At 47.0% G+C, this 135,359-nt stretch overlaps 1 protein-coding gene and 1 long non-coding RNA gene across 3 annotated transcripts; one reads left to right on the forward strand and one right to left on the reverse strand.

Annotated features, from left to right (window-relative positions):
- Positions 1-11,493: 11,493 nt before the first annotated feature.
- Positions 11,494-18,246, reverse strand: EMX2 (empty spiracles homeobox 2). 2 transcript variants are annotated; one of them, XM_014558198.2, is made up of 3 exons: positions 17,264-18,246; positions 15,175-15,359; positions 11,494-12,973 (listed from the first exon to the last, which is right to left on the reverse strand). In XM_014558198.2, exons 1-3 carry the CDS (start codon positions 17,667-17,669, stop codon positions 12,806-12,808), a joined length of 759 nt encoding a protein of 252 aa, XP_014413684.2. In that variant the 5' UTR covers positions 17,670-18,246; the 3' UTR covers positions 11,494-12,805. The 2 variants fall into 2 exon arrangements, with proteins under 2 accessions (XP_014413684.2, XP_032346703.1); XM_032490812.1 differs by lacking the exon at positions 15,175-15,359 and having other exon boundaries at positions 12,870-12,973.
- Positions 18,247-18,686: 440 nt separating this feature from the next.
- LOC106729429 lies at positions 18,687-95,377 on the forward strand. Its single transcript, XR_001365837.2, has 8 exons — positions 18,687-18,817; positions 42,288-42,415; positions 42,606-42,799; positions 46,681-47,138; positions 70,985-71,094; positions 83,425-83,525; positions 86,307-86,486; positions 90,724-95,377. It is a non-coding gene; the product is annotated as an uncharacterized LOC106729429 (long non-coding RNA).
- Positions 95,378-135,359: the final 39,982 nt, after the last annotated feature.

Genomic DNA, 135,359 nt, shown 5'->3' on the forward strand with positions numbered 1-135,359 from the left:
GGAAAGAAATGGGCTTCCAACAGGTCTTAGAATTGGCTTTTCGGCCTGTGACTGCTGCCGCAGAGAGAAGAGATGCTGGCAATTACTAAATTACACTCACCACTACTTAATTGCACCTTCGGATCAGCACCTAATTTGCTTAGGGTGCAACTGAGCCGGTATGGGTGTAATTACTTGCTAGGGACAGTACTTAACAATGCAGCCACAACCAGGGGAGAGGGGGAGCCATGCTCAGCTCTGCTTCAGGACGCTGTGGCCCCACAGCTGTGGTTTCCAGGGCCCCAGACCCCAGCAGACCAGAATAGAGGAAGGCGCCCCTGGCCCAGCTGCTCCCTAGAAGCAGCCTGGGTGCCCAGAAGCTCAGAAGGATTCAGAGAGCAAATAGGAGGACTCTCTTGGGTTGTCCCTCCTGGTGGGTCCCTCCCCAGCTGAGGAGGTGACCCTAGAGTGACAGTAGCTCTGCCCGGGTTCTGCCCCAGCTATCCTGGGAGTCCCTGCTAGAGCCTGGTTCCCATGGGCACTCCATGCTGGGGCAGCAGGGGAAGTGGTGGCCAAGGGTCCTGGTACCCAAGGGGAACAGGTACATGACCACAGGTACCGAGGCCCTAGGTAAGGGAGCAAAGCCCCCTCCTGAGACCCCTCGAGTCCTGCTGAGTTCTGCAGGATGGTCAGACAGGCGACATCACAATCCACTGTGCCAACAAAAGAAAGGCACCAACCTTACCCCGCAAAACAGACTTTCTTGGAAGGGAAATCCTTCAGATGGGAGGAGGGCACCAGCATTTACAGACAGACCTCCCCTGTGTCCCAGATGTTTCTCACTTGTACTGTCAGGGAGTTCACGCTGGGGGTGGGGGACACTGGGCCCCAGGTCTACTCACAGATCAATCCATCACCTCACGGAGAGAATTATTAAGGAATCATGGTGTTGTGATTGAGCTTCTCAAAGAATCCTGCTTGAGATACATCCTAAAATTGTTACCAGTGAAAGGTATGATGTCTGGGCTTGCTTCAAAATAGCAATGGCTTGGGAGTGCCTGGGAAAGACAGATGGAAGGAGGGTGACCTTGAGTTCATCATTTGTATTAGTTTGTTCACGATGCTGAAACAAGTATCACACTCCGAGTGGTTTAAACAACAGAAATTTATTTTCTCACCATTCTGGAGGGTAGAAGTCCAAGATCAAGGTGTCATAGGGATGGTTCCTCCCAGCATCTCTCCTTGGCTCGTACATGGCTGTCTCCATCCCATGTCCTCACATCGTCTCCCCTCTGTGCATCAGTGTCCTAATTCCTCTTTGTACAAGAACTCCTGTCATAATGGATTAGGACCCACCATAATTACCTCATTTTAATTTGATTACCTTTGTAAGGACCCTATCTCCAAATAAGGTCACATTTTGAGGTACTAAGGCTTTGGACTTCAACATTTAAACTTGGGGGACACAGTTCAACTCATCACATAATTGTTGAAGATGGGATATGTACCCATGACACTGCTTCCTCTACTGTTGTGTAAGTTTGCATTTTTTCATATGATTGGAGGGAAGGGGTCATGCAGGGAGGCAATGCTTCAAACAATTATCATGTCACCAGGTAAACTCCAAGGAGATAAGACTTATTCTCCAGAGGTCACAGAAAATCCTAAAACCCAGAGCTGATTCAGAAGAGACAAGGCAACTCTGGGAGGTAGTGAGCTTCCCAGCTCTGGAAACATCCAAACCCAGGCTGTGTGACCACCAGTGAGGCCCTCTGTAGGATTCCTTCTCGAGGGGAAGCTGGCCTGGCCAGCCTCTATGACTTTGCTCAACTCTTGGTTTCCAAAAAAGCTGACACTGACTTGGACTGCATTAACACAAGCACACTGGCTAAAAAAGGGCTGCTTAGAGCCAAAGGGATGACCTGGATCCTGGTGCTCCTTTCTGGAACCGCATCACAAAGGGAACATTAAGCATTTAAGAACTACATGGTTACATCTGAAGGAGCTGGCAACCATGCCATGGCATTCAAAAAAGGCTGCAGAATCCACCTTTACCAGTTCTTTTTGTATCCTCCTAGAAAGATTATAAACAACTTCAAACAAATATACACATCTTCCATTTCTTTTACACTAGTGATATTACAGGAACACTCTTTTCACTTTTATCAATGAACACTTACATATCTTAGAGATCCTCTCATTTTAGAACATAAATTATGCCTCACTCTTTGTAACTGCTGCATAACATCCTGCGTCAGGGTAGGTTATTTTACCAATCCTCTATTGATGGACACTTAAATTGCGTCAAAACTTTCCCTCTAGCAAACAATACCTAATAATTAATTTCATACATATGTCACTTCACATGAATGAGTGTATGTGTGGAATAAATCCCTATAAATGAAGGAAAAAAGAGAGACAGAGAGGAAAAGGGGGATGAGGGGAGAAGAAAAGAGAGAAAGAAAGCGAGAAAGACAGAAGAAGGAAGGAAGGAAGGAAGGAAGAAAGAAGGACAGGAAGAAACGAAGAAGAAGACAAGAAAGAAATAAAGAAAGAAAGAAGAAAGAAAGAGAAAGACAGCGAAAGGGAGGGAAAGAAGAAATAAAGAAAGAAAAAAAAAAAGAAATGAAAGAAATACAGAAAAAGAAAGAAAGAAAGACCTCCCTCCCTACACTAGATCCCTCACTCCTCAAGAGTCCATAGAAAGAGATCCATCCAACGGAAATATTCATCCTTCCGCTGAGGGCCTCCTTCGTTCCTCTGGCTTTCCGGTTTCGTCCGTGCCTGCTCGAGTTCGGGAGTTGTTTTTTAAAGGAAGAACAGAACTAAAGAAGGAGAGAGGAAGAAGGAGCTGGGCTGGGCTCCGGGACATGGCTCTCCACCATTGCAGGAGACAGATGTGGAGACAAGGGACTAAACCACAATCAGACAGGCAGCAGGAAGGGCACAGGGTGAGGTGTGAGGGGGTCCGTGGTCCCTATCTTTTTACAGTGACCTCCATCCCAGCCCAGCTTCATCCCTTTGACTGGTAGGAGAGAGCAAGCCAGGGGCCTGGTAAGGGGAGGACACGAGACCCTCTCCCTCCCTCCCTGGGTGTGTCCCTCACCTATCAGCCTGCATTTGGAACCGAGGTCAGTGAGGTGGTGGGCAGGAACACAGTAACAAGGAAGTGATCCACTGGCAGGGGGAGGGCGCAGACTGATATCTCCTGGTAAAATGCCGGCTCATAGCAGGGATTTGGAGCAGAAGCAATGGCTACTTAGCCCCTGTCCGCAGATTGGCCTCCCATCTAGCACAGTGGCCAGGGGAGGGGAAGGGCTTCTAGGATGTGCAACAGACCCAACGGAGACTCCCAGAGGCCCCACCTGTTCCCTTCCCTGGGGCCAGGGATCAAGGAACCTCTGTAGACTGTTATTCCCAGGATTTACACTGCACTTGTTCTGGCAAAGCCTGTTCAGACAGCTGATGGACAGTGAGCAACTGGGACCGATGTCATTGGTACACACACACACACACACACACACACACACACACACTGACGTGTGCACACTGGTCTAACCATTGATCTTCCTCAGGCCTCCCTGGGACTGACAGCAGGATCTGGTATGTAGCATATTCTAAATAAAATCTCCTTTTCAGCTGGGGAAACTCAAGATTTCGGGGGTGAGGAGGAGCAGGGGATGTGGGCAGAGAAGAGGGGCCTTAAAAGTGCTCTGGCTTTTCCGTAAACATCAGCACTGACCCTGCTCCTCTCACAAGGGTCCCTGGAGCTGATGAAGCCTGCTTGCTGCCCCAAGACAACTAGAAGGAAAGTGACATCTGACCCAATGTGGCATCATTTACTCAACGAAGCAGCAGCCTTCCGCTTGAAGTCATTTACATGATTAGACACCACTTCTGTTTTTCATTGAAAAAACTAACCATGGTCATTTAGAATGTGGGACAGGAGAGCCGGGAGCAGGGAGGGCAGGGTGAGCCCTTCACAGGCAGACCCAAGAGGGCTCTGGAAGGCTGGGGGAGCCAGGGAAGCCAGGTACACCTCAGCCACATACATGGCTCCTACAACACTCTCAGCCATGCGCCCCCACCCACCATGGTTCCATCTATGCTCAACACCCCCACCCCCGACACACACATTTGCAGTCCTCTCCCACAAAGGCAAGCATATATTTACCACCATTCTCACACACTCATTCATCTACACGCGTGCACGCTGCTACTCAGCCTCACTCACAAGGGCACCTGCAGTGACCAGCCTTTTGTGTGATGTTTAGGAACTTTCTGGTGGCAGATAGTGGGGGCTCTTGCATCCAAAACTTCCACACTGGAAAGGTGGCGGGGGTGTCCCCAGCCAGTGAAGGAGGGACTGCTCAACACAAAGCTGATTCTCAATCAGAAGGGCACCTTCAGTAATACTCCACCCAACACGGAGAATCCCCACCGGAGCCAGAGTGTGTAGAATAGAGATTGTGCGAAGCATAAGAGGTTTGGGGGGTGGGGTGGGGGGCGGTCACTGAAACCCAACTCACATTTCACTCTTCAAGCCACAGGACAACCATCTATCCAGAAGAAGAAATGCCTTTTCCTAAGTTTTGCAGACACAGTATGAACTCCAGCAGACCCTTCGCCCCAAGGCCAGGTACACACACATCTATAGATGTGTCCACATGCGCAAATCATATGCTGTGCAAGACACACTCATGTACAGCCACTCACACATCTGCAGCCACCAGCATGTGAGGTCCATGGTCAAATGCAGGCACAAACTCTCTTCCTTCCCAGGCTCACTCCCAGGGACCCAGACACAGATTCTTCTGCTTGTCCTTGACACACCTGGCTTGAAGGGCCTCTCCTCTGGTGAGGCCTGAAACTTTATCTCTCACTGGCCTCCTTAGAAGGAAGAGGCTCTCAGCCTCAAGAGTCCTGGCTGGGGGCCAAGAGCCCCTGCCTTTGCCTGAGGGCAGTGCCCTGAAGGGGAGGGGTGTGGGGATGGGGCTGGGGTACGGAGGATGATTCCCCAGCCTACACCCTCCTTCTATGCTCACGTTTCAACTTGGACAGGGCAGAGTCCCGCCCAGGGTGCCCGCTGCCCCTGGGACGGGGGTGGGCAATCCCAGGAGCCTCTCAACCCACCAGCTCCCCGCTCCGTGCCAGCTCCTCTGGTTTAGGGGAGGGGGGAGGGATATCCACGTTCTCTGGGGAGCAGAGCGAAGCCCAGCGAAGTGACCCCTTTTCTGAATGAAATTGAGCTGCCATTTTCATCTTCTTCCCAAATGTCAGCAGCGTTAGATCAGATTAGGAGCTAATCTCTTGCCAAAATTCATTTTCCATCAAGAGAGGTGGCTGCGGGTGGGTGGAGGTTTGTTGTTTGTTTCAGTATTCCTCCCCACGAACCCTCTTTCTCTCCTGTTCCTAAGGTGGGGACAGGGGTAAAATTCAGAATAGATAGCACCGAGGCCCCTGGGGGCCTAGCGAAGGTCCGGCCGCGGACGCAGCAGGACGCAGGCGGTGAGGGCGGTAGGAAGGCCCCGGCCCGGCCCCGAGCTCTCAGTAGCGCCTGACCTGCGCGTCTGTCTTCCGACCGCGCCCGTGTCGTCCTTCCCAGCGGGAGAGGAAGGGGACCCAGGGCTAGAGCGGGCAGGGGCTAAGAGACAGGCGCTGCGAGGGCATGGGGGCTTCCATCGATCGATGCCTGAGCCAAATCCTCCCTGGGAGACTGACATCCCTCCCCAAACCCCGCCTACCGGCCCCAAGCCCCCAGCCTCCCACCCGCGGGCCAGGGTGGTAAAAGCAAAAGGAAAGGCAATTGCTGCTTAAAGAGAAAAGAGGAAAAGGAGGAAATAAACGCCCAAACGAACTGGTCAGTACCTTGCAGGAGGCCTCATTTGACAAGTGACCAGAATACAGCCGCTGGCCTGAATGCATAATTACCCCCAAGTGAAATTTCCCCATCTAATTTGATATTTGGTTCTTTGCAGAAGCTATAGCCTTCGTAAATAATATACAAAGTAAGAAACCTAATCCCGCCTGCTAGAATGTTTAATTCATCATTATGCGAGCTAATTGGAAGGTGATTATATGGTAATTGCTCATTAGTGGTGTATATTTATCGCTGTACCTTATGTCAAGGCCATGGGAATTGTGTAGAGTCTGTTCTCTCATTTCAAGGATCAGTTTCAGAAGCAGGAGCGAAGCAGGCAAGATCAAGTTCTTCTTGACGTCAGGGTCCAACCAGGACTGTGGAGACCCGCGCTATATATAGGATCTGGAGCTGGCTGGGGGCAGGGGCAGCCAGGGGGCCCACTGAGTCGGGGAGCCGGCATCCAGGACACTGCCAGGCAAAGCCGGTTCTCCTGGGGCAGAGAGAGGAGAGGCGTGGGTCTGGGAGCCCTGGACCATTTTCCAAACTCGACCCCATCCCCATTCCAGGCACCTCCCTGGCCCTTCAGGTGCGTCTGGTCCTCTGGGCTTATGCTGGGAGAGGAGACTTTGCCCCTGCGCTTTCTCCAGCAGTGTACAGAGGCGCAGTAGGTGTGGGGTAGAGAGGGGGACGGGGAGACTTGATTTGTACACTGGGTGGGAGGCAGGGAGAGGGAAGGTGACACTGGATTTGGACAGCCAGGTAGAATTTGGAGTGGTGGAGACCCAGGCTTCCTCTCCTAACAATCGGTCAACTCCCACCTCCTTAGCGGGCCAAAAGGATTCAACTCCCCCGCCCAGCGAAGCAGGGTGCTGGCACGACCAGAGTGCCAGGTTGCTGCCTAGGGAGAGGGACCCAGAGTCTCTTGGTGGTAGGCGCTTAGAGCAGGGCGAAAGAAGCACGAAGAAAGGCGGGACATGAGTCCAACCCAGCCCCAAGGCCAGCGCCTGAGCTGGGAACTTGGGAGAGGCAGGAAGACAGGTCTGAAATCCCGAAGGCACGGAGGATAGACGTGGGTTCAGCCCGCAGGTGGAGGTGGGGGCAGGGACGAAGCCATGGGCCTCCAGCAGCTCGGAGGATCCGGGCCTGGGCGCTCAGAGACCAGCTTACGGCCGAGCATCTTTGCAGGTGGGCGTGATCTTTGGCGCGCTCTGGCGCCCCCTCGGAGGAGTGCGACGCGCCTTTGCCCTACCCAGACCCCAGCCCGGGGAGCCGGGGAGCCGGGCACCCCTACTTGCAGCCCCGGGGCCCTCCCAAGTCCCCCCCATCCCCCGCCGGGCAACAGGCACTAATGAACAAAAGACCAATTAGACTCTGGGGCGCGGCTGATGAATGGACCTTTCGCTTTCAAGCGTGGCACCGCCTCTGGTTTCCCGGCAGACTGGGTCGAGCCGGGAGAAGCCACCTCCCCAAGCGGGGTCACGGCTGGGGTCAGCGGGTTCTCAAAACTCCCACTTCCCCTCGCTGAGAGGCTGGTTGGGGGAAGTAAATCTGGCGGCCGAGCGGCGGGCGCAGGAGCTAGCTTCGGGCGAGGCGCGCCGGGGGCCCTGCAACTTGGCCTCGGGGCACCGCGGCGGAGCGCTGCAGGCCGCTTTCCTTTCCCGCCCGGCTTGCCGCTGCGCTGAGGCGGCACCCAAGTAAACCAAACGCTGATTGCTGGAATAAGAAAGGCCGGCCTGGAAAAATGCGCAGTTACAGAAAACGGCTGCCGTTTGCCAAACTCCGGAGCGAGTGGTGAGCTGCAGAAACAATAACCGAACCCTCCTAGCCTTCTCACTAGACACACACTTCTAGATCCTGAGACGCACAAATGCTGCCCTGGTGCTGGCAAGGACGCCATCACAGGGGACAGGGGACCCCCAACCCAAACACGGAGAAATGTTCCCGCGAGTCACACACACACTGAAGGCATTCCCGTCCTCCAAGATCCACAACTACAGCCCGGCTCAGATACACACTGCGCGGCGACACTCTAGCACACGAACTATACACAGTTGTATTTCTACACCTTCGTAGGCACTCTAATCTCAGCTGCACAACTGCACGTTCTTGCTCTAAATCCAATCTAGATGACAAGGAAAGCTGGACACCTTGACACACTCACAATCTACAGAAGTAGCACTGGCCTCTCTAGCCTCTAACTCACGCAGTTAGCACAATTAGCACCTACACATCCTGACTTAAATCCTGGCTCAGACACACAAACACAACTGTTTCACAGACCAAACTCATGCACTCAATCTCTACAAACCCACAAGCACAGCCTCTCGTTCTGACTCACATCCACACCCTTATTCCTACTTGCAACTGCCCACATGCAGGGAGCCCAGCCTGAATCCCCCCCTACCGCGGGCCAGGTCCCGGGCCAGGCCTCCGACCCGCAAGAATCCCTCCCCACTAGGCCCGCAAGTCCGAGACTTTGTTTCCTACGACTCGAGGAGGGGACGGGGAGGAGCCATGGTTCCCAAGGCCGAGCGCAGGCCCTAGCCCCCTTTCTGCCTGGCCGGCTTGCCGCGGCTCTCTGCCTGCCACAATCCGCCCCTAGCACAAAAGTGGCCCGGCAGGTTCCGGGCCGCCGCCAAAGCTCCCGCTTGGGCTGGGCTTGGCTGCCAGGAACAGAGTTGGAGGGGGCGCCGGACACTCAGAACAAGAGGCAGAAAGGAGAAACTGTCCAGAGGTCCGAGGCCTTTCCCCACCCCAGGAGTTTCTGGGGCCATGAACGACCCTTAAACCTCGCCCACGCCTACCCGGCCTTTAGCGGTGGAGGAACTGGAGAAACGCACGCGGAGCCCACGTGTGCCTCACAAGGAGAATGAAACTGGGGGGCGGGGGGGGGGAGACACTTGCGTCGTACATTCCATTTGACTCTCTCAGGGAAATGCGAACTGAAAACCTATGTCTCCCCAAACTCACTTGGCACAGGGGAACACAGGGAAGGTCCACAAGTAATCAACAAGGGAGCGAACGGGACGTGGATCAAAGGTGTAACCTACATCCCCATTCAGGGTAACGGGCAGGACACAAGGCAACAGGCGTACGGTTCGCCATGTGCAGGGAGGAACGCAGAACCTGGCTCTTGATGCCCACTGAGCCCTGGCAGGGACACCCAGGCCTGGCACCCGTGTAACCACGAGGGAGGACACAGACCTGCAGCACACAGCTCCCACGTTCCCCTGCCCAAAAGGCTCCAGCCCAGGACGCGCGCACTGCGACTGCGACGCAGCCCCAAGGCACACGCGCCCCGCACCCTGCCCCGCGCCCTGCGCCCAGATAGTCATCGTGGGATGGCATCTCGCAAATATTTATATTCCTCAGCGCCACGGCAGCCCGCGTCCACATTAGACGCTCTAATCCTGCCACTTTAAATAGATGAATTAATAAAGCAAACGAGCGGCTAATAAGCTGACTGTCCAGCCTTTTTGAGGCGGAGGAAGGACTCGAAAGTGCGCCAAATTTGTTTGCAGTGGATCAAGGCGAGCCGCCTCTGCTTCACTTTCTTTATCTTAATTCCGACTTGAAAAGATATAATTATCTAGTTTGAACAGAGCTGCTATCAAATCCTTCTTTGGGCCGGGAAGGGGGGCGTTGGAGTGGATTGCGGCTCTCTGAGCCGCTCCGTGCAGCCAGAGATAGCGCGTAATGAAGATGTGGAGGCCTGAGATACAAAGGGCATTAACCTCATTAGCATGAAACCTTTTCTTCTTACCATTGTGGGACCCTTTCAGCCGCCTAATCCCCCCTATTTTCAAAGCTTGGTTTGTAATAAAGCTTTTAGTTTTTTTTTCAAAGCTAATAGTATTCTCCGATGATTTTATTGCTGTTTCACTACATAGGACATTTACCAAAAAAAAAAAAAAGTCTTCATCACTCTCCTCCTTTTCTTGTACTTAAAAAAAGTATATGGTTCTTGCAGAAATAAGCTTTTTATCAAGATGAGAAGTTTTCTTCAGGAAAGGCTAGTCTGAATTTTAACAGCTCTGTGCTCTTGTTTGAGGCATTCTAAGTTTGGGGAAATGTGTAGAAGGAAAAGGTCATTTGCTTAAGGGAAAGAGATGCTGCGGCAGTGCTGTAACAGGGACAGCAAAGCACCGAGAACAGCTATCGATCTTGAAGGTCCTGCTGAACAAGTGTCTGGATACCCCCAGTTGAGTTTCCAGGACACACAGGACAGCACCTGTCCCTTTGCAAGGCAAGCCTGTGTCTCCTGAGGCAGCCCCTCCTACCCCAGCATCCTCTCCCAGCCCACGCTCCCCCACAACACCCACACCTTCCCAGAGGAGCCTGCATGGAAATGCACCGTGAACTGCCAGGGTTCTCCAGAGAAACAGAGAGGGAGAAAAAAGGAGACAGAGGCAGAGATAAAGAGAAAAGAAAAGAAAAATAGACGGAGAGAGACCAAGAATGGATTCTACTTTAGAAGAGAGGAGGGGAGGGAAAAAAAGAAAGAAAGAAAAATTTCCATAGTGCCCTATAGTCCCCACACGTGCACGGAATGTCTAATCTTAACTTTTCAAGGCAGGATGTTAACAAAGCTTGTATTTTTGCCCTGCATTGTAACTTGGCCTTATCACAGTGTAAAGGGTGGGGAGATTGTCCTAAATTATGTCCAGGCAGCCCCCCTGGATCTGTGGATTAAGAGATTAAAGGAGACCACTGGGCAAGGCCTCCTCTTTCCCCTTCATATTCCTGGTATGATAATTGCTTAAACTGATTTGCACTTTCACAAAAGCTCGCAGGACGCTTTGTAGCTCGAACAGAACAGACGAGGTTTCTCTATCAATGGAAATAAAACTGATTAATGCAGCCTATCAGGATAAGAAGCAAATGAAGCATGCAAAAACAACCTCGTACCCCCAGAAGGGGGAAGAAGTGGGACGGGGAGCTAAGTTTCCTCCAAGACTGGTTACAACTTTTTCTTTAATGTTTAAATTAAGAGTTGATGGTTTCTCAGAATGCTTGCCTTATAAGGCTACTGAGGCCCTTGGGCTCACCTCATCACCTTCAGCAGATTGGGGCCAGGGAGAGAAGGAAAGAAGGAAGGAAGGAAGGAAGGAAGGAAGGAAGGAAGGAAGGAAGGAAGGAAGGAAGGAAGGAAGGGAGGGAGGGAGGAAGGGAGGGAGGGAGGAAGGAGGAAGGGAGGGAGGGAAAGGGAGAAGAGCCTTGTACTTTGGAGTTCGAAGTCAGAAACACAGTATAAAAGTTTCACGATTCTGATTCTGTTAAGTGTTTTCCCCAATCCTGGGGGAATATTCCTCAGGGGATAACTGTATGTCCAGTTTTCTTTTTTAAAGAAAGAGGTTAAGAGTAGTAAGCATTTTTAACCCGAAATTCGAATTAAACTCCCTCTTTAGGCCTTGCTATGGGCTGAAGTCTGGTTGGAAAACTTTTCTCCTATCCCTTTTCTGAGGGACTTAAGTTTTCCTAATCCTCCCTGTTTTCCATCCTCTTCTCTCTTTAAAATGCCCAAGAACCCCTCAGTCCGGCCCTTTTGTGGGTGGGGAGCCTGGTTTTGTTGAGCCTAGTTGAGGAAGGACCACACTCAAATTAAAGTTACTTTTTTAAAAAAATCCACTTCAATTTCCCAAGACGACTACTCTGAGGGCATATTGATAAATCTTTATTGACAAAATATTGACATTGACATACTTCTTGGAAGTATATAGTGTGTTAGAATTCTAACAAATTAACACAGAACACAAAAATATTTACATTCTGGTATAGAAGACATTAAGGAAGCATTTGTCACTCTCTTTAGTAAGTCTATGATCTTGGAATAGAAACTCAGTGCTTGAAAACTTGCCGCAGTGTCCTTGGCCACACTTAACATCATCCCCGCTAACTACAGTCCTTCAGTTTTTGCAATAGATAAATTTAAAGTTTGGAATGGCCTTTACGGCAAATGATTGTATTCAGCCAATATCTCCAACCACTTAAAGGAGAAGTTTACTTCGCGGTTTTAAGTCTTGGGATGTTAGGAAAGGGAATGTCCAACAAATAGAATTAATTTAGGTGGTTTTTTTTTTTTTCCAGCACAAGTCCTGACTCCTCTTGTGGGCTCCCTCCCCCGCCACCCTCAGCCCCCCATCCTGCTCCCCGATTCTCTGTAAGAGGACCACTATCGCTGAGCCTACTTCATTTAGCTTTCACAATCACTTTGACGTCAGAAGGTATCAAAAAGTTTACAGACTGCACATTTCTTGGAAAAAAAATCAAAATAAAAAAACACACAGAACCTGTCTTTAAAAGGAAAAGAAAATTACGATTCATTTTCTGTCTTTAGACATCATTCGCCCAACAACTGCTACATGCAATTCAAGTTTTTGAACAGGTGTGGGATGGGGCTGGCTGTGAAATTTCGATTGTTATTGTTACTAATTATTTTTAAAGATTGGGGAAAAACACTCCGAAGTGCAAAATAAAAAGTCCTGTGCCTGGTTGGGTTTTTTTCTTTTATCATCATCATTATCATCATCATTTTATTTTTAAATCGGACTGCGATAAACGGAATACCTGCCAATCATCTTGTCTCGCTGGTTTGGCGTTTGACTGACAGCTCCCCTTGTCAGAGTGCCTTCGGCTTTGCCACCTTTGGATCGCTCTCCCTCTCTCTCTCTCTCTCTCTCCCTCTCTCTCAGTCACTCACTCAGCTGCCTCTTAGACAAGGGTTGCGTGTTCATCAAGGAGCCTTCGTCCTCTGACCTCGCGGCCCGGCTCGGATCAGGACCCTTCGCTCTTACTGCCCAACGTCTGCGTCGCGCCGCTCCTCTCTCTGACTCCCTCTCCCGCTTCTCCGTGAATGCGTGTGTGCGGTTTGTTTTTGTTTTGTAGGTTTTTTCTTCTTCCCCTCCTCTCCCTGTCTCTGTTTTGCTTCGTGTTGTCCGTTTCTGTGGGGTTCTGTTTGTGTTTTTAATCGTCTGAGGTCACGTCTATTTCCTCGGGACTCGCCTGCTTAGTGGCGATTCTCCACCGGTTAATATGGTGCGTCCCTTTTTTCTTTTGTTGCGAATCTGAGCCTTCTTCCTCCAGCTTCTGCCTTTTGAACTTCGTCCTTCTGTTCTGAAACCATACTTTTACCTGCAGGAGAGAGGCAGATGGGGCGTGTTAGCTTCTCCACAGCGCCCTCCTACCTCTTCCTCTTTTCCCTGGCCCAGACCCGGGTCTGAAACTAAAATTCCAGCTCGTCGGCCGTGTGTGCTCCCGGCCGGCCTCCCCACGGCCTCCCCGCTGGGGAGCAGAGCTCCTGTTCCTTGGCGGGAGCGAAGGCTGGCTCCCTGCCCTTCTGGGCCCTCCCAGGGCACCTCTCCCCACGAGCCCCACGGCCCAGAGGACACAGTGTCCGCTTCTCACTTTTTCCTGCCGGGGACACCCACATCTCACTGAGTGCAAAAGCCTTGCAAACGCTGGGAAACCTCTATAAAATAATAAGTAAGGGAAAATAAAGAGAGACAAGTCCCTAACTCCCTCTACCTAGCCAGTGCAGGAAAGATCTCATTCCCGCTGCTGCAGTTCCCTGCACGGCCCAATGTGCTTTCTATTTTCTGCCGGTTTCCGCAGCCATTGCCTAAATATAGCACCTCCTCTGCAAGGCCTGGGCCCTGGGTCGGCAGTCAGGATTTGCCTGAGCTTCCTCCTCTCTGCCCAGGACTCTTGCAGGTGAGGAGTGGTTGTAGGGGGACTGCTGGAGAAAGCCTGGGGGATGGTGGGGTGCAGAACCCTGGGGACCAACTCCGCTGAATCTTTCCAGCTAGGAAAAGAGGCTCAAAAGTGAAAGCTTCTGTAAGACTGGGATAAAAGGGAAGTAAGAGGAAAACAGAAAGAGAAGAGAGGACCCCCCTCTGTCCTCCTCCTGACCAGCCTCAGGACAGGCCAGGGCCAACCTCCCACCCCATCACATCACTTCCCACCAGGGCGGGGCTGGCAATCTGGCCTCCTTTGAGCACGGCTGAAGGTCCGGGGAGCAATTAGGTGGCGCTCGGCTGCTATCCCGAGTGTCCCCTGGGGAAGCTGGTGGTGGGTCCCATTCGGTGACCAGACCAGACAGTAACACTGCCCAAGCTTCCCAGCAGTGAGGTGCAGGTAAGGGAAATGGTGGGGACTGCACCTCCCATGCCCCTGGGGCTGTCCCATTGTGATAGCAGCATCCCAAGCCCCTGAAGTCGGCTCCACTCCCTCCTTTGAGAGGGCAGGCCATGGTCCAGGCTTACTGTTCCCCGAATGCTCCAGTCCCCCAAAGTGCCCCGTGAAAAAGCAGAGTTGGAACAAGGCTGAGTTTAATTTGCTTTGAGTTTGCTAATTGAGGGGGAGGATGGTTCATTTCTCCCAGGCGCTCGCCCAAGGCGCGCGTCGGTGCGCTCGGGGCTTGACACGCACACAAAGGCTCCAGGCAGCGTGGGCAGCGAGGCGGACAAAGACCACCGCCGCCTGGGCTGTCCAGGAGAAATCAGCCGGGCCGTGCCTTGTGCCGGGCCCCGCACCAACCCGCGAGGCCCTCCTCGGTTTTGTCCGAGGGGACGTTTTAAAACAAAAGCCTCGACCTCTTTGCGCCTCCCAGAAAAAAAATGTTACAACTTAATCTGCCCCAAAATGTTACTGTTTGCCGGGAACTTTGACCCCGCCCTGCGGTTCCGCGTACAGTAGCGCCGACTGTAGCCCTAAGTCCCCTCCCCGCCCCCCGGCAGGCCACAGCCAGGCCTGCCTCGAGACCCTATTGCAAAAGAAGGGTCTGCCCCCTGAGGCAGCCCCTCTCCGCAGCTTTCCAGCTCTGTTTCTCTGATTTAGGGACGCACCCAGGATGTCTGGCTCGGCTGTCTGACTCTCCGATCCCCTCAAGGGGAGTAACTGGAGACGTCGATGTGAACCGTGAGCCTACGGTCGCACAGAACTCGACTATAAACCCACTCCCAGCCCTCTCTCCAGCCTATAGCCCCAAACACCCCGACACTCTGCTGGGCTCTCCCTCCTCCTGAACCCCAGCCCTGTCCTCATACTCTCACTGAAAGTCTCACCTAGAGTGCAGAGGTGTCAGCCAGGAGCTGCAAGTCCAGCCCAGCCGTACAGAAGGAGCAATTTAGCCCGTCCCCAAAAAGCCTGATGCGAGTCGGCTCCCACAATCCCCTGCTGGAGCCCAAGGAGGCCAAGGGCACCTCAAAACTTACACATCCTGAATCCGAGCAAGGAACTAGCTTCCGGCCTGTTTGCCGGAGACCCCTCCGCATTTTGCGGGCTGCGTGTGTCCAGAGATTTAGGATGCGGTCGCAGCGCCTGGGCCCGCTTACCTGAGTTTCCGTGAGGCTGAGGCTGTGCGCCAGCTGCTTCCTCTCGGCGCCCACCACGTAGTGGTTCTTCTCGAAGGCGTGTTCCAGCCTCAGAAGCTGGGAAGGGGAAAAGGCGGTTCGGATTCGCTTCGGCTTTCGGGCCAGAGCGTTGTGCAAAAGGAAGCTCTCCGGGCTTGTGTCGTTCCCTGCGCGGGGCACAGAAGTCCGGTTAAAGGGGGCCGTCCTGGCCGGGGCCACGCACTTCTCCCAAGCCGGGCTGACCCGGCACCGCGCTCAGAGCCTCCACGTAGCTGGTGCGGCTCGACTCATGGGGACCCGGGACCCTCCAGAGGCGCGAAGGAGATACCCGTCCAGCTGCCTGGCACGGACCGCCGAGGCTGTACCTGTGCTGCACCCACCCAGCAGCTGCCCCGGCGGGTGAGTCCCCAGGCTCCTGACCTCAGCGGGCTTCGCAGCCGCCCTGGCGCCGCGAGCCTCTCCATCTCCGAGCCGGGCGCCTAAGGCAGAGGAGGGGGCAGCAAGGCTGGGCCCGAGGATTGGCGCCCAGGACCCAAAGAAACGGCTTTCTCATCTTTCTAACCTCTGGGGAAACTTTGCCCCGGGGATGGGGGGAGGAGTGGCGACCAGTTGCTATCTAGTTTTCTCGGGGACTTATATTTAAAGTATTTAAATCTTTCTCCTCCTGAAAAGTGCAGAGGCGGATCGTTGCAGCCCTGCCGGGACCGAAATCATGCCGGCGGGTGCACAGGGTTTCTGCTGCCGCTGCCTCCCGAGGCCCCGGCTCCCCCGCTGCCCTGCTCCAGAGAACTAGGAGACGCGAGCAAAGGCATCGAAAACCGAGCTGCGGGCACCCGATCGGGCTGTCTGCAACCCTGGAAGATCCCGATAACTCTGGGATGGCACGGGGGCCAAAAGCGTGGCTGGCAGAGAATGAGGAAAGACAGTACTAAACTTTTCTAGCAAAGCCAGAGAGTTTCGGGTTCACTTATTAGGGTGGCAAATCGAATTCACCCAAAACGCAAAGAAAAACAAATCGACAGTTCAAGCGGGAATGGAGGCAAACCCGGTCTGGGAATAAAAGTAAAACATTGTTTTTGTTTGGTTTGCTTTTTTTTTTTTTTTTTTTAATTATAGGGGAGAGGGATCTGCCTGATTCTAGGCTCCGGCAGGAACGCAAAGGGTTAATGAATGGACAAGTCGTTGAGTATTGATCGGCGGCCTCGGGAGGTAGGTCTTTTCCCCCCGCTCAGATCACTAAACTAATTACTCGTCTCTTTTTCTGGAGTTTTAACTTTCCTCCCACCTCCACCCAGAGAAAAAACAAATCCAAAAAATAGCAAGAAAGGAAAACATCCAAACAGATCTCCTCTGGCCTGTCTTCCGACCGGATTCATTTCTTTTAAAAGAAAAACAAAAGCAAAAACCAGACCGAACCTGACTTCCCGCCGTGGCCCCTCGGCGCCCAAATCGAGGTCTCGGCGAGAGTGCCGAGCCTCGGAGGTTTCTCGCCGCGCGGGTTCCCGCCCCTCCCTGAGTCTCCAAAAATAACAGGATAAAACAAATTCCCAGACTTTGCTCTCGGGGCGCGAAGACCTCCTCGCCGCCCGAAAAGGGTCAGAGGCAGAGAAGTCGCAGTCTTCTGCGACTGTAGGGGCGCTGAGTGGGTGGCGAACACGGTCGAACGCAGTCGAAAGCGAACCTGGCGGCCGGGCCCTGTCCGCGCCCCTCGGAGCCAGGGCGGTGAGGGCACCGCCGGGGAAGCAGAGAGCCTGGGGACCCTGCGGGCTCTGTACTCCTTGGCCGCCGGCACTCGGAGCAGGCTGGGACAGCCTGCCTCGACCTTTGGGGACAACTCCTCTCTCTGCGCCCCTCCCTAAAGGGTCAAGAGGCCGCAGGCCAGCACCCAAACTGGCCGCAGCTCTGAGACTGGGGACCAAAGCCATGCCCGGCCCCTCGCCGCCCAGTTTCCGAATGCAGGGCACGAACCGGCGGGAGAAACCTCCGCCCAGGCCTTGCCAGGCGCCCACCCGGAGCAGGCCGAGGGCAGTGCGGGCTTCGGCGCAATGCAGCCCCGAGACGTGGCACCTACCTTGGAAGCGGTGGCCCAGATATCGGTACCGGTGGATGAGCCAAGGATAGAAGGTGGACGGGTCCCGTTGCTGCGAGGCGAAGAGGGGGTGTGGCGAGTGCGAGGAGGGCAGGGGGTGGGCGGCCAGGGCGTGCGGCGGCGGCACCGGGTGCACTGGCACGGCGGGGTTGGGCGGGTGCGAGACCGCCTCGGCGAACACCAAGTCCGGGTTGGAGTAGACGCCTCTGCCGGCGGCGGCGGCAGCGGCCGAGTGGAAGCCGTTGAGGAAAGGGTTTATGGGGCTGGAGTTGGCGTAGCTGAGCGCTGCGGGACGGATCGGGTCCTCAGAGCGCGAGGCGGGCAGGGGACTGTCCTTGGCCACCAGCGACTCGATGGTGAAGCAGCGCTTGGGCGCCGGCTGGAACATGCTGCGCCGAGGAGCGGGCGCTCGGGGCTCCCGGCTCCCCGCGACCGCGGCGCGCTGCCTCCGCCGCCCGCTGCCCGCTGCCCGCGGCGAGGACCGACGAGAATTGGGGACTTGTTTGTTGGGGGTGGGGGTGGGGGGAGGAAAGGAAGAGAGAAAGGAAAGGAAAGGAAAAAGGAAAGGGGGGGGGAGGGAGAGGCAACGCCGAGGATCCCGAGAATCTTGCACCAAACGCGCCCAACCTGGAGAGAGGGGGGAAAATCCTTCCAGAAGAATTTGCAGGCGTGGATTGGGGTAATTTTTTTTTTTTTTTTTTTTGGCGAGATGGCGTGGGGGGGATCGGAGTTAGAGGCAGGGAGGAGAGGGGGGGAAAGTTTCTCAGAGGAAGCAAAAAAAAAAAAAAGTTTTCTCTCCTCTGCAAAATGCGGGCAGGGCGCCCTAAGTCCAAGGACAATCCATGGAAGTGTTCGCTTCTTCACAAGTTGTGCAAACGATTTGTTAGTTCATGAGCCTAATTAGTGCGGGGATCACATAAACAGCTTCCTCCGAAGCCTGGTAAATGGCTTGATGATTGGTCGCTATTACTCGCCCTGAGGTGGAAGGGGGGAGACTCTTTAAAGTGCGTCAGAGGGAGGCGAGTGCCTGGGAACCCGGAGGCCTGGATCCGGGCCGAGAGTGGAACGGAGTCGGCGCCGCTGCCTCGACCGTGCCTCCCGCGCCCGCCAGGCCGCCTGGCCTCTCCGCGCTGTAGCCCCGCGCTCCTAGCTCACTCGCTCCCGCGGCGCCCGCTGAGGCTTCTTCTCCTCCTCTTTCGCCTCCTCCTCTTCCTTCAGCCTCTCCTCCTCCTCCTCCTCTTCCTCCTTCTTCTCCTCCTCCTCTTCTTCCTCCTCCTCTTTCCCCACCTCCTCCCACTCAGCCACCGCCTCCTTCTCTCCACCACCACCACTCCCTGCGGGGCACCCGGGTCCCTGCAGAGTACCCGGCCGGTGCCGCCTCCGCTGCGGTCCCTTCGATCCCGAGCCTGCTGAACCCGAACTGGTGGGACAGACGGACAGACTGACACACAGATTCCTCACCCCTAGCGCGCCTCCGCCGCTGCCCACCGCGACCCCGCGTCAGGGGAGCTCGGATCGCCCCGGGAGCACACAAGGGTAAGCGGGCAAGGGTTGGTTCCGTTCGGTCACACAAATCCCTACCCCCCAGAAAACTCCTGGCGGTTTCCTAGGTGAGGAGGGAGCCTTGTCGGGGGAGGGGGGATCCTCCAACGACACGTAGCCCCGACGTCCCAGGGTCGCTCCTTTCGCGATCCATGACCCGGCTCGTTGGTTTCCAAGTTGAGACTAGAGTGGACGACCCAGCCTGGGAGATGGGCTTCCAACTAGCCCACAGGCTCTCCGGGATATTTTTCTCCGGGAGGGTGTTCATCTTCCCCCACATAATTCCTTCTGCATTATCTGGGACTGAGGGTCCAAGGTCAAGGGAGAGACTGATGGGGTACTACTATTACCACTGCGTTGTCGTTATAATTTTTGTTAGTGCTGTTAGTATTGTTATTATTGCTGCTATTATTATTGTCATCGTTATTATTATCATTATTATTTCTATTATTATTCTGCCATCTGTCGTCCCAGGGGCGGGTTGCTCTGCAAACCCAGGGCTTGCAACTAGGGAGTGCAGATCGCTTCTCCGGTCCCAAGCCTTGTCCGCATTTTCGAGCTCGCCTTCGGTTTTGGGATGATTTTAGGGCCGAGTTCCCTCGTCCCCATTGGCTCACGCAGCGGCATAATTATGATCACATCCCCCAGGCTGCTGGCGCTGCTCTCTGTTTATTGGTGGTTAAAGATCTATTATCTATTCATCGGCCGCCTCTTTTTTCCTCTTTTTCTTTTTGCCAGTTACATTCTTCTTAAGTGAAGTACCAGCAGGTATTTTGCACGTTTACAATTAATGATTTTTTAAAAATCTGACATCCTTTTAATCTATTACTTGGAGGCCCATGTCATTTCTCTTAAGGATGAAGAAATGCCAGTGTTTGGTGACTAGGTTGCCGTGAGACCCAAAAAATGTCGATTGGGAGAGGGAGAAGAGGGAAATCATGTAAAGTCAGGCTTCAACGCCACCGGATTCATCAATCAAAGGTCCCCAGATCTCCAGACATGCTCCCCTGCTTTCTCAGCTGCCCACTCTCTGCCCTGATTCTCTATAGTTTCATCTGCTGTGTATTTATGTTCATGTCAATTTCTCCATTTTATCCCAGGCATGATCTGTGTTTGCGGGTAGGGTGGGAAGAGGGTCCAAATCCCCTTTTGGAAAACACTCCAGGCAAAAGAAGAGTTAAGGGTGTGTTTTCTGGGGTTGCCTGGGCACCTGACCTTAGTGAGGGCCCAAAAGAGATTATTCATGCTGTCTCCCTGAACATTCCCAGGGCACACATACATACACACACGATACAGTTGTGGGCCCCAGGTCTGCACTCGCCCCAAGAAACCTGCCTCAGGCATCAGCCCTCTGCCACCAGCTCTGGGCAGGGGTCTTGGCTGGGTTTTCACCCCTAGTGGGCAACCTTGCTTTGTGGCATTCCCCACCCCCCTCATCCTTTTCCCTAGGCTCAAGGATACAGGGTGTTCAATCCAGCCTCTTGGGGTGGGGCACAGTTTGAATACACACCTCCCTGGGTCCTGAAACACTGACCTCCAAAAATATTGTCTCCAATTCAGAAATCTTTCCCTCAATTAGGCTGTAGAGACAAAGCCTCACTGTGCCCTGGTGGGCAGGAAGCCTGAAGCCCCAGGGAAAGTGGAAGTTTTTGGGCTGAGCTAGCCAGCCAGCCTGGGGTGGAGGTAAGGGTCAGTCCTCCCTTCTGGAAAGAAACACCCAATTTAGGTGGGCTGTAGATCCTGGATCCTGGAGCCCATGAGAGAGGATCCCTTTCTCCATGGAAGGATCTCCAGCAGGGCTAGAGAGTCAGGCCTGCCCTCAGGCCAGGCCTTCCAAACTCCTTAGGCTCCAAGTGGGAAACTGGGGGCACTAAGAGCCCTGCCCTGGCTGCAAGGCTGGGAGTGGTCATTTAGGCACAGTCTTAGTGATCTTGGCTGGGGGTATGACAGTAGATGACCTTGAAAGTAAAGGGGATCCAATCAGTGTCTGAGAGGTGAAGTGAGGCCAGCCATGGTATGATAAGTTTCCCCTCTACTAAACTCTCAGAGTAAAACTAAATGTTGCTGGTACTATCTTAAACCCCTTCTCTGCCCCCCAACCCTCACCCTACTTTGGCCAAGATGTGTCCGGAGAGTGTCCCAAGGAAGTGAGCAACACTATGGAGCCCAGAGTCTCAGCCTCGCTCCTGAGGCAGGGACAGTGGTTCGTCTGGGGCAGAGGGCCCAGGCTGCTCCCAGTATGCATTGTCCTTGCAGGCCACCCGCCTCTTGCAAACTACTCTGACAGGGCCAGGTTTGCCCCGGGGGCTCCAGTTACTACCAGGTAGGCGAGGGTGAAGGAGTCTGATGCCCGCCCTCCTGGCAGGAGTAGGACTTGGCAGTTCCTCTGCCCCTATGCGCTGCTGGTGGCTAAACCTCTCCTGGGCCCCCACAAGGGAGAAGCGGGTTTCCAGTGAGTCAGAGGCCCAACACGGAAGACCTGGACACTGAGAAATCTATGCTAATTCATGTGCCCAGACAGAGGAGCTCCAAAAGTTTCGAGCTGCCCAGCCCCGACGTGTGGAGGAATTAACTAGGAGAGTAACTCATTAACCAGGCTGGGGGGTGCGGGTACACCAGGGCGCTGGGCACTCTAGTCTGGACTCGGACCCTGAGCTGCCTCTAGACTCCACTCCTAGGACCCAGCGGCTGCCATTCATTTAACTTGTGGCGTCTTCAGCCTTGCAGAACCCGGCCCCTCTTTGTTCCTTAGCTGCCCGGGAAGAGTGGGTGTTTGGTTAAGTACCGGTGTGAGCAGTGGGAAGTGGGGGGATTTCTGAGGCTCCATCTTAGACAAGAGGCTCCCAATCCCCACACCCCGAGTCGCTGAGGGTTTTGCTCTGTAGACTCAAGAATCTACACTCTGCAGGCAGCTGAACTAGCAGACATGTGATGAAAGTTCCATTCTTGGATCTGTCACTTACTGACCGAGCAATCTTGGGCAACACCACAACCTCTCCCGACCTCCATTTTGTCACCTGTAAAATGCTGCTTGCAAGGCCATGGAGGGTAGGAGACTGGCCTGTTTGGGGGAGTGGTAGAACCCTTCTGCTTCCCGATTGTGATCGTAATTACACTCTCGTGTGTGTCTTAAAAACTCATAGAACTGTACACTACAAAGGGTGAGTTTTATTGTATGTAAGTTATACCTTAGTAAACCTGCCCCCCTCCCTGCAAAAATCAGGCCTGGATGACCTTGGGCAAGTTACCTAACCTCTCTGTTGCCTGTTATCTCTTCTGGGAAAACGAGGTAAATAATAGTACCTTGGCCCTTGAGGTTGTTCAACATATAAGCCAAGCAAAGTGCTTAGACAGTGTGCAGCATATAATGAATGAGCTGTAACAAAAGTGAGCTCTTGTCCTTGGTGTTGAGGTTATTATTATTACCTACCCACCTCCAGGGCTTGTTGCTGGGCTTGGAGATGGAGCAATCAAGTTGTACAAACAAGAGCTATTGCTCATCTCACGCTCCTGCCATTCTCCCCTCCAGTGCTCCCCCAAACGCCAGGGACTTCTCTAGGGAGGTTCTGGGAGTGAGAGAGGCTTGGATTCCTGGCTAGTAGGAGACATCAAAGGGCAGAGCTTTCCGGTGATCTCCCGTACCATCTGCTCTGAGTGTCCCACCAGGCCCACCTCACCCGGCTTCTGCTTCTCCCTCGCTCGGCTCCTAATAGACCTGTGTGATAACTGGAGTAGATGCATAGATTCATGCAACTCTGGATAGGTGCCCAGGTGCTGCCTGGTGTCTCTACCTGTGTGACCTTCACCTTCTCAAGCCTCGGTTTCCTCATTTATGAAAAGGAAATATCTTAGTTGTTTGAGAGGAGTAAATGAGCTAATGCTTGGCACAGTTTCCGTTCATCAGATTTTAGTTAATGTGAGGCCATGGCCTTGTACATCCTGCCTACCTGCCACGCTGGGCTAAATCCAGGTCGCCGTGGTCAGGACCCTCCCGGAGAGCCAGTCCCTCCAGCCTGCAGTGTGCGCCGGCAAGGCAATGCGGGAAGCACAGGCGTCAGTGGAGAGTGAGCCCTTTCCGGGGCCCAAGGTGTCCCAGGGATGGGGAGATCCTCAGGACTCGGTTAAGAATTCCTCCAGCCCACAGTGATTTCCAGTCATCCGGCCTCTGAATTGCGTAGGGCAGCAGTGGTAAAACGAAAAAAAAAATTAATATCCAAAAAAAAACGGTTTTTTTTTAATTGTTATTAAGGCAAATCCCTTTCTGGTGCCTAGAGGCCGCTCGCTGGGCAGGCACGGCAGCCCGGGGTGGATATCCGCGTGCGCGCAGCGGCGCCTAGTGGCGAGGGCTGGGCGCGGGCAGCATACCCGTGGAGCCGCTGAGCCCCGCGCGCCCCAGAGTGCTGGGGTTGTGCCCCACTGCCAAGACCTTGCCGTGACCGCAGTCTGAGCCAGGAGAGGAAGTCAAAGGAGGCTCAATGGCCACAGAGGAGAGAGGACATCTAGGACATGCGTCCCTCCTCCCTCCATCAGCTCCAGCTCCCCATTTCAGAGTTTACCACTCACGCTGGAATTCCAGCTTCGCTAGGAATCTGGCTTCCTTCGGAAGAGTGAAAGGAAGAGGGGACGGGTTCTGTTCTAAAAGGGGCGATGAGGACGTGATCACCTGTGCCAGGGCAATACTGCACAAATGCAGCCAACATCGTGTCTGAGGCCCCCGACCCTGGTGGCTCGCAGGATGGGGTGGCCTGCACTGGCCCGCCTGGGGTGGAATCCGAAGAGCTGGGGTTGCGGAGTGCTGCCCCTCTTAACTTCAAGCCCCCTCGTGGCCGGTGGAGGACGCCCTGAGACAGGGATCCTGATGGTTACTGCTGAGGTAGCAGTTGATCACCAGCCAGATTAGGTGGCCATGACCTGGCCCGGGTGACTGGTCCCTTCCTCCTGGTGCGCGTGTACTCATCTGTCCCTGTGCAAGTAGGTTCCTCCAGTGAGATGAAGCCCTGCAACCCAAACAAAGTTCGTTGGAAACCTGCGGGTAACTGTTAAAAGCTTCCTCTGGGGGAACTGAGCCCTCGCAGGAGGATCTGGACCCTGGTCCAGGCCTCTGCTGCCCCGGACTGCAGGAAGCAGGCTCTATCCTTTTCCGGGCGTTAGTTAGCAGGAGCCTACGAGTGCCTGCACGTCTGGGTCTCCGAGATCCGTCCCTTTTTGAGAGCCAGTGTTTCAGAGCCAGGAACTCCGCGCTGACCCGTGAAGCCACACGCAAGACCTGACCGTGGAGTTTACCTCCTTCACCACTTTGAAACTCGTCAACCAACACAGAGCCTGTGCCGATTCACTATCGAAAGCAAGGAAACAGATAAAAGGAGGTCCCAGTTTCTTTCTCCCTCGGCTGCCTTCAAATGAAAGTCGAAAGGCCAAGCAAGGATAAGAAAGGGGTATGCTGACTGACAGACACAAGGACGCAGGAATTAGGGAACATAGGCACACTTGCTCAGGCGACTGACTGCCTGGACAGGGATGGAGATAGCGCCCCTGCACTGTCCCTGCTAGTGGGTGGGTGGGGTTATTGCTTTCCTTTCCAGCAGTCCCAAAAGCTTTGCTTCATTGGGCTACAAGGCCATGGACTATTGCCAGAAGCTCCCTGCTGAAAGATAAGTTGACCTGTTTAGCGGGCCACAGGCCCAGCATGGGAGGTGGGGGACGCATCTGCTGACTCCTCTGCCACCTTCCTGGACATCTTTTCGTTTCAGACTCTGCTCTTGCCACTGGTCACGGGCCTTGTATGTAACTTGGGTTCCAGTCCTCTAAGGAGCTGCTTGGGGTAGTCAACGGGAATTCACCTTCCACCTTAGGAGAGGCTTCTGAAACGCTGGTGTCCCACCAGCCTCTCTCTTAGGCACTTTATTCTCTCTTTTTTGTACTTCCCCATTTTCTGGACTCTGGAAGTTTGGGATAGGGCTTAGAAAGGAGGTTGTGGTCATTTGAGGAAAGAAGGCAACTGGAGGCTTCTTCTCTTGGACACTTTAGCTCTCCATGAAACCTGGAGAGGACGCCGGGAAGACTTAGAAGAACAATTCCTTTCCCTGTATTGAACTTTAGCTTTTAAAGGCGTGTTTGCTTACACCAAGAGCTCAGTGAACCTCACAATCTGGTGTGGAAGGAATCATGATACCCATTTTCCAGATGAGAAAACCGAGACTCAGAGAGGTCACCCTGCGAGAAGCCCTGAGACAGCCCTGCCTCCAACCTCCAGCTCCCCCCACCTCCCCCCTCGATAGACACCTGCATTCAAGATAATGAGAGATGGTGGCGAAAAGCTCCCCCGCAGGCAGTCTGGGGCGCCCAAACTGTCTCTTTCAGGCGGCCCCACATCGTATAACTCCATCACTTGCCTCGAACCCACTTGCCCACCATTGTCCTCTAGGCCCCCTTTTCCGGCCTAAGGCCTTTCCTCAAGCCGTCTTGCTCCTTCCCAGGTCGCCTCCTGAGGACTCAAGCCCCTGATTTAGGACTAGTGGGTCTGTGGCGGCCTCCCTGCGCCAGTAAACGGAAGCTCTGGTAGACCAGCGCTGGCCTGCCCGGCGCTCTGAGGCCTCCGCCGAGACTCTGTGCGCTCCGCAGCTTCGCGTTGCTCTTCAAAGCATCCCTGAAATCTCCGAGGATGCCCTGCGCCGGAGGTCCAGAATCCGGGAGCGCGGCCTGAGCCCTCCCTCTCAGCCAGCAAGACGCCCCAAAAGCCCCTGGCCCAGCGACCTCTGCCTCCTTAGCTCTGCCCAGCCTGCCCAGAGCTGGCCGGGGGACAGAAGAGTGGCCAGGGGGTAGAAGCTTCCGAAGAGGCCTACAGATAGGGTCTGACCGCCCTCCTCATGAGGAGACCCCCTCCCGGAGCCACGGCCCCTGGCTATCTTTAATTACTGGCGGCCACAGCGGCAGGCAGACGGCCTCCCAGGACGATCGATCGGGATGCAGTCTTCTGATTCGGCCCCACAGCTGCACCGCCCCGCCACGCTCACATTCGGGGGCCCTAGCACCAGGAGGTTGGACACACCAGACCCCGCTTTCCTATTTGCGTCTCCTCGGTATCTGGGCGTTGGGACACGCGGTGAGCTCCGCTTCCCCCGCGACTCCGCGGAGCCTCTGGCGGCTGGAGCAGAGGCAGAGAATGGGGCCCTCCAGAGGCCTTCAAGCGGCCAAAGCTGGGTCCGGCTTCCCACCCCCACCCCCACCCCCACCTCAACCCCCGCCCCATGCACACCCCCGGCAGGGACCCGGAGAGGCCCGACCGCAGCTGCCCTCCGCTTAGCCTGGCCGCCAGCGGCTCTCCGGGGTCTACGCAACAAAGGGTGGCAACGCGGCGGCGCGGGCAGGGACCTCATTGGTTCAATATTAGCTTTTCATTCCAGTCTATTGTGCCCATCTGAGATAATATTGACTCTGAGGTGAGAGCCCACAGACGACAGGGCTTGTCTAACACTCCGCGGCAGGGCGCTCGAAGGGAAGAGAACCAGAAATGGAGAGTTAAAGAGACTGCAAATAAAAGCTGCTGGCGCGGCTGCGCGCCCCAGGGCCGCGCATGGCCCAACAGCCCCGCGCTCTCTCCTCCCGGCGTACGCCTCGGCCTCCGACCCAGGAACCGAGGGTCGGGAGAGGCTCCTGGGGTCTGGGGGCCGCTCTGAGGAAGAGCAATGAGCGTTCCCATCTAAAACCACCCTCGTTTAACACCCCCCCGCCCTCCATCTTCCAGACAACTGATTTTGAGGTTCCGCTTCTGGGCAACTCTGGAGAAAAACGAATTCCCATGCACATCGTTTTAGTTTGCCAGAAAGCCAACTGAAATATATTCCCCTTTTAAACGATGTAACACCTTAGGGTAACTTCGCTGTCAAAGTGTTTCTCCGATTTCCGCAGCATCAAAAGAGTAAACACGCGCAGCGATTATTGTTAGGCTGCACTACTTGCGAGTGCGCGGTTAATATCAAATTTCTAACTGCATTTTGCTTTGCTTTGAATCGTCTCCTTGCAGCCCATCCACGGGTTTCTTAACCGCCCTTCTAACCGCAGCTTTAAAGGGCCTCTGGAATGTTGAAGTCTTGCATATAATAAGATTCGTTTCAATTTCCGAATTCTCTCTAAATGCCTACATTGGAAAAATGACACTTTAAGTTGTCTTATGTGTCAAAGAGAACTCTTAGGTTTACACTCTCGGGACCCACCGCCAAATGCTCAGGGCTTGCAGTGAACGCGCGACTGAACGTTCCCGGGTCGTTTAAGAAATTTGTGTCTCCCCCCTCATTGGAGTCTGACCTCTGTAAAAGATAATCTCCGTTACTCCAATAAGGAGCTGGTCGTTTGGAATCTTTACATCTACCCCAAGACACTTGGGTGTGTGGGGAGCTGGGATGGGGCAAGAAATGGGGTGGGGGCTTCAGCATCCAGGGAACCGTTGTGCGCCTCCCTCCTTCCGCCGAAGTGCCCCATGCTGAGCTGGGGCTCAGCGATCACGATCTCCAGCACCGTGAATATTTTAGAGGAGGACATTCTGTTTAATATATGTGTTCTGTAATATATTATATATATGATCCGTTTGTAGTATATATTATTTAGCATATAATATGTATTATATGGTTTCATCATGTCATATACTGTCTACCATATATTTAAGCCCGAGTTCCAATTTACATTAATATGTTAGTTAACATATGATACATTTTATACGTTACATGTTATACTTCATGTGTAGATAGTTCTGGATATATATGTACATATAAATATATTTATTTTACGTATGTGTGTAAAAGTATTTGGGGGAGCCTATAATTTCCCTGCAAGTACATATTTGATAGTTTTCATACAAAGTTTTTTTTTTTTTTAAGTCCTAGTGGAAACCACTTTGACATCAGCTGTCCTTATAACAAATGCCCTGGGGTCCAATTTCGGCCCCAGGGAAAGGCGGGAGCGGGTAACTCGGCCGTAAGGGACAGCAGATCCGCTCTAGAAAGTGGTTTTCCAAACGCCCATTCCCTGGGGACAGAGGAGGAAACGTTCTGGACCTAGTGGCTGGCTCTTCTCGCTTGCGTCGTGTGGTTGTTTTGGTTTTGAGAGAGGCTGTTTAGAGGCTCCGATGGTCCCTACACTGATGTCATGAATTAAAAATGAATTTGAGGAGTGCAGCATATGCTCAGCTGAGGCGTCTGGGAGAGCAGCGGAGGCCTTTCACCCCGGATTCTGGGCTCCAGACGCCGCACTGGCGGCTCCGGCCTCCGCGGGCGACGCGGGCGCGCACAGCGGTCCGGGCTCCCGAGGTCCCCGCTCCAGCCTGCAGCCGCCCTCCGACCTCGTGCCAGGAAAAGCTGTCCGTGGCTTGGACCGCCTGCAGACCGGGCGGTCCCAGCTACAGTCCGCTTTTCGATTAAGAGCCAAGAGCCGAAGAAAGCGGACAGTTGGGAGCTGCTCCCGCAGGAGGGCAGGGGCCAGGTGGAACAAAAGCTGGATTTCGGATGTCCGAAGGTTATCGCCTCCTCACCGGACATTCAGTTTATGGATGGGTGAAAAAAAAAAAAAAAAGACAACCGAAGTCAGGTACGGCGGGCATCAGAAATGAGAAACGTCCTAACTTTGCAGCCTGAGGACCGGAAGGCTTCTACTTCAGAGGCCTGGGAGTCGGGAAGAGAAACTGATGCGGCGGGGGAGGGGGCAACGGGGTGGGCTCGAGGAAGACTTAGTGAAGGGGCAAGAGGGGTCAGAGACCACCGGAACGCAAGGTGCGGTGGGCTGTTTATTTCTTATAAGCAAATCCTCCAAATAGCTACCTGGTGAACATCATGAAGCAAAACCATGAAACTTGGCTAAAATCTAACCAAGAGATGGGCTCCCCACTTCAGGCAAAACCCCAGGTTCAGGGAGCCCGGAGCCCGCCTCTGATCTGGCCTTTTCCCCAGCCTTGGGGAAAGGTTTTTGCGGACATGGAAGAGTGCAGGCTATGTCCTCACTGCTGTGTCCCTGACTGGGCTCTGGGGTGTGTGCTAACATGCGCTGGGGACCGGAAGTGAGAAAATGTCTTCATGTTGCTAAGAAAAAAGCAACCGACCCCTCCCCCTCCTCAGTCAATGGCTGCAGTCTCCGAGGCTGGCTGCGTGGGGAGGCGTCTGCACACTCACAGGATGCCAAAGCTTCCAGATGAAGGGTGGGTCACAGTGCCAGGCAGGTGGATGTGGGGCTCCCCTAGACGGGCTTTAGCACATCTGGCCCATCTGCAATATTTTCTCCACTCAGGTGATCCATCTTGCCCCTGCCCAGTGTCGTGGGAAACTTTAATTGCGTAAGCATCAGAGTTCCATATTACTGCCCCTTACTCTGAGCCCCCATGATCCTGGTTTAAGGGGCAGCTGCTCAGGTGTGCTGGGAACAAGAGAGGGTCCATTTCACCGCTCATTTACCATCAGAGCACCTTGCATGGGAGACAGTGCATTTCTATCACTGATGGCACCTGTCGCAGTACTATGCTAAGCGCCTGTTACAAGGATCTACCTCATCCGGTCGTCCGAGCAATTCATTGAAGTATGCGGCTTCTCACTTTCCAGATGAGAAAACTGAGGCTCTGAAATGCCAAGGGGTTCACCCACGGTCACACACAGCTAGGGAGACTTGGATTCCATTGCAGATCTTTCATTTCTTCCCGCCACCATCTCTTATCTCCCATCAAAATGCCCTCTTTCCCCAGTGAGGAAGTCTCACAGGGCGAGAAAAAAGATAACACTTTGCTGACTGGGTAAGAAAAGAGGTAACACTTTGCTCTTGACCCCCCCCCCCAAATTCAATAACGAGAGGATACAGAGCCTGGATCCCACTCTCCCCAGAGCACTTATTTCAGGTCCAGAAGAGACAGTGAGCAGCTGGCACACAGACAGCACAGACAGTGTACAGAGAACTTGCTCCCACATCACTTCAGTCACCTTTCCCACCACCCCCGTCCGGTGGATACTGCCGTTCTCACTGCAGTTTAGGGAGGCAGAAACAGGCTCGGTGAGGTAGAACTACTTGATCACTGCCCAGCCAGTTCGCGCAGAGCCCTGGCACTGGCCTGGGCCGGCCCATTCCAAGCCTCCCAGCTCTGCAGATACCACATATGGGACCATTTAACCAACAGAGTTAGGCCTCGCATTCTGTTGTGAAACTGCTAGGTTGTTTTCTCTTTGTTTTAAGTGTTTCTGCAAATGTTTTTTCGGGATTCAAAACTTTCTCTTTATTTATGCCTCTATTAGACTCATTCTTTCTCCATGTATGTATTGCAGCAATCTGTATTGCAGGACCATCAAGGAAACAGAAAAGGAGTTGCCCCTTAGCTGTGTTCAAATGTTACTCAGAGTCCAATTGTAGACTTCATCTGCAATTTTTGCTCTATTATTGTTTGTAGGTTTTGGTCTATTACCATTTGCCTTACGTGCATCACTAGAACTCCAATATGTAATCAAGGGTTTGAAATTGTTTCTGTCTGTGTATTTTTTCAGGACTTTAATAGCATTTTTAACCCTTGCTTGGACAATGCCTTCTCTTTGCTAAGATCTAAGGGGGAGAGTTTGAGGTTGGTTGAATTCTTTGATCAAATAATTTCATATCCAAAGGGGTAATTGAGACTCCAGATAGGAAATGGCTCGAGGGGTCTCTGACCTTGAGAGGATGTACCAAATCCCCAGCCACCACCAAGAGTCTTGCCAGGGAAGAGTGTTCTCAGCCATCAGCCAGCCAGGACTCCATCCCCACACTCATTCTGAACCTCAGTTTTTCTGTCTCCATAAGAGCCATGTCTCTCTGTCCCATGAAAAAGCCTCATTTATTCTCATTATTATAAAATCATATGTATATCTTTATACTAAACTAGAATGTACAAAGAAGAAAGCAACAATCACTTAAATTCCCTCTAACCAGAGGTCACCACTGCCCAACATTTGGGGACATTAACTTTTGACACCTCAAAAAAGAAAAGTAGTTTATGTAAACATACCTTTTCATTATTGGTGGTCTAGTAAATAAAAGAAAGGAAAGAAATACACTGTGTGATTCTGTTTACATGAAGTTTATAACTGGATATAGAATTCAGAAGAGTTCTCTGGGAGAACTCTGGGAGAGGGTTCACTGGAAAGGGGCACAAGGAAACATTCTGGGGTCCTAGACATGCTTTATGTCCTCATTTGGGCCATGGTAACATGTATACAATTGCTAAAACTCAACAAACTTAAGACCTGTGTATTTTACTATAACATTTTATACCTCAATAAAGAAAAAGAAAGAAATGAAAGAATCCTGGACAAATACTATAGCAAAAGACCAAACTGGAGGGGTTAGGGAGAAGTAAAAAAAAAAAAAAAGAAAAAAGAAAGCATGAGATGCTGAGCTAAGGCAAGCTACATACAATACCCGGAACTTCACAGAGGAGGATAACAGGCTTGTCTCCCCAGTACCACCAGCCCTTCTCAGCACTGCCCCCCTCTTCAGGCCTGCAGTTAAATCCAAGAGGGCTCGACCCTTAAAAAGGTAACACAATCTTAAGATCCTGCTGGGGCCCACCATCTACCAGACTGCCTCTTCTTGGATGCTGTTACGCTTCCATGTTTGTAATGAGGCACTGCATTTCCTGAGGTGGGAGGGGGAAGGGAGGGTATCCCTTGGAGCTTAACAAGTGTCTTTGCTTGAGTCAGGAAGGAAGATTGAAGGCCTTCACTTTCAAATAGATTACTTTCCAAAAATTTCTTTCTTAATCACTAACTAGGACTCAGAATGTTTGTACCTCATAGAAACAATGTTATAAATGATGGTCAAATTTCCAAGTATCTCCTCCCAAAAAAATCTGTTAAATGCCTACTCATAAGATATAGAATTTTAGGCTTGATAGGCATATAAGTGCACTAAATTATAGTGGTTGTGTGCCATGTAAAAAATGGAAAGAAAGCAAAATCCTTTTTTTCCCCAAAAAGACATACCTACTATCTGGGTGGATCCCAGGCACTATGTTGGCATCAGGGATTCAAAAATGAACAACCTCCTGATGTCTTCCCTCAAACAGCTCATTGTCTAGTAGAGAAAGAATGCCTTGTAAATAAATAAGTGTAATAAAAACCTTACAGGTGTTGTGATAGAGATTGTTATAATGAAACAAAACAGAAAAATAGAAGTGAATGCTAGCTGACAACGAAAAAACATTATTTTGAAGCAGGCTGAGTTGATGGGATAAGGAATTTGATGAAGACCTGTAGAAAGACTCTAAGGGGTCATGGGGTAATTTGAAGGGCAATGGCCCTAAATCTGATTCTACTTCAAAATACATGTCTTCCCTTGTCCCTGCATTACAGTTTGACTTCTCAGTCATCATTGGGGCTGGTTGGTTGATCTTCACTTTCAATTTTTTTGGAGGCAGTAGAAGTGGGCAAGACCTGTAATTCCAACGATAAAAGGAAAGAAAATTTAGAAGGTATGTAAACCCAGGAAAAGGACTGTCAGAGGTAGACTTGACCCAGTAGTGATGGAGGGAAAAGCGTAACTCCCAGCACTGGGTAAGAAAGAAAAAGCCGTTCCCCACACCAGCCACCAGATGGTGAGAATGGCTCAAGACAGCTTGGTTGTCTTGAGAGCAGAGTGAGCTTGGATGCCCTGTGTCCTCACAAGCATGGGACCACTTAAAGTCACATATTTACAGTATTCGGGGTTCATTTACTCATCCAACCAGCATTGTGCATTCACCATTCGTATGGAAATTTGCAACTGACATGCAATTAACAGGATTAAAAGATTTAGTGATCTATGGTCCTTGCCTTCAAGGATTGCTTGGGAAACTAGATAAACTATTATTTAATTTGCCCAGACATGAAATCTCCTGTATTTTTTCCTCATGATGCTGTTTTCGTCAGTAAGTTACAGAGAGTAACAACGCAGAATCTGCTGACCTCACACAATTGTTCTGAGGCTGGAATATGATTAGGGAGTAAAAATGCCTTTGTCAAGTGCGGGTTAGACAAACATTAATCATGAAAATTGTTTTCAGCTATGTCTTCCCCTTACTGGTCAATTATTCATTCAATAAATGTTTATGGTACACTTATGCTGAACAGGTACTGTTCTGGGCACTGGGGACATAGCAGTGAAGAAAACAGATGAAATCTCTGCCCTCATGGAGCTGACATTCCCCTTTAGGGCATTCCGCTGACATAAGTAAAAAGACTCATCAGCCATGTGAGGGAGGCAGAAAGCTTAAGACTGCACAAAGCTGTGTACATTTGCTGTTTGGAATATTGAAAAATTGGAAACAATCTAAGTATCCTTTAATGGAGGGACAGGTTTTTAAAAAATTATAATGCTTCCATACTACAAAAATCTGGGTGGCTGTAAAAAGAAGTAGCTCTCTGTATATAGTATCATGGAAGGATTTCCAAGACCTGTTAAAGGGGGGGGAAAGTAAGTTCCAGAATAATACGTAATATGATCCTGTTAATGTTTCAAATAAACATTACCTATTTTTGTTTTATTCATACCCTAATATACAGTTACATGTGAATACTTAGATGTAAACTCAGAGAAAAGTTCTGTAAAAATACACAGCTGACAATTGTGTTACTGTAGGGGAGGAGAGGTGAACTGATGGGGGATGGTGTGGACAGGGCACCTTTACGATGACGATGATAATTTCCGGCAATGAGTGTGCATTCACGTATTGCTTGTGTAATTAAACAAGGAGACACATGCATGTGGGTACAATTGAGTTATAGCAACATGATTATAGGTGACAATTGTTACTCTTTTAATCTCCTATTATGTTGTTTTAACATCTCTATAGAGAGATATATACATATAGATGAGATGATGCCAAAACATTAAAGGTGGATTTAAAACATGATGTCCTGGCTCGGAAATCTTGCCTCTCCCCACCCCACCTGAAGTTTATAGTGAAACCTTTTTTAAGAGCATCATGGGACATTGGATAGAAACCCTTGATCTCCCAGTTCTGAGGCACATGTAATTATTTCACAGTTAAGTAGCCTCAAGGATCTTTGCAAAAGATATGATTTCATTATGAGAGCATCATGCCACTCCCAGCAGTAATTGAGCTTCAGCTGGAGCCAATGTGGAGGTTCTGGTATGTGATGGGTGGATCCCAACAAGGTCCCCTGGTTCCCAAACCAAGCCAGGTAAGCTAGCCTGAGCTTTGGCTGATCTCTGAAAACCAGCTCATGCATCCTGGCTGAATCTCTTGTCTCTGTCTCTGTCTCTCTCTCTCTCTGTGACCTTGGCAGTCTTTAATGCTTCTGGGTTCACCAATGGCAGGAGCTGGACTCTATGGCCCATAACATCATTCCTAATCCCAAACTTCTGATTTCTATTGTGGCAAGTTGTTACAAGAGGAGACCACATTTGTTCACATGCGCATGCCATGTGCTGGGACAGAAAAGCAGAAAAGCAAAGTCCGTGGCCTTAAAGAGTTGTGGTGGAGTCAAATTCTTGAGGATGTTGAAGCTGATGAAACTGCTATAAAAGTGGACTCAGAACAGAAGCATGGAGATCTTCCTCCACTTTTCTGTGGTCTCTGGTTCGAAATCTCTTGCATAAAGTTGGCCTCTGTTCTTCTAGCCTCTTTGTTCTGAAATAAAGCTGGCAGCAGGGGCCCTAGCATGCTGGGTGGCTTCAGGTCTTAGAGGTTCAGGTCTGTAACACACATCCATGTTACACAGGGGAAAAAGAGTCCCGGGTGGGGACAGGGATAGCCTGAGTGAGTCCTAGGAGGACTGGAGATAGGACCACCGATTCAACAGACTTTTAGTGAGCACCTGCTGTTTGCCAGGCACTTTGCTGGGGATTGTGGAGCACAGGCGTGAACTGATCAAAGATAGGGCTTACAGAGCATGGCTTCAGTGGTTAGAAGCCTCTCCTGGGCTGGATGATAGAAACCTTCAGATCTGTGCCCTCCTCCAGGGCCTCCCCGAGAATGGGCAGATCCGGTCTCAGCTGCCAAGAAGCAGAAAACTGCTCAGGGCGGGGGTTGTGGGGGGACCAGTCATGCTAGACACTAAGTCTGGGGCTGGGGTCAGAAGCCATCCTAGACTGTGCAGAAAACTCTACAGTGCCCTTGGTCCCAGCCAATATTGAGCAAAGGGAACTTGCTTCCATGGGCTGAGCATGGGCAGGTGTTTCCACAGCAGAGAAGGGGCAGTGTGGCAGGAGCAGAGAATTAGCACCAAGCTGACCCAACATCTCATTCCCTCTCCGTGCCTCCTAGCTGTGTGACCAAGTAAATGACTCAATCTCCTGAGCCTCCTTTGTTTCTTCTATAAAGTAGGAATAATGACAATCCCACCCATTCTTCCTTCAGGAGATGGTGCTGGAGATCAAATGAAGTAGTGGGTGGAAAAGTAAATGATAAAGCACTTTAAAATATGAGCTGATGGTGTTGCACACTTCAAAGGGGTGCATCTTCATGCTGTCTCCCCTCCACATCCCCCATCCCACCGGGAAGCCCCTTTGCCATGCAGCCATGTGATGTTTCCCAGTGTGGAGAGTGCGGGAGCAGTCCTGGAGGCAGCAGAAGAAATTCTTGGCTCACTTGCCCCTCGTGGGCTGGAGGGATCATTCCAGAGCTCGTAGATTCCCTCACCAGATTTCCCTTACAGGGCACATGGGCAAGCTGACACTGGCGCTGGCACTGGCTGAGCAGCCCCTGGAGATGAAGCTGGGAGGCCCCATCACTACTGTGGGTTCCGGCCCTGCCCTGAAACCCACTAAACCAATGCCTTGTATACCTGACAGGCGGCATCTGGAGACATTTTCAGGCGCTTATGGGCTCCTTTGGGGAAGAGGCTCTCCCTGGGCCCATGGGCTCCTCTGCAGGAAGGAGAGACCCTTTGGGGGCAGCGGGAGCTGGGGCATCAGGCGGGCCAGCACCTCTGGTCCTCACGTACTATCAACCTTGGGCATTTCTCTGGGCACAGCTGTCAGATGTGATTATTTTTTATTTTGAAAGTGACACATAATAATAAAACGTAAACGTGACATAAGAGGAAAAAGTCAGAGACAATACCTTACCCATCCTACAACCATTAACCATCTGCTATAAAAATGCTTCTCAATATAGCTATGTATGCTTCTTAAACAGGATTTGGGAAAACTCAGGTAAATCATTCTCTTGGATGTTCCCTCCTTCGGGGGGTAGGTCCGCCTCCCTCCTGCAGAGTATCCCAGCATTGGACCATTTTTGACTCTTTCCACAGGGTAAATCCCCTGAAGTTAAATTACAGGATCAAAAATATTTCTCTGCATCCTCAATGTTTTGAATGTTACCATTCCTTTTTAAAAGTTTGGTAGTGAGTGAAAATAAAATTGTGCTCTAATTTTAAGTCGTTTGATTATTTATGTGGCTGAACATCTTTTTTTATTTCTTGTATGTTTAGTGGCTGTTTGTATTTCTCCTTCTGTAAAAAGCTTGCTTTTGTATCTCAATTTTTCCCTTGGAAAGATGGTCTTTTTCTTATCTTAAAACAATACTTCATATAGTAAAGCCCTGAATTTATTGTTTGTCTTACATTATATTTTTTCACTAGTTTGCCATCTGTTTTTTGTGTGTGTTTCCATACCAAAGATTTAAATATTCAAGCAGGTGAAGTTGTTAGTTTTTTTCCTTTCTGGATTCTGAGGTACATTTCTTTTCAAGAAAGGCCTTTCTTATCCTCAAGGTAATGAAATTCTTATTTTTTACTTTCTTCTCCAACTTTTATAATTTTTTAAAATGTATACATCTTTAATACATTTGTATTTTTCTCTGTGAATGTGACAGGAGGTGAAAACCTACTTTTTCCCCCTCCAAATGGATAGCTAATTATTCCAACATCATTTATGGAAAAATCTTGTCCTTCTCCACTAACAAGAAATACAATAATAACTAGATTCCCATTTAAACATTTTATTTCATTAACTTATTCTATTCTACATTCTATTTTATTCACTTACCTTTTTGATATTCCTACAACGTTATCATACTGCTTAATTACTCTGACTTTGTAATATCTTTTAAAATCTGATAGAGCAAGCCTCCTCTCGTTTTTCTTATTTTACAAAAATTGTCTATTCCCGTGTGTCTAATTTCCTAGATAATATATAGAATCAAATTGCCAGTTCTTTTAATCAGGAATTTTATTGAAATTGCATAAAATTTATAGGCTGATTTGGGTGAGAATTGAAATCTTCACAATACTTAGCCATCTCAAGCAGAAATACCATAGTTTACTTAATTTAGATTTCCTTTGATGCACTTCAATATTTGCGTCTAAACAGGTCTTAGATGTTTCTTGCATGAATAAGCCATTGCATTTTCAGTTTTGGGGGTGATTATGCTTTGTTTTGTTTTTGCTATGGTGAATGGAATAAATTTCATTTTATATTTGCAACTTGGTATTACTATTATATAAGAAAACTAGTTTGTATCTGGGAATCCTTGCAAACTGTATTCTTGTTTCTATTTTGTAATCAGTTGAACCTCTTGGATTTTCCATTTAATTACTGCTTTACTTACTACCAAGAGAAAGTATGTCTGTTGTACAAAAGGAAAGAAACAAACAGTACCTTTCAGAAGTAGTCATTCTTAACATTTTGATAAATATCCTTCAAAAAATATATGTTTTATATTTATATATACATATATTCTTAAAATAATATCAAAATGTTTATAACATACAAACATCTACTGAAGTAGACAGACATGTATGTCTAAGAATTAAGTAGACACCGATATTAGAGTCATACGAATAGCATCATAATATGCATATTGTTTTCTAACCCACTTTTCCTACTTAATAAAATATTATAAGCCTTTTTCCACATTATTATTCTACATTATCATTTTAACAGCTGCATCAAATGTATGAACTTATTTAAGCAATCCTCTAACTTTGGACATCTAGGTTGAGTCTATTTTTTTAATATTATAAATCTATAGTGAGCATCTTATTACGTAAATCTTTGTGAATGTGCATGATTATTTCTTTAGGAGGAAGTTCTAGAAGTGGGCTTTCTGGATCCAAAGGCATGCTGGAATCTAAGGTTTTTGTGACAGAGTTGACCAGTTGCCCGCCAGAAAGCTTCTTTTCCTACCTTCACTTTTTAATACAGATTTCCTTTCATATCTCCCTTTGTTCAGTAAATATTATACCATAGATGGTTCTTAAATTCTTAAACTCACTGGCAACATCGTCTTAACGGTAACAGAATATTCTGTCAGCCACCAACCCTCTTTGGAGCCTTCACGGTTCCTTTTGTTTCCTGGGATAACCCAAGACTTCCAACTTCCAGACCAAGCAACTTTGATGATGGGGAACCCCAGCCTGGGGTTCCAACTCCCCAAGTAGAAATAAAAGGGTTCAGTCAGCCTCAATCTTATTTGCTCTGTGCAGCAGGGAGGTGGCCAGAGGCTCTATGAAATGTTAGTCATTCTAAGAGTTTGCTACCTACAAGAAGCAGAAGATCCAATTGTGCTTCAAATAAAAATCCCCTTTCCCTGCCATTTCTTAATCAGTCAAAAAGGTGTCACATATTCTCCCCATCGGGTGTTCGTTTGGCAAGAAACTCCTAATTCAGAAACCCTTCCAGCAAGGGGGTACGTTTTTCTAAGCAGCGAATGACTACAAACACAACAGCATTGACAAGTCACAACTTATATCCTTCTATGGTGTTTCTGCTCTTTTGAAAATGTTAATAAAAACTTAATGTGGAAAAAACCCAACTTTTTCCAAATATGTGTACCAATGAGCCCGAGGCAACTCATACTTTCTTATAAAATAAAGTGGGTCACTCACATCAATCATGTTGTCTTAGCACATTTTTTCCAAATTAGGAATTCTCAATCCATCATACCATGTTATGGCATCCCTTTTCCAAACATTTCCTTTTAATATGCTCTTTAACATGATAAGCAAATCTAATAGAATACATTAGTGTCACTTTTCAGTGATGGAGTGTTTCCTCCTGTTGCAATCCATGATGAATTCAGGGAAATATTTTTCCCAGCTCACCCTCTAACCGTGATCACTTGTTGAAAATATGACAATGGCCCCCAAAGCAGCCAGCGCCACACTGGGGTGTTGGCCTTAGAAAAATCACGGGACTCCTGCCTCACCTCTCCATGTGTCATAAATGCAGAAGACTCACAAGATGTGTGTGTCCCAAAGCAAAATAATAAATCCAGATTCTGTACGTGAGCAGTGTTTAAATTTAGCCTGTCGATTCAGTAGAGCTGCGCCTGCACACATAGTATCCTGTATAGATCAAAAGCTTGTACTGGGCTTCATTTTAAAACCACATTGCTCTCAGAACGTTTCCAAATCTCCTGAATCATGCAGAAAGGGAGGATCCTTGGCTTAAGAGTCTCCCGAACTGGTTACCATCCTCTTGCAAGTGAATTTGGACCCCGCATGAGATACACGCTCTGTTTACAACCCACTTGAGATAAATATATTTGCATGTTCATATATTTGACAACACTTAGCTGGCAGAAACACAGTCTTTGTTTCCACTCGTATCTCCAGTTCTCCGACTCATGTGTTCAGTGTTAGCACTTGACTTTCTTTGGAGATTTCTTTTTTTTTTTTTTGGACAGAGTTTTGGAATAAAACATTTGTGAAAGTTGGGAATGGGAGAGATTTGCAGAGCGCCCAGGAATTCAGTTGTTTCGGGCTTTTGGCCACCCAATAGGAAGACGTCTGAATGGGAAAGGGAAAGTTCAGTTTGTTTTCTGGATCTTTCATCTGGACACGCGGGGTCCTGCTGACGCAGGTTTTGATTGCCCATTTCACAAGTCACATCACTTCTTCCTCCCGTCTTGGGAAAGGGGAAGGGAACGTTATGGACTCTGATCAGCCGTAGCTTCCTGACGCTGCCCCATTCCTGCCCAGAGCTAACAACTTGAGGCTGTGTGTGTCCAGGAAACCTCACGAACTCATCACAAAAATGACTGTGCTGGGGGCAGTGGAGAATACAAAAACAAGACATAGCTGCTGCCCTTAAGGATCTTGAAGTCAGGCTTGAAAACAAGTAGAATATGATGAGGAAAAGAAGAAACATCCAGGTTGTTCAGGGGAGGGAGAGGTCACTGCCAGGTAAGGGTGAATGTAATGAAAGATTGAGAAGAAGATGATCTTTGAACCAGTCATCAAATATTGAGTAGGCTTTGGATCTACACAGATGGGCAAAGCATCCTAGGTCAAAAACACAGCAGGAGTAAAGGGGCAGGTGAGGGAATGCACGCAGGGAGTAGGGGCGGGACAAACAATTAAGGACCAATGGAAAGCAGGCTGCGTAAAGAGAAGCATGAGAAGAAATCCAGGAAGGAAGATGGATGAAAGTGTGTGAGGAGCCTTGAGTGCCAACAGAAGGAGCAAAGCCTCCGGGGGACAGTCCCCCTCCCATGCCCCCAGAATGTTCTGGTCGCATCAACACATTTGCCTGGAATAGGAAGGTTGTTAGGGGGATAATATTTACATGGGTGCATGTGAGCCCCCCCCCCAATCTTCTGTCTCTTTTACACTCTCCTTCTGTGCACAGGCAAGTGCTACAGCAAACCAAAGTGTGTTCCATTGCTGAGGTTGGAGCACCATCCTGGAAATTCCCGCCGGCCTCAAAGCTGTTGCTCACAGAGGTTTAGGGTTCTCCCAAGTTTCACTGTTTTCTATGAGTTACCATTTACAGAAGCTGCCCCTTTATTTCTGGTCCATGGACCCAGAGGGGCTATGCAATGGAAGACTTTAGGTGCTTTGGTAAAAATCCATCAGTTTGTTCACCACACATTTATTGAGCAACTACTATGTGCCTTCACATTGCTCTGTGCGCTGGGGACAGAGTGTGTGAATAAAACACGCAGAGTCCCTGTCTTCATTGGGTTTGCTTTCTAGTGAGAAAGACAGAAAGTTATCAAGATCATTTCAGAGAGTTATAAGGGAAATAAAGGAAATAAGCGAAGTTATGGGATAAAGAGTGATTGGAAGTAGGAGAAGGACAAACATGTCAGAGAAGATGGTCAGAAGATGCCTGAAGGATGGGAGCTCAGAAGGAGCCAGCTAGCTGAACAACAAGAACAGAGAACAGAGCAAGCTCAGGTGGGTGGTGAGTTGGAGGAAGCTAGAAAATGAGAGGAAAGGGAGCAGATGGGGCTGGGGTGAGGCAGGAGCCCATTTGGGATTTGAGGTACAATGGGAAGTTCCTACAGGGTTTTAAGGGGGCAGTGACCGAGCTCTGAAGTTTGGGGTCCCCACTTTAGAGCCACCGTTGGCCACCATCTGTTCCAGCCTCACCGTTGTCAATTTTCACCACAAAGTCAAAACCAGTGCTCAGAGTGCATCAGCTTTTATTTTTACAGCAATCTTTGTACCCAAACCACCGTAGCATTTTTAATAACAAACTGGCAGGGAGTCAGACATCTGTACTTGAAAAAAACAGCCCAAGCCAAGTATTTCTAAATGTTTTATATTTACTTGTAACATTAGAATAACCATGAGGTTGCTTTTTGCATAATCGGAACCATTCTCATTAGGGTTCGACAGATCTCATCCTTCATGGGCTTGGGTGGTGGTTTTCATTATGGCAATGACATTGATCTGATGGGAGCGAATCTCTCCTTGAACGTTTGTGGATAAAAGGGGGAAGAAGTTGAGAGAAACCAGGGCAAGCTAGGAAAATAAGAACTCTGCGAAGATAACCATCAGCTTGGCATTGGCGGCAGGGCAAGAAAAGAGCCCAGGTTTCGAAGTTCAGCAGAGCTGGGCTAGAAGTTCAGCTGGGTGACCTTAGGCAAGTCACTTAACCTCTCTGAGCATCCATCTACCCATAGGCAAAATGCAGATGATAACAGAAAGTACTTCATGGAGTTGTGGTGAAGTCTAAATGAAATAAAACAGGGAAAAGGGCCTGATATGAAGTTGTTTTCTGCCTGCCTTCCTCCAAAATTAGTATTTAACATCCAAGATTGAGACACTTCCCCCCATCTTTGTTCTAAAGTAAACTTGCAAGATCGATCAAGCAAAAGCACAGCATACCCAGTTAAACCTGAATTTCAGATAAATAACAAATAATTATTTATTATAAATATGTCCCATGCAATATTTGGGACACTCTTAGAGTAAACAAGACATCCTGTATTTTATCTAGAAACCCTATTCTAATGGCTTAACAATCCTGAGAAAGAGGGTTTTTGAGACCCAGCCCGGTCTTGGTATTCTACCTGGGCACCTGTGTCAGAGGCAGTTTGACATCCTTGTAAAGACTGTGACTTTCTTGCTCACTGAATCCCCAGTGCCTAGAACAGACCTGGTTTACAGTAGGTGCTCAATAAAGATGTATTGAATGAGAAACTAAACTACAAGACCTTGTCATACTCAACCAGATTTGGGAAGTATACACATTTCAAACATGCCTTATAGACTGTGCGTCTCCTTTATCTGAGGTCGCTGATATGAAGACAAGGACCTGCTGAGCACCCCAGCCCTCACTCCCCATCGCCAGAATCAACCTGGAATTGAAAAGGAGGGTGACCGTCACACTCACATCACCTCTCAGCCAACTGCAGCCAAGGTGGAGCCAGATCTGTGCAGCTTACACTGCAGCCCCTGCCCCAAACTCCCTCCACGGCTCCCCCAAAACAACATGGGTTGCAGGAATACTTCATGCCAACTCATTTCATACTTCATTTATTTTATTAAAAAAGAAGATACAACTTCATGTTCAGAGTCTGCTTTTTTCTCCCCCTTCCTTCTGAAAACAGGAGACATCTGGGCTGGGAGAAGCTGAGAGTGGACGGTGAAGAAGTCAGGCGTGGCCCCTCTGAGCCTCCCAGGCTGGCAAATATCTACGTTTCTCGGGAAGTTGTGAGCACAGAGGATTTCCCCAGGAATCCAGTCCGGACTTGTAAAGAAATGATCCCAACATCAAGAAAAGAAACCGGCCAGTAAATTCCTAGTTAGTTCGTTTTCTAAGACTTCTGAATGTGTTTTGAATTTTCTCTAAATTAAGATAATCATAAAAGGTTAAGACATTTAAACAGAGCTCCACCTGATCCCAGGGCTTGATGTGTTCGCTTAATTAGTTCCCGAACATACGGTTCAGAGCTTCTTATAAAAACAGGTTAATGACTCGAGGTATATTTGGGTATTAGATTGAACGATGTTAAAGGGACATTCAGACCCATCTCAAGGCCTTAACCTGCCCTTGATCTGTGCTGGAAGCCATTGCTGACATCTGTTTCAAAGAGATATCAAAAAACTTTCCAGTGGCCTCATGGTAAAACAAAAATCCACACAGAGATAGGTATCAAGCATTAAAATACTCAGGATTCAACATCGCCTGAGGAATGTGTGACCCCAAAATGTAACGGGGGGGGCGGGGAGGGGGTTGGTGTTTGTGGTGGTTGAGGAGGGGCTCATACAAAGCCGGAGTGGACGGCTTCGGCTCCGTACGGAGAGGGAGCAGCTGGGTCATAAACGTCCCCAGGGCCTTTGTTCTTTCGTGTGTTTCAGCCCCGATAATAAACCAGGTGCTCCTGTGTGTGGAACATAATTCAGGTCGCCAGGAGTCACTCGCCCAGCACCCCCGGCAACCCCACTCTTGCCCGCCCCTCCCGGGAAGGCGCCGGTGGGGACGCCCGCAGGAGGAGGGAGGTACTGCACCGACTCATCCGCACTCCCGAGTCCCACCCTTGACCCGCAGCCCCAGTGAAGGTCACGTGGGTGCTTGCTCTGCTTAACTCAGCTTTTGGATAAGCTCCCTCCCCAACCTCCAATCAGATTTCTGCCCCTGACGCCTTCCCGTATGGGCACGCGGGGTCCATTCTATTTGTGAAAATTCGGGCCACGTGTGGGAAATGACAGTCAGCCAGGTCCATAACACCCGCCCAGAGGGGATCGGACGCATCTCTCTGCTTCAGTGCACCTCACTCTACCCACATCCGTCACCCAGCCTTTTAACAAGTACTCATCCAGCACCTGTTGTGTGTGGGGTATGAAGTGGTCTGGGAAAAGCAGAGCTGGTTTGAGTCTAGTCCTGCCCTCCGGGGGGCTCACGGTCGAAGGAGATGAGGCAGAGATGGGTAGGCAAGCGTTAAGTGAGGCCCTCACAGGTGTTTGAGAGAGGCGTAAGCAACATGAGATCGGAAACGTGAGAGGAAGAGATCATTTCAGGCAGGGTAATGAGGACAGCTTCACAGAGGACAAGGCGTCTGGACTCTGAATGATGTGCCCATTTGGACTATGGTAACTGAGGGTGGGTCACAAGGCATCGCATGTGGAGGGAATGGCAAGAACAAAGGAAACTGCCGTGGTCCAAAACCTGGGAGTCGCTTTCCAGGCAGAAACAGCATCCCCATCCCTGCTCATCTGATCCTCAAATATCCTTGTGAAGTTGATAAGGCTGGGATAATTATTTCCACTTTATAGATGAGAAAACCAAGGCGCACCGAGGTTATATACATGTCCCAAGGTTTCATGGCTCAGATATAGTGCAGCCCAGATTCAAACTCAGGCTTAAACTTTCCAGATCCACTGGGAAGTAATACTGAAAAGATCATATTGCCAAGGATCTTAAATTAAAAGGTGAGGAGGTTGCTATTTCCTCTGTAGTCACAGGGAGCTATCGAGGACTTTGAGCGAGGCTGGAAGACCCATTAGGCAGCTGTGAGCAACAGAAGCCAGAGCAGGAAGAAGCTGGGTGTGGGAGGATGAAGGATGGATGCGTGGTGGTCCCTCAGAGGTTGTTACATCCACTCTGGGCGATGAGCTGGAGGGAAAAGGAGAACAAGGATGCAAGAAATGGGAAGTTAGACTACTGTCAGGCAGGAGACAGGAAAGAGGCTCCAAGAACCACTGTGCCTCCAAAGAGCTGGCTGTGATGCCTCCCAAAGTCAGCTGAGACTCCAGCATCCATGACAGCTGTGGTTTAGAGTGATTACAGTGAGCCAGGCACTTTCACATCTATTTCCTCAATGAATTCTCATAACAACCCTATGAAGTAACTGATCTTATTACTTCCAGTTTATAGATGAATAAACTAAGGCACACAGTGGTTAAGGATCTTGGCGATGGCTACCCAGGGAGGAAATGGCTCAAACTGAAATATGAACAGGTCTTTCCACCCAGAGCCTGAATGCTGGACCTGACCACTCCCTCCAACCCTCCCTCTTAGGTCTTACATACCACTCAGACTGCCAGGGATGGAGGGGCGGGGTTCCCGTTGCCCATCAAAGTGCGTCTGCCTGGCTGCCCTTGGCTGGCCACCCTCTCCCCAGTCTGGCCCAAAGTTACCTTTTTCCTTTGTTACCTCCCCCTGGGTCCCGAGGGATCCTGCTGCCACAGCCCAGCAGGCAGGAGGCCAGATCCGGGCTGTGATACAGAGAGACAGAGTCCTTGTGAGCTGGAGTCCCAGCCTGGGGCGTCACAGCAGGAGAACTCAAAGCTGGGCCAAGCTCAGTGGGACTGAGATCAAAGCCAGCAGGGGGTGGCAGTACAACAAGGAACAGAAATGAGCCGGGATGAGGCCGGTCCCATATCATTCCTGTGGTTGCATCGCTGGGCTGGGGCGTCTTTGAAGGTCTGGGACACCCCATCCCTGGGTGCAAGGCAGAAGACCTCCTCGCTGCCCTGGGCTCCCCTCCAGGGGCTGGGGGCTGAGAAAGTTGTCTGCCCAGCCTCAGTGATCCCCTCCTTCAACTTACTGCCTGCTGGCCCACCTCGGGATGCTGTGCCCACATCCCTGCTCTCTGGTGTAGCTGCTTTCATTTTCCTACGTGGAAAATGGGTGTGGCTCCCTCCTGGTTTGGCCTGTTATACTCTTTGTGACTCTGGGCATAGCCCCATGCACATTGTAGTATTTCCAGAAATCCTTGAGACCTGCCTAACAGAAAGCCCTAGGTCCATAAAAGCCCTTGAGAGCCACATTTACTGGGAGCCAAAATGGCACACAGCACAAGAATAGCACTGTCCAGGGAGCCCAGACCCCAGGTCCTCTCCTGGCTTTGCCACTGACATCCAAAATGAGCCCTGTCACCTCAGTTTCCCCATCTGTGGCACTAAAGAAAGGCTAGCTGCCCTAAAGTTTCCACAAAGCTTCCTCATCTTCTACTGGCCACGTCTTGGTCATTCTCAGTTCTGGGTCACCTCCTCCGAGAGGCCCTCCCTGACCATTCAGGCTATAGCAGCTCTGTCCCCTCCCCAAGGCAGTCTTTATCATGTCACTTTGTTTGCTGTCTGCATCTGACCTTTTTCTGCTTGGGTATTTTTTGACTTGCTTATTAACTGTCTCCCTGAATAGGACATAACAGCTGGGAGCCTGTCTGAACTTAACCTCTGCTGCTCCCTGCTCTGTCTCCAAGCCCAGGATATAGAGCCTGGCACAGAGTAGGTGCTCAACTAATGTTTGTTGAATGAATGAATAAACTGTGAGCATTTTGCTGTGTTGTAAGATAGTCTTCAAAAACTATGTTTACAATGGCTACAAAATAGTCCAAAGTGTGGGTATATGAAAATATATTAGTCCAATCCCCTATTATGGGACATTTAATTTAATAACTATTATTCACTAAATGCTAAAGAAGGTCACTTCTGTTTCCCTATTTTCTGTTTCCCACTGCAACCACATCAGTTCTGAGGGAGCAGGGACTTTCTCCCTGAGTGTGGCCAAGAATACAGGTGCTATTCAAAGGTATTCATTAAATCAAGGAAGACTTTCCTCCTCCCCAGAACACTTTCCATTATTTTGTTCCTCCCTGCGGGTCTACGTTTTGACAGTTGTTTGCCTACCAAGCCAATGCACTTTTACTAATGTACTAATTACTTTCTTATTTTAATAAGTCAGTTTTAGCTGCAGTCCTGCCTTCCAACAGCTTCTGGCCACCATGAGAGAACTGGCGTCACCATATACAGCTGATGTCATTTCAGATCACCACAAAGGAATGCAAAGTATCGGTCAGCGCAAGTGATCTTGTTGGGAGTAACTTCACCACTTCATGAGACTCATTGCAAAAGTGCTCAGGAATCTGCAGAATAATCTCCAACAACCCTGGAGTTCTGGAATCCCTGTACTGTACACCCTCACTCCCGCCAGGGGTGCTGGTGCCTGAGGGATGGCAAGCCGTCACCTCCATCTCTTCTAACTGCTACAGGCCACCCACAGACTAGGCTCATTGCTGAGGCCAAGCAGGGCGGGAGACTCATGCAACTTCCGGGATGTCCGCTTAGGTTCTGGTCCCTCAAGCGCGTGGAGTACAGAAACCTGGCTGGGCACGTGAGCCTCTCTGTGACTGTACAAAGTAAGTCCAGATGGCATGAGATGCCAAGAAATCCTGGGTGTGCCCCATGGGGCGCCCCCTCCAAGGGCAGACACAGCCCGGGCATGGTACACTTCTGGACAGCTGGCTGAGTAAGTACAGAACCACCAGCCTGTAAAGAAAACACGGTGCATGCTGTTAGATCATGTCAACGTTAACGCGCTTCCCTAGTATTACTAACACATCTGCGAGGTACCTTTTGACTCTTCAAAGGCTTCCCACAGGCAAAATCTTCTTTAAGCCTCATTCAGGAGGAAGACAGAACAGATGTCATGAAGGTGGAGAAAGATATTGTGACAAATCTGAAGCCAGCCAGAAAGATGGGGGTAGTGAGGTCGAGACTGCAGCCTCGTTACTCACCCCAGGCTTCAGCAGAGGATGCAGACGGGAACTGTGTACCCTGAAGAGGCTGACTAAAAGTTAGGAGCAGGATCACCCCGTACAGTTGGGCAGCTTGTGTACTGCACCAGGGCACCCCAACCAAAGGGGTGCAAATCACATCCTAGACATGGTAGAATTGTATATTAATTCCTTTTCTCTGGATTGCAGTAAAGTGCCTATTTTAATAATCAATCTATTATAACACTTTTGCCACAGTTAGCAGTAATGTGTCTTGAGGAAGAGGCCCCTTTTTCTAATCAGCACAGAGGTGCTGTATGACTGGCGACAACACTGAGAGAAGCCACGCATATTTGGGAAGCCTGGGCAGAAACAGAAAGGAAAAGTGGTGGTCTGGCTCCACCCCCAGAAACTCAGCTGCCCTAATGGCTGAGGCATCTTGGGAATTCCTTCTGACCCTCACTGACCTTTCAGGGCACAGTGAGCTTTTCCCAGTTTTAAGTTGTCACGGGGGAAGGCAGGTCCCTCCTCCCACTACGGAAGCCCAGGGGGCCAGTTCCTCCCTTTCCACACCCCTGGGGCCACAGGGGCCAGGATTGGAACATGCTGAGCCAACTGGATGGCCTCTCCAAGGGCCGGAGGTTGAGGAGGAGATGGAGGGATGCGAGGAAAGGTGGCATGTGCTTGGCCTCATCATGGCCAAGTTCATCTGACTGTGCAATTTTTGCTGTGTTGCCTCCATCCTGGTCCTTCATAGTTAAAGCCCCTCTACTAGTTCCTGTCTATTTCTGAGCCTGGTCGGAGAGTCTCCTGCAGATTCTGTTAAACCCTAAATTCTTCCACAAGTTGTCTTTTATGTAAACTAGCCAGGATCCAGTTTCTGCGGCTTGCAAACAAGATCTTTTATAGATTGTCTTTGTTTGGCTTAGGATTAGCTGCACAGAAGAAATTAATAATAATAATAATAATAGTGGCTTAAACAAGCTTGACATAAGTGAAATGCAGATGTACACAGTCCAGCGCTAATATGACAGCACCAGGTCCTTCCATCTCACCCCTCTAGCCTCCTTAGTGTGCCAGCCGAGGATGGCTGCTCCCTCTCCAGCCATCTTGACATACTTCAGGCAGCAGAAAAGGAAATGAGGGGTGGAAAAATTCATGCTCTCTCCCTTTAAGGACATTTCTAGCAAGTTGCCTACAGTCCTTCTACCTGCATCTCATTGGCCAGAACTTAGCCAGATAGCCACACCTAGCATCAAGGGAGGCTGGGAAATGTAGGTTTTATTCTAGGAGGTCATTTCCTCTGCTACGAATGAGAGGCTCTATTGAAGAGGAAGAACAAGGGTTTGGATGTTGGGGTATATGACAGATTCCATGTATGTCACAGAGATACAAAGTTCAACTTCATGTAATCAAAGGAAACATACATCAACAAAGAGAGTATTTTTGTACCCATCAGATTAACAAAAATGGAAATAATTGGTAACATTCACTACAGTGAGGCTGTGGGGAAACATACTTTCAGGCACTGATGGTCCAAACAGAAATTTTACAGCCTCTTGGGGGCAGAATTTGACAGTATTTATAAAAAGCACCTATTCTTCCCCTCAGTACTTTCATTTCTAATAATTCACCTGAGACAAATTGTCACACATGTGCACAAAGATACATAGACAAAGATACTCTTGCAATACTGAAAATTCAGAAATGATTTCAACATCCAGAAATAGGGGCAAGGAGATATAAACTGGAGTAGCTGGTCTAATGGAATAGGCAGGGGTGGGAAAGACTGAGACAGAACTATATGCACTGACATAAAAATAATTCAGAGATACATCTACAAATGACAGTTGGAAAGACAGATTCCTTTTATGTTTAATCTCCTATGAGCACAAAAAAGAGGATTATCTTTCTGATTGTACCCATGTAATCAAACACACAGGGAAAGGTCAGAATAGACACTCTATGAACTGTTAGCAGTGGTTGTGACTAGGAAGAGAAATGAAATTTTGCTGTATTTATTCAAACCTTCTTGAATGAGCCTCCCTCCCTCTATTATTATGTTCCTGGATAGCCAGGTGGTTAAGCTCATTGACTCTGGGGTTAAGCTACCTTGAATTCAGATCCCAGTCGTGTTGTTTTCTTAACTGCCTGACTTTAGGCACATGATCTGAGCATTAATTTTCTTAATGGAGAAAATCCATAGAACGTGCTTAGCACAAGGCGTAGTATATGGGAGTGTCTCTGTAAGCATTACTTGTTATCTTGGTGTCGCTACCCTCTCATGGCCCCCAGTTCTTTCAAAGCCATAGTAGATGCTAATAAATGTTTGATGAATGAATTAGGTTGCTAATGGTCAGATTGTCTCTCTGAGCGTAAAACAGGGGAAAGAATAGGCTTAGAGAGGCCAGCTCTTCCTATTTTCACATTTCCTCCAACTCAGTGTTTTTCAAACTGTATGTCATAATCAATTAATAAGCTGTAAGTCAATTTATTGGGTAGCAACCAGCATTTTAAAAATATAGAATAGAAAATATCGAAGTGTTAAGTCAGAACAAGTTTCATTATGTGAAATTCCTTTTGTGGACATGTGTAGTAGTTTGCAGTGTAAGATGTATTTCTTACTGTTAATCACAGTAAAAAGTACATGGGGAAATCTTACTTCAAGTGCAGCCTTACTCCATGGTCTGAGTGTGCGGTTCCCAGCCCACTGCTGCCCGGTTCCATGCTGAATGTCATGGGCTCGGGTGAGGCTGAGTCTCATGCAGCAACTATAGGAGCCTGTCAGTGGACAGAAGTGATGGGTGTCCAAAGATAGCCCTCTTTCTCCCTGCCTGCTGGGGTCTTCCCTTCAAGATGGCATTGGCACTTGGGGGAGCAGAAACCTGAGGCTCTGCAGTAGTTTCCTGGGGCTGCCATAACTAAGTACCACAAACTGGGTGCCTTAAAACAAGAGAAACTTACACTCTCATCATTTAGGGGGTTGAAAGTCCAAGACCAAGACGTCGTCAGGGTTGGTTCCGTCTGGAGCCTCCGAGGCAAAATCTGTTCCATGCCCCTCTCCTAGCTACTGGGGGTTGTCAGAAATCCTTGGCAGTCCTTGGCTGTGGCAGCAGACAGAACTCCAATCTCTGCCTTCTCCATTTTCACGTAGCATTCTCATCCCTGTGTCTCTATGTATCTCTGTTTCCAAATTTTCTTCTTATAATGAAGCCAGTCATTGGATAAGGGCCACCCTGATCCATTATGAGCTTATCTTAACTTGTTTCTATGACCAAAGGCCCCGCTTCCAAGTTAGGTCATATTCCTAGGTTCCGGTGGGCATGATTTGTTTGTTTGTTTGTGGGGGGATGCTAGTCAAGGCAGTATCTCCAGCCCCAGAGAGAGGAAGGAACCACATTGATGCTTCAGTCTGGAAGGGAATCAGGATGGAGGTGGCAGGTTCTTCTCTGGCCAGTGTGCTCTGAGCACCAGTCTGGGAAACTACAACTCAAGACCCTTGGAATAGAAGGAACAAGTTCCAATCTGGGGACCTGTGTCCACACCTCTGGAACAGCCTGACTGGTTTACCTATTTGGCCATAAGATTTGGACCATTATCATAGACTTCGAAGGTTTTTTGCTTAAGCAATATTAGAGATCACACCCACCATCATCTCATTTTATAGTTGAAAAAACTGAAGTCCAGGGAAGCTAAATTTTTTCCTTAAGTCACATAGTTGGTGAGTGGCCAAGTCAGGTCGAGAGCCCAGCACTGGACTCTGCCCTTCACACATGGCCTTTTGTCCTAAATACTTAATTCTACTAACAATGGTGGCACCTATATGTGGCTTGCAGGAATGGGGGAGAATTCAATTCCTCCACAATCTTCAGCCTCCCCTCAAAGGCACCTCAACATTTTAAAAAATACATTATTTGATACAGATTGTTTTCAACCTCATTAAAGTGTAAATAAAAGCATCTTTAGAAAACTTTGCAATTTTTTTTTATTGAAACATATGACCTAAGCTGATGCAGGAGGCTTAATCTGTAACTGTTGCAGCTTCAGTAGATAACCCTTTGTCACCCCCTCCCTTTCCAACCAGACTGTCCCCCACCAGCCCCTCCAGCATGGAATTCTAGAGTCTAATGGAAGAGTGACAAGGCCCACTGCTGCCTCCTGCATGCCTAGCATGTGCTGAGTGCTAAGTGCTCTACATGAATTTTCTCATTTTCCCTTCCAACAGCCCTTTGAGCAAGGAGCTTCTATCTCTTCCAGCAGACGGGAAACAGGCCACGTCTCAGCCAGATTTTTTTAATCTGAATATCTCTAGAGGGATCACACACTGTCCAGTGTCACATGTCCCATCATCCCATTACAGTAACCACACTCACTTGAAAAATAATATTTTATTTTTTTAAAACAGCTTTATTGAGATAATTCACACCTCATCCAATTCACCCATTTAAAGCATATAATTCAATGGTCTTCAGAATACTCACAGCTGTGTACAACCATCATCACAGTCAATTTTAGAACATTTCCATCATCTCATAAATAAACCTGGTACCCTTTAACTATGACTTCTCTATCCCTCTATCCCCACCATGGGCCCTAAGCAGTCATTAATCTACTTTCTATCTCTATAGACTTGCCTGGTCTAGACATTTCATGTAAATGGAATCATACCATGTATGTCCTTTTGTGTCTGGATTCTCTGCCTTAGCACAATGTTTTCCAGCTTCATCCACATTGCAGCATATATCAATACTGCATTTCATTTTATAGGTGAATAATGTTGTATGGATATACCACATTTTGTCTATCCATTATTCAGTTGATGGACATTTGGAAGATAAAGCTTTCTTGGTACTATATGCCAGTCCCTGTTCTAAGTGATTTATCTCATTTAATCCTCACAACAACCTTATGAGGTAGGTGTTATTATTACTTCTACTTAACAAAGAAGGAAACTGAAGCACAGAGAGATTATCTTACTTCTCAAGGTCACATAGCTCAGAATAGCTGCCTGGCCACTGAGTTTGTTTACAATTCCCAGTGGCCCATGATCCCTCTTTTTATTAAGGTCTTTGGGGGCAACTTGTACATACCTCAGCCTGCTCATGTATCCTAAGTGGAATCCAAAATGGCTCACCAAGAGCCTCCTGCCCGCATTACTCACCCCTCCCCCACTGCCCAAATATGGCTCCTTCTCCAGCCTGTCAATCACCCTCACAATCAAGAACACTCCAGAAAACCATTTCCACAGTACAGATAAACACCTTTATTCAACAAATGATGTTTGGTCAACAAACCCTTTCAAGATGTGTCATCTGAGCTCTGTAAAAATCCTCATTATTTTGGACCTCACTAATTCAATATTTGTGATCTTTTCAAGATGCCGTGTTGGGCTAGGGTATGATTTGGTTAGCAAACTTTTCTTCACAATGTATTACAAATTCATAGTGTAAACAAGATTATAGAAGGCATGTTTAAACAAAGTGTTTCCCAGCTTCCTCAAAAATCACAGACACCCCCCCAAAGCAAGCCAATCACTGTCATCCAAGTTGCATGCAACTCTTACCCGGTTTTTAAGTAGGTCCCCTAAGGACCTGACAGGTAACCTTGCTCAGTGGGGTAGTGACAAGACGTGGCATGCCACGGCTGTCTCCCCTCACAAGTGGTCTCTCAGACGCACTCTCTGATTCTCCCAACCACCCACTCCTCAGCTGCACGTCTTCTATGGAAAAGCTGGTTTCTGCCAATCAGACAATCAGCAGAATCAGGTAGTGAGCCCCAAATCCCCTCCTGGGCAACACCAGGCTGAAAAAATTTTAAGATCAGGTGTGAGGAGGGGACCAGCAAGAGAGGAGGTCTGGAGGGGACTTCTGAGCTTGGAGATCACTTGTTCCTTTCGCAAAACCATTATTTTTCCCAGAGAGAAATTCTGCCTGGCTGAAAAGTCTGAGGACCCGGGTGACAGCCTGCAGCCAGTCCAGACAAGAGCCCAATACCTTCAGCTGTTGTGTCCTGGGAGCCTTTGAACTAGGCATTTCCTGTGCCAGGCAAGTGAGAGAGAGGTGGGGAAGGCTGTAGGGGGGAGTGTCTGCTGACCCTAGGGCCTCCAAAGTGAAGCTAGCAGTTCTTTCTAGAATCTTAGGCCCCAGATTATAAAAATGTCGTGGGTTCAGGCTGCCCCGCTCTGCCCCAGTTTAGGGGTTAATTATTTTAAAGTAACAAGGAGATTTTAATCTTCTGCCCTTCCCAGGGGACGCCTTTCATCACACAGAGCTGCTTCAGTGACATCCCATGGCAGGAGGGTGGCCCTGGGAGCGAGCAGAGACCCAGCAAAAGGCAGAGGCTTCTGACGCACTGTACCTTGGCTTCCACCAACCCAGCTGGTGTGGCTGCAGAGAACACCACGCAGGGAAGCCAGACAACCATTGCTTGGAAGTGGCTTCCTAACTGGCACTGTAGCTGATTTCTCTCTGGGCCCCTATTTCTCTGGCTGCAAAATGGAACATTCAGCTGGAAGGGACTGCACATGGCTTTTGAGTCATGCCCTAATTCTGATCTCCTCGTAGAGGCTGCCCGGAGAGCTATGTTGAGAAGGACTTTGAGGGTTAGCAGGAGAGGGAGCTGGGATCAATCAGCAATGTCTGCTGTGAGCATGGGAAGGAGGGTGGTGCCATATTTCCTTGGCATAAATTTGCCATCCCTGACATTGCTCTCCAAAGTCCTCTTTGGCTCAGTGCTTGTACAATGTTTTGAGTCTTCTTTTCTGTGCTGTTTTCTTTGCCTTCGAAGACCTATTTCAAGGGCTGTTCCCACCCAATGGGAATTGACAGTAGTCTATAAACAATTGCTTATAGGATCTGGGGCATGCCAGTTAGAGATCACCAAGGCCAGGGGAGGCCAGCTTGCCTCCTTGAAACTAGAAATAAGCCCCAAAGAGAGTCTTTCTTGGTCAACACTGAACTGAAACCTAAAAAGAATGAAGCACAGCCAAGGTAGCTGACCCTGTGCGAGGTTCTCCACTAGGAGACAGACGCTGACTGTGGCTTCTATCCGCATGGTGGAGGCATGGAGGACCGAGAAAGCCAAATACCATCTGAAACAAACAAAAAGAATTTTGAGCAGAGGACTGCTGGGAATAGGGGGGTCTCCTCGTCCATAAAGCAGAGATGATAATAGTACCTCCTCCAAATAGGGCGTTGTGAGAGCACAGTGAGGTGATGCATGAAAGGGCTCAGTACAGAGCCTGGCACCAGTGCCCAATAAAAGCGATCCAGTGTCCACAGTATTAGTACTCTTGAGGCTTACTCTTTGGTGGCATTGGGCCTAAGGATATTAAATCTATTCTGAAACTGGCCCTCCCATCGGCAGGGTGGGAGCCTGCAATCTCACCGCTGGGCCCCGAGTTGGCCAGTTTCAATAACGTGATTAGTCATTTTTCATTCCTGAGATGTCTGCCCATGGGTGGGTGCATGTGTGCATGTGCGAGTGCGTATGTGCCTTTCAGAGCAGGGGAAAATCCATATTCTCTCTCTTCTGACCGAATTAATCAAATAAATCTTCTGTAAGGAGCTGCTAAATGAATCACAGATGGCTCTGCCCTTTTACAGGTTGCAGAAAGCACCCGTTACAGTTCTTTTAATTTATCAGAGGAAAAAAGATGCCCTTGTGTGCCCCTTCCCGCTTGCAATAATAATCAGAACCAGTCTATTTTCCAAGGGTCCGAGACTCATTTTCAAAAAATGTGTATCAATAGATGTAACAGCGGGAAGATTATTTTGCCAAGTTCCAGCCTCCAGCACAGCAAAGGTGCCCTGGCTGGGGAGAGCGTTTATAAAACCACATTTAATAAAAGAGAGTGTTATATTAAGTATGTTTGCTAGTGTATTTAAGCATATGGTTTCCATATCAGGGGTAAAGATGGCAAACACATGCTTTACCTTCTTTCTAACCTTTCCTAGAGACGTTCTTTCTAGGGGGTGGTGGGATGGGAGGATTTGGGGTGGATATGAGTGAGTGTGTGTTGTTTTGTTTTGCTTTTTACAACTCTGGCTCACAGGGGAAAGCACTCAAGAATGTTCAAGAAAACATGGGAAGACTCTCTGGCTCTTCTATTTATGAAATTAGCCCAAGAAACTTGCTTTGCTTACCTTCTTCGATTGGCCCAACATTCTCCCGGCTCTACCTTGCCTCCTCCGAGGTGCTGGGGGCTGGTTGACTTTAAAGTGCGAATCAACTTCAGCTGTAAAGAACTTGAGCTCCTGGATTTTAAACAGTGAACCCTTTGGTAAAGCAAGAGCTCCGAGGATGGCTGTGGCTTTGTGTCCATGAATCCCTGTTTAACCAGTGAGCTATCCAGCTCAGGCATTCATCTACCCAGAGATCCCCTTTTGGTATTTGGGTTGGGTATCGGGGATTTTATCTTTTTCCTTTAGGTCAGAGGCAACGGGCTGCGGCCCTATAGGACTGGGGTCCCCAGAAAGGTAGCCAGGAAGGTCTCCAGAGCCCACCCACCTAAGACAGTTAAAACAATCCCCCCATTCTGAGACAGTCCCGGAAGCCAAAATGCCAAACTAGGAAGGGAACTGGGTCGGGGCATCTGCGGTGAGGCCGCCTTGCCCACCCCCACCAGCCCAAACAGATTTGCCAGAGCGAGTTATAAATCTACTGGTACCATTTCTTTTTCGTCACTTGCCTAATCCTGTGCCCTTCGTTTCATGTGCTGTAATTATTAACATCTGCTTTCTGAGCCTGGACCGCATGGAGTTTGCAAAGGCAGTTTTCAGTCCAGAACAATGGTGACAGCTGTTTCATTTAGCCTAGGGCCAGCACTTCCTGTTCAGTCTACATCTGCCCTCCTGTGTCCAATTTCTGATGCGGGGTTTTCTGTTTTGTTTTCTGAGTTTTTTTTTTTTTTTCATCTGGCCTTACTATATGTTTAAGAGGAGTTTCTAACTTAGCACTCCAGCTAGTATTTCTAGCACATATGCTTATTAGATTGGCAATAGCCAGAGAGAGATAGGAGAAAGCCAGGATTGTCTCCAGCTAATATGGTGGAGGGCACAGGCAGAAAGGAGGGCTGACTAGGAACCCAGGCAAGCAAGCTCTAAGGAAATTCCTGGGTCTTGAAGTTGAGGGATAGGCTGACCTCTCTGGAAGCTAGACACAGGAAAAATGGGCTTAGCTCATCTGTTCCCCTGGCCTGGTGTCATCTCCACAGCTTCTTTGGTAAGAGGTCATTCAAACATACCTCGGAGGAAACCGTGTTTCTAGGTGGCCACCAACATGTAGGGACCCTTCTTTGGGAAACAAGCAAGCTCGTCAGGTGGCCCCAGATTCAGTTTTTTCCCACTTAATCTCCAGCAGTGTGATACAAATCCTTTCTAATTTGTACAGAGAGGTCCACAGGGTGGGGAAAGGAAGCGCTGTGGGTAGGGGAATAAAGGAATCCAGCCTTAGATGATCTGCCTGACCCCTTTTAGTATACATGGCTTTGTGTGACTAAAGCGAATGGAGGAGCCCCGTTCCTGCCCTTCCATCCACCCCACCTATGCCCAGTTCCATCTGATCCATGCCTGGGCTTCCCAGCTCTGCTGGCTTCAGATGTCAAGTTACTACCTGAGACCTCACCATAAGGGCTGGGTTAGAGACTTCGAGATTTGTGTAAGCTTCCCCCAGCCACTGCTGGATATTTACCGCCAAACAGGGAAAAACCCAGTCTCTGCATGGATAAGAATATAAGGATGTTGAAGTGTCCTGTGGACGCACAAGGTACAGCGAGGGAGCCACGGGCCGTGATCACGCACCTCGACATCCCGAGTCTGTAACTCTGCCTCTCGCGGGATTTTGAGTCCGTGTCTCTGCCTCTCGCGGGATCTCGAGTCTGTGTCTGTGCCTCTCGCGGGATCTCGAGTCTGTGTCTGTGCCTCTCGCGGGATCTCAGGGCGTGGGGATGGGCAGAGCCCCTGGAGATCCGGTGCCCCCCGCAGCCTGCGTATGTTCCTTAACAGATGAAGAAACTGAGCTCCAGGGAGAGAAAGTGCCTGTTCTGCAGCCGTAGTTTGGTGCTTGATGCTGTGGACAAAGAAGCAAAGGAAGGTAAATCTGTGTATTTTCTAGGAGTTTGAGCATCTTTCCTGTTGCTATACCAAATGTCTCGTTGAATCTCAGATGCTCTGCACTCTTCTCGGTGGCTCACTATGAAAACAGCTCGAGACCCTTCTCCCAGCTGGGAACAGTGAGGCGAGTTCGGGAGACCCCAGCCTGGCTGTCAGTACCTGAGACCCAGTTCAGGACCGATTCCTTTGGCTGCCAGTGGAGAGCTGAACCCAGCAGTCTTGAGAAAAGCGTTCATGCTGACTTGACACCTAGGGGTCACGGAGGTTCCTGGCAGCTGGCGGAGGCCCCGTGTCTTTGCAGGAGCAAGCAGGCAGAAGGTAGAGCTCAGGTGTGAAAAAGATGCAGCTGAGCGGTCCCTTCTCCCCCACCTTCACCGCCAGGTGCGCAGAATGGGGAGGAGGAGACCCAGGACTCCCTACGCTTGCTTGCAGCCCAGAGCCCGGGGCGCTGAGAGGCTAACCCAAGCAAGCATAGGGGTTACAGGGACTTTCCCTAAACTCTGGAATCGAAGGAGCTGATGGTCCAAAGGAGGCTGCGGCCTGTACCCCTTTGCCCTGTGGGAGAGCCTGGTCCACGCCCTTCCCTGCCCCTATTCAGTCTCCCTGCCTCCCCCCTCCCCTTTCCTCTCTCTCTCACTCACTCCTTTTCTTCTTAAAGTTAATTGCAACTTTTTTCTCAGCGCCCTGATCTGGATAAGCCACATCTCATTAGAAAAAGATTTAGCTGGAGCCAAAGCAGGCTGGAGAAGGAATCCCTAATCAACAGAGAAAAGATTTGTGTGTAATTGCTCTCTCCCGCCATTCTGCCCCCCTCCCGCCTCCAATCTTTCTCTGCTCATTAATCTGAAAAGAAAGTCGAAGTTGAACGTCTTGGTGTTCAAGTGCCTGCTGCTGCTGCAAACAAATCGAAGTGCTTCGGGGTTTTCTTTCGTGGGGGCGTCTGTACAGAGGGCTTTGGCTGTTGCGTGTAGGAGTAAAGCGTTTTATTGTTTGGGGGGAGTATGAAGCATCTTGGTTAGGGGAGTAAAACTCTTGCGGGGTGTGGCGTGTGTGCGCAAAGTGCCTTGGTTGTGGGGAATGTGTGAGTGCGTGTGTGTGAAGCTTTGGTTTTTGGTGTGTGTAAATGAAGTGCTTTGACTATTGAGAAGGTGTGTGAAGCTCTTTTATTATTAAGGGGTGTGTGTGTGAAGCCCGTTGGTTGTTGGGTACATGTGCGTAAAGAGCTTTGGTTGTTGGAGTATCTGTGTTTATGGGTGTGGGATGTGGTTTGGGGGTGTGGGAGGCAACCCTTCAGTTGTTGGTATGTGGCTGTGAAGTGGTTTGGTTGTTAAGGGGTGCAGTGTAGCCCTTCGGTTGTGTGTGCGTGTGTGGTGCTTTTTTGGGGGCATCTATGTTCATTCACATGCACTAGTAGCCTCTTTGGTGTTTTCCTTTTGCCCCAACTAAATCCCAACCAATGCTTACATGGTGACACATGGAAGATGAATTTAGGAGCAAACCATCTCCCCAGGTCCTCAAACATTCAGCAATGAAACAGCACAGCATCTTCATGCTCTTCCTTCAAAATCTGGACATTTTCTACAATGACCATGATTTCCTTTGTAATTGGTAGGGAGAGGGGAGGGTATTTTAGTTTATTTTTATTGAACAAGTACTGCATGCTCAAAAAGAAGAAAGCCGTAAGACACACTCCTGGTATAATGTGAATGTTACAGGGGGCGAGTGGTGAGAAGTCCACCTCTCTCTCACCCCTCGTTTACTCCCAGCCGACTTCAGGAAGGAGCTCTCACAGAGGAGGACATGATGCTAAGAGAGGTTGGGTAACTTGCTGAGGTCACACAGCAGGTAGCAGAGTCAGAATCTGAATCCAGGCCCACTAAAGGCAAGAGCTCTCCCCTCAGCACTGCCTTCTGGAAGAAAGGAAGGATCCGTGTGGGAGCTGGAGGTGAAGGGAGAGTGGGTGAGTCCCTTCTACTCCGAGAGCCGTTAGAGAGCCCAGGCCCCTGTGTCTGAGCTACCCCACCTGCATTTCCCACTTTGTCTCCGCCCGGGCTCGCAAGTCCCTCCTTGTCCTTATAGGCCACCCGCCTTGGCCGTCTCCCCAACCCTTAGTGACCACCGCTGTCAGGAGAACCCAGGCTCCGACCTCCCGTCCCAGTCGCCTGAGGGTGAGGCCTGACTTGAGCCTCTGTGTGTTTCTCTGAGCACAGCCTGTGTGCAGTCACAGCCCCGACACTGGAGAATCATCGAATGTAAGTACTGGCCACAGAGGTGAGCTTCCTGGTAACGATGGGGTTTCAGGTCAGGCCACAGAGTTGAGCTGGGCGTGACCAGTTGAGGTTCTGAGTGGGAGAGCATGGACAGCGTCCAGGGGTCCCTGAGCCCCAGGACCCCACAGGGCAGGGAAGACACAGACCCTCAGCTCTCCTACCGCCTCACCCCCCTCTCTTGGTCCTCATTGGATCTCAGTCTGTTGTGCGGTGGTTACAAACGCTCCTGCCATACCAAGGACAAAACGGACACGGATTTTTGCAGAGAGAATGCAAAAGTCCTGTTTGTGATGCTGAAGGAAATTGATCTGGTTTTCAGAAGCACCCACTGATTGCTCAGAGCAGGGAGGTGCTGAGGATTTATCACATCCCACTGCTGAGCCTAAAAGCAGACCCTCCAGACCTGTCAGGGTCCCGGCAGATCATCTTCAGGCCACAGTGAAGACGATGCACCATAGACAAGGTATAAATACACAGACCCTTGAGACATGGAGCCATGTGCTCAGAACACTTTTCCAGGCCGCGAACAGTGCAGTCCAACACCGCAGCTACCTGCCACATATGGCTAATGAGCATTTGAAATGTGGCCAGTCCAAATGGAGATGTGTCATCCGCACAAAATACACACCAGGTTTCTGGAGACTTGGTGGGAAATCACACGTGCGGTATCTCCTCGTAGTTGTAATCAGCTGTCCACAGTTGTGTACATTGCAATCAATTGTATATTGATTCAATGTTGAAATAATATTTTGAATATATTGGGCTAAGTGAAATAAATTATGGAAATTATACATGGTGTGTGCATGTCAAGTGCTTTGGCACCTCTGCTTCCTTTACCTGTGTTTAATGTGGCTACTGGACAATTTTAAATTACCATGTGGCTTGCATTTGTGGCTTGTGCTATACTTGTGTTGGCCTAGAATATAACATACCATTTCATGAATGTTGTTACCCCGTTTTACTGATGAACCAACCAGCTCAGGTTGAAGGGCTTGGCCAAGGACACCAGCTGCATAAGCCGAACTCACATTCAGAGAGTGATCCTGGCTGGACAGTCTACTCCATGATGAAACTCCTAAAACAAGAGATGTTGTTGTGACACGATCTCATGTGAAGTTTTAGTGCCAGTGAGGACTGAAGCCCATGTGGAATCTGGGGGAAATTATATAAAAATCCATGACTCCGGGATGAGGATCACCTGACATCAGCTAGAATGTTAAGGTTCAGGATGGTTTGTAGTGCGTGATGCTTGGGCGGGCTTCTGGGTTCCCTGCGTGAACTTGGACCAGTTCCTGCTCTGGTCTTCAGTTTCTCCGTCTGAAGAGAAGGAGCTGGATTAAATGTCCTCTGAGGCCCGTCAGGATCCGGGGTGCCTTTCAGACTCCTCCCTCCCAGCACTTGAGAGTGAGCTTGAGAGCGTGTTGCTGGGTCCTGGGGCAAGTGACCCCCTCAGGTGTCATCTGTGAGATAAGGATGAGAACAGTGTGGTTGTCAGAGAGTTGCTCTGAGGATTAATGGGAGAATGCAGCTGATGCACTCAGCACACAGGAAGCACCCAATACATGGTGGCTCTCATCAGCGTAGCAGTAACCAGGGTGACCAGCTGGCTTGGATAGTTCTGGGAGGGCAGACTCAGATTCACAAGCATTATCTGCCTTGGAGCCTCCCCCTAACCTGACACACTCAAACACTGAATTTGATCCAAGGCAGGATCACCTTGAACTTGGCTTTTGAAGGGTTTGTTACCACTGCATCTCAATTCCCTGATTGCATGGGTAACAGAAGCACCCAGGAAGAGCACGGCTTGGCAGGGGCCCCAAGGATGGTATTGCAGAGGGAGATTCAAGGTTCTTGTAATAGAGCATCTTCCGGCATGTTCACAGAGGAAGAAGTGTTAGTTCTTAGCGTTATTTCTGTCCTTCGGGGATAGTGGTCAGATGTTGCTTTGCCATCCATTGGGGAAGGGGTGCAGATCCGAGGCGGTAGGCTTTCTTCACCCCTATTTTCCCACCGTGGGAGGACACAGACCTCAGTTCTTCTCAACAGCTGTTTTCATTTTTTTTTTATCCTTGAACTGTGGGTAAACAGCCTCAGACAGTAGATAAAAGCTTTGTCAGCTCAGCAGCTCACCTCCTACATACAACCTCCTTCTTAAGAATGTGAGTCTGCACTAGGAGTAAGCTGATTTTGGTTTGTCTCCTGGGTTGTTATCTTGCACCTTAACTGGGAGGAACCTTGAGTTCAAAGCCTCGGCTCCCAGCTGTTTCTGGCGTTCATCGGCTGCCATCTGCTGGGCGATCCTGGTATGACGTGATCTCCTTGGCTGGCGGGCTAAAGGGTAATGCGTTTCTTCCATTCAATCAAAATATACCTATTGAGCAGAAACTCTGTGTCAGGCATGGTTCTAGGCACTTGGGATTCATCCGTAAACAAAATATATAAATATCTCTGTTCTTCTGAAATTACATTCTTGGAGAGGGTAACTATCAGTCAACAATAAAAATAATACATTAAGAATACTATATGTGATTCATTATTGAATATAACTTGGGGAGCCCTTGCCTTTGATTTTCATGTGGTGCAAGTGCAAGTTCAGTGCTCTGTTCAGAACAAACGTCATAGTGACTTAAAACTTTCAATACAAAGGAAGTTTCCATGACAGCAATAAAATACAACCCACTGACCAGGACAATCAGGGGCTTGTCCACACTGAGAATTCAGAGCATGTGAAAAATGCCTTCAGAATGACTGCTAAGGTATCATCATGAATGATAGGCTCTTAGGATCCCTTAGAGCAGCCGTGGTGTGTGAAGCCGTTCTCAGGCTACAAGTTGTCATCTACATGATTCTATCTAAATTAATGCATTTTATTAAGATAAATATACTTAAGTTTTCAAGAAAAAATAGTATTATATGTTACAAAGTGATACATGCATGGAAAAAAATGTGGAACATGTAAAGGGGATGGGAAGTGCTGACTGGGAAAGGTGAGTGGCAATTATAAATAGTTTTCAGGGTCAGCCTCATGGAGAAATTGACTTTTGAAGAAAGGCTTGATGAAAACAAAGGACTTTGCCATAGAGGAGTGTACCTGGCAGAATGGATGGGAGTGCAAAGGCCCTGGGGTAGAAATGTGCTATGTGCCTTTGGGGAACATCAGGCAGGCCAGGGTGGTTAGAGAGAGTGGGAGGGAAGAGGAATCAAAAAGGCGATCAAAAAGATGGAAGAGGGGCTGAACAATGCAGGGTCTTGTAGGCCATTGTCTGAGGACTTTTTCTGTCTTGACTTGCTCGGGCTACCACAGACTAGATGGCTCACACAACAAACACTTATTTCTCACAATTCTGGAGGCTGGGAAGTCTACCATCAAGGTACCAGCTGATCCAGTTTCTGGTAAGGACCCACTTTGGCTTGTCAAGGGCCAACTTCTCCTTGCTGTGTGCTCACATGGCCTTTCCTCAGCTCCCTTCTGTCTTCTTGTTCTTATGAGGCCACTAACCCCATCATGAGGGCCCCTTCCTTGTGACCTAACTTAACCCTATTTACCTCCCAAAGGCTCTATCTGTGATGGCCATCGCAGTGAGGCTGAGGGCGTCAACATATAAATGGGGTGAGGGACACAAACATTCAGTCCATAATACTGGCCTTCACTTCAGAGATGCCATTCCAGAGAGAGGCGGCTGGAACCCAAGCTGCAGCACGACAGTGGTGACATCCAGAAAATGCTCTCAGACACAGTCACTCTGGGAACTCTCTTCATTCGTTCAGTAAATCCAGAAGTAAAATGGGAAAAAGAAAGACGTGTCATGTTTTGAAGGCGATGTGTGGTGCGTGCGTGCGCGGTGAGTGTGTGCAGGGACTATGTGCGAGTGTTTTTGGTGTGGGTGTGAGCATGCGTGTGTAATGCTAAGCACTCACTCAGTAGTTGATACTTTATGCTTTAATTTTGGCACCTCCTCCAAACAAGCAAAAACAGTTTGCTGCACAAGAGTGCTTTCTAAGTACCTGTTTACCAGGACAACTGTGCTTTCTACCAGAGCCTCTCACCTTTCCTTCCCCATCCAGCTCAGCCCTTGGAGCTGTGACCAGGAAGGCTCTGTCCTCCTGGCACATCTCAGTACAGCAGGCAGAACTTCCTCTCCCCTCCGTCCTGGGAATTCAGCTGGATGTCTTTCCTTCTGCCACCGCTGCTTCCCACCCTGCTTCTCAGGAGTGGAGCCCTCCCTTCACCTAGCCTCCTATGGAGGGTGCAGAGTTGGGTTAGACCTGCCACTGCCCCACCTGAAGGAGATGACCATCTCCTAGGTCACCAAAGTCATGATTAGACTCAGTTGCCCAGGGTAGAGAGGTGAGAAGCTCATGAGATCTGGAGGCAGACTGTGTGCCTTTAAATCCTGTATTTACTGCTTCAACCCCAAGGTTTAGATGTTCTTTAATGTCTTTCAGCTTCGGCTCCAAAGGAAAAGTCAATACCCATCTCATAGAGGAGTTGAGGGGGCTAGAGGGATCCATCATTCATGTCCTTGATTTACTGAGCACCTACTATGTGCCCGGTGCTGTCCAAAGGCTCAAGAATGAACTCTCATGGAGTGTATATTCCAGTTGGATATACTGTTAACTGGCACTGTCAGAAGCAGGTGTTCAAGTTTCTGAAATACCTACCCAGTATGCTCTCAGTTATTGAAATTTTATGTGTGTGTGTGTGTATACATACACACATACACATGCATATGTTTAAAGAATGGAAGATTCCAAAGGACAGATACTGTATAATAGCATTTATATTTGTTTAAAAAATATAAACCATGCTATATAAATATTTTTAACATGTATTAAAATAGCAATGCTATTAAAACATTTACCAAAACTATACATGCTGACAACTTCAGGATAATGTTCCCTGGTGAGAGAGAGAAGAGAATGGGATATGGAACTAGATGTTTAGCTACATCTATAACATTTTACTTCTCTCAGACCTGAAAAAATATGGCAAAATAATAACTTCTATTGAATATTTTAGATATATTATTTCATATACTAAATACAAATTCTAAATTGTGCATATTATTTCTGTATTACAGATCAGTAAACTGAGCCTCAGTGAATTATTGCACCAAGCAGGAAGCTGGTAATTGAAACTAAGTGTATCTAAATTTGAAGTCTTAGCTCGTTTCATTAAATCATACAACCTCTTGAATGTATGTTAATACGTAATTGGGTTCTATTTGCAAATATTTTGTTGAGGATTTATGCAACAAGATTTTGTTCAAGATCTAAGTTTATGAGAGATATTGGACTGTAGTTTTCTTTTTTTATTATTAAACTTTATGTTTTAGAGTAGCTTTAGGTTCACGGCAAAATTGAGTGGTAGGTATGAGAGTTCCCATATACCCCTTGCCCCTGACCCACCCCCAACTCCCATTATGGACATCTTGACACCAGAGTGGTACATTTGTTACAATTGATGACCTACGTTGGCACATCATTATCACCAAAGTGCATAGTTTACATTAGGGTTCACTCTTGGTGGTGTACATTCTATGGGTTCAAAGGTTTAATGCCATGTATCCACCACTGTAGTATCATACAGAATCGTTTTACTGACCTAAAAATTCTCTGTCCTGCCTATTCGTTCCTTCCCCCAACTCCTGGCAACCACTGATCTTTTTACTGTCTTCATAATTTTGCCTTTTCAAGAATGTCATAAAGTTGGAATCATACAATATGTAGTCTTTTCAAATTGACTTCCTTCACTTAGTAATATACATTTAAGATTCCTCCAGGTCTTTTCATGGCTTGATAGCTCATTATTTTTAAGCGCTGAATTATATTCCATTGTCTGGACTGAAGGATATCTTGGTTGCTTCCAAGTTCTGGTAATCATGAATAAAGCTGCTGTAAACATCTATGTGCAAGTTCTTATGTGTGCATTGTCAGTGTTTTGGATTTGGGCCATTTCAGTAGATGTGTCGTGGTGTCTCATTGTTTTAATTTGCATTTCCTTGATGGCAAATGATAATATAGAGCATAGTTTCATAAGTGTTTTGCCATTTGTATATCTTCTTTGGTGAGGTCTGTTCAGATCTTTTGCTAATTTTTAAATCAGATTGTTTTCTTATTGTTGAGTGTTAAGAGTTTTTTTGTATTTTCAGATACCAATCCTTTATCAAATATGTCTTTTGTGAGTATTTTCTCCTAGTCTGCAGCTTGTCTTCTCATTCTCTTGACATTGCCTTTCATGGAGCAGAAGTTTTAAATTTTAATAAAATCGAGCTTATCAGTGATTTCTTCATGGATGATGCCCTTGATATTGTATCTAAAAAGTCTTTGCCATACCCGAGGTCACCTGGATTTTCTCTTATGTTAATTTGCTCTTCTTTTTCTAGTTTTCTAATGTGGAAGCTTAGATTATCAATTTTAGATATTTCTTCTTTTCTAACACATGCATTCAGTGTTATAAATTTCCTTCTAAGCACCGTTTTCACTGCATCCCACAAATTTTGATAAATTGCATTGTCATTTTCGTTTAGTTAAAAAATATTTTTATATTTCTCTCGAGATTTCTTACTTGACCCGTGTGTTATTCACAAGTGTGTTGTTTGATCTCCAAGTGTTTGGGGAGTTTTCCAGCTATCTATCTGTTATTAATTTCTAGTTTAATTCCACTGTGGTCCAAAAGCAGACATTGTATGACTCCCATTTCTTTTAAATTTGTTACAGTGTGTTTTATGGCCCAGAAGATGGTCTATCTTGGTGAATGTTCCATGAGAGCTTGAGAAGAATGTGTATTCTGCTGTTACTGGATGAACTAGTGCATAAATGTCAACTATATCCAGTTGAGCAAGGGTGCTGTTTACTTCAACTATGTCCTTATTGATTTTCTGCCTGCTGGATCTATTTCTGATAGCAGGATGTTAAAGTCTCCAACTGTAGTATTGGATTCTTCTTTTTCTCTTTACAGTTCAGTTTTTGCCTTGTGAATTTTGATGCTCTGTTGTTAGGCACATACACATTAAGAATTGTTATATCTTCTTGGAATATTGACCCTTTTATCATTATGTAATACCCCTCTTTATCCCTGATAACTTTCCTTGCTCTGAAATCTGCTCTGAAATCTACTCTGCCTGAAATTAACATAGGTATTCCTACTTTCCTTTGATTGATGTTAGCATGATGTATCTTTCTCCATCCCTTTACTTTTAATCCATATGTGTCTTTATATTTAAAGTGGGTTTCTTGCAGACAGCATATAGTTGGGTCTTTTTTTTCTTTTAATCCATTCTGACAGTCTCTGTCTTTTAATTGGGATATTTAGATCATTGACATTTAAAAAGATTACTGATATAATTGAATTAACATCTACCATATATGATACTGTTTTCTATTTGTTGTCCTTTTTCTTTGTTTCTGTTTTTGTCTTCCACAATTTTTCTGCCTTTTGTGATTTTAATTGAGCATTTTATAAGATTTCATCTTCTCATTTCTTAGCATATCAATTATAAATTATACTTTTCTAGAAAAACTCTTTTTTAAAAAAACTTTTAAAAACCACCTTTTAAAATTATACTTTAAGAAAAAAACTGATTGCTCTTGAGTTTGCAATATGCATTTACAACTACTGCAAGTCCTCTGCTTTCAAGTACTATACCACTTCACAGGTAGTGTAAATGCCTTATAACAACAACAGAAATAACATATAACCAAAAAACCCCCCCAAAATCCTAATTCTTCCCTCCTGTCTCTTATATCACTGCTATAATTCAGTTCACTTATGCATAAGCATTCCTAAGTGTATGTGTGTATATATGATGATATGTGCTTATATATATAACACATTGTTGCTATTATTTTGAACAAAACTATCTGTTAGATCAACAAAGAATAAGAAAAACAAAAGTTTTTCTTTTACCTTCATTTATTCTTTCTCCAGTGTTTTTCCTTTCTGTATATAGATCCAAGTTTCTGATCTATATGATTTTTCTTCTCTCTAAAGAACTTTTGACATTTCTTGAAAGTCAGGTCTACTGGTAACAAATTCCCTCAATTTTTGTTTATCTGAGAAAGTTTTTATTTATCCTTCAGTTTTGATGGATAATTCCAAGAGTATAAAATTCTATATTGGTGGGGTTTTTTTTCTTCTCAGCATGTCAAAATACTTTACTCCATCCTCTTCCTTGCATGTTTTCTGAGAAGTTGGACATAATTCTTGTCTTTGCTTCTTTATAAATAAGGTGTTTTCCCCCCTCAGCTTCTTTCAAGATTTTTTTCTTGATCTTTGATTTCTTGGATTTTGAATATGATATACCTGGGTGTAGTTTTTCGTTGTTGTTTGTTTGTTTTGGCATTTACCCTGCTTGATGTTCTTTGAGCTTCCTGGATCTGTGGTGTGGTGTCTGACATCAGTTTGGAGAAATTCCTAGTCAATGTTACTTCAAATATTGTTTCTGTTTCTTTCTTTCTTTTCCTTCTGGTATTTCCATTACACGTATATTCCATCTTTTCTAGTTGCCCGGCAGTTCTTGGATATTCTGTTTCATTCTTTTCCAGTCTTTTTCTCTTCGCTTTTTAGTTTTAGAAATTCTATTCAAATTTCAGAGGGTCTCTCCTCAACCATGTCCCTATTAATGAGCCCATCAATTTCATTTCTTTTATCGTGTTTTTGATCTCCAGCATTTTGACTCTTTCTTAGAATTTCTGTCTCCCCACTTGTACCATCTATCTGTTCTCACACATTGTCTACTTTTTCTTTTAAAACACTTTGCCTGTTAATCATAGTTTTTTAAAAATTCCTGGCCTGATAATTTAAACATTCCTGCCATATCTGACTCAGGTGCTGATGCTTGACCAATTTCTTCAAACTATGTTTTTTTGCCTTTCAGTATGTCTTGTAATTTTTAATTTTTGAAAGCCAGGCAGGATGTACTAGGGAAAAGGAACTGCTGTAAAGAGGCATTTAGTAATGTACTGGTAAGGCATGGGGGCAGGGGGAGCATTCTTTAGTCCCACAATTGGGTCTCAATCTTTTGGTGAGTCCGTGCCCTGGCCTGTGAATTTCACCAATGCTTCTGTTCCTCCTCCCCAGCTTCAGTGGGACAGGATGGCTAGAGGGAGCTGGAGCTGGTATTTCCTTCCTTCACATGGAGGACTAAAGTAGGCTGGAGCTGAGTATTTCTCTTCACCTAGGTTTAATTAGGCTGTGATAAAACCCCAGTATGTTAGTCTCTAGTAAATAATTTTGATTGAGGGCAGGCTTGTTAAGAACTGAATTCTCTGGCACATTTCAAAATGATTCCTTTTTCCATCTCCCTGCTGGAGGCACAAGGGGATTTTTCTCCAGTATTCACTGTGAGATCCTAGTGGATGTCCTGGAGGTAAAACTCCCCAAACTGTGGGGGCCCCTATGACTGGTTTCTGTGGAGAGTTTAACTCACAGGCTCCACACTGAGCTTCCAACTATTTGTCAGTTGCAGTTCGGGCTTTTCTAGCCCTGCACTGGTTTCCACAGAGGTTTCTGCTCTGGTAAGGTGTGAATCTCTGTATCCTCCTCTTTGTTTCTCCAATTTTTGGAGCAGGAATTTGCCTTGTGACCTCACTTGTCTGATGAACATAAGAAGAGTTGTTGACATTTCAGTTTGTTCAGCTTTTTATTAGGATGCACTGGTGACTTCTAAGCTCCATATGTGCCAGACCAGAAACTGAAAGTCTCCTGGTTTTCTTTTCCTGTACTGTCTTTGGTTTTGGTATAACAGGGATACCAGCTTCATAAAATGAGTTGGAAAGTGCTCTCTCTTCTGTTTTCTAGAAAAGATGATGTAAATTTTATGTTACTTCTCTAAATGTTTGGGAGAATTCTCCAGTGTGGAACTGAAGATTTCTTTTTCAGAAGCTTTTAAAATTACAGACTCAATTTTTTAAATGATTATAGAGCAATTCCGATTATCCATTTTATCTTGGTTGTTTTGGTAGTTTATGATATTTGAGGAATTGGTCCATTTCTTTCAAGTTGTTCAATTTATGAACATAAAGTTGTTCAGTGTATTTGCTTATTACCTTTTAAACGCCTGCAGGAGCTGTAGTGACCCTTGTCTCATTTCTGATGTTGATTATCTATGTCTTCTTTTTATCTTTGTCAGTCTTGCTAGATGTTTATCAATTTTATTGATGTCATTAAAGAATCAATTTTTGTTTCATTGATTTTCTCCTATTGTTTTCCTTTTTTAAATTTCAGTGATTTCCACTCCAACCTTGAACATTTCCTTCTGCTTTACTTTGGGTATAATTTTGTCCTGCTCTTCCTAGTTTCTTGAAGTAGGAAGTTAGATTTTTAAATCTGATACATTTCTTCTTTTCAATAATTTTTTTTTTTAATTTTTGGGTGAGGGAGTAATTAGGTTTATTTATTTATTACTTTTTTGGAGGAGGTCCTGGGGATTGAACCCAGGACCTCATGCATGCTAAGCATGCACTCTACCACTTGAGCTATACACTCCACCCATTTGAGACATTTCTTCTTTTCTAATGTAGTAAGCATTTAATGTTATACATTTCCCTCTTAGCTCTGCTTTAGCTGCACCCCACATATTTTGATGTTATATTTTAATTTTCATTTAAGTTCTATGTTTTTTTTTTTTTTATTTCCTTTGAGATTCTCTCTTTGACTCATGAATTGTTTAGAAGTGTGCTGCTTAATTTCTAAGTGTTTGGAGATTTTCCTGTTGTCTTTCTGCTCACTGAATTTTAATAACTGTCTCTGACAATATTTTATCTCCATGAGAACAGACTTTTTCCCTTTATTCTACCATTATATCACTAATGCTGAAAACAGGACAGTAGTTTGTGCTCAAAAAATAAGGATGAGTGAATGATGGAAATACTTAACTTAAAAATCAATAAAGGGAAAACTGAAAGTTAAAAAGAGGGAGGGAGGCATCAGAACACTGACGGTAATGATCACTGGGTGGGGAAATAAGGCTGTATTTTATTTCTTTTTTTATCTTTCATATTTTTCAAATTCTCTGAAATAAGCATATACTACTTTTATAATCAGGTAAAGGAATTATAAAAGTGGAAGTTACACTTTCTGATCACCTTCACTCCCTCCCTGCAGGTCATATCAGAATTTGAATTGCTGAAAAAGCTGAAGATGAGAGGCAGGGCCACAGAAAGACTGGGAAGAAGATTCCAGACATGAACTGACCCAAACTTTCAGGAATACAGGTAAGGGCCCTGGTAGCCACTCACTTTTTTAAGTTTCTGAGATTGCTGCTATGATAATTTATCATGAAGACCATGCCCATTTTGAGTCATAAAGGTCAATTTCATCCTTCTTTTCTCACCCTACAGAGGCCCCTAGTGACCTTGTGAATTAATATTCATACCAAAAGATCTGGTTTGCCTTTGGAAGTAAACCATCCATCTAAGTCCAGCCTTCAAAATTCCTTTGATGGTTTATTTTGAGGAAGCAGTATTGGCATTTGTTTTCAGGGTTCATGGTACGCAAAAGATTACAAAAAGTAAGAGGGAGCAGAGCGTAGACACTATCTTTTTAAAATATAATTATCTTTTACACCTTTAGTCATAGTCTGTTCATGTTTTTTCAAGGCAATTTCTTCAGGAAACTGAGTAGACAAGACAATTTGATGGTGACCCCTGATGGCTAAGGTCACTCAGAGAGTTCTTAGGTATGGACAGTTTCTGAAGATAACTGAATATGCTTTTCTACTTTTGAAAACAATGCTGAGAACTTGGTTTGAATTTTTAAAATATTTTCATTCAACAAAGAGATTGCATAGAGGCTGGAAATTTTTTTCACCCTTTTCCACTTTTGAGGTGAAGTGACGTATGTCCACGAGTCTTGCTTTGGCTAATGAAATGTGTGCAAAAGTGACTTTGGGCAAAAACCTCAGGCCAGGGTGTAATTCACTACACTCTCTTCCTTCTTCTGTTGTGGTTGTGGATATGTGTGTTAAAATGAAGCCATTCAGGGTCCCAGAGTCACTGTGGCAGACAGAGCACCCCATGATGACCTGCAATGGACAGGTGGCGTGAACAGAAAGCATTCATTGTGTAACGTGGCTAAGGTCTGATGGTTGTTACTGCAAAAAAACAGCCTATACTCACTAATGAGCATGTGCGGGCACACTCACGCACACACTTACTGAGTACCTATGTGTGCAAGGGAGGGACCCAGGGCTGTGGGGGTGGGGAATTCAAGGTAAAATGCAATCTCTGTCCCCAAAGAGTTTACAAGCTGGTTTGGCAGAGAAGATATCAGACAGTGCAGAATAATAATGACCCAGGAGTGCGTAGTTCAAGAGCAAAATGAAAACAACTAGATGTTTGTGTAGCTGGAGCCAGAGAAGGACTTGGCCAGGTGGGGCCCGGGCGATGTAAGAAAGGCTCCTGCATCCTCCTCTCGGCCCCTCTGCATTCGCCCTCCACCCTTCTCCCCACGGCGAGTTTGGGCTCATCATGGCAAATCCTTCAGTGTTCAGACTTTCCCCTGTTTTCACATTTGAACAACTTTATGGGTTTCGGGAAATCCCTTGTAGCTCTTACATATCCCCATGTATTGTATCCATGTTGTGAAATTTTGACTGTCAGCTACATGTTGGTGCGACACAAGCAAAGGATTACTGTAACTGAGTTATTTTTAAAGTTAAAATGTATTTTTATGTGCCTTTGAATTTTTATTGCCGAGTCCGTATTTTATAGATACTGCATCAGATATGGTCATTTGACTTTTTCCATTGGGGTTCCATTGTAAGCTGTGTAGGTCTATGTTTGGAAAAGTTTATTCCTACTTGGCTTTTTTTTTTTTTTTTAAGTCTATTATACTTTCCACAGCAGCCAACAATGCATTGTGAAGTGTAAAGACACAGGTTACTCCCAATGCTTTTGCAGAGACTGCGGGCTACACCACATAATGTTATTTGGAAATACGGGTATTTTTTGTACAGTGCATAGTCGCATTACACAGGTATTGCATACAACTCAATAAAAAGTAAATGTTAAAATTAAAAAAAAAAACAAAAACCTGTCTGCACTACGTTAGTAGGCTCCTCTCTCTCTGGCTCCTGATCAGGTTGGGTCAACAGGGGGATGGGGCGAGGACTTAGTAGATGACTGGAGGCAGAGGGAGGGTGAAGCTGGAATATCGATTCCTCTGGCTGCCTTCTCGCAGCTTCTCGCAGCTCTCACAGGCTGGCTGCACCCCTGGGCTGGAGGTCTCAGCTCCTGTCAAAATGACCCTCCCTACTTGACTGTCTCCTTCCAGATTCCCACAATGCCCTCTTCCCTCACCCCGCCCCCGCTTAGGCTCAGGGGTGGTAAGAGTCCCATAATCAGTGATTAAGCTCAGTATCCTCATTATCCCCTTTGGTTTCCTGATATCCTGCCCACACCTTTGTAAACAGTCTTTCTTTTTTTTTTTTTTTTTTTTTTTAAAAAAAAGAAGACCTTAAATTATCCTATTCGGAGCTTGCCATCTGTTTCCTGATAGACCCTGAACCAAATGATCCCGCTTTGGGGAGCCAGCCAGGGAACTGAAGTGACCGTGCTTTGTCTAATTATAGAGTCAGTTGGTAAAAGAAGCAGGACGCTTTTAAATGATCAGTTCTTCATTAAGAAATGAATTTGTACATTACTCTGCTTCCCCCACCCAAACTGGAAGATTCTGCTCCAAAATAGAAACGGGTTGGAGTCAAAGCATTGGCCTCTTTGCACTTATGATGAGCGAGTGGGCCCCTCACAGCCTTTGTCTCACAAAGCGCTTTGCAAATGCTGGGGCCACAGGAGCCAACCAGGATGCCCTGTCACCTCCAAGGAGCTTCCCCATCCCCCCTTGGCTGGCAGAGTGGACACAGAATTCCAGCCACTGTTTTCAACTTGAACCTGAGGGCAAAAGCCTAACTTCTAGCTGCTCAAGGAAAATTCTAGACCTTTCTTTTGGGTTCCCACATATAGCATAGAGGTGCTTGGGAAAGAAACACCATCTCTTTGCCATGACCTTACCCACCGGGAGTTGTCCTGTGTCCTGCCCTGGGATTCTTGTTTCAAATTCATTGAGTTTATTCATTTGTTAGTTGGTTTTTCACATGGGGAGTCAAAGGAGCCTTTGCAAGAGTTGGACTTGGGAGAGTTCTGGGCTCTGTTCTCTATTCCCCCACCCCCATCAGCCCCTGCTCCTTATCTGTACCCCACTCTGGAAGGTGCAGCCAGGAGGAGGCTGGTACCTGGAGCCCCGGCATTTCCCAAAGCAGCTGGAATGAGCAGATGTTGACTGCAGCTGCTGGGGCTGGACCCGGAGGGCAGGTCCGCTCGGGCATGCTAGGATATAAAGCTAGAGGAATGCAGGCAGTAGTTTGGAAGATTTAGGAGTTCTTAGGCTATCACCGGATTCTACTGTGTTGTCATTGACATACGTTTGTATTCTCTCCTGAGCAGGTAAGAGGTGGGGAGAACAAAGGGAGTGCGTTCCCGCCTTGCCAGGTCTGCACAGCTGGGCAGATGAGGAGAGATGCAGAGGAGGGGGTCGGGGATTGTCTGGGAGTCTGAGCATCCTGTTTCTCCTTGTGCGCCGGAGGGTGCATGCCGGGGCCTGTGGCAGTACTGCCGGGATGTAACTCACAGTAGCACAGCTTGTGCTAACAACTCCCTTGAATTAAAAACACGCTTTTCAAGGAAACAAATACCGATTCAATCAGCAAACAGCAGAGATCTCTCATTATAATCGTAAAGAAAGGCAGGGCTGTCGAGCAGCATAAGAGCTTCTGGAAAGGAGAGAGGAAATACTCTGGAAGGAAGGAGCAGGAACAGAGCCCGTGCCCCAGCCACCCTCATCTTTTTGGTCAGATACTGGGAGCACCTTCTGGAGCAGGGGAGAACCAGCAGCTCCTAAATGCCAGCTGCTCTTCCGGAGGTGACCAGACTCTAGCTTCTCCATGGAAGTTGCCCTAAAGCAGGGCTCTCATGCTCTACTGTGCACAAATGGCCCCTGCGGATCTTGTTGAAATGCAGGTTGTGATTCTGTAGGTCTGGCCTGAGAGTCTGCACTTCTAACAAGCTCCTAGCTGAGGGTGATTTGGCTGGTCCACGGAACACACTGAGAATAAGTAACGAGGCGTGGGAGGGTGCTGCCGGCTCAGTACCACTTCCCTTCCCTCCAGACTATAAGAAAACAGAAGCAAGTGTAAGTACCCAATTCAGCAGCCTGGGAAGTTGGATGAAATGACCCAAGCCTTGGCCTGGTGACCTAGCAGCTGCCCCAGGAGCTCCTTCTCCAAACTCCCCTGCGCTAGCTCCCAAGAGTGAGTGACGTGCAGGGGTTGGTTGGGGTCAGCTGTCCCCAGGAAAAGAGACCGGTCACCTGGCACAAGTGCGCGGGGCAGCTTACCTTTGTGACTTGACCCCGGTCCTGGACAGATGGGCCACAGAACTTGACTGGCCGCTCACTGACACTCACTCATTCATTTCTTCACCACTTAGTGAGCTTCTAGTACCCCAGACACGGGGGTCCAGAGAGGAAGGAGCAGATGTGTCCTCCTGAAGCTTACTGGACTGCCAGCCCCTGGGAATGGACCCATTTCTCAAGGACATGTGGCTGATGGATAAGAAAACTGATGTTTATTTAGGATAATATTTGTACTAGTGATGATGGGAGCTTACACGTCTTTAAAGGCCTGGGATGTACTCACTGTTGTGCTGAGCACTTTGCATGGACCATCTCATTAATCCTCACAGCAGCCTGTGGGGCAGCTACTGTTATTAAATCCACTCCAAAGATGAGGAAACTGAAGCTCAGAGAGGTTAGGTAACCTTCCAGAGGACACCAGCGAGTGAGGAGAGGAACTGAGATTCATGCCCAGGCAGGCTGACCCCAGTCTAGGCTCTGAGCCTCCATCCCCACAGGCTGGGTCTGCACTTCCGCTCATGGGCACGTGCCCTGCCCGTGGGGAGAGCTGCGAAGCCAAACCACAGTCAGTGGCTAAGTGAGTATGGAATCTGATGGTGGGCAGTGGGGCATCGGATGAGGTGGGTGATATTAATCACAGAAGCATCCCACTCTAAAACTTGATGTTACGAGTACCTATCCCCGTAACTGGACACACCTTCAGCACAGGCCAGGCACTCGAGTTCCTGGCCCAGAGTCCCCTTCTTTCCCCTGGGGAAAGCCAAGAACACACTGCTTGGCTCTGCTAAGTCTTGCTCCTCTCTTCCCTGGGTTCCCCTAGCTTTGCACACGGACACGCACCCTGGTGATGACCACATTCTCTTTTGGATATGTTAATCTTGTGAACCAGATGAAACAAAGTCTTTGCTCATCTCTTCTCTGAACTATTATATTTGTTTTAGAGTTTAACCCTCAGAAGACTGCCTTATTTCTCAGAATCCAGGTTCCACCAGGGCCTCTCACTGCAGCCCAGAATTTCTTTCCACCTTTGAAGCCCCCAGGTGATTCTGTATGGCCACCTCTCTTGACACCCAGGTAGCAGATATGAGGAGCCTTAAATGGTCTGGAGTCTCCATGGTTTCTTTTTTTTTTTTTGAATGCACTCTCAGAGGGAGGTTGGATAACTTTGCGCCCAGTTTTCATTCATCTCAGAAGCTGCTGTTTGGCTTTTGTGCAGGAGAATCTCTCCTGGTCAACTTCCATGTAACCTGCAGTGCTTAACCTCAGCTCTCCATCCCTGCAGAAATCTCCATCCACCACATGCTGGGCCCACGCTGCTAGCAAGCCTTCTGCGGGCATTCCTGTTGGATTTTTAATGTATCATCTAACCACCAATCCTAATACCATCAGATAAGAGAGGTTCTGCTGCATTGTGCTTGTTTTAAAAAAAAATTGCAAATGCTACCCACCTGGAGTTAAGTCCAGCCTTAGGAAGACAGAATAATCACCCAAGGAGGCCAGGCATGCCTGCAGCCACTAAGATCCTCAGACGCTATGTGCTGTAGGAGCACCAAAGAGGGGATTATATGAGCTTGTGTGGGTGCAGAAGTCTTCCTTGAGGTGAGATTCCTGGTGGACCTTTGTTATGGGTTGAGTGATGTCCTCCTGCCAATTTCATACGCTGAAGTCGTCAAAGTGTCTACCGTCTAAGAATATAATCCCAGTCAGCAGTCAGCTGAGTGCTTCCAGAGGCTTCTCATGCTTTGTTTTGTTTGTAATCCTCACCTCCCCTCCTGCTTGGAGCTCCTCTCATTCCCATTTTACAGACAAGAAGACTGAGGCTTCATGAATGTGGCCAAAGTCTGAATAGTTACCATTCAGTGTCCCAAGTGCTCTCACTAGAGCCTGCCACGCTGCCTTGGGAGCTGGGGACTGGCTTTTCAAAGCAGTGCAGGCTGGGGGAAGGACAGAACGGTAGCTGAGCTGCTTCTTGAAGGACTCAGCAGGCAAAGCAGAAGGGACAGGAGTTCCTGAAGCAGGAACACATGTGCAGAAGCACCTGGGTGTAAAAGAGTACAGTTAGGGGCGTGCATCCTTTGTTTAATTCTGGAGTTTAAGAGGCTTTCAAGGTCATGATGGGAGATGCAGCTGTGGAGAGAGACAGGGGCAAGATTATAAAGACCTTTGAACGGCACCCTAAAAAGCACAACTTCTGGAAGCAATAGGGAGCCGTGGAAGGTTGTTAAGCAGGGGAGAGAGTATCTGACAGATCACAGAGCAGTAGAAGTGAGCCATATTGTCAGTGCCCTGGGTGATGGGGGTGAAGAGCCTGGATGGGGTGAGCTGAGAAGTTTCCTGGAGGCAGGGCCCTCTGTTGGAAAGGAGGAGCCTGCTGGGCCCAAAGCCCCAGTGAAGGCAGCATGCTGAGAAGGAAAGGCAGTCTGTCATGAACAGAGAACATCATACCCGGAACATTTTAGCCTCAGTCCAAGTTTTCCCTGCACCCACTTCAGCACGGGGAACTGAAAAAGAAACAGCTAAGAAAGTGTCTAGTTTATTAAAACAGCTGAGTTCCTGTCTCTCTCAGGCTTTCTAGCCAGGACTTTCCTGCTATTTTCAGATGTTCCAGAATTCTCTGTTCAGGCATTCCCCACACCCCTCTGAAGAGTGAGCCTGTTTCCTGCCTCTCTGGCCATGGCCAACCCCACTCAGCTTCCTTTCCGACCTCAAGGCCAGTTTCTGATGGGAGTCTGAGGGACCCCAGGTGTCGGAGTCCCCTCTTCTCCCTGGGTCTTGATTCCACAGAGAGTCACTTAGAACTCGGTATTATTCTTCCCTTGAAGAAAAGAAAGCCTAGATTCTTTCTTTGGCTGGGTTTTTCACCATGACTAGTTTTCATTAGCTTTTCAAGTGGAAAATAAATTCCCCTAAGTGGAAAGTCGCCACTTGTGTGCAGAGAGTCATTGTTCATTTAATATTTTTTGTGCTGAATGACCCAAGCCCCAGCCTGCTGCTCTGGCCAGGGCCCTGAAGGAGTCTGTTTGAGAAACCTTCCTGTCCGGCACTGTCTAAAGAGCTGGTGGCCTCTTGTTAAAACTTTGGGGTTGATGAAACCTGGGGAACATAAGCAGTGTGCTCTCCACTGCCCAGCTGTGGAGCGCGGAGCCCCTGCTCAGCCTTTTCCTTCCAGTCCAAGTCTCAGTTCATCTAGTAGAGAAGCTTCTCAAAGGTTCCTCTGCCTCCCAGCCTTCCTCACCCTGGAGCTAAAAAGTGAGGAAAAGAGAAGACTAAACCAGGAAAGGAATCCAGCTGATCAAACTCCAAGGCAAGCTGCCTATGGAGCCAGAGGGGGCCCACCTGGGCACAGTTCTGCTTCTCAGGGGCTGAGCCCACGAGGCTCTGGGCTCCCAGGCCAGCCCCAGGGCCCTGAGTGGCAGGTGAAGATACAGATAAGAAGAGGAGAGACAGGCAAGAATTAGAGACTGAGAAACAAGGTGGGGAGACTGAAACGGAGAGAGAGGTAGAGCCCAGAGAGACAGGAAGTGGAGAGAAATGGCCAGCAGGGGCCCACGTTGCTCGGGATTCCTTTGCCAGTTGGATTCCCCGTCCGAGGGGATGAGGAAAATTTAAGTCTCTACCAGGAAAATTCAAGCCTGGAGATAATTTGAGCTTTCCTGGGACTCTGCCAACCATCTCCAGGGTTTTGTCAAATTTTCCACCTACTTCCCTTGCATGTGGATACTCCACCTCCATCTTAGAAACCCCATCCTCAAGACTGGCTTTTTTCAACTCTTGGTTATTCAGCAGGGTTTGTAGATGGAGATGCATGGGATAAGGTGTTTGTAGGGACTGGCTGGAGCTGTACCCCTTCTCCCTCACCCCTACTCACCTACCCACATACACTCTTGTGCAGAAGGCACAAGATGCTGGGGGGTGGCGAGGGGTGGGGGATGCTTAGGGAATCAGGTATTGCGTTGTCCTGCTTTGACCCACAGTGAAGTACTAGGTATCCACAGAGCCCCAGGACACATTCCCCACTGCTCAGAATGACAGCACCTCATCAGAGTAATTCAGGAATTTTTCCTACTTTATTGTGCAAATATAGAACCCAATCACACAATACACAATATATGGGTGTGTATATATATATATATATATATATATATATATATATATATATATATATATTTTAAGTTCACAGTCTTCTCTCTCCTAATCCCACCTTTTCGAGGACTACTATTTTGATATGTACATTGATATTTTTTATTGCTTATAAAAACACATTGATCTGGCTTTTTATCCCCAGACAAAATGGGGACACACAATATTCCTAAATTTGCTGTTAAAAAAAAATTGCCAATATTTGCTGGGAATTGTTACAGCTCATGAGATATGGAGCAGACTCATTCTTTTTTAACAGCTGTGTTGCATTCCACTGTGTGGATGTCCCATTGTCCCCTCTGTCCTTTCAGGCTGCCATAACAAAACTATCACAGGCTGGCTGGCTTGTAAACAATGGAAATTTATTGCTCCCAGTCCTGGAGGCTGGGAGGTCCAAGATCAAGGCGCTGGCAGGTTCAGTGACTGAGCCTGCTTCCTGCTTCACAGATGGCCTTCCTCCCGTGGTGTCCTCACATGGCAGGAGGGTGAGGGAGCTCTCTGGGGTTTCTTTTAGGAGAGCACTAATCCTGTTCATGAGGGCTCCACCCCCATGACCTGATCACCTCCCCAAAGCCCCACTTTGAATTATCATCACATTGAGGGTTAGTTTTCAAAATTTGGGGACACAAACATTCAGTCTAATGATTTTAAAAACCAGTCTCCTAGGGAGTAGGGGGTATAGCTCAGTGGTAGAGAGCATGCTTAGCGTGCACAAGGTCCTGGGTCCAATCCCCAGTGCCTCCATTAAAAAAGCAAAATAAGAAAGGAAAAAACTAAATTCAATAAATAATAGAAAACCCAGTCTCCTGTTGATGGACATTCAAGTTGCTTTTATGTTGGGTTTAGTTGTTGAGTGAACCTGAGTTTTGACCCGTGTTAAATGGTTAAAAAATGCGTAAGTATTACAATAACCATGGTACTTCACCTTGAAGGGAAAAACAAGAAATACACAGAACAGAGGTTCTCAAATTTTTTGCTCTCAAGGCCCCTTTACACTCTTAAGGTGTTTTGAAGAACCCCAAAGGGCTCGTTTATGTGGTTTATCTCTATTGATATTTCCCATATTCAAAATTGAAACTGAGAACTATTTAGCAAACAAGAACCCAGAAGTCCTAGTCCATCAGGATAGTGACGTCATCACATGTCACGCAGCCTCTGGAAAACCCCACCACACACGTGAGAGATTGAAAGGGAAAAAGGCAAATAACATCGTGATATTCTCTTGTGAACATAGTTTTGATCTTGTGGGTCTCCTGAAGGCATCCAGGGGACTCCCGAACATCCCCAGAACACACGCTGAGAACGGCTGATCTAGTCTATAACTGAGGCAGGGTTTCTAGACGGCTTGTGCAGAGGATGGAAAGAGAGAAGGAGGTGAGGTCATGTGAATGGGAAGTCAAGTACAGTGGGGAAAGGCGGATGGATGCAGTGAGAACAGCGGAGGGACCCCGCCATGCCCGCCATGCCCGCCATGCCCGCCTGACCCGGGACAGTGGCCTCGCCGCTCAGCAACACGCAGCTGCTCCCAGATGTGCCTCCCGACCCGTCCCCCGGGCCCTGCAGCAGCGAGGCCGAGGCTCTGCTGGTTATTCCCGGCTCGGAAGCAGGAAGGAGCAGTTGTTTAAAAGCGACTTTGCTGCTGGCCAAGCCGAGGACAGCGAAGCCTGGCCCCGCAATGCTCCCGCAGATCCAACGTGAGTGGCAGCCAGTTTAATAAGGCTTATTTAAAAACAAAAACAAATCAGCTTACTCTCCGTGTGTAATGAGTTGTGTTAGCCTTAATCCCCCGTGGTCAGTCAGCACCCGGCGGCTGTGCCGGCTGTCGCCGTCCCCGCAGACCGCCTTCGTGAAGGTTACGTCCCTTTCCCAGTGACGAGGAGCAGAAGTCCAGTAATGCATTCAGTGCGGTGAAGACTTAATCCCAAATATCATTTTTCCTCATCTGAGGAAAGTTAACCCGCTGAAGATTCAATTCAACAAACACTGTCTTCGAATTGAGGTCATCCTTTACTTAATTGTAACATTGCCGCTTCTCGCATGAGTTCTGACCGACTCCCAGGTCAAGGCTTCCTGATGGGTTTTATTCATCAGGTTTTCTGGTCCCCTCCCGGAAAGCGGAGCCAGGATGGAGCGGGGATTGACAGTGTGCTCCCACGGATGCCAGGCCGAGCTCCCAGAACACACAGGCATTTATGGGTCAGGAGGGGGTGGTTACAGTCATGGGGTGTCAAATGACTCACCCCTTTGGGAATGCTAGGAGACTGGAGGGGCCTTCTATGCAGGGGGGCTCCTAGGCCATGTGGGAGAAATGACAGGAGGGCTATGGAGCCTGAAAGGAGGCCCCTGCACACCAGACTAGGGCACTGTGGCAGTCAAAGCTCTTGCCATGGCCACAGGCAGCCTCTGGAAGGGGATTACCAGAAAATTAGGAGAAAAGCAGGCAGCCACCTGTTAAAGAGAAAAACCAAAGGCCCCAAATGGCGTCACCTGTACTAAAATCCATGCCACCCGACCTGATTTACTACCTGACCTAACTGTAGTTTTGACCTTCCCCAGGAAGGTAATGGTAATTGGCCAGTCTGGAATTTTCTGGTCGGCATCAATGAGGTAATCTGTGGTGGGGGAAGGGCATGCGTGCCTTCCCCCACCTAGGAATGAAGAGATAATCTGCATGATAGACCTTCATTCTTCCCCCAAAAGAAGGTGAACTGGTCTGAAACAAACCTTTCTTTTCTTTTGCTAGTAGCTTCTTTGCCCCACCCTCCTCCTGCCTTTAAGAACCTTCCATTTGGCACAATCCCTCCCAGTGAGCACCCTTCTTACTCAGTGAGATGCCGCAGAATTCCTGAATCACTGAGTAAAGCCAATCAGATCTTCACATTTACTCAGTTGAATTTTGTTTTTTAGCCCACTTAAAGCAAGGCCCAGGGGGAGGTGGCCACTCTGAGGAGAGCAGGTGCCCGGCCTGCAGGGAGAGCTGATGTTTTGGAACAGGGTGGGCAGGAGGCTGTTTCCCGTCTGAGGGTTCTTTAGCCTTCTGGCCCCCTCCAGGCTCTGCCATTACATCCATAAACCCCGTGGTTACAGCAACTCTGTCTCCTCTCAACACAACCGACAATTCACCAATCCACTGGCCCCTCTGCTCCCAACTGCTGCAGCAACACATCCCAGGCCAGCCTTGGGCCTCTTTTTATCCCAGAGGAAAATAGCCAAGTCTGCCCTTTGGGTCCAGAACAAGATCTGAATTTTAATTCTGAACTTAATTCCATACGGGTTGAGCCAGGAGCCATTTGGAGATGGATTAGCAGCCGCGCGGCTAAGCCCAGTCCCTGGGCAAGGCTCCCTGTGACTCATCTAGTGCTTTCAGAATGACCCCTCTGGGCCAGTTCACCATCTTTTCAGGGTGATTCTGCCCACCCAGGAGCAGGACTCAACAACGTGATGGGGAGGCATCCAGAGGGGGAGGACACAACAGAAATAAGAGGTCTAATACCAGTGACCACAGGTTCCTGGGGTGGAGGTTTTCCTTCTCATGGCCCCTGATGGACACCAACGCATGCCAAAACTAGGAGAACGAAAGGAAGTCTGAGGAATGGGGGCTGGTATTAGTTAGGGTTCTCCAGAAAAACAGAACCAACAGGAGATAGACATGGATAGTCTGAAGGTCTGAGAACCAGGAGAGCTGATGCTGTCAGTTCCAGTCCAAAAACCAGCAGAGTCAAGACCCAAGAAGAGCTGGTGTGTCAGTTCATGTCCAAAGGCTGGCTGTTCCAGCTCAACAGCCAGGCAAAAGGAATGCTGTCTTACTTACAGAAGGGCCAACCTTTTTGTTCTGTTCATGCCATCAACTGCTTAGATGAGGCTCACCCTCAGTAAGGAGGGCAATCATCTTTAATTAATTTGAGACATTTCTTCTTTTGTAATATAAGCATTTGACTTTTAAAAACAGTGTTTCCCTGTAAGCATTGTCTTAGCTACACCTAACTGTCTTGCAGGTGTCCCAGCCTGAGGCCAGAGCAAGTGCAAAGCCAGGTGTGTCACAGTGACCACAGAAGTAAAGCAGGACCCTGAGGAGGACCCCTGGGAGGGGCTCAAGGTAAGAGGATATGTGAAATATGTACAGTTTGGGCCATAATTAATTAATATATAAATCCAAAATAGGCCATTACCTTCTATCTCTAACTAAACAAAATTACTTATGGGGACATTTCATCTTAGGAATAAACATTGTAGCACAAATCATTTATTCAGTCCCTCTGATAATTATCAGCTCATTTGCGGAGTGATTTTTTTCCTTTGTCTGGCTGCCACTAGGTAGGAGGCCCCTGTCTGAGCTATAGTTGACTGTGGGGACTGCATCAAATTTTCCCAAGGCCATCCCTATCAGAGCGATAGTCTCTAGGTCCCTGGCACCTGGTGTTCCTTTGCAGCCAGTGAAGTGTGGCCCAGTGACCACACATCATGGCTAGGAACGCACACACCTACCGTGTGGTCTGGAGTCAGAGAGTCTCTGAGACAGTGGCTGCCTGCCTTGCCACCTGCTCCATTGTGCCCACCAACACTGGCTGCTCTGGGGCAGCGGGCAGGCAGCGCACTTACCCACGCTGTCCCCATCCACTGAGTGCCAGCGAGGGCTGCCAGCATCCTCTCCAGCATCTGGCCACCTGGTAACCTCTGGGCTTGATGGTTTGTAGTGAATGCATGCTTTTTTACCATCTGGCATGAGAGGATTTCAATATTTTAATCACAGTGACGATTTCCCAGTGTGCCCCCACCAAATAACAACCCTGAGTTGGAAGGACCTGGGGGCATGAGGAAGCAGGTGGATTTAGTAGGGGACCAGCTAGGAGGGGTTTCCCTGCTGGCTAGACAGGAGCAGCAGAAGGAGGCAGCCTGGGAATCTAGGATGAAGGCCCCCAGTGTCACTGTGGAGATGGGGCATGAGCTGGAAAGAGAAGCTAGAAGTACAGGTTCTGCTGTGAACATCTTCTGAACTCTGAGCACTTAACCACCCGATGGTAAGAATCAAGTGTGCGGTGCTGGGCATATATACATATAATGTCCCATGCTCACACCATGCCAGCCCCACGGGAGGCATTCCCCTAGTGGTTTTCTTTAAATTTCCCCCTGCATCTCTCTAAAGAACATCATTATCTCGAATTTCACATGAGGGTAGTAAAGCTCAGAGAGTTTGAATTTACTTATTCATTCATCCCACAGATGAACATACGAAGTACTGTACCAAAGCACTGGGTAAGAACTGACCCAAACAGACATGGGCCCTGACGTCCCGGAGCTTACAGTCTGGTGAGCAAGGCCACGTTAAAGAAATGAGCCCACAAGTAAATATACAAATACACATCACCATAAAATACATTAAAAAGATGGGGGGCCAAGGGCAGTGTGAGAGTAAATGACATGGGGACCTATATAGACAGACCACTCAGGGAGAACTTCAGTCTGCAGGAGCCTGCACTTACCAGCCAGGGAGTGGCCGACCAGGATTCTAACCCACAGCCTTGTTCTTCCCACCAGTTCCCCATCACTAAGCAAATGTGAAGGGACCAGCTGATCGATTTCCCTTTTGAGAGTCAGTCTACATGTTGTGGACGTATCTTAGACCGCTGTGGCCCAGATTCTCCTTCTACCTTCCCACCGTCCATCCTCCTCCCTCAGTGTATGAGGTTGGGATAAGTCAGCCATGGGAGGCTGGTGAGGGGACCCTTTAAAAAGTGTTGAACAGTAGCAGTAAAGATGCTTTGAGGCCCATTCCTGACTCTGCTACTTACCAAGGATAAGTCACAGACACTTGGCTTTCCCCAGCCTCTAAGGGGTCATGGCAATGATCATGGTAGCGTTTTCCTGAGCACCTACCACGTGTCAGGAGCTGAATAGCTGCTTGTAATGAGCATTGTCCTCTGTGGTTGACTGAATTATCAACCCTGATTCTTCACTCCTCCCTGCACTCATGCTCTTGCCATGGACCAGTTGTGGGCAGACTGTGCTTCCTGATCCTTCTCACAGGGCTCAGCCACGTGACTTACTTTAGACAATGGGATATTAGTAGATAAGATGCAAGCAGGGACTTGAAATGTGCTTGAGCAGTCTTTTCTTGTGTCTCTGCCATTGCTGGGAGAAGAGATTCCCCCAGGCAGATGTTGCCATTCAGCTTGGGCCCTCAGTGATTCATGGAATAGACTGGGGTCAGCCTATGAACTTGAAACAGGGCTGCCCAGCCATCAACTGGCCCTAGCCGACCCTAAGAAACATTAGAAATAAATATTTTATTGTTGGATGTCCCTGAGATGTGGTGGTTGATTATTACACAGCAGTAGCTAGCTGATACAGTATTTCACAACTCTCTGAGGTAAGTATTATTCTCTACCACTTTACAGATGGAGAACTGGAATCGAGGTTTATGCTTTGGCCTGTGTCATAAAATTAGCACGTGGCAGAGTTGGGATTTAAATCTAGGACTTTCTGGGGCTGAACTCCAAAACATAGGTATTGGCATTGCTTCAGTAAAACCTTTGCATTAATGCTGATCCTATAATGATGTAAATTTGGTTGTGATGTAATTGACAGCTGGTCCCTAGAGCCTGAAGCTGCCCAGTTACACGAGCTCATCCCAGTTGTTTTATAAACTTACCAGTGATGCCACCCCATTTCATGTGTGTGAATTTTCAGTTGCTATTTAACGGCATTGCAGCAGGTCGTCTTGTATTATAATTAGCTAGAGATCAAGAGAAATTTTTAGAATAAAACTTTAGTGTCTGGAAAAGAGAGAAAGAGGAATGAAGGAGAGGGATTGTGTTGAAGAAGATAAAAATCCCAGCGAGGAAAAGAAAGGAAAAATGATGACTCTTATTCATTCCAGGGGGCTGGAGTGGAGCTGTCGCTCCAGCCAAGAGATCAGTGAGGAGGCTCTTGTGGTTACCATCAGGCACATGACAACGGTGACTTGATCCAGGGTGAAAGGGTTAAGGGAGCCCCTGGAGAAGGAAAGCGTGCGATGCGACCAAGTGCCCTGAAGCCCCGCTGCGAGGGAACTGGGCAGGTAAACCAACTTAAGCTCAAGGACGTCCTCCAGAGTCTTTCTCCCCATCCAAAGTTACGAGCCACAGAACACGACTCTGGGTCAGAGCCAGTTTCCAGTTAACTGAACACCTCATGCCTTTTCCAGCCTGGGGAGGGGGTCCCCAGAGGAGCTGGAGGAGGGGTCACCAGCAGGGTCCTGTGTCCTTAACAGCAGGAGGGCAGCTCCGCAGTCAGACCTCCTCACTCTCCCCACGTCCCCCCACGTCCCCGCTCCATATGGGCCCACTGCAGCCTCCAGTGGAGGAAGGACTGCAGACCTCAGTCAAGGCTAGAGAGATTCTAGAGCGGCGTCTGGTTTTGCTGGAGGCCATGTTGGGGGTGGAGAATGACGTGTAGGGATCCAGGGTTGAACTGCTTTGGGTCAGAGATGACTCTTCCATCTTCAGCATGTGAACTGAAAACCAGGAGGGGGTTGATCTGTCTGCCAAAGGATGCACCAAACCTCCAGGCTCAGCTCTGAAGGAAGGCCTGGGGACAGGGATCAGAAGCCCTTGGCCTGTGTTGGGCTGTCTCTAGTGGCAGCAGGCATCTTCTTCCTGCTGCCGTAAAGCTCATTTCCGCGGACTTGGGGAAAATAAAGGACAACCATGTGGGTCACCGAAATACACCACAACCACAGCTTTGCTGCCTCCAGTGTTGTCAGACTGGGTCCAGAGGCCAGTTCTGCCAGGAGTGGGGTATGCCTTTCCCCGCTTAAGCACCTGGGTCATGGCTTTGCTAAGTGTTTGTTTCTGAGCCCACTGACTTAAGCAGTGACTAAGCTTGGAAGTCATAAAAACCGGTACTAAACCTGTCAGTGAGGCTGTCAGCTGGGCCAGCATGCAGACCCTGGGTCTTCTGCAGCGAGGCAAGGCCTCTTGCTTCCAGCTCCTCCAAGTGCCCCAGGCAGGCCCTGTCTGATGTGCACGGAAATCCACAGGCTCCCAAGGTCCTTTCTGTTGGGCCAGAAGGTCCAGCTGGGATCCACCTCCGATGCAGAGCAGGACTGAGCCTGGGTAGAAAGATGGGCCAAGGTCAGTGTGACCACGTGCCCTGGGCTTGGTCATCCGCTGAAGCCCTTTCTGAAACTATGGGCAAGGAGCCCTGGGATCTGATGGAGGGGGCTGTCTCCCTGGGGATTTCCAACTCAGCTCATTGCAACCTTCTGCTTCCTGTGCATGGTTTTCCCACACGGTGGCCCTGAAACCTACGGTCTGAAGAGCTTGACCTCAGCTCAGCCATGTGACTTGGGCAGGAAACATCCTCTAAGCCTCAATTTTTTTCAGCTATAAATGGGAATAATAGTATCACCTACCCTGCCTGCCCCACGGGCATCTGGAAAGGCTCAAGTGGAATAATATATTCAGAGGATTTGAAAAAGGGCAAAGTGCCACATAACCATGAAGAATAGCAAGTCTTGAATTCAACCCACAGCCCTTTACCAAGTGCCGTCTTCATGCCAGATGATGCCTGGGCCCCAGAGATGCAGAGATGAGGGAGAGGGATACAGTTCCTGCTCCCGTGGGCTCAGCACTCTGCTGGGTGCTTAGAAGAGACAAAAATGCACCCTAACAGTAGTGCTAACAACAACAGTGATAATAGCTCATTCCCTGAGCACTTACTGTGACCCAGACTTGAGCTAAATACTTCATATGCTTGTAACCCTTGAACAGTTACGCAAGGAGGGCATTGCTATTTCCACTTTGCCGAGGAGGAGACTGAGGCTCGGTGGGGTGCAGTCATTTGCCCAAGAGATTTCAAAATCGCTCCTTACCAGGTGTGTGTCTTCTTTCCTGGACTTATCTAATGTGCACGTGTTTTACATAGTTTCCTTTTACAACCTTTAGCGGCAGAACTAAAGAGCTTGGTGCTTTAGTGCATCAGTTTATAAAGAGACGTGTGCAGAAGTTCTCTGTAGAGCGCAGGTCTGGAAGCATCTCACCTGTCCTTCTGCTCAGACTGAAGCCATCTCCCAGACAGGTGAGCAGCCTCTCTGTCCAGCTGGCCCATGGGTGATGATCCCAGCAGGCCCTGGCCCAACCTCCTGCTTTATTTGAAAACAAAAAGACTGGCCCAAGCCAGGCCTCCTTTTCCTGCTGTGGAACCCTGGGCACGTTCTCTCACTGAGCTAGTGTTCTCTGTGACACCTGCCTTGAGGTGCTTTCACGGAGATGGCAGAGAAGATGCTGATACAGAGCCCAGGGGTCCTAGGAAGCCTTCACCCCTGGCTCTTCCCCTCTCCTCGACCCGCCCTCCTTCCTGCCTTCTCTCTTCCATGTTGGTTCCCAGGCCGTCAAGGAAGAGGCTGCCCTCAGCCTTCCCAGCAGGCCAGTCTCCTGCCCTGGAAGCTCCTCCCACTTGCTCGAGGGCTCTGCCCAGCAGAGATTGGCGTTTTTTTTAATTTATTAGGGTGGAAGGATTGTGGTGACTGGCTTTACACTCAGGAAGGTGAGGAGACTCCTCCGTAACACAAGATGACTCAGGATGTGGCTCTAAACAGATGTCTGAGCCAAACATCATCCATTCAGTCAGTGAGCCCTTCATGGGCTCCTGGTGGTCTGAAGGCTCAGGGAACATGGAGATAAACCCTTCCCCGGAGGGCTCGCAAGGCCGGAGGAAACATGCTCACATCCCTGCCATGAAGGGAGCCAAAGGTGACGCTGGAGATTCCTGCAGGGAAGAGAAGAGATCAGGCCCTGCTTCCTGGATGTAAGAATTAAAGAGTGAATTTGGAGGGAACCAGGCAGAGGGAGAAGGAAGAGCAATGGCAGGGAGGCATTCAGGGAACCACCAGGGATTCAGCGTTGGGGAGCAGAGGGGACACCCCTGGTGCTCACTGGGCAGCACAGAGGAGCAGGCAGAGGGGCACCCACTGGGGAGGAGGTGGGGCAGATCCTGGAGGACTCTAAGCCAGGGGGAGCCCAGGACTCAGGGACACAGCATGACCAGATTCATGCAGCGTGGACGAGGGGAGAGGCTAGAGGCCTTGAAGCTTGAGAGCCGCCGTTAGGACAGGTCTGCCATGGAAGGTCATTGTGTTCAGCTGCCTGTTTCCATTTCACTTGCTCCAGGATAAGGATTTGCTTATCGAGGGGTAGGGTTCAATGAATATTCCTCCCAGTATTTCATGAGAACCTTACAGGATCGTGTGCACACACACACATAGCCAGTGCCAAGACTGCCAATAGCAACCCCAGAATCCATCCTTGGAGCCTCCTTAGGGTGGGCGTTCTATGCTGCCTTCTTCTCAGGACAGGATGGCTCCCCCAGCTGGAGGACTGGGCCTATTGCTGACACCACCTCCAGGCGACTCAACAGTCATCACCACATTAATTTTCGGAGTTGTTTCTTTGATTCTTTTCTTCCCCCTGAGCCAACTTTAAAACAAGCATTTTCCATTTTCCCAAATCACTGTGACTCCAAAGAAAATGATAAGAAAGCTAATATGTAAGCTTCTTGCTCCTGGAGAAATTGAAAACTTTGACTATTTTTCCTTTGTTTCTGCTGTATCTAATTCAATTGTTCTTAAGCTTGGGAGTATATAGGAAATCTCTCATGGTGTCTGTTAAAATACCAATCCTTGGGTCTCACCTGGAGATGTTCTAGTCCCACAGGTCTGGAGTGGAGCCCAGGAGTCTGCATTTTAAGTTGCCCTGGTGGTCAGTGACCCCACTGAGAAAACTGAAGTTTAGCCTCCCCATGATTCACAAAAGTATTGAGCTGAAGGAGCCTTTCCTGCCCCCGCCCCCTCATTGTCTTCTTTCCTTGTGTGACCTCAGCTCATGATTGCATCATTGGAGGCATCTGACGAGCCAGGAAAGAAGGAATTTCCTAACTGGACAGTAACTCTGCCAGAATCCCAGCCTCCATGTATAGGGAGACATGAAGGGGCGAGGCAGATGTTGTTGGCTGCCTCCTCAACGGTCATCCCCCTTCTCTGGTCCACCCTTCCATGTTCTTTCTTGCTAAATAGAACCCCAGTCCTGTTCAGAAATCAGGTGACACGTGTTTCACAGCAGGCTGGTCCCCCAGCCCCAGGAAGGAATCTTGATTGGTTTAAATGAGGGGTTTTCAATTCTGGCTGTACATTCAAGTATCTGGAGGGATTTTAAAGATACCTATGAATGGATCCCAACTGAGATCAGTTAAAGCAGGGTCTAAAGGACTGGGATCTGGGCATAGATATGCTTTGTTTTGTTTTGTTTTTAACTCTGCAGGTGATTCTAATGTCCAGCCATGGTTGAGAACCAAACCAATCAACATAGTAATTTCATTCTCTTTGCCAGTGATTGACTTAAGAATGGACACATGGCATTTTTATGGCATAAGAGGAGACATAAATGGAAGTCTGATCCAAATTCTTCAAAAGGGGCATGAGAAAAAGTTATGTCTTCTTCTGGCCTTTGGACATTGTTGTGTGAGAGTGATGGCCATGTTGTGACCATGAGGGACAAACTTGCAAAGATCAATATGCTGAAGATGGCAAAGCAAAAGCATGGCAAGAACCTTGGTCTGGCATTTGCTATTGAAGCCTCACATTTGACATTGAACTGCTAAGTTATGCAACCCTGGAGCCACCTCATCTCTGGACTTCTGGTTATATGAGATAGTAAATGTTCCTTGTTAGTTAAATCACTGGCTAGGTCTTTTTGTTATGGCTATTTTTGTTTTGTTTTGTTGTTGATTCACCAGCAAAAAGCATCTTAGGTGATACAAGAAGACAAGAAATTCTAATGAGGGTACCTGTTGGTTCCAGTTGCCCTTATAATGATTCCTATAATGAATAACCACACTTCCCTTCCACAGCACCTAAATGAATCTAGCTCCCTTAGGACTCCTGAGACACGGAACACCATAGAAATTAAGCCCATGGGCTCTGACACTGCCATCATCCTGCCTGAGTTTAGACATGTACTCCATCGTTAACCAGCTGCGTGACTCCTGGTAGTTATTTAAGCCCTCTAAGCCTCAGTTTACTCATCTGTATTTTGGGGATAATTTTTACCTGTTTCCCAAATTTGAGGATTTAACATGTAGATGTCACAATATAATCTGTGCAGAAATCCATTTAACAACATTCTTGGTGCCTACTACTCAGTATTAAGTCAGACACAGGGAGTCTGAATTTACTAGAACATTCCCAACTCTTCAGTTAAGATAATTTAGTAGTAAAATTAAATGTCTTCCTATGATCACAATTGTAAAAGTCAAGAGAAGGCCTTTGCCAGGCTCACTCTCAATTCCTGTTTCAAGCAATGAGGTCTCCACGACTCTTCCGGGGAATGGGGTGAGCGTAGATTTTTATATCCTCTGACAAAGCAGACACGAGATCAGATGTCCCGTTGTATGGTTACCAGGCACAGCACAGACAGACATGTCACCGCAGGCTCTTCTTGCTGCTGCCGCCACGAACCCTCAGAGGCTCAGGGTGCCAGTTCCCTGACTCATGATTCATCAGGCTCGAGATATCCCACAAAGATGCCAGTCTATCCGTGTGTTTCTGCGATGTTTAGCACCATGATACTCAGGAGTACTTGAAAGAGAATCACATCTGTGGGAGAAAACAGCCCCCTGGGTTCTGGGGCTTCTCCTGGTGAGGTGTGGCCAAAAGTGAGGACCAATCAAGGCAAGAAGTTGGTTTGCCTCTTCTGGAATGTTCTGATCACAGGGATGAGCCTGGTTTACAAGTTCAAGGAGTTCCTATGGCCACCCCTTCAACAGCAGCAACCCTCTCCCCAGCCACTGCAGCCAATGGTATCCATGGGCAGTATCCAGACAGAGGACACCAGGGGCTCAAGACGTCTGCCTGGTTTCCCGTGGGTTCCAGCCTTTCACTTGGCTTTGCCAGTAGTCACATGCTTTCCCTGCTGTTCAGCATGGCTAGCTCTGAGGGGTAGGATTAGATCAGAGGATGCAGGAAGGTCCATATTTTACTTTAACCACATCTGGTTGAATTTGTTGCAGTGAAAATGTGGGGTTTTAATTACACTGTTTTTCACTGCCTTAAAACAAAGATGGGGGTTGGTGGAGAGCAGAGGGGTAGGGTGGATGGATGGGGTCAAGACACCCTTCCATGACTTGTCTGCAGTGAGAGCTTCCTGTTGACACAACCCAGGTGGGGTCTGGGCAGCGTAGGTGAGGGAGCAGTGCCTAGCCCCACCTTCTTCTTCCTTTCTTGCTTCCAAACACTGGGTTTGGTACCCACAGGCTGAACTCACCCTGGCCCCTTCAAGTCTTATTCTGTCCATGAGGCTTATTCAGAGGCCGTTCTCAGACCCTACCACCAAAGCTGATCTGGAACCAGAGCCAGGGTGAAGCCCCAAACTACCACTGTTTGATTATTTTTCCACACGTCTCATGGTCTTCCTTTGACACTATTTCTACTTTTTAAAAGATTTAATATGCTATACTTAGATATACCCTCCAAATATAAAATATAACATAATTAACACCTGTATGCCCACCACTCAGCTTGGGAAACTTTTTACCAATAGAGTTGAATCTAATCACACTCTCTCCATTCCTTCCTCGAAATCACCTGAATTTGGTGCCCATCCTATATATCAGTTGGGATTAAGTTTGGCTACAAACCCAAAACAGTCGTTTAAAGCAAGATAGAATTTTATTCACCTTTATAAAAAGAGATCTTGAGAAAAACAGTTCAGGGCTGCTGTGGGAACTCCATGATACTCAAGAACCAGCTGTCCTGTGTGCCACCATCTATGGCACAATTTCCACTTCCTGGACTCAGATAGCTGCAAAGATCCAGCCATTTCATCTACTTTCAAGCCAGCAAGAAGGAGAAGGGAAGAAAAGAAGGTGACTTCTTAAAAACTGCATGCTATGGTTACCTCACATCCCGTTGCCCAGAACTTAGTCACAAGGCCATACCCAGTTGAAGAGAAGCTGGAAGATGTAGTTTTATTCTAGCTGGCCCTGTGCCCAGTTAAAAATCAGGAGTCTCCTAAGAAGGAAAGGGAGAGTGAAATTGGGAGACACCTAGTGGTCTCTGCCATGTCACAGTCTTAACCAGAGGGCTAATTTAGACCTTGGAATGTTGAAGATGCCTTTTTTTAAAATAAATTTTTTGAAAACTCTATACATTTAGTATCTTTCAATAAAAAGCATGCAAAAAAATAAAGCTCAATGAATTTTCACAAATGGATCAAGATATAAAATGTTATCAAAAGCCCAGAAAGCTCCCCTTAAAACAGAAAAGAATTCAGTTAGAAAGTAAAATCTCAGGTTAGTAGCTAGCTCATTCCATGTTGGCTCATGAGCATTTGGTTTGCATTACTCCTTGGTCTTACACAAGCATAATCCCGCTCTCTCTTCTGTAAGTCTTTCTCCTGATGAACAAACTGAAACTGAAGTAGAGCTTCCTTTAAGGGAAATCCTGGCCGACCAAGGGCTATGTCCATGGATTGGGCTCTAAGCTACATTAGATACAGATGACATTATTGTGCATCTACGATGTGCCAGCGACCGTATCGAGTGAAGATGCCACTTTTGATGCTGTCCCCACTGCTGGATCTGCCACTGTTGTGATATCACCTGAACCAGAAGTCCCTTGAACCGGCTCTGCCTTAGGCTTCTCATCTGCAGAATGGGGTTAATGTTGTTGTGATGGTTAAAAGAGAAGAATGTTGCCCAGCCGGTCTGTAAATATGAAACTCGACTTAAAGACATTGTGCCGTTCCCCTGGGGAGACCAGGTTTCTGAGTTCTACCTGGATCATTACTTCCCAGGAAACAGCTCCATTTCTGATGGAGCCTCCTGGCTCCCATGAAAGTGGGAGCCCCCCCACCTCCCTCACAGCGCGATGGCAGAGCGAGCACTGAAGACACATCTGCTTGAGAGAGCCGAGGGCTTGTTGTTTTTCCCTTCTCAACTGGATCTGAGTGCTGACCCCTCTGCTGCGCACGGCCGCAGCCCTCCCCTCTTCTGGAACTCTCAGGCTGTCTACGGGTTTGACTTTTGTGCCGCCTTCACCGTCTGTCTCTTTCATACTGTGCCAGCCCACATAGGCTTAGCTCTTTTAATCTTGCTTCATCAATCATTTCTGTAAGTCAAGTCCTTGAAAATGTTTCCCCTGAACTCCCTCCAAACCATATCTAAAACACTTACCTTCTGGTAAACGCATCGTAGCCAGTTCAGCCTGCCACCGCTGCTGTCATTACCGGGAGAAAGACGATGTGGAAACTGCAGAGGAGCAGAAAAGGCAGGCCTTGGCACTCTGTGCAGAGAGCTTTGTGTCCCTCGTTTTTTATAAAGAAGCTGAAACAGTGCTGAAAAGCCTCGGATGTAATTTACGTTTTGGTCTTTACTATAGAGATATAATGTGGTGGTTAAGGGTTTGTCCCCTAGCATGAGTGCCTCTTAAATATCCTGGCTTCATCATTTGTTTGCTATGAGCTCTTGGCCAGGTCACTTCTTGGAGCCTCAACTTCCTCAGCTATAAAATGGGAATCGTGAGTGTTCACCTTCTGGGCAGTTATGAGAATTAAATGAGATAATGCATGCAAAGTTCTCCACATGGTACTTGGCACTTGATAAGTGCTCAATAAATGTAAGCTGTTGTGGGGGTTTTTCCGTGGCCTACCTAATATCCATTCTCACGTTGTAATGATTAGCAGGATCCTGGTTCTGTGCTGGGTGCTAATACACCTAGGTTTAAAAAACAGCAATGCTAATGTTTTCTGGCTTCCCTTGCACCCAGAAGTAGTCATGTGACACAGATCTTGCCAAAGTGACATCATCTGGAAACCCTGGTAGTGCACCCAGGAAAGCTTTTTCAAGGGAGCAGACTGAGTTGGCATGTGCCTGTCTGCCCCTTTCCCCTTCCTCCTTTTTCTCATTTAGAATGTGAATGTGATGTCTGGAGCTTCAGCAGCCATTTTCTGACCATGAGCCAAATTTAAGGATGGCAGCCATATGCTGAGAATAGTGGAATACAAAAATAAGAGGAGCCTAGGCCTCTTCTCCGATGATGCTGTGGAGATGGCTGTACTAGCCCTGCAGTGCCTGCCTTCAGACTTCTTGTTACCAAAGAATTGAATGAATGAATAACCCGCTTAAACTGCTTCAACCTGTATTTGTGAGGTCTCCGCTACTAGCAACCACAGCACAGTTCCTAGCTGTTGTAAGCATTAGGCTTCTTCTGATGAGGAACAACTCCAATTAGAACTGGATGGGAGCCTGAAGTGGTTTTCAAACTGTGTGCCACGGAAGCTGGGGGATTCCATGGAGCCCTCATCTCAGACTGGAGATTGGGAGTGGGGGAGTATGAGAGCGTGTCGCCTCTCCCTACCCCATCTTTTTTTCCAGCTTTGTTTTAAGGTATTGTAGAGGGAGAGGTGGCCCAGTTAGCGCTTGTTTAAAGAACAGATTGTAGGATGAAAAAAAGGTTTGGAAACCAATGTTCTTTTCCAACCCCCTCATTTTACAGATGAGTGATCTGAAGCCCCAGAAGTGAGGTCCCTTGCCCAGTCAAGCTCAGCCAGGCATAGCCAAGAGGAGAACCCAAGTTTTCTTCTCTTTCCGGGGGCTCTGCCAAGTGCTGGAATCTGCCACACACAAAAAGCAGATCCAAAGAGTTTACAATCGCTGATGAAACCCCAGCCAACTGAGCCCTGATCCAGTGCCCACTGGGGGGGTGGGGGGAATGGACAGCCCTCTCCAGTTAGAATTAATGAGGGGTGCGATGCCCTTTCAAGGCTCTAGGCAGCCAATCTGCCCTCCTGCTGGGAGAGAGTTGGACCTGTTTCCTCTTCTCTCTAAGTAATTCAATAATAGTTTGTTTATTTTTTAAAAAGCACACACATACTAGATGCAAGGGAGGCGAATGGATGGCGTGAAACCCTCAGTTCATGGGGTTCTTTATCCCCATTCCTGTAGTTCTTCTTTTCAAAATGCTGGCTGAATCAATTCAAGATCAATGGCTGCTAAGTTGCAGCTGTAAACACCGCCTCACTCAAGGTCGATTAGAGAACAGCCCGGGGTTCTGTGGCAGGAAGTTAACTGTGGAGGGGACGGCAGGGAGGCCTTTATCACAGAGCCTTCAATAACGGTTTAGCGGCCCTGTCCTTGCAGGCCTACTGGGCACACTCGGTCTGCTCAGTAGAAAATAAATTGCCACTTGACAGAATAACCAGGCATAATAAAAATTCTAAATATCTCATTTTAGGACTTTAACTAGAAACTCTTTTCCTCATCCCTCCATTCCATCCATCCAACCATCCATCCACCCACCCAACAGTCTTGAGCACCTGCTCATGGCTCTAGCACTGGTCCAGAAGAAGACAGGCAAGGGCCTCACTTGGCACTTACTTGGGGGGGAGTAGGGAGAGACCAAGCACCAGCATGTCAGCAAGCAGACAAACAACAGAGCCTGTGGAAGCCACCCTCACCTGGAGAAGGCCACAAGGCATTTCCTCCAGGAACAGCTGGGACAATGCGGCCCCACCCCAGGCCACCCCCAGAACTCTGATCTAAAGCCATGGTTAACCATCATACAACTGTCTACCCTATGACTATCTGACAAGTAATCTTATCAAATGTTTACTTATTATCAAGTGCTCAGTGTTTAGTGCTTAACTTTTTTTGGAAACAGGCTTTCTCTTCCCCTGCCCCCAGACACCCAGTGGTAGAGAGGGACCCCTCGGCTCTCAGGGAAGCTCAGATATCAGGGTGAGCTCGGCAGCACTTGTGCCTGGGGCTGCTGCAGGACTCCTCTTTGTAAACTGCAAAGCTTTCAGAACAGCTGTGTGAGCCACGAGAAAGGAATCACCATAATTTTCATAAATTTAATAGGCAACTATTTCAAGAGGTGGTTGAGGGAAACCAGAATAGATGCTACACTTGGAATTGGAGACCCAAGTTCAAATCCTCCTTTCACTACCCCTGCCTCCTTTGGCAAGCCCTTAATTTACTGAGGCTCACTTTCCTAACCTATAAAGCAGTGACAACACTGTCCTACTTATGGAATTGTTATGGGGATTTTTTTTAAAGTGATGCTCAGCACATATCTGGCCTGGAGTCCAGAGATGGTGGTCCCAGAGATGGTGGTTGAATCTGCCTTGAGGCAGGCGGACTCACCAAGAGATTGGAAGGGTGGCTTGGGCCAGAGGCACTGAAGGTCTGAACTAGAGAGGGGGCACTGAGGAGGAGAATGATGGCTGGGAGAGATGTTGAAGTGCTAAGACCAGTGAGACTTAGCACCTACCTTGGTAGGAGTTGGGGACAGCCATTCAGGAGGGCAAGGAACTAGGAGAAACTTGGGAGACTTGCTGGGGGCAGTGCCACTGACAAAGATGGGAGACACCAGAGATGCTCAGTTTGGGGGTGCCAGTGGGCCAACCAGGTAGGCATGAATAGGCACCTGGCTGTCAGGGGCTGTGGAAGTTATCCACACAGTGGTAGCCGTGGAAGCAGTGGTTGGTGAGCGCTTGTAGGAGACATCACCATTGTTCACTATCCAGTACATACACACACACATCACTCTGAAGAACCGTTCCCATCAGGGGCGTCCGGCAGGACCGCCATTACTGCACCCTGCCCCACAAAACACAAGGGTAGACAGCAGGCCTAGGCCCACTTGGCCCCAGCACATGACTCCCTTGCCCATGCAATGGCACCAGTGGTGAGCATATGACCTAACACAGGGTGCTCAGAGCCTTCCCCAAGATTTTTAATTTGGACTTGGAGGAGAAGGGCTTGGTCTTTGAGTCCCAGAGTGGGAATGAATTGAGGGCTGCCAGGTCCCACCCTCTGTGGAAAGTGAAAAAGCTAATTTGCAGGAAAGAATGAGACAAGCAGAATTGAGAAAGAGAGAGGGAATCCTGACAGCAACATGTCCCTGACATCAGTCCCCCAAAACCCTAAAGCTGCTGGGCTTCCTCTAGTTCTTTGAGCTACTCCAGGCATGTAAGTCATTCAATTCCCTTTTCGTTCAGCTCGGCTTAAGATGGGTTTCTGTCACTTGCAACCTATAGTTTCTTGGCTACCTTGGCTCTTAAAGGCAGAAAGATGATATAGATGTGACTTTTTTTTTTTTTATGGAACTATAGTTGATTTACAATGTTGTGTTAGTTTCTGGTGTGTAGCACAGGGAACTATATTCAATAGCTTGTAATAACATGGCTGTGAGTTTTAACACTTTATTATTCATAGACCCACTTGAGAAGCTGATGAAATCTGTGGATACGTGCACAAAATGTTGTCTACAATCCAAAGTCCTGCTCATGGGCTTCTAGAACCTCTCAGATACAGGAAACAGCAGAGAGCAGAGGCTGACCACTGTGGGGGGCAGTTCCTTTCAGAAGACCAGGGGAGACTAGGGCCGGAGGAGAAGAAGCAAGAGCATAGAGGTGGAAGGAGAACCATGAAGGGGCATCATGGCGGAAGTCAAGGATGAAGTGTTCCAAGGGGAGTGGTTGCCGCCAGTGACTGACGGGGTTGGGAAAGGCTGTGGAACTTGGGAACTGCAAAATGGATGTCTTGGGGAGCTCAGCAAGTGAAGCGTGGGGCAGGATGACAGAACCAGGCTGCAAGGTATTTAAGAGTGATTGAACTTTGGACACAGGTTTAGCGGAAGAAGCACATCCCCATCCTAATCCCTGGAACCTGGGAACATGTTACCTAATGTGGCAAAGGGGGATAGGCTTTGGACAGAATGAAGCTGCTAATCAGCTAACCTTAAAGTAGATTATCCTGAATGATCTGGTTGGGGCCAAAATAACCACAAGGGTCCTTAAACATAGGAGGAGGCAGAACGGTATGTGTCAGGTGATTCAATTATGAGAAGGACATACCAGCAACTGCTGGCTTTGAAGACGGAGGACGGGGCCATGAGCCGAGGAGTGTAAGGAGCCTCTAGAAGCCAGAAAAGGCAAGGAAATGGATTCCCCTCCCTCCAGAGCCTCCAGAAGGGAAAGCAACGCTGCTGACAGCTTGATTTTGGCTCAGTGAGACCTGTGTCAGACTTCTGACCTACAGACCACTAAGATAAATTCCTGTTGTTTTAAGCTACTAAGTTTTGGGTACTTTGTTACAGATGCCATAGGAAACTAATACTGTAGAATATTCCAAAGCTAGAGATGACTCAAGTAAAGCCAAGTAGATCTGAGAGGGTGGTGATGTGGAAAGAACATTGGCTGAGAGCCAACTGATGTGTGAAATCCCAAATGGTCACTACATTGAGGCGTCATGGGCAAGTCATCCTGTCCCTCTCTGGGCCTCAGTTTTCCCATCTGTGAAATGGGAATATTGGGATGGACGCCCTCTAAGATGTCTGACCCTCTGACTCCACAGGCTGGTCCTCGGGCTGTGCAGCTACAGTCACTGGGGAAGTCATTACTGCATCTCTGACTGGTCCCATGAGGGATGCCAGTCTCAGCTTTGATTTTGCACTTTGGTGTGTCAGAGAGGCTGTCCTGCCAGAGGATAATGACAAAGGGCGTTCAGCTGCTTTCCACAGAGGCAGGAAACTTGAGGCGATTTGGGGTAACCCATCACCACCACCACTGCCAAATGCATCTCTCCAATCCCCTGAAATCCCCCTTTGTACATAGGCGTGTGCAAAAGGGGTTCCTGGGCCCAGTCTCCGTGTGTGTGTGGAGGCTTCCCCACACTAACAAGCAGTTCTCAGGCATCAGCAGGGTGTCCAAAAATTCAACTCAATTTTGACACTATCTGCTCAGAGATAGAATCAGGTTCCACAGATAGAGGGCTCAGTCCCACAAGACTGCCCTCTGCTTCGGATGTCAGATGGGGTTGTCACCTATACTTCTGACCAGCTGGCTACAAATCAGAGAGGTTCCTGGGACCCCCCCCCCCCTCAGGTTTGACTAATTTGCTAGGATGGATCACAGAACTCAAGAAAATCCGTTGACTCATTAGATTACTGATTTATTATAAAAGGATGTTAAAAGATATGAATCAACAATTAGATGAAGAGGTACGTAGGGCGAGGCCCCAAACCACGTTCTGGAGTTTCTGTCCTCATGGAGTTTGGGACTTAGCACAGTGACACATGGAAGCTCTCAGGAAAGGGAGCCAAAAAGCTGTCCTTCGGGGGTTTTATGGCTTTACAGTCATGATTGACTAACTCATTGGCCAGTAGCACTTTGTTAAACCTCCAGCCACCTTTTCCCCCCACCAGAAGTCAGGTGGTGGGACTCAAGGTTCCAAGCCTCTAATCACACAGTTGGTTCTCCTGGCAACCCGCTCCCCACCCTGGGATGGGTTTGGAAGTCACCTCATTCACCTAACAAAAGACGCCCATTATCACTCTCAACACCTAGGAAATTCAAAGGATTTAAGGAGCTGTGAGCCGGAACTGTGGACAGTGACCAAATATATATAAGAAATATATTTTGATCATCTGAATAGCCAGATGTATCTTTCTCATAAAGCACAATATTACAGCATGGAAAGCATCTATGTGGTACAGGCATCACCACCCTCTACTCTCTTCCCATTGGCAGACATCACTAGTGAGTTTTGACTTAAGAATATTCAACACAGTGCCCCATGTAGCCACTGCCAATTGAGCAGAGCTAGCGGGTGAGGTGGTATCTATGTGGCATCCTCAGGTTGAGGTATCACTGATGCCAGCATCCTCCTTGAAACCATAAATATCTTTGGGATTAAGTGAGACCTTAAAATGGTTTCTATCATAGACAGCAAACTGTGGGGTAATTAGTTCACCAAGGTTCTCACGGAGGTTCCTGGTTGCAAACAATAGAAATTAATTCTGGCCAGTTTAAGAGAAAACACCAAATCCTTACTGAAGGTATTGCGTTGCTCACAAAATTGAATAAGGAGCAGAGGAAAGAGGCAAGACCGTGGAAGTTAAGGGCGAACACAGCCACGATCATGCCACAGGAAAAGCTTGATCAAGACATCACTGTTGACACCACTGGATACTCCCCACCATGGCCATTGCCTTGGCAGTTCAGCTATTGCCACCCTTAACAACCTCTGCCTGAGCCCACCTCTTAGGGTCACTCTCCAGATTCCAGGCCCCAGGGGAGAGAGCCAGTTGCCAGCAGAGGTTAGGTGTTTTTCTCTGGTAGGCAAGAGCGGAGAGAAGACCTCTACCTGATGCCCTCTTCCTCAAGGAGCTGGAGGCTCCGCCTCCTACCTTAACCCACACTGTGGGAGAATGCCCCCTGGTTCCAAGCAGTTTCACGTGCTAGATCCCCTTAAAAAGGTCTAAGGCCCCTTGCCTTCAGGTAATTACCATGGGATGTTCCTACTAGAAAAGACTTTTGAGATCTGCAGTTCAGCACTCCTGGTTCGGAAGCTCAGAGGGCTTGGTTAGCATCAGAGCTGGGACTAGAACACAAGCCTCCCAGCTCCCCCTCCAGAGGCAAGTGTTGTCATGGCAACCGGAAGTCACAGCTTTTCCAAGACTAGGTGAGTTTCTTGAGCTGTCATACTTCTCTAAGAGATGAGTAGCAGCTCTATGTGATTTAATCCTTATAGATTTGTAAATATGCCTTTCAGGTGAACACGTGAACAGTCCAGCAAAACAACCCTTTGCCTGGTTCTGTATGTTCTGAGAATATGGTTGCCCCAGGGACAGGTCCCTGAACACTACAGGAAGGGTCTCTGAGCAGCAGGGCAGCAGGAGGCCACAATGCCTGGGGTGAGAGGAGGAAGAGGAAGCACGAGGGAGCCTGCGCAGACAGGGAGGAAGCTGGGACTTCTAGTGACTTCATTCCTTTTCATCAGGCTGGCACAGCAGCACTGCATCTTGGCTGGACAGGGCAATTAACAGTTCCCCAAGCTCCTAATGAGTCGTTTTCTCGAGGTTTCAGCTGCCCTGGGAGTTTCCCAAGAGAATTTATTCCATGGAAGCTAATTTCTCAAAAGTGGCCTCTCCAGGGTGCACCTGGTTCAAGGCTACTGGATTTGGTTGGAAACAGGGAATTGTGGGTTCAGAGCCATGGCCTGTAATTTGCAAGGAGTGCTGGGTAGCCGAGCTCAGCCCTAACTCCAGCCCTTGGAATAGTGCCTGCCAAGGACACTTCCCCTTCTGGGGCACCTTCTCTGAGCAGCTCCAGCCATACCCAGTGCTCCTGTAGTGCTGTTCCATGTCTCCATCCCCCCAAAGCCCAGGCTCTTAGTTTCTTAACACATACACACAAACTGCTTCCTTTTGTTTTCAAGAGAAAACATAAAGTTTAAGCCCTGAAGAAGATGAAATGACAGACACGTGTCACCTTCCAAAATTGGATTTATAATGGAAGTAGGAACTGATGAATGGCAGTGAGCTCTGCCATTACGAATTATTTTAAAAGAAAATAACTCCATGCAAGAATAGTCGTATGACATCTCATAAAGGAGAGAATCTGTCTACCTTGACTCATTTTCCTTCGTGAAAACTGCATTTGAAGGTGAGGCAAGCCAAAACTTGTAGATCTGGATGAGCGCAAGCCGTGCTGACTGCCCACCATCTGCCTCCACGCTCGTCACCTCCCTAACACCCCCTGCTGGCTATTCAGCCTTTTGGAAAATACATTTTGACTGCTCCACTAAAGTCCTCGAGGAAAGACAGAAATCCGCAGAACAGCCTCTGGTTCCAGAGTGGCTTTCTGACGCCTGATTGTTGACACTGTAAGGCCAGCTGCAGATCTTGCCTCCTGCAGGGTGAGCGGTCCTGAAAAGTGCTTCTCTTCCCTTCTCAGCCTCCAGGGTCCCATCACTCTCCTCCAGCAAGAAAGCAAGAGGCTGAAAACAACTGATAGGCTTTGGGGAGGCCAAGTAGATGGGCTAAAGGCTACAGGGTTTGGAACAAAGAGACTTGGGTTCAAGTCTCAGGAAGGTCACTTATTATTAGCAGGTTACCTCACATCTCTGAGCTCATCTGTGCACTGGGAGCAATAATAAGGATGGCCTCGAGGGAGCTGGAGGACGTTTCAAAGGTGGCGATGGATGGGAACTGGGAGCCCTCTCTACACAGCGGTGCCAGGAATCCCCAGCAGAATATGGAACAGAACAGTCGGACAGTCAGCTTTCCAAATGTCAGCTTCCCAGCTTTCTCAAGTGTGGAAGATCCAGGTCTGTAAAGCTGCTCTTCCCTGCAGATCAGGCCCTAGCGACTGGGATTATGCTTCATGGAGCCACGTTCCATATCCTCTGCTTAGAAATAACCCAAGGGAAAGAGTAATAGTTAACCCTGCTGATACTGTGTTACATACTGGCTCCTGCATGAAGTGTTTACAAGCAGTCCTGTAAAGTAGGCAAGAGGTGTTGTTCTCATGTTAAAGATGAGGAAACTGAGGCACAGAGAGGTGAAGCGGCTTACCCAAGGTTTCCCAGCTAGCAAGTGGCAAACTTGGGATTCAAACCTACAGAATCTGGCTCCAGTGGCTTTAACCTCTAGGCTACACTACCTCTCCAGAAGTTGGAGGTGGCTAGAAGTTGGGGCCAAGCAGCTCAGGCGGAAAGGGTCTCTTTCCCTTCACTTCTTAGATTTTGGGAGCAGCATTTCATCCTTATACTGCAGGGAAAATAAATGAACCGGAGTCTCAGGTGAAAAAAAGGGCAAATCTCACACTTGATGTCATTGTATTGAGTGAAAAAAGCAGAAGGATGATAACACTATGTCATTTATATAAAGTTTTAAAACGTAGAAGATGATATATTATCTAGAGAGTCAGATAAATACAGCAACAGCACCAAGGCATTCCTTGGAATGACAAACATCACCTGTAAGAGTCACCTTGAGGCAGGTGCATATTGGAGAGGGGTACACAAAAAGCTTCAAATATATCTATAATTTTGAAAATCAAGTTTGCTGCTGGGAACATGAATGTTCAGTAAATCCCTGTGTCATTTCTGGATGTCTGAAAGATTTCCTAAGTTAAAAACTAAGCTCCCACCTTAGAATGCTGACATCTCAATATTAACATCTGGTTCATTTTTTGTCCCTTAGTTTGTATCAGCTTCCAATCCCTTTGTCAGTTGATGATCAGGTGGCTTTGAGCATCTGCGAATAATAACATTGATAGTAACAATAGATAACACTATTGAGAGCTCAGTGTGTACCAATACTATTAAATGCTTTGCAAATATCAACTCCCTTAGTATTCACAATAACTCTGTAAGGTAGGGACTATTATTAGCCCCATTTCAAAGATGAGGAAACTAAGGCTTAAAGGGATTTGGAAAGTTTCTATAGTTCCTCAGATAATACGTGGCAGAGCTAGGAGTTGAATCCATGTCTATCTGACCCCAAAGCCTGACTTCAAGCAAAACTCAGGTGAGAGGGTGAGGGGAGGCAAGCAGAAAGGATGGTGTGGCCCCCAACCTCAAGGGTCTTCCAGTCAGTAGTGGACGCCATGATACCTTCATTTCCCCCAGCTGCTGGAGGTGCTTGCCAGCTGCCCCTCTCAGCTGAGTCCCTCTCCAGCATTTGCCGCCAGCTGAAGAGAGACAGCTCACCCAAGGTCACACCTTCTTCCTGGAGCAGCTGCATGCAATTACTGTTGATGTGGGGGTATAAAAGCCCAGCCCTTGGCCAACTGTGAGGGCCCTTCCCGGTTCAGAGCTCTAGGAGGTTGACTGGACCTTGGTTGCAAGGTTGCAGCTCAACTTCTCCCTCTGCCCGTTCCCATGGCTGTCACTTCCCCATGAGGCTGGGCACCAGAGAATTCCCCAGTAACCCTCTTGCATGCAGAAAGCCTGCTTCCCAGGGAACTGGCCTGTGACACCATCCAATGGGGGAAGATGGACGCAGGAACAATCCCATGCTACACTATAAATATCCCAGGGACAGGTCAAGAGAGCCCAAGGAATTACAGAGGCTTCCTGGAGGAGGTGAAGATCAAGCTGAATTCTGAACGATAGGGAGAATTCAAATATTACTCTTTGGCCATAAAAAGAAATGAAGTACCGATGCATGCTACACCACGGATGAATCTTGGAAAATTATGCTCAGTAAAAGAAGCCAGCCACAAAAGACCCCATGTGCAATTCCATCCGTATGAAATGACCAGAACAGGGAAATCTATGGAGAAAGAAAGTAGATACACTGGTAGCCTGGGGCTGGGGGGATTGAGAGGTGATAACTAAAGGGTATGAGTTTCTTTTAAAAAGTATGTTCTAAAATTAACTGAAAGGTTGCACATACCTGTGAATATACTAAAAACTATTTTGTCTTACACTTTAGATAAATTGTATGGTATGTGAATTATATCTCAATAAAGTTGCTTTTTTTTTTTTTCCAAAGAGGAGCATGTGGAAGAAGATGGGAGAATTGCAGATGGGCAAAAACACAGGCGAATATGTGGAGATTTAAGTGAGTGAGTGGGGAGGGGAGGGGGACAGGAAGTAGCAAGAAACAAAGGTTGCAGGAGGCTATGGCCAGGTAAGGAAGGTTGGAAGTCCCTGCAGGGAGGAAGCTTGTCCTGGAAGATCTGGGAGTAGTGAGATGAAAATGTGCTTTTCAGAAAGAATGGTGGGTACAGTGGGGAGGCTGAGAGACCAGTTAGGGGGCTCTTGAGGCAATCCAGGTATGTAGGCTGGACGACCATGTCCTCGTTACAGTAAGACATTACCTGGTTTAAAACATACACACATGTACACACTGTAGTGTTAAATGTCCTTTTATGTCTTTCTTATCTCTTTGGGCTCATCCCTGACTCTCTCCCACCAGTCCACCAGTCCACCAGTCCACACACTAGACACTCAGCCGCATCCATCTCCACCATAATTATGTGCCTATAAAGTCTTCTTTACCCAGTGAGAAGAGTTTCCCTTCAGATGGAGGTGGATTTACAAGAACGCCCAGCCTCCCTATAAATCTTGTCACTTATCTCAAAGGTGCCTTCTCACCTCCTAAACCAAAACTGTGATTCAGACAGGGATTTTGATGTGGTTAAAGACATAAATAATCTTGCCGCTCCCCCAGGATCTCACCCATCTGCCATTTGGAACTTCAATAAACCACTCTTACCCACTGTCAAGGGTGAGCTGGGAGTCTGCCCGCCTCACTCATCCTGAATGAGTTCAGCCAAGTGTGACCCAGGCCACACCTGAATTCAGCTTCCTTAGTACACATAACATGGAAGCTGGATGGATATGAAAGGTTCTCCAGTTCCACTTGGCCATTTGACAGGTGAGGAAACCGGGGCCTTCCACCCATCACTGGCCAGGGAGCTGGGGGTCTTCTCCTCCCTCTGAGTCCCACACTTTAAACTATTCCAGTTGAGCCTTCAACCCCTGACTGCAGAACAGAAGTCAGTGTGGCTTCTTACCCTCCCCAGGATGGTGGGCAAGGATTCCTGAACAGGCTTTTCTCCAGGTCATCCTTCTTCCCAAGACCCTAGAGCTTCTCATATAGACACCGTGGAAGCCCCTGAGCTCACCCAGCAACCACCGGACTAGGGGTCAAATGCCAGCTGAGGACCCCAGCCAATTATTCCCTACCTGAAACTGAAGGCCAGGGTCCCCAGTCTCTTGTGATTGTAACCCACATGTCTCAGGCCTCACCAGCCTGGGGACACTAAAGTGGTGACAGGAGCCTACATACTGGCATCACTGCTCCAAGCACCTTCCTGCTTGGCTTAAGAAAGTTACGTGCACAGGCAGGGACTAAGTTTGTTTCCTTCTCTGCTCTAGCCTCAATACCTACATAATAGTAGTCAGAAAACACATTTTATGGCAAAGGAGCAAAGGCATTTGGAGACAGTGGAGAAAAGTCTTTTCAACCAAAGATACTGGAACAACTGGACAGCAACATGAAAAACAACGAATCTAGACACAGAAAAATTAACCCAAAATGGATCATAGACCTAAATGTAAATATAAATTATTAAACTGCTAGGAGATAACATAGGAGAAAATATAGATGACCTCAGGTTGGTGACGTCTTTTTAGATACAACATCAAGAGCAAAATCCATTAAAAAGAAGTAAATTTGCAAGCTGGACTTAGTCAAAATTAAAAGTCAACATCAAGAGAATGAGAAGACAAGCCACAGACTGGGATAAAATAATGGTAAAAGACATATCTGGTAAGAAACTATTATCTCAAATATACAAAAAAAAAACTCTTAAAACTCAACAATAAGAAAATAAACAACCTGATTTTAAAATTGGAAAGAGATTTGAACAGATCTCACCAAAGAAAATATACAGATAGTAAGAAAAGCTGATGACACTCTACTTCACATCCTGTGCCACCAGGGAAAGTCAACTTACAACAACAATGAGATACCACTACACACCTACTGGAACGGCCAAAATCCAAAGCCCTGACCACACCAAATGCTGACAGGGATGTGGAGCGACGAACTCTCATTTGTTACTGATGGGAATGCAAAATGGTATGGCCACTTTGGAAGACAGTTTGGAAATTTCTTACAAAACTAAACATGCTCTTATCCAGCCGTCACAGTCCTTGGTGTTTATCCAGAGCTGAAAACTTAATGTCTGCATAAAAACCTGCACATCTACATTCAGAGCAGGTTTATTTATAATTGCCAAAACTTGGAAGCAATCAAGCTGCTCTTCAACAGACGAATGGATAAACAGTTGTACTTACAGACAATGGAATATTATTTAGCACTAAAAAGAAACGAGTTATCAAGCTGTGAGAAGACATGAAGGAACCTTACATGGGTATTGCTAAGTGAAAGAAGCCAATGTGAACAAACCACATCCTGCATGATTCCAATTCTATGACATTGTAGAAAGAGCAAACTATTGCTGTTTTCTGGAGACAGTAAAAAAGATGAATGGTTGCCAGGGGTTAGGAGGGAGGGAGAGATGAATAGGCAGAGCACAGAGGATTTTCAGGGCAGTCAGACTTATGGTATGTAATACTATAATGGTGGATACACATCATTATACGTTTGTCCAAATCCATAAAATGTACACCACCAAGAGTGAACCCTAATATAAACCATGGACTTTGGGTGACAATGATGTGTCAGCATTGATTGACTGAATTTAACCAAGGTCCCACTCTGGCAGGGGAAGTGGTCAGTGGGGGAGACGACTGTGCATGTGTGGGGACAAGGGAATATGTACTTTGCACTCAATTTTGCTGTGAACCTAAAATTGCTCTAAAAATAAATCCCATTTGAAATACTATTTTAGATAAATATTTCCATTTCCCTCCTATTTAGGCAGAAGTGCCTAACTGTCCGTGAACCAGCCCTGGTCATTGCTTGTCTGAGAGTCCATGAATACACAGCCCCATGAGTGACCCATTCCTTGAGGCATCTCTCAGAGGCTTGAACTTTCTCCAGCAAGAGTAGAAATGATACCACTGGCCTAACAAAATAAATAACCACTGGCCTAACCCTCTGGGTTATGCTCAGTCTAGAGATGACCCACTGCAAAGGTGCCTGGGTCCTAAAACCATCACACGTCTCCCCAACCTTTCTCTTAAGTCATCTCAATCTGTGCCCTTGGAGGCTAGTTCAGAATGCACTTGGCTACCAGACACCGTGGTCCATCTTTGATGTCTCTGTTGCTAGGTTTCCATCTATGAGGAAAAGGCCCATAACAATATGTACACCAGATTGAGAGGCCTGGAAGGCTGCCTGAAACTAAAAAACAGTTCCCGGGGCCAAAGAAGGCAGGATGGGGGAGACAAGGATCATCTGCCTGTTTGAGGATATCAGAATAGGTTGAGGGGTACAGGCTGCATAAAAGGCAGGGAGGGTCCCAGGAAGTGTGAGTCAGAGTTTAGAGGGGTGCTTGTGTGGGCTGTTGAATCTGCCTCCCCACTCCAAAATGGTGCTGCGGCCTTCTGGGCTGCTCCCCAAGACACAAGGCTCCTTGGCCTCCCCTTCCCCTGATTCTAACACAGACATTTGGACAAAGTCCACTGAGACCATGGAAAAAACACTTGAGACAGGGAACTTCAACACTTAGTCTCTGCCCCATTCCACTTTCCCTAGACCCAAACACTGTGTGATCTTGGAAGTCACCTAGACCCTCTGGGTAAAGAGGAGAGGAGGCAACGTAGCAGAATAGTCAAGAAATGAGTTCCGGAATCAGGAAGGGCTGGGTTTGAAGCCCAGTCCCACCACTGGCTCCTTTGGTGAATTTAACCTTTCTAAACCTCCGTTTCCTCATCTAGGTTGAGGTTGCTGTAGGGCCTAAAGAGGAGTGAATGAGTTAATCCTGGGTTGCTGAAACTCTAACACCCAATGCCATCGTGGCCAGTCCATGAGTCCGTCCTACCTTCCCCTTCTTTCCCCTCCTTCCACATTTAGTGGCTGCTTTATAACACTTTCTTTTGCTTCTCTTTATGCAAACTACACATTCACATAATTTTAAAGGATCACATAGTTCTACAAGGCTCCCCCTTCCCAATTGTCCCCATCTCACAGGCACTTACACTCTGCTCTGTGATACTTTTGATACACCAGAAGTTGTGCCATCTTTGGCAAGGGAATTAACCAGGCAACAAAGATGTTCAAAGCTTTTCCTGGAAAGCTGATTGTTCCCTCTCTCTTGCTAGATCAGGTCCAGAGGAGTTAGTTAAATCAAACCACTTAGAGGGGGAATCCAAGAACAGCAGCCTCTTGGAAATGGGGCTGTGGAAACCCAACTGTTGAATTAAAATATGTAGTCACTCTTCACTTTGCTTTTGATCAACATGCCTCTCCTGTTCCGTTTTAAATCCTGGTGCTGGTGGCTCTTCGCAGGTGGGGAGAGTTTCCGCTATCAGGCATAGATCAGTACTGACATCCAGTGGTCACAGAGAATTATCTGCCTGAAGCTCTCCATCTCTCTCTTCCCAGAATCCAGTGGGTGTTCACTCAGAGAAAGGAGGAGGGATGGAGGCTGACAGCTACCAATGAGTGCTGTTAACTTGGAGAACTGTGTGATCTGCAGCCAGGGGCAAGCAACTCAGCCTGAGGCGTTGCCAGTTTACAAGATGCCCAAGGGTTACTTGAATGATGACCTTAGAGTCATAGGGAGAAATGAAGGCCATCACTGGCAATGTGGTAAGACCACAAAAAACTAAAATGTTAGAGGGCCACAGGGTCTTGGAAAACACTCTAGATTTGAAGTCAGAAACCTTGATTCAAGACCCGCTGCTCTTTGTCACCTTAAGCAAGTCCCGTAAATTCTCAGTGCTGTAGCTTCCTCACCTTTGAAGTGAGGCTGGCACTACCTGCTTAGCCAGCTGCACAGGGTTGGAGGATGAGAATGTCAAATAAGAATGTTTGCAAAGCATTTTGTAAGCTGCAAAACGCTGTCCAGCTGGGGCTGCTAGGATGTGGCGGTGATGGACAGGGCAGGGCAAACTGGACTTGGTGATGGACAGGGCAGGGCAAACTGGACTTGGTGAGGAGGTACTAAGAAGTTCTATGACTCTGGGGTCTTGGCCAGACAACAGACAACACTTCCAATTTCCAATTTCACTGAGGCTTTTGGAGACTCAGCCTTGGACTGCCAGGGTGACCTCGTCAGAAAAGGACATTCTGCATTTTCCTCTGAGATAAACATTGGCGAGTAACTTAAAGGGCCATCTAACTTCAAAACTCATATGTCAAACAGGTTTTTAAAAATAGAATCATAACTCAAAGGAAAAATATGAGGCACCATTTATTCTAATGTCAAAGGAGCTATTGTTAACATCGGTTGCTCTAATAGACTACACCCTTCTACATTTCCTTATAATTTTTTCTTGTGTTTCCATTTGCATTTGGTCTAGGGTTTTGCCCAGGAAGACTAGTCTGGCAAAGTGACTCTAAATGAAATCATGAGATGACTAGAGATAGAGAAATGGTGTGTGCATAGGAGGGAAAATGTAGGGAGGTGTTTTGGGAGGCTCAAAGACCATGTTCCTGACTCAGTTTGTGCCATCAGATTTCATAAATTCCCAAAACTGAATTTTGAAAAGATTAGTCTAAAAAGACAAATGAACTTATTTACAAAACAGAAACAGATTCACAGACATAGAAAACAAACTTATGGTTACTAGGGGAGAAGGGGGTGGGAAGGGATAAATTGGGAGTTCGAGATTTGCAGATGCTTACTGGTATATGTAAAATAGATAAACAAGTTCATGCTGTATAGCACAGGGAACTATGTTCGATATCGTGTAGTAGCTTATGGTGAAAAAGAATATGAAAATAAATATTTGCATATTCATGTATGACTGAAGCATTGTGCTGTACACCAGAAATTGACACAACATTGTAAACTGACTATACTTCAAAAATTTTTTTTTAATTTTTTAAAAAAGCTTAAACAAAAAAAGGTTAATCTAGTCTTTCTTCTTCAGCTTAATTTAAAAGAAACAGAAACCAATACTCTCACCCTTCGTAAAACTATCAGAGGGCTTTGAACACAAATATTATGCTGCTGCTTCCAGATTTCCATGTAAGTGTATCTGTCAAGGAAAAAAAATTCTAGCCCCAGAAAGGATTTATTACAGTTCATAGAATGATAGGAAGGGCTGAGGGGAGGAGGGGAGTGTAATTTCCAGTGACACAGCATAATCAGGCCACAAGGGAGCAGCTGACTCCTCTACTACCAGGAAGCCACCTGCTGACCTGGGAAGCTTCCAGCCCTCAGCACCTCCAATCCAGAGCAGCAGATGTGCCCGGCACACTGCACCCCCCCTACCCCCTCCCCCTACCAGAGCCAGTGATGGGACATGGAGAATTTTGCTAACACGGCCAGATTCCCAATTCCCCCTCCGCTGGCTGAGCTTATCAGCACGAGCAACAGCTGAGCAGCCTGTACAGTCACGTCTCCTTCTAAATCTCACCTAAAGGTGTCTCACTGGCTAAATTTAAACCACACCTGGAATCCTAGCTGCAAAGGGGTCTGGGAAATGTAGTTTTTCAGTTTCTGGCTTTTGTCTTATGGAAGGAACACCAGGAGTGTGTAATGAATGATGAATACCAACAGACCGTGCCCCTACTTATTTTTATTTTATTTTAGTGTTATTTTTTTAAAGACTTATTTACTTATGTATTTATTTATTTAAGTTGAAATATAGTTGATTTACGGTATTATATTAGTTTCAGGTGTATAAGGTAATGATTCAGTATTTTCATAGATTATACTACATTTAAAGTTATGATAAAACATTGTCTGTATTCCCTGTTCCATGCAACATATCCATGTGGCTTGTTTATTTTATATATCGTAGTTTGTATCTCTTAATCTCCTACTCCTGGCTTGCCCTTTCCCCCTCCCCCACCCCACCCCCACTGGTAACCACTAGTTTGTTTTCTAATCTGTAAGCCTCTTTCTGTTTTGTTATATTAATTCATTTGTTTCATTTTTAAGATTGCATATATGAGTGATAACATGTAATATTTGTCTTTCTCTGTCTGACTTACGTCACTAAGCGTAATATCCTCCAGGTCCACCCATGTTGTTGCCGATGTCAAAATTTCATTCTTTTTATGGCTGAGTAGTATTCCACTGTGTGTGTTTGTGTAAGTACCACATCATCTTTATCCATTTGTCTATTGATGGGATGCATGCATGTTTTCAGATTAGGGTTCCCTCCAGATATATGCCCAGGAGTGGGATTGCTGGATCATATGATAAGTCTATTTTTAGTTTTTTGAGGACTCTCCATACTGTTTTCCATAATGGCTGCACCAAACTACATTCCCACCAACAGTGTAGGAGGGTTCCCTTTTCTCCACACCCTCTCCAGCATTTATCATTCATGGACTTCTGAATGATGGCCATTCTGACTGGTGTGAGGTGATACCTCATTGTAGTTTTGATTTGCATTTCTCTGATAATTAGTGATACTGAGCATTTTTTCAGGGGCCTATTGGCGGCTTGTATGTCTTCACTGAAGAATTGCTTGTTTAGACCTTTCTCGTCCATTTTTGGATTGGCTTTTTTTTGGGTTGTCATTATTAAGTTGTATGAGCTGCTTATATATTCCAGAAATTAAGACTTTGTCAGTCACGTCATTTGCCAATATTTTCTCCCATTCTGTAGGTTGTCATTTTGTCTTTGCCAATATTTTCTCCCATTCCATAGGTTGTCATTTTGTCTTGTTTATGGTTTCCTTTGCTGTACAAAAGCTTGTAAGTTTAATTAGGTCCCATTTGTTAATTTTTGCTTTTATTTCTATTGTTTGGGTAGACTACCCTAGGAGAACATTGCTAAGATTTATGTCAGAAAATGTTTTGCCTATGTTTTCTTCTAGGAGTTTTATTGTGTCTTATGTTTAAGTCTTTAAGCCATTTTGAGTTTATTTTTGTGTATGGTGTGAGGGAATGTTCTAAATTCGTTGATTTACATGCCGCTGTCCAGTTTTCCCAACACCACTTGCTGAAGACGCCATCTTTTCTCCATTGTATATTTTTGCCTCCTTTGTCAAAGATTAATTGACCATAAGTGTGTGTGTTTATTTCTGGGCTCTCTATTCTTTGTTCCACTGATCCATATGTCTGTTTTTGTACCAATACCACAATGTTTTGATTACTGTAGCTCTGTAGTATTGTCTGAAGTATGGGAGGATTATTCCTCCAACTTCGTTCTTTTTCTTCAGTATTGCTTTGGCAATTCTGGGTCTTTTGCGATTCCATACAAATTTTAGGATTATTTGTTCTAGTTCTGTGAAAAATATCCTAGGTAATTTGATAGGGATTGCATTGAATCTGTAGATTGCTTTGGGTAGTTTTGCCATTTTAACAATATTAATTCTTCTAATCCAAGAGTATGAGCTATCTTTCCATTTCTTTAAATTGTCTTTAATTTCCCTAATCAGTGTTTTGTAGTTCTCTGTGTATAAGTCTTTCACCTTCTTGGTCAGGTTTATTCCTAAGTTTGTTTTTTGTTTTTTGTTTTTTTTTTGGGTGCAATTTAAAAACGGATTGTTTCTTTACTTTCCTTTTCTGAAATTTCATTGTTAGTGTAAAGAAATGCAACTGATTTCTGTATGTTAATCTTGTATCCTGCTACCTCGCCAAATTCTTTTATCAGCTCTAGTAGTTTTTGTGTGGAGCATTTAGGATTTTCTACATATAGGATCATGTCATCCCCATATAGTGACAATTTTACCCCTTCTCTTCCAGTTTGGATCCCTTTTATGTCATTTTCTTTTCTGCCTGCTATGGCAAGGATTTCCAATACTATGCTGAATAGAAGTGTTGAGCCTGAGCATCCTTGTCTTATTCCAGATTTTAGCGGAAAGGCTTTCAGCTTTTCACTGTTGAGTATTATGTTGGCTGTAGGTTTGTGATAAATAGCTTTTATTATGTTGAGATATGTTCCCTGTATACTTTGCTAAGAGTTTTTTTTAATCATAAATGGGTGTTGAATTTTATCAAATGTTTTTCTGCATTTATTGATAAAATCATGTGATTTTTGTCCTTTCTTTTGTTGATGTAGTATATCACATTGATAGATTTGCATGTATTGAGCCATCCTTGTGTCAGTTGGATGAATCCAGCTTGGTCATAGTGCATGATCTTTTTTATGTGTTATTGGATTCGGTTTGCTAATATTTTGTTGAGAATTTTTGCACCTATGTTCATCAACGACATTGGCCTATAATTTTCTTTTTTGGTAGTGTCTTTGTCTGGTTTTGGTATCAGGGTGATAGTGAGTTCATAGAATGAGTTTGGGAGTACTCCCTCCTCTTCAGTCTTTCAAAGAGTTTGAGAGAGACTGGTATGAGTTCTTCTTTGTATGTTTGGTATAATTCCCTAGTGAAGCCACTGGTTCTGAACTTTTGTTTGCAGGGAGGTTTTTTATTGCTGATTCTATTTCATTTCTAGTGATTGGTCTGTTCAAATTGTCTATTTCTTCTTGATTCAGTTTTGGTGGACTGTATGTTTCTAGAAACTTGTCCATTTCTTCTAGGTTGTCCAATTTGTTGCCATATAGTTGTTCATAGTATTTCCCTTGTGGTTTTTTATATTTCTGTGGTGTTGGCTGTAATTTCTCCATTTTCATTCCTTATTTGTGTCCTCTCTCTTGTCTTCTTGGTGAGCCTGGCCAAAGGTTTGTTGACTTTGGGGAACCTCCATACTCTTTTCCCCAGTGGCTGCACCAATTTATGCCCCCACCAATGGTTTACGAGGGTTCCCTTTTTCCCACATCCTAGCCAACACTTGCTATTTGGGGTATTTTAGTATTATTTTAATATTTATTTAAATTTTTTAAATTACAAAATAGTTCATGCACACTGTCAGAGACAAGAAACAATACAGAAATGAAGTAAAAATTGAAAATGCCCTGCTCCAATCCCATTCTTCAAATGGAATCACTGTTCGTAGTTTGGAGAGTAGCCTGTCAGTGGTTTTTGTGCATTTAGCGGGGTGGGTTTTGTCCTGCATACTGTTCTGTAATTTCTTGTGTCACTCGAACACATATCCTGGACATCTTTCCATGAGAAAAGATATAATAATAACTCATGTTTTAAGAAGTGCAACCGAGCAGTCCCATCAGAGAGGAACCCTACCAGTGGACACTGAGGTTGCCTCTAATTATTCCCTGTTATACATAATGCAAAAGGAACAGCTGTTCAGGCATTTGGAAAGGTCAGATTTCCAAAAGTGAAAGACCTGAATGATATTTTCAAGCTGTATCTTCCTAATCACCGCACAGTCAGGAGACTTCAGCTGGCCAGAATTTAAGACTCAAAAAATTTAGCCTGAGCCCTGAAGATTTTGATTCAGCAGACACTGATGGAGCCCTAGTTGTTAGCCTGAGGGGTTCGTAAGCATGCCCCCCATTCCTGTCCCCAGGGGGCCTGCCCTCTGCTGAGAACAGATCGGACTCTGCACAGCTACCTAGTGCCCAGCCCAGGGAGGTGAAGTGCGGAAGGATAGCAGAGCAGGAGAGACGACATGGCTTTGACCTCCATGGGCAGTAGAGTTGGGAGTGTTAGAGAGCTAAGTTTAAGAACCCTGCTCTGCCACATGAGGATCTGGGGACTAGGAGGAAGGCTGAGTCACACATCTGCTAGGTCCCCAGACAACCACCTAGGACACGTGACATCCCTTGGCAAAGTGGGCACCAGCTGCTGCAGATCAACTCAAAGTGTGTTTTCCCTGCAGCTGTTTTCAAAACCTTCAGTGCATCTTGTCTCTATGCAAGCTTGGCTGCCCCAGCATCTCAGCCAATCGCAGCCTAAGCCTGGAAACACAGTGTGGCCTGAGCAGTAAGTGTTGCTGTGGACATGTGCTGCTGTATCCATCACATCCTTTCCATGCTTCTCTCCCCAACTCTGTTCAGTTTTCCTTTAGCGAATTCTCCCTCCTCTATTCTCTGCCGTGGAAACTAGATAGAAACGGCGGGGGGGTGGGGGTGCTTCCACACTCCCTGCAACATACCCTCCTTCCCAGGCTAGCGGCTGATTCAAGGATGGGCATCTGATGCAGCCTTAGCCATCAAGAAAGAGTAAATCTCAGCACTTCTGCAGAATCTATGGTAAAAAATACCCCTCTTTTTTGGAAGGTCTAAAACTGAGTCATGTTGCTCCTTTAGGGGAAGCTTGAAGCCTGAGGCTTTTGGAAGTCATTCTGTGACCCTCAAGGAAGGCAGATTAGAGAGGTAAAGAAATGACTTTAGGGGCATCATTAGAGCCCTGATCAGGCATCACCTAAAAGCAGGATTTCTCTAGACTTCTAAATTATGTTAGCTATTAAATCTACATTATTGCTTAAACCAATTTAAATTAGAGTTTTCTGTCATTTGCATCATATGGAGACAGACACTTTTTTGCATACCACCCACAGGGGCATTTTCCTTATATGGCCTCTAAAGACAACCTGTATGCAGCCTCTACCACTGCCCCAGAAACAGCTCCTGCTGACCTCTCAGTAAGAGCTCTTTGAATGTGTGAACTGGAAAGTTAACTCAAATTGACTTAGACAAAAAAGAGGAAGGGCAGGAGGAATCAAAACAAGGGCCTCCAACACTTAGGATTCTCTGTCTCTCCTCAGCCTCTGTCTTCATTCCCCAAACCCGCTGGAACACAGCTACCCTTAGCTCTGGGCTCACATACACACAATTATTACTTAAGAGGAAAAGGCTCATTCTTCCAGCTCAAAGTATAAAAATCCCCAAGAACAACTCTGATTAGCCCAGCTTGGGTCACAAGTACATCCTTGGGCCAGTCACTGCAGCCAGAGGAGTGAGCTTCCACAACCGGCCTGTTTGGTTGATGTGTTGGTTGGTTGGTTGGTTAGTTGGTTGGTTTTTTGGCGCAGGGCAGGACCTATTGCCATGGCCCTGGGCCCAGTTCATTGGAATGAGGAAGGTGCAATTCCTTGAAAAGAGGGGAGCAAAGCTGAGAAAGAGGACAAGGGATGCTGACAAGTCCTAATAAAAATGTCCGTGACACCTCCTTGCAGAGCTGATGTGCAGATCAACTGATAATGGATGCAAAAGAGCCCAGTAAAACGACTTTGTTTAAAGCATGCTGTGCACTGCTTGCTGTCATTTGTGGGCAAAGAATAAAGCTCAGGAGCCACGTGGCTGGGCGAGCAACCCAGAACTGAAAGGTAGGAGTGATGGGTTTGTAACTAGCATTGTGACCTGGGGTGAGTCAGAAAACCTCACCAAGTTCAGTCCTATAAGGATTAAATGACATAATGTGCCTGGCACAACATCTGAGTCTCTAGTACCTTCTTCCCAACATTTAGAATGGGAGTTTCAGGATACGATTCATAGCAAAGAAATGCCAAAGGAAGGAAGCAAAGGAAATGTGAGTGTAGGGTGGGCATTTTTCCTTACTCAAGCCATTGTTCAGTTAATGTACTTTTTTTTTTTTTAAGTTGAGTCTGATATCAGTTCTTTCGGTTCCAGAGTCCAAAATTGGGTAGGCAATGTACATGAGGAGTTCTCCAGCCATTTATCCACATCCTTCATTGGTCATAGGCCCATCACTGCATGCTGGGTGTTTGACCTGACAAGACAGGCTTATTGTCATGGTAGCCACATGCTCCAGATTGTCTAGGACTGGCCCAGTTTCAAAGAGCCTGCCCTGCTCTCTTCAAGACCTCACTCACTAACTCTGCATCCCATTTTGTTTCCTTCATGGCACTCCTCTTTACTCAAAATTTTCCTATTTGCTCATTTCTTGGTTGACTTGTTCGTTTTCTGCTGTCCCCACGAGGACATCAGCTGCATAGGCACATCCCCACCTGTCCTCATTACAGGATCTCCAGCTCTCAAAACAGAACTGGTGTGTGGGGGCCATTCAGCAGTACAACTGAATCGAATGACAGAAGAATTGTCGGACCACATGGCCTGTTATCTGTTTCACAAGATAGTCACAGCACTTGACTTTGGAACTTCACTCTCATTTGGGCCTTACAATAAACTTGTAAGTTAGGTATTATTAATTATCCCCATTTTATAGATGAGGAAACAAACATTCAGAGAGATTAAATGGTTTACCTGACATCCAGTGACAGAAAGGGACAGAATCAGGGCTCCCAGTCCAGTGGTCCTTCTGCCTTAGCACACACATGTCAAAGTTGGATGAAGGAAGCAGATCAGAGGAGCAATGAGGAGGCTTTGAGAACAGAAAGGTAGAGGACACCAAAAGTTACACTTTATTTGCTTGGTTCTGAAAGCTCTTTCTTGGAGCCTAATGTTATTTAGATACAGACACTTCCAATTTGCTGAACTCTCTCACAACCACTTCTCCTTCAGATGCTATGGCCTTTCTTAAGATCCAGGTGGGGGTTTTAAGGACAGATATCTCTCAGCATGTCAAAAACTTGATACAGGTTTGTTTCTGTGAGTCAGGACACTTTGGATTGCAACTGACAGAAATGCAAACCAAAGTAGCTCAGACAAAAAGGTGTCTCGTCCAGCCACGGGAAGGAGAGAGCTGCAGCTGGGCCACAGAACAACTGAAACCAGAAACTCCGGCACCACCTTTCTCCTGCCTATTGAGTTAATTCTCTCTCCTTACAGCCCAGTTTTCTCCATGTAGTTGCAAAAATGCTCATTCACATCTTCTGTCTCATATTCCAATGTCCTCCCCCACTCCGCCTCCAAATGGTTCTAATTTTTTAAATTCCCAGGAAAGAACTCTGACTGGTCCGGTTTGAGTCGGGTGCCCAGCACTGAACTAACCGACTGCAGTGGGTGTGACGCGAGCATGGGGCCACATAGCCCAGACTCGGTCCTGTCTCTGTGTATCTGCGCCTCCTCCAGGGAAAGGGCAATTGTCTGGGCCTTCACCCTATCTGTACCTACTACAGTTTTGGTGCCTGATAATTTTGACTGCCATGCTGCCTCTTCAATTACTGTCATAGTACTCAAAGGGTCACAGCCTTCGTTAATTAAAACAAAACAAAACCCTCTAACTTTCTGCATTCTTAAGTGGTAAGACAGAAGTGGACTGACTGACCTCTCAAGTCCCTGCCAACTCCCACCCATCTGTGGTTTCTGGATGTCAGTTTCTCTATAGTCCCAACATCCTTCCCAAATGTGAGCATCCCTCTGCTGTATCTCGTAGAACCAGAAACCCAGGTACCCAGAGAGCCTAAGGGGCCTGGAGAATAAAGTTGGTTGAAGTGGGTGAAACTCTGTTGCATTGTGACCAGCAGGAAGAAACAAGTGTCCTGCAGACACAGCACTGGGCAGAGTCCAGGTCTTCTAGCTCTCGGTCCACCAGACTGCCATCCCTGTGAGCCCGAAGCCTCCGAGGCCTTATTGCACTACTTGGATGTGCCCCACCCATCTCTTCCTACAGCAGTGTGGGTATCCCCTCTCCAAGGGGAACCCAGGGCCTCCTGCAAACACAGATTTCCATGGATTTGGGAGTCAAACGTGGAAAAGGCTCCAACACCACAGTGGTGCTCTGCCCTTTGCTCGGTGGGAAAGAGACAGTGAAAACCAAGAAAGCAGGCAGGGCTTCCCATCAACAGGGATCAGCGCTCCTAGCAGTTACTGCTGAATCTCAAAATGAAAATAAATGCAAGAAATTTAATGTTTCTAATGGTGGCTCTCAGGCTCAGGAAGAATTTCTGAATCTCAAAGGAAAACTGAAAGAGTCTGGTGCCTCTATAGCAGGATTTCAGGGTTTAGAAATGGATCCGATGCTTCCCACCCCTTAAATGTGCCTGTGTTTGATGAAGTCATGCCTAAGACACCTCTGTTGGGTGCAGATAGCCCTGAGCTGGGTTTAGAAGTATATAGCAGTAAGTGGGTGACATTTACCTGCATTTATAGGGCAGACAGGATGGGATTACACACAGAAGGATTAAGGCCTCCTGAGAACCAGGGAGGAGGTGATGCTGGAGCCAGGACTTAAGGAAGGAGGAGAGAGTAGCCAAGTAAAGGCATAGGGAAAGAGCAAAGAGAGGGTGTATGAGCATGGGCATTCTGGAACATTTTTGACCAGAGCATAGGGTGTGAGGTCAAGGGTAAGCTCCTCAAGGCCCTGAATGTCATTCGACACATTTAGACTACACTCTCTAAGAACTGAGCAAGCACAGATCACTTTCCAGGTGAGGTAAGTGTCACCAGAAAGATGAGGGGGCCTGTGAGCCACACATGCGCAAAGAGGAGCCCGGCCCGTGTTTCTTTGCCACCCGCAGCAGACGCCAGCCCGCTCTCATCCCAGCGCCCTTACCATAGCCGGCTGCCTGGAGAAGGGGGTTGATAAGAAGACCAGAAAAGGGTGACGTGTAGAAGGTCCACCCAAGATCAGCCCAACCCGGGAGATAGCGGACAGCAGTTAGGAAACTAGCCATGGTCGGTCAGCACCAAGTTAGAGCAGCTGGTGCCAGGCCAGTATTAGAATGGAGGGCTGTTTTGGCCCAAAAGACACTGTGCCTTCCCAGCGAGCCTTGGAGGGCAGGACTCAGGACCACAGAAGGTTTATCAGCCTGGAGCAGAGGAAGCCCTTCCTTGACAGCCAGTGATACCCCCCCTTGGAAGAAGGGGTGGGGTTTGGTCAGAGTTGCAAGCACTCGGGCAGCCCAGAAAACCACTTGGCTGCTTCCTCTGCTCTGGGAGCATGGGGGCCCCAAGAGAAAGAGGCACAGAATCAACAGGAATTGGTCATGATGGCTGCGCCCTCGTGTCTGCTCTCTCTCCCTACCCCTCCCTTTCATAAAAGGCAACCCTCCTGATTAATTTCTGGTTGCCGTTCACTGCTCCTGACTTGTCATCAATCTCAAGGTGTGCCAGGATGCTTTATATTTACTTGGAATTGCTTGCCTAGGCCTGCTGAATCGGCAGTCCTATTAGCAGGATTTTTTTTTTTCATTGTGTTTGTGAAATGAAACAAAATAGAAACGCCCTACCCAGAGAGCGCTTTCTGCTCCATTTCTCTGAACACCGTCAGGCTCTGGGGAGACTGTGAAGTCTTCTCAGGGGGCCAAGGGTACACCTCTGCCTTTGGTGCTAAGGAGACCTGGGAGGAGGTGTTGCTGGCTCCCCCGGACAGGGGCAGGCAGATAGAAGTCCTTCCTGCTTTTACGAAGACAGAATGGTGGTGAGGGTGGAGAAAGAGATCCCTGACCAGCCACAGCAAAGAAGTCATGCAGCTGATCATGGCCAAGATGCTGCAGTGCAGGACAGGGAGGGTTAAGGGAGGGAGACGGGTTTTAGTCCCAGTTCTGCCCTTCCTCTCTGGGACCTTAAGCAAGTAATTCAAGCACTCTCTGAGTGTCACTTTCCTCATTTGCAAAGTGGGGAGAATTATTCCTGCTTTATAAGGTGCCCATGAGGATTAAGTGAAACCTCACAAGCATAATTCCTTGGCACAATGCCTCGTGCAGAGACATCCAGCAAATATCTCAGTCATTCCCTTCGGGGCATTACCTTCTATAGTGCTGTATGTTAGAGTGTGGCTTCTGGTGGGGCAAGGAGAGGAGGGGACCTTTTTCTGGGTCCTTTGGTGAGAATAATAAAAGGTTTGGGAAAGGCTTCAAGAGCCTGAAGCACACATATAACTAATGAGATGAGAGGGCAGTCAGCCCTCCTGAAACTGCTCCAGGGAAGTGATTTATTGCCCAGAAGCTGAAGTGCTCCAGCATCAGTAACTGAGGAGAAGTCGAGAGCACTTTTCTGGGTCACAGACCTTGGCCTTGCACTCACCATGCTTCACGTGAATAGTCTTTGTGTCAGAATTTATAATCAGTCCTTTCTTAGCCGACCTTCTTTGTGGCTGACTTCTCCAGCATCGCGAGCCTGGGCTGTGTGCAAAATGAAGCACTCAATTCGTGCCAGAGAGAGAGAGAGGAGTGAGTTCCCTCCTCAGAGCAAGGTTAGGAAATGTTTTAAGCAATTTGCATAGAAAAGAAAACTCCTGCAGACCCTCACTTGTATGGAAATCTTGGTCCAGTGCTGCTATGGGGTATTACACAGTCAGTAAAAATGCTGCATTGAAGAAGTCCTGTGAAAAAATCAGAGTACAGAGTTGTGCTGTATGATCATACTATGTGATCTAAGCTAACTTTAAATGCATTTTAAAATTTTTAAGATGAAACTATTCCTTCCTCTGTCTACTCAATGGATGATGAAGGCTTTTTTAGGGTCTTTTTCCTACTTTTCTGTGTTTTATTAATTTTTCTACGAGCATGTATCTTCATAACGATAATAAGGATGAGGAGAAAAAGGAAGAAGAGGAGATAAAGAATTCTGAAAGGCCTCTTAGGCCTCTGTGTGTTGCTGGTTCCCATTTAAAATCACACTTTCCCTCTCTGGATACCAAGAAGTCACTGGGGAGGGGGAAGCACCACGATGACCAGACCATGGACATCAGACCAGAATCTCCAGCTGCAGAACCAAGGCCACTTCCCAGGTCTGCAGGGTGCTGACAACCAAGGGAATTACACACCCTCATGTTGACTTTCTTAGCATCTCACCTGCTGGAGAAAGAATATATCGGTGAAGCCAGTGGTTCCGCAAAGGCAATCTTACACAGATAAGTTTAGTACATAAAACAGGTTACAAAGGAGGCAGAGGGCTTATTAGGAGGGAGAGAGAGAGGGAAAGAGGGAGGAAGAGACAGGGAAGCCCCAGCCATCCCCGCTCAGTCCCCCACGCCCCATCCCCCATCCCCAGTCTATGAGCCGTTTGGATTTCCGTGGAAAGGAAACACAGCTTGAAAACCTTGTACGGTTCAACAAGGCCCATCATGTGGAGAACAGAGATGATAGTGGGAAAGGGTGGAGAATTCTTTTTCTGAGTAATCAAGAAATATATTTTTGCTGAAAATCTATTTCCATTTTAACAGCTCCAGCCAGCTCTGTTTTAGAAACAAGCAATAAGGATGTTTTTACCAAACACATATGTCCTCTGGGAAAAGTGTAAGGCTTGATTTGTGAATACATTCAAGTTTGACTTATCAGGCTGCTTCATGGGCCCTGCAATTTGTGATACTGAATAAGGTGGTGATTACCAGCAGTTGATTCAGGCTTACGACAGGTTATTTGTCCCTGATGAGTTCTGTCCTGGGCCTCCAGGAGGGAAAAAATACCCTTTTAGATTTGTCTCTGCCTAATTGTCTCCTGGAAGAATAGATTGCTGTGGGTGTTAGTTTCTTTTCTTTCTTTTTTTTTTAAATAAAGGTAAGTTTGTATATTATTAGAACTCATTTGCAAACATGATCTAAAATATTAAAGGCAGAAAATGTGCTTTTTCTGCATTTGGACTATTTAACTTGTCTCGGCACCTTTTCGAGATCTGGATCCTGGTGGATGGGAAGCTCTCAGCAGCCTTCAAACACATCTCCTGTCTCCATCTGTTCAGCCCCTGGGGGCCTGAGTGTCTCCTTTCTTTTGTCTTTAAAGACAGGCCCCCAGAGGCTGCAGGCCACCTTCTCAAGCATGCGGATGTGGTGTGTATGTGGGCGGGGGCACTCAAAAGGTCACTCTAAGTACATTTCTGGACTGTCATGTGCTGTGGAGACCCAACTGAGAGGAACCACAAGCAAGGGTCTGCAGAGGTGCCAGCCTTTCCTGTGCGACAGTGGCAGCAAACACCTCTGCAGGGACACTGTGCTGGGGCCACAACAGAGACCAAGGGGCCTTAAGTACAGGCTGTGAGGGAAGACTGCCTGCTCCACCAGCTACTTCCCGAGTGACCGTGGGCTAGATTTTCCGCCTCCTTGGGGCTGTGCGCTCACCTGTAAAATGAAGATAATCACGGTAGCTCATAATGAAGGCTTTTTATATAATCCCATTGGCATTGTGATTACGTAAGAAAATGCCCATAATTTTTAGGGAAACACACAAAGTATGGAGAGAGAAAATGACAGGAGATCACGGGTTTAAAACAATTGGGCAAAAATATAATGGGGGATGATACCATTTACATCAAGTTCAAGAACAGGCAAAACAAATCTATGATGATAAAAATGAGAATTGAAATGCAAAATGAAATGAAATAAAGGAAAGAAATGATAAGTGAAACGTGGAAAAGAGGAGCAGGCAGCTTTCTGGAGTGCCAGAAATGCTCTATAACTTGATTTCAGTGACAATTACATGGATGTAAATATTCGACAAACCTCATCAACCTGCAAATAGTTCATCACCATCATCATCATGATGTGACTGTAGAGTACGACAAAGCAAATGTAGTAAAATTTTAACATTTAGGGAATCACAGTCAAGAGTATATGGGAATTCATTCTTTATATTTTTCGTAACTTTCTGTAAGTATGAAATTATTTGAAAATAATAACAGTTCAAAATAAAAAAAACTCATACCTGTACACTTAATATCTGTGCATTTTATTGTATATAAATTATACGTGAAAATAAAAGTGAAAAGGGATTAGGAAGGCTACATAACAAGATCTTGATAAATGTTGAATCTGATAGGTATATGAGGTTCATTATACCATGCTCTCTGCTTGTACGTATGTCAGACTATTTTTATAATGCAAAGTGAAATTTTAAAAAATTAGAAACAACCAAAATATCTATCAAGCTCCTGGCCCTGTGTCTGGCAGAAAGAGGCTTCCACCTCTGAGAATGGCCCTATCAGGGCCACCCTACACCTTCTCGTCGGGTGATCAGGGAATTACACATCTGTCACCCTGCGGATGCTGGCATTGCCTGTGACCATGCTGGACAAAAAATGCACCTGCAGCTGGTTTTCTCTGCCCTTCAACTGAAATAAGGTGAAACAAATAGCCAGACAATGTTGGGGACACATGTCCTTTCGGAACTCTCACTCAGTTGACTCCCTTTGCCCAACGGGTCTTCCTCCTGCAGGAGATACACTGACGCAGCTGCAGCCAAGGTCACAAGGAAAAGTCACAGAGGGCAAAGGCGGAGACGTATAAATACCTTGTAAAACAAGCAGGAGCCACTCTGGATCTAATTTCTCAAGGTAAATGTTTGTCTTGGCCGAGACAGAGGGAAAAAGTGAGGGCTGATGACCTGTGAAGTGACTCAAGCACACCTCTTAAGGAAGTCTCAGTGTTTATGAGGACGGGAGCACTGACCCAGCAGTGTGGAGATCTGGGTACTTTTCTCTTCACATCACTGATGATCCTTGTGACCTTGGGTGAGTCACCACCCTCTCCTTGGACCTCTTTCCTCCACCCACAAATGAGGGTTTAGACCAAAGGAACCATGGGTGCAGTCCAGCTTTATGACTCTTTAAAACAAACGTTGAGTTTCAGGTGGGAAGACTCCAGGTCAATGAGTCAGCAGCAGCTGGCTCAAGGAATCCACCAAAAGTCAAGGCTCCATGTGTTCTAGACTCCAGGCAGGAAACAAATGAGGATGCAGGCCAGACAGAGATTGGGGGAAAGATACCTAGTTTGGCCAAATCTTCTGAATTTTCCAGAGAACCTGAAAAATCTAGATTTTTATGTCCAACCTCCTGATCTTCAAATGATAGTAATGATTTCAAAATTTTTAATAAATGCCATGTAAGCCTAACAAAAATACCTGTGAACAGAATTAGGTCCCTGGGCTGCTAGATTGTGCCTTTTGTGTGATGTCATAGCCTCCTGGCTGGGGTCTGGATCGGGGGGTCTCTGATCTTTTCAACATTAGGGTTTTGTGTCTCCCTATGTCTCAGAGATCACCACCTCAAAGCTGAAGGCAAATTTTAATGACAAATATTTCATTTTTTTAACCATAACCTACAGTAAAAAAAAAATTGATTTCACATCTACTGGAGGTCACACACACGTACATACATGTCTAAAACTAAAAGAAAAGATTCACAAGATAAAACTTACTCCTACTACAGGCAATGCCCTCTGATATTGTCTATTCCATTTTATCTTACTTCATTTTTTAATGCTGGTAGCAACCCATTAAACTGATTTCATGGGTCAAGTTAGAGAAACACTGCTTTAGATTTCACAGTTATTTAATTCTCCCTCTCACCTTATGAGGTAGGAAGTATTATTATCCCCATTTTACAGAACAGAAAAAATTAATCTCCAGCTTCACACACCAGATCCCATTTTCTTTCTTTTATTCTTTTAATCAAAAAAGGCCAGAATGAGGGAGTTAGGAGACTCCAAAAGACAAGGTCAGAAAGAAAAAGCCCCAGAGTTTAAGCAGTCAAGGAGGACCTTGGGGAAAATAGAAAAATCAAGCAGGGGATTAAGACTGTATGCTGTGAAGCGTGTAGTTTAAAGACTCCCCTGTGTCTTCTGCAGTAAATGTAGAAGTAAATGTAGTAAGTGTGCTGAAGACACAAGGGAGCCTTTAAATTGCATGCTCCACAGCATACAGCTGTGAAATCTGCAGTAAAATCCACATGGCTCCGCATGCTGTGGGTGATGGCTTCTGCAAGGAGGAACCAGAGATTTGTCACCCAGATTGCCCCAGCAGATTCCAAGGGGATGAGGAAATTGTTAATCCCCAGGGTCACATGAGAACTTGAAACTCCAGCTCCCAAACTTGTAGAGCTGGGTGATTGGTGGGAGAATGGGTAGGATTCAAATCCAGATCCATTTGACTATCAAGGCTGGCCTGGGAGCAATAGAAATAAAAGCAAAAATAAACAAATGGGACCTAACTAAACTTACAAGCTTTTGTATAGCAAAGGAAACCATAAACAAGACAAAATGACAACCTACGGAATGGGAGAAAATATTGGCAAATGATGTGACTGAAAAAGGCTTAATTTCCAGAGTATATAAGCAGCTCATACAACTTAATAATGACAACCAAAAAAAAAAGCCAATCCAAAAATGGACAAAAGATCTAAACAAGCAATTCTCCAATGAAGATATGCAAATGGCCAATAGGCACATGAAAAAATGCTCAATATCACTAATTATCAGAAAAATGCAAATCAAAACTACAGTGAAGAATCACCTCACACCAGTCAGAATGGCAATCATTCAAAAGTCCACAAATGATAAATGCTGGAGAGGGTGTGGAGAAAAGGGAACCTTCCTACACTTCCCACACGTTGGTGGGAATGCAGTTTGGTGCAGCCATTATGGAAAACGATACAGAGATTCCTCAAAAAACTAAAAATAGACTTACCATATGATCCAGCATTCCCATTCCTGGGCATATTTCTGGAGGGAACTCCAATTTGAAAAGATACGTGCACCCCAATGTTCAGAACAGCACTATATTCAATAGCCAAGACCTAAATGTAAACAACCTAAATGTCCACTGACAGATGACTGGATAAAGAAGCTGTGGTATATTTATACAATGGGCTACTACTCAGCCATAAAAAATAAAATAAAATAATGCCATTTGCAGCAACATAGATGGAACTGCAGATCATCATTCTAAGTGAAGTAAGCCAGAAAAAGAAAGAAAAATACCATATGATATCACTCATATGTGGAATATAAAATAAAAAAGACACTAATGAACTTATCTACAAAACAGAAACAGACTCATAGACATAGTAAACAATCTTATGGTTACTGAGGGGCAAAAGGGGGTGGGAAGGGATAAATTGAGAGTTTGAGATTTGCAAATATTAACTAGTATATATAAAATAGATAAACAACAAGTTTCTTTATAGCACAGGGAACTATATTCAATATCTTGTGAAAAAGAATATGAAAATGAATATATGTATGTACATGTATAACTGAAACATTATGCTGTACACCAGATAGCGACACATTTTAAATTGAAGTATAGTCAGTTTACAAAAAAAAAAAGACTGGCCTGAGAAACCTCATCATTCAACTCTACTACCTTCCAGTTCATCATTAATGAACTGACAAAAGCTCCATGTCGTCTCCATAGGCAATGATCAGAGAGGACAAGAGACAGAAGCCTAGCCTAGGGATGTCAGTAGGGGAGATTTGGTTTCTTGAGATATTGATGAACTTCGCTCCTAATAGGACCAGTCAGCTAAGCCTAATAATTCTGTTTCTGATTAAACTTTGCAGCCATCTGGTCTGGGTGGGGAGCCTGGCAACACCCTACATGGCACCAAGCAGCATAGCCTGGCCTTCACTTGTAGCATTTCTGGGATGTATTCTAGGATGGTTAAGTCTATCCCCTTCTCTCTGCCTCTTTCCCTTGTGTCTTCTACCTCCAGACTCCTAAAGAGAACCAGTGGGATTGAGTGTCTACTTATAAAGCACAGAGGCAAGGATTTCAAGCATTTGCCTCGGGTGGCTTTCGGCTTTCTCCAAAGTGTGTGGTGTAAGCATAGTTGTTGAGTAATGTTTAAAGCCAAGGAGTCTTAGATTAGGATCGCAAAAGGCAATTAACAAGGCAATTTCTTCCCTTGGTTTGTATTTGTATATTATTAATGAACTACAAGGCCTCCTAGTGCGGTAAATTAGCCTAGGTAACTGGGGAGCAGAGTACAAACATTTTTTTTCCCTTAATGGTCTCAAACTTGTATCTCATATAAAGAAAACTATACACAAGCACAGAGAGAGCTCCCTGTTCTGACAGCTGCTGAAGAACATCAGAGCAGCTCTGATAAATATTGATGTCTGTTTATCCAAATGCCACAGACCATGCTGGCAAGCTGCCACCCCTCCCACCCCCATGCAGCCCTAACTGGCAGGACTCATTATGCAAGGAAACTCAGCTGCCTTTGCTGAAGGACCTTCAGCCTTTGTTTCCTGAACACACGCGCGCACTCGCGCGCACACACACACACACAAATACTAGGGGAGCTAGTTGTCCTGACCTACAAAGGTCAGGAATAAGGAAAAAAAAACTATAACGGAATGGCAGAAGTATATACTCACATATAAAGAGAATGGTAACCAGAAAATTCTGCCTTGCTGAGATACCTAGCTTAGGAATGTGTGAATCCTACTCCAAAGTGCTGCTTTGTTACAAAATCAATGCCAATAAGAAATAAATTGTGCTACGTATATGTACCAGACCATTAACGTGGAGACATTAATAATCACCCATTTGATAAAGTCTCAGTGGAGCATTGACTATGTACAAGGCAATGTGAACAATACCCTTCACTTAGTCCCCATTCATCCATTTCTAAGCAACATGATTCAGCCTCAAAATGTTTGGGACTAAAGCGGAGTGTAAATTAATAAGGTCCAGGTATTCATTCCTTTAATAACTATTTATTGAATACTTATCATGTATACGCCAGATGCTAGGCACAGAAAAAAAAAAAAAACTGGAAAAGACACAGTTCCTCAAAGAGCCCAACAGCTAGTGAGAGAGACAGGCAGGATGATAAAGGTTTATAAAGCAGGCCCTGGAGAGGTGTAGCCTGGGCTCCTGGGACCCACAGGAAGGAGTGGCCCATGAGGAGTGGCTAGGGAAGGTTAATGTCCAGGGGACAAGCCAAGTGCCCTAATGTCCTCTGCTTTTCCCTACATTGATTCCTGCTCTTGGTGTGATAAACTTGGCCCTCCAGGTGGCCTTCTCAGGAGGGCTGGCAGACCTCAGGTGGGCACCTCTCAGATGGGAAAATCTCAGTTGGGCATCTCCCCATGCCTCAAGAATCCCATTTTCTCCCTTTAGAGGCAAAATAAAACAGCTCCTCATTTCAGATTTTTTTTTTTTCTGACAAAGTCTACTGCTTTTTTGTCTTCCTAGGCTCCTTTAGACTAAGGGCTCCTTGATACACTCTAGAGGATGCTGATCCTGAGGACAGTCAACCAGGCTAGGGATGCCAGGAGCCCCTTACAATGCTCCAAGGAGATCTACATGGGGTCAGAGACCTGGTGGAAAGCCACATGCAGCCTCTCGTACCTGCATATTTGCAAAAAAAAATTGCAGAGCAGAACTGCCTGACTTCTCATCCTCCACAAATCGGTGGGTCTGTGTATATGGATGCCTCTAATTTACATTTTATGAGTTTCTACTTGGATGACATAATAAGCACCTGCATGCAAGTGTTCCTTTGACTGGAATGTCCCCCATCTCTCCACCCCTATCAGCTTCATCTAGTTAAACACCTACTCATCCTTCAGATCTCAGGGAAATGCGCCTTCCTCCGAGAAGCCTTCCCTGACCCCTTGGGCTAACTGCACAAGTTTTTCACTCTCACTGGGCCAGGCACCTCTCCTCCATGACCTTTGTCATAGCCTGCAGTTGTGCATTCATCTGGGTCATTTAGTTTTATCTCTGCCTGCCTCTCCCGCAGTCAGACGCTCCATGTGGGAGGCACGGAGTCCAGGTTCTTCCCCTCTGTGATCCTAGCTCTGCTCACTGCTCTGCAGGCTGTGTGCACTCAGCAAATTCTCCTTGATTATTGAATGAGTTTCAAGAAATGAGACTCTCCCCAGAACCTGGTTCTCCTGCTCTACCACACCTCTGCCTGGCTTGGATTTCTCTTTGGTTTGAGGTTTGCTTTACTGATCAAAAGCATTATAGGCAAAGGCAAAGTCCTTTTGTTTCCAAATATCTCCTGTCACACTTGGCCCAAAGGAGCCCTTCGAAGGCAGCATGCAAAAATAATAAACAGGGATTTTTAAAAATTGAGATCTGAGTCCAAACAAGCCAAATATTTTGCCAAGAGTAGCATACATTTGTTGTTTCAGAAGACTATCATAGATACAAATCAATAACATTTTTGTTGCAGTAGATTAACCTCATGTTTGGAACAGGAAAAGAATCTAATAGGCAGATCTTCGTCTGCCCTCTCCCCCTCTGCAATATGATGCAGTGACGCCAGAGAGAAGAGCTTGAGGACGCAGAGGGTTAGAAAGCTAAGGACATTGTCTACTGCAGAAAGCAAGATTTGGAGAGAAGGTCAGATTCTCCCTGATCTGCCAAGTTGGTGGATAGAACTTTTCACTTACTTGAAATGCAGTGCGCAGATGGGTCACGTTGAAGGTGTCCTTTTGGCTGCATGTTTGAAGAACCAGAGAAAGCCAGCCTGTGAATAGAGGGAGGATGACAGAAGAGAGGTCAGGTGTCCATGAATAAGAGAGCTGTCCCATGTTCAACCTTCTAGATCCTGGTCCTTGTTCCTTTTGAGGCCAACCTGAACTGCCTATCCTTGGAATCCATGGTACCTGCTGTGTCCTCTTAGAAAATGCCCTGTCTCCACCTTTCTTGTTGCCAAAGTTAGTTTGAGTGTGTTTCTTTCTCTTTTTTTTTTTTTTTTGTCTTCTAGTGGTTTTTTCTTTTTTAAATTGAAGTATAGTTGATTTACAATGATGTGTTAGTTTCAGGTATACAGCAAAGTGATTCAGATATATAGAGATATATATAGATATAGACATAGATACTTTTTCAGATTTTTCCACTATAGGTTATTACAAGACACTGAATATGGTTCCCTGTGCTATATATAGTAGATCCTTGTTTATGTATTTTGCATATAGTAGTGTGTATCTGTTAATCCCAAACTCCTAATTTATCTCTCCCCTCCTCCCTTTCCCCCCTAGTAACCACAAGTTTATTTTCTATGTCTGTAAGTCTATTTATGTTTTGTAAATAAGTTCATGTGTGTCATTTTTTTAGATCCCACATGTAAGTGATATATGGTATTTGTTTTCTCTTTCTATGTCTGACTTACTTCACCCAGTATGATTATCTCTAGGTCCATCCATGTTTCTGCAAATGGCATTATTTCATTCTTTTTTATGGCTGAGTAATAGTCCAGTGTGTGTGTGTGTGTGTGTGTGTGTGTGTGTGTGTACACGTCTGCCCTTTTTTCAGTTTTTTTTCAGTATACACACACACACACACACACACACATATATACACACCATATCTTCTTTGTCCATTCATCTGTCAATGGACATTTAGATTGCTTCTATGCCTTCGCTTTTGTAAATAATGCTGCTATGAATATTTGAGTGTATGTATAGTTTTCATGAAAACTCTAATTCCAGGAGTAGAATTGCTGGATCATATGGTAAACTCTATTTTTAGTTTTTTTAAAGAGCCTCCATACTGTTTTCCATAGTGGCTGCACCAATTTGCATTCCCACCAGCAGTGTAGGAGGGCTCCCTTTTCTCCGTACCATCTCCAGCATTTATTATTTTGGATTTTTTGATGATGACCATTTTGACTGGTATGATGCAATACTTCATTGTAGTTTTGATTTGCATTTCTCTAATAATTAGCAATGTTGAGCATCTTTTTATGTGCCTATTTGGCCATCTGGATGTCTTTTTTGGAGATTTGTCTGTTTAGATCTTCTGCCCATTTTTTGATTGGGTTGTTTGCTTATTTTTGCTATTGAGCTCTGTGGGCTGTTGGTATATTTTGGAAACTGAGCCCTTGTCAGCTGCATTGTTTGCAGATATTTTCTCCTATTCTGCAGGTTGTCTTTTCATTTTGTTTATGGTTTCCTTTGCAGTGCAAAACCTTTTAAGTTTAATTTGGTTTCATTTGTTTATTTTTGCTTTTATTTCCATTACTCTAGGAGACAGATCCAAAAAAGATATTGTTGCAATTTATGTCAAAGAGTGTTCTGCCTATTTTTTCCTTTAGGAATTTTATGGTATCCAGTCTTACATTTAGGTCTTTAATCCATTTTAAGTTCATTTTTGTATATGGTATTAGAGACTGTTCTCATTTCATTCTTTTACATGTAGTTGTCCAGTTTTCCCAGCACCATTTATTGAAGAGACTCTCTTTTCTCCACTATATATTCTTGGGTCCTTTGTCATAGATTAATTGACTATAAGTGCATGGGTGTATTTCTGGGCTTTCTATCCTGTTCCATTGATCTATGTGTCTGTTTTTTGTGTCAGAAACATACTGTTTTGATTACTTCAGCTTTGTAGTATAGTCTGAAGTCAGGGAGTGTGATTCCTCCAGCTCCGTTCTCCTTTAGTTTTAGTGTGTTTCTGTTCCTTATGTATCAGTTTCCTGTGCTGCTTTAACGAACCTGGAATCTCTGCCTCCATCTTCACATGGCCTCCTCCTCTTCTGCCTGTATCTCTCCCCTTCTGTCTCTTTTAAAGACATCTGTCATTGGATTTAGAGCCTACCTAGTTAATCCAGGATCATCTCATCTCAAGATCTTTTACTTAATTACATCTGCCAAGACCCATTTTTCAAATGAAGTCACATTTACAGTCACTGTGGGTTAAGTCTTGGACATGTCTTTTTTTGAGGGGTAGGGGGCACCATTCAACACACTACACCTTGCAACACACTGAGCCCTAGGGGGAGTTTACCAAATATTCCTGATTAGCTTTGCAAAGTATCAGTGACTAGCTGATACACTGGCCACAACACAAACTGTTTATAGTTCCTAAAGGATGAATACATGAATGAAAAAGCAATTGGCATTTTTTGTGAGAGAAAAGTTTTATGGCAAATTGTTTTTGAATATTCTAGGATGGAGTTAAGCCTTGGTCTGTAACATCTGAACTCGCTGTTTTCTCTAGTCTCTTGTGGATTTGTATGAATAATACTACAGTTAAATGGACCCTGTGGTGTACTGCACACTTGCTAGGTACTAGTCACTGTACTTGGCTCTTTATGGGGCAACACAGTTATCTTCTGAGGGCGGTATTATTACCCCCAGGAGTCACACTCAAGTAGCAGCAAGTTGATGCTTTTTACCACTAGGATGGCCTTTTTGGAGATCTGACACCTTTGAGGGAGGCCGATATCAGAAGGAAGAGAAGGACCTAATGTGGGCAACACCTACTATATGCCAGGCACTGCATGTGGTGCATCACGATTGTTATCTCCTCTGATCTTTATAGTTCCTCCATGAGAGCGATGGTGCAGAAATTTGTGGAAAGCTGATCACGTTAGCCAGGGCTTCCCATGGACATAATCTACTGAAGTCAGTAGGACAAAGTGCCAGATGTTCCTGCTTATCAATACCCAGGACTGTTCAGCCCCTTCAGATCTACTCATAACAATGTACGGAAGGTAGACACATGACCCAGGTAGGCACCAGAATGCAATTGTAAACTTAAGGTGAGAAAGCACCTCCTGAATTAGAATACTCCTCTTTCTTGAGAAGCTGCTAATGTCACCTCCCAAGCTGTCGGCCTGGAAGGGAACTGAAGTGAAGCAGCCTCCAAGGTCAAGGTCCAAATAGAAGCCTTCTCTTGGCACATATTTTGTCTTAGTAGTTTTCTACCCAAACCCCAGGAAATGATTTCCTTTCAAGAGCCTCATCCTGATCTCATAGTTTCCCTCTTCCTCCTTATTGCCAGTGGTATCCTTTCCATCTCCTACCCTTAAGAGTTGAGGACCCACAGTGCAGATCAAATCACATCTAACCTCCCCTCTTTATTCCTCTTCATGTAGCTCCATGCACCCTGTGTCCCAGGTCAGCCACCAGGACATCATCCTCAGCTCCCTTCTGCCCCAGAACTGTAGGAGCCCATGATTGGGTTAATAAATTGTAGCAGACCCCAGCTGCTTGTGAAGAACAAATGTGCTTAGTTAATAAGTCTCCTAACCGCTTTGCTAGCAGGCTCCTGTGCATCAGCATTCCTGTCTCCTTGCTGTAAAAAGCAGAGACAATTCCTTGCTTGCATAGTTGAGGTTCCAGCTTAGGGCTGCTTCTGCAATGGCAAAGCCATTGTGTGTCCCTT

The sequence above is a fragment of the Camelus ferus genome, chromosome 11 (assembly GCF_009834535.1).
Source record: "Camelus ferus isolate YT-003-E chromosome 11, BCGSAC_Cfer_1.0, whole genome shotgun sequence".
Taxonomy (NCBI): Eukaryota; Metazoa; Chordata; class Mammalia; order Artiodactyla; family Camelidae; genus Camelus; species Camelus ferus.

What these genes read in the sequence shown, in the direction of transcription:
- EMX2 (XM_014558198.2), bottom strand. Translation starts at nt 17,669, where the DNA reads ATGTTCCAGCCGGCGCCCAAGCGCTGCTTCACCATCGAGTCGCTGGTG. An exon ending in TCTGGGCCACCGCTTCCAAG is followed by an intron (nt 15,360 to 17,263) that starts GTAGGTGCCACG and finishes TGCCCCGCGCAG; the next exon opens with GGAACGACACAAGCCCGGAG. An exon ending in TCAGCCTCACGGAAACTCAG is followed by an intron (nt 12,974 to 15,174) that starts GTAAGCGGGCCC and finishes TCTCTCCTGCAG; the next exon opens with GTAAAAGTATGGTTTCAGAA.